At 44.2% G+C, this 144179-nt stretch overlaps 1 protein-coding gene across 1 annotated transcript; it reads left to right on the plus strand.

The window, feature by feature from the left end:
- The first annotated feature begins 43493 nt into the window (after positions 1–43493).
- Positions 43494–108731, plus strand: PLPP4 (phospholipid phosphatase 4). The gene is made up of 7 exons (XM_033942983.1): positions 43494–43852; positions 67660–67768; positions 77586–77676; positions 79042–79105; positions 80300–80424; positions 101650–101820; positions 108290–108731. The coding sequence occupies exons 1-7, from the start codon at positions 43494–43496 to the stop codon at positions 108487–108489; spliced, it is 1119 nt and encodes a 372-aa protein (XP_033798874.1). The 3' UTR covers positions 108490–108731.
- The last annotated feature ends 35448 nt before the right edge of the window (positions 108732–144179 follow it).

A 144179-nucleotide genomic window follows, 5' to 3' on the forward strand; every position in this document is an offset into this window, starting at 1 on the left:
AAGAATTGTCGCAAAATTAAGGTGATACATGTTGGGTATTTTGAACATTTTAGAATTGATAGGAGTAGACAGTGTGGTAGATGGAGCTTGGGAAGGAACTGGTCGTGTTATATAGGTTTTATGTATTTTTTGAAGAATAGAGTTTTTGTTTCTTTGTTGAAGGTTTTGCTTGTCTGGGCGGTTGTATCCTTACGCACACAGCTGCTCATAACATTGATAGACTCTTGCGTACGTGGAATCTCTCAAGGCACACACTTTAAGAGACACTGAGCCAAGGGAAGCTATTAAGATGAGAGCTTTCCATGGTGCTGAACTTTCTGGGTATTGTATAACATAACATTATGCTTATTAACTGAGTAACCAGAAGTTCAACGCGGTTTACAAAAAGTTATAAATGAGAATGAAAGAATCTCTTATCTGAAATATCATCAAGTTTTGGGAAAGGGACTTGTATCCTGCCCTTTTGTGGCTTTGGCATTTCAAAGCGGTGGGCACTGGAGGATTAAGTGACTTGCCCAGGAGCAGCGCTAGGATTTGATCTCACAACCTCTGAGCGAAGAGACAGCAGCTCTACCAGTGAGCCACATCTTCCCACACCATCCAAGGGAGAGGAAAATTATTAATAATATAAAGGATAAGCACCATAAAATTTGTTTTACATTACATTAGGGACTTCTATTCCACCTATACCTTGCAGTTCAAGGCGGAACTCTTTGAGATTGGTTACCTTAGGAAACAGGATACTGGTCTTGATGGACCCAGTAGAGCGACTCTTATGTTCAAGTACTGAGAAAGAGCGAGAGTATATGTGTTGGTTTTTCAAATTGATGTGGTAAATTCATTGTAATTTAGTTGGAGCCATTGTGATTGTAAAATAATAAATTGTTCTGCATTTAAAGAGATATACTGTAAACGTGACAAATGAATAAAAGAAAGAAAATGCTCAGATGGCACACTTTTAACTCAAAAGGGGAAAAAAGCCCTGAAACTGTGAAGAGTTTTAGATTACTGAATAAACTGGGAACTAAATAAGGTTTAAAGGAAAGGGTCTGTGTGATTACCAGGAAGACATAGAAATAAAGAAAAGAGTGGGGAGTAAATAAAGATCATGGAGCTGATCCAGGCCAACCACCTCCACCAACAACTAAGCTCTACTATTCATAGTAACATAGTAAATGACGGCAGATGAAGACCGGAGCGGTCCATCTTGTCTGCCCCTAAGTTATACTTATTAGATCAACTTGTCTCTTCTTTGCTATTTCTGGCTCATAGACCTTAAAAGCACCTGGGATTGTCCTAGATCCCTCCTTATGTAGTATCTCCACTAGATTTTGGTCCCAACTGCTAAGAGGCAAAACTTCCCCTGCTTAATTGCTTACACAGATGTCCACGTGACACACCACTGGAAATGGCTCTGTCCTCAGATTGAACTAGAGAGTTGCACGGGGACAGAAATCCCACCCATCCCCACCCGTCCCCATCAGGATCCTCTCCGTCCCCACCCATCCCCATAAGGAATTACCTCCATCCCCGCCCGTCCCTGCCAGGATCCTCTCCGTCCCCACCCATCCCTGCCCGTCCCCATAAAAAGCAGCAATTACTTCTGACAGGATCATCAATTCCACAGTTTCTTTTGCTGTTTTCCTTGTGGAATCTCTTTGGTGGAACCCTTTTTTTTGTTTTCTGTTCAGGTAATTAACTTATAAACCCCCTCTTTTACTAAGGCTGATGTGTCCATTATATTATATGGACGAACCCTGCTTCCAAAGCCTTCCATCCCTGTGAGAGTCCCATGGGCCAGATGGGGGTCCCTGTGGGAGTCCCGTGGGTTAGGGGGGATTCCCGCAGGACCCCCGCAGGACTCGTGGGATTCCCGCGATCCTCGTTCCCATGTAGACCTCTAGATTGAACTCTCCTCACCTCCCTCTCAAACAGTTTCCAACCCAGTTAGTCACTTTATGGCTGGTAGCAACTATGGGGTCCATTGACTAAGGCGTGCTAGTCATTTTAGTGCATGCTGAACGCTAATGTGTCCATTATAGTCTATGGACGCATTAATGTGTAACGCTTGCGCACCTTAGAAAAAGGACCCCTATGGTTAGTTTATTTATTTGGCTCTACAACTTAGTTTGAACTTAATACTTCATAAAGACTCTTTCATTGACTTTTTAATAAATATTCATTCACTCGTTATATCTCTGGTTGATGTGTAAGTTCCATCCCTGCTCCCTCAGTGTTCGATAATTCCCCTATTTATGTTTTGTTTTTAAAAAATTTTTCCAGTTTATTATTCAATTATCCCAAAATACAATTTAAAAAAAGTATGTGACGGTACAAGCAAAACCCAAAGAATATAATAGTTACTGTGAATCAAGGAGTGAAGAAAGTTCTCTCAAAAATAGTAATGTTTAGGCTTCATTCTTTATTTAAACTCCGTCCAATCAACTTAACCTTCAAGAAAAATATAGGAAAATTAACACATTACACCTGACTCCCCATCTACTTAATTTCCCCAGTATAAAAGATTCCATTGCATTGGGTTAAAAAGGTAGACCTATTCCCCTAAGTTATAACACACTTGCAAGGAAACCCAAGAAAAAAGTTGGCCCCAGTTGTAACACTTTGGGCTTCTGAGTCAAAAACTATCTCCTACATGTCTGAGTTGTGCTGAACACATCAACAAACATGTGAACTTCTTGACCACCAAAAAGTGCACCTTTATGTTGAAAACAAACTTTTAATAGTTATTTTGCCTTCCCCTTTAACAAAAGAAACCAGAAGGGTAGCTCTGGTGGAAAATCACATGAAACGACTCTTTAAAAAATGTTGCTAAATCAAAAGATGCTCCATCCACTAACTCTCCTCCTTCCTCATTACCTTTGAAGACAATTTTAGAAAAGAATTATAAGACATGTTAGAAATCAAAATAGGATCAGCCTTAGGCAACTCTAAGACTGCCTTTAAAATATTTATTAAACAGCTCCCTAGGGTCTAGCACATGAAATTTAAGAAAATTTAGGAGTCTTAGATTCCTTGCCCAATATGAATTTTTTGAAAGCTCATCCTGCCTTTGCAGGAACAAACTATCCTTAATAAATGAAACATTAGCAGATTGAATAGCTGAGACCTGGTTCTCCAAATCCCTAAAGAAGATTCTTAATTAGGCAGCCTAGAGTCCTATTTAGCATGTTTATACACAGTCTGCCAAGAGGATTGATCAACTTGGGGAAGAAACTGTTGAGACTTAGTGCTAGTTTCTGATACAAGAGTCCAAATACCCTTCAAGGAAACATCCACTTGAGAAGGAGATCCTGGAACAAAAACAACGTTATTCACATTGTCAAATGTGACTCGGTCTCGGACAAGAGGTCATGGACTGAAGCTGAGAGGGGACATGGCCAGTACAAATGTCAGAAAGTTCTGCTTCACACGAGTGGTGAACGCCTGGAACTCTCTCCTGGAAGAGGTGGTGGAGGAAAAACCACCATTCTAGGATTTAAGGAAAAATTGGACGCACATCTTCTTGCAGGATACATTGAGGGATATGAGTGACTAAGGTATTCGCCGGGGTAAGCCTGGCTGAGCCTCCGCGTGTGCGGATCACCAGACTAGATGGACCCCAGGTCTGATCCGGTGCAGGCATTTCTTATGTTCTTATATACTGGTGAGTCTGACATCGGTGCTGGGCAAAATGGTAGAGACCATTATAAAGGACAAAAGGACAGAGCATATGCATGACCATAGATTAATGAGACAAAGCCAACATGGATTTAGTCAAGGGAAATCTTGCCTCACCAATCTACTACATTTCTTAGAAGGGGTGCATATACGTGGATAAAGGTGAGCTGGTCGATATTATGAATTCAGATTTTCAAAAGGCATTTGACAAAGTACCTCCTGAAAGACTTCTGAGGCAATTAGAAAGTCATGGGATAGGAGATAATATCCTATTGTGGATTAAAAACTGCTTAAAAGAAAGAAAAGAGAGTAGAGTTGCATAGTAAATACTCTCAATGGAGATGGCTAAATAGTTTGACATATACAGAGGGTCAAAATTAGTATACAATCTGATCATTTTAAGTTAACATACAGTTGATCTCTTCAGTTAATTTGCATAGGTGGTAGTTTTTAACTAGGTATGAAGTGGGAGTATGTCTGGTGGTTTGGAGTTGGAGAGCGCGCCCATGTGGTATTTGCAGATACGTTTCCTCCTGGGAGCAGAGTGGTCTTTTTGATGTGTTTGGAGGAAGTTTGGCTCCTTCTGCTTTGCTTGGATCTACATCCCCTGCAGCTAGGTTAAATATAGCTTTTTAAGCTCCATCCTACTTGGTTGAATGCTTCAAGCCATTCAAGAATAACCTATAATATTAATCCCTTTTGTTTTCCCATCAATTTGTGGTCAACTTAGTCAACACTATATTGAGAAGTTGATGGCACATCAATCAGTACAATATTGTAAAGAGCTAATTGATCATTCTATTTTTTATTGAATCTTATTTAATTTTTACATCAGGTAAAAACCTACTTATGTAAAAAAATAGACTGTATTGCACATATTGTAGTATTTTATTTTATGTTTATTGAAATTGTACATTCCTAATTGATGTATTGGTTTCTTATTATTAGAGTTGGTTGAGCTGTGGAAATTATCATCTGCCGAAACTGAAGGCTGTTCTTCTATTGCCTCGGCTTTTATGTTATAGACATATTATTTTCTTCAAAATTGGATTTTTCCATCTCAACAAAGCAGCTAATAAATAAATTAATGGAGTGTGGCTATCCTGAGAAAGTTGTTCGAAAAAGCTTATAAATGGGAACTGTTTCATGAGAGAGAACTCTGATTTTCAGGGCCTTTAGGGGGTGAGGCACATCTCCTGAAGGTCCTGACCACACGCTACTGATCCACTTTCTACCACTGACACAATGAGAACATCTTAGCATGCGGTTAGCGTGTGTGCATTTTGGAGTTACCGCATGATGTCTGCGCACATCCCATTATGCTCTGTTTTTAGCTGTGTTAACAGCATGTTAGTAAAGGGGCGCCAGATCAAACCCTTATTTTTACCACAGGTCCCATTTTATGCATTTTATTAAAAAAATCTCTGCCCTGCACCATCTACGATTCTGGGCAGCTCACAATCAATCAAATGCACCTCATCAAAATAATAACACCGAATCGATATGCTCCAAAAAAAATTCCACTCTTTAAAATGATCCAGAATTAAGTCTAGACCTGCAGAAATGGAAAGACTTTGACCTCCAAACCAGATCTATTTCTCCGACATCACTTGGCAAAGCATTCCAACAATCGTAGACATTCTTTCTCTGGACCTGCCCAATCTGACTTGTCTGAAGGAAGGCAAGTCAAACAGTCCCTTGTTCTACGCATTGGTTAGCAGTAAAATAACACATCACCCATGTTAAAAAAGGCCACACAGTTAATCTGAGTGGCCAGTAACATTGGGCGACATCAAGGCCGGAGAATAATTTAAAGGGTTAAAATAGGGAGTGGGGGATGAAGAGTGAAGGGGTAGCAACAGGAGGATTAATTCGATTGGAGGATATTGGGATTAGCTGATTGGAGGAATGGGAAAAAGGGGCTGGGCATAGGATGAGGTGAGAAGGTGAGAAATTGGCGGGCTAGAAGAAGAGAGTAAGGGTAAAAGAAAGGGAGGATAGAAAAATTTGAGTTTGCAGACTTACTTGTCGGGCAGTTAGAGTTGGGCTGCGGGAGTACGCTACTTCTCGGCTAGCTGCTTTTGGAGGGCCCGGCAGGGTGAGTTTGCTGTTGGGGACTCGTGTTGGCTGTTGGGGACTCGTGTTGCTGCTGGTTCAGCAGCCGTGTGGCTGTTTTTTGCGGCTTCACTTTCGCCTGTGGCCCACGGCCTGCGCGAGCGGCTGGTTCAATTTGGCAGCTGTGCTTCGGTTGGCGACTGGTGCGGGCGGGGCTGTGGGCGGCTGCGTGCGGCGCGTTGTGGTTTTTCTTCACCCGCGGCCTGTTTGAGCGCCGGTGCAGCGCTGTCGGTGGTCTGGTCGCGGCCGCGGGCAGCTGTGTGCAAGGCGCCTGGGGTGTTAGAGAGGCAGCGCGCGTGTAGCGGCGCTATTCTGAGACTTCGCACGCGGCTAGCTGGAGCAGCTCTGTAGTGCCGGGTAGGTAATTGGGGCCGCTGGGAGCTGCCTGCATGGTGTCGGGTGTCCCTGTGCAGTCTGGAATTAATTGGCTGACCTTTTTTGAGTTTGTGTGTGTGTGTGTGGGGGGGGGGGGGGGGGGTTTGTGTGTAGTGCTTGACAGTGCTATAATTTTGAATTACGGGGGAGGATTTTAGGGGATTGATTGGTTGGGTTGGGTGAATTGAGGATTAGACTGAAGAAGGAATATCTGGGGCATAGGTTTTGAGGTTTAAGTTTTACAAGATTGGAGGTGGGTTTGGGTTGGTCATAGTTGGTTTTTATTTGTTTAGTATTGCAGGGCTATGGGTGGGGTCCGAAAATCTGGGGCTGGGGGTCAGCAAGGAGTAAAAGGGGGGCAGAAGGGTAAGTCAGGGGTTGGTAAGAGGGTTCCAAGGAAGGCTGATAAGCCGCAACAGAAAGGGGGCATGGATGGTGGACCGAAACGGCCCGCTAAGCCCTCAGTCAGAAAGCGCAGTCAGCCGGCTGTGGATCCCAGTGCGCCAAGTGAGGAATCGCAAGCTCGGGAGGTGGTTCCAGTTCCGGTTCCCTCCACTGTCGGTGATGGGATGGCAGGAGATGCAGTTCCTAGTACCAGTGTTCCAGCGATACCGCGGACATCGGGTGAGTTGGTTCAGTCTTTGCTTACTGCTTTAGGGGAGGGCCAGGGGGGTGAGGTGGGGGAGTCGTCGCTGGCGGGACAGTCAGCGGGTTTGCAGCGTTCTGGCAAAAAGGCGCTGCGTAAAAGCCTGCGTGATAAAAAGTTTTTGAAGCGCTTGAGACATGTGGTGAAACGCATGGATCGGGAAAAGCATCAGCGGCGATTAGTGGGAACGGATCCTTTGTTGGTTTGGGAGTCTTCTGATTCAACAGGGTCTTCTCAGTCTTCTTCCTCTTCTTCCTCAGAGGGGGAGGAGAGGCGTCCTCAATTAAGGACGAATGTGGAGGGGGTCCGTCCTAGTGAGGGTGGTGTGCCGGGATTATCTCGAAAGGGGCATACCTTATGTGCTATAGCTCCTTTGGATTGTCATATTTCTCCAAAGTGGAAGAGAAAGATTTTGCGGGGCAAGTTTATTGATTTGTTTACTCTTTTAGCGAGGGAGGATACGGGAACTCAGTCTAAAGAGAGTAGTAAAGACGATACTAAGAAAAAAGGTGGCCGTGTAGCAAAGAATATATTTAATTGGTTATTAGGATTTCACGTGTTTGCTAGTGTTTTAGGTGAGGCTCGTCCTGACTTATATCCTGGGTTGTTGCGTTATGCGGATCTCATATTGAGGGCTTATAGAACTTATGGGGGATGGTTTTGGCTTAACTATGATGAGCAGTTTAGGAAAAGTCTTGTGCGCGATAAAGCTGATTGTTGGGGGGTGAGGGATGTTGATCTATGGTTGGCAGAGATGACCCCTTCTCGGGCGGCGTCCTTTCGGACTGTTGGCGCACCAGTTGGAAATTTGGGGGGTGGACCATTTCATGGGGGACCAGCTGTTGGAGGGGCTCGATGGACTTCCCCAGCTTTGGGATTCGGGCATGATATGGGAACAGGGAGGGGACTTGGGCCAAAAGGGGGACTGGCCCCGTCAGCATGTTTTCAATTTAATGCCGGCCGATGTACTCGTGCCTCCTGTCGTTTCCGACATTGTTGTAGCCAGTGTGCGGGAAGTCACCCAGCCTTTCGTTGCCCGGGAGGCCTGCAGTTTGGTCGGGGACAGTTTTCCGGACATGCAGGCTCCTTTGCGGCAAAGAGTGGAGGGCAAAGCTCCTTCCCCCATTAATATTACGGTTTTACAACTTTGGTTGCATGTATACCCAAACAGAGGTGATGCTGATCTTTTAAGTTTTGGATTTTTGGAGGGTTTCCCGATACCGTTTGACGGGCCGCCCTTGCAACATCGCTCGAGCAATTCTCAGTCGGTAGCTTTGCATAGGGATATTGTCTGTGATAAGCTGCAGAAGGAGTGTAGTTTGGGTAGAATTGCTGGGCCTTTTCGGGTTATTCCCTTAAGCGATTTTGTGATCTCCCCATTAGGTATTATTCCAAAGAAGGAACCAGGTAGTTTTCGGCTCATACACAATCTTTCCTACCCGGTTGGTTGCAGTGTCAATGACTTTATTGATCCACAGTTATGTAGAGTACAATATGCCTCGTTTGATGAGGCCGTGGCTTTGGTCCAGATATGTGGTCAAGGGTCATTGATGGCTAAGGCAGACATTGAATCAGCATTCCGTTTATTGCCAGTACATCCCACTGCGTTTCATCTTTTGGGTTTCCAATTTGAGGATCAATATTATTTTGACAAATGTATGCCAATGGGATGTTCCATTTCTTGTAAATATTTTGAGGCATTTTCCACCTTTGTACACTGGGTGGTATGGCAAGTGAGTGGGAGCAGTTCCATAGTTCATTATTTGGACGATTTTCTGTTTGTGGGGGCTCCGAATTCCTTGGCATGTGCTGATTTGATGTCTGCCTTTCAGGCAGTTGCAGATGCATTAGGAATCCCGTTAGCACGGGATAAGTGTGAAGGGCCTGTGACATCTTTGATATTTCTAGGGATTGAATTGGATTCAGTTCGGATGGAATCCCGGCTGCCTTTGGAGAAGGTGCAAATTTTAGTGACGGCAATTGCATCAGCCCGCGCCAAGAAAAAATTAAGTTTGAAAGAAATACAAACTTTGGTTGGCCATTTTAATTTTGCGGCCCGAGTCATTCCGATGGGGAGAGTTTTTTCTCGGCGTTTGGCTTTATTGTCTGTGGGTCTGAAGCGTCCGCACTATAAGGTTCGTCTGACACAGGACGTTCGTCAGGATTTGGGACTGTGGCATTCATTTCTTTTGTCTTTCAATGGAGTATGTATTTGGCAATCTGCTGCAGTGTCTAGTCCTGATCTTCAATTGTTCACTGATGCTTCTGGGGGGATGGGATTTGGAGTGTTTTTTGGCGGGGCGTGGTGTGCTCATCAGTGGCCGAATTGGTGGCGATCAGTTGGTCTATGCTCCAATATTGCATTGCTGGAGCTGTTTCCGGTATGGGTAGCTTTGGATACTTGGGGTGCCCGGTTGGCTAACAAGAGAGTTGTCATATTTTCTGACAACTCTGCTGTGGTGTCAGCTCTTAATCGACAATCGGCAAAATGTCCTAGACTCATTGAATTACTGAGACTAATTGTGTTAGCATGTCTGCAGTTGAATGTGTGCTTGTCGGCACGGTATGTACCAGGGGTGTTCAATGAAATTGCTGATGCCCTTTCTCGTTCGCAGTGGTCCCGATTCCGGGCGCTAGCTCCTGCAGCGGATGGCTTCCCAACACCTATGAGGGAGGACTTATGGGAGATCTTCCAGCGGGCGGTCAGCAGCTTTTGCACCGGTCCTTAGCTCCTAACACTTGGAGAGCTTATGCGACTGGATGGAGGCGTTTATTGTTGTTTTTGGACCAGGAGTCTGTGGGTGGTGGTTTTCCTATATCGGAACAGACACTTGTTGCATTCCTCATTTATGGTGCTCATCAGGGATGGTCCTTTGGGATGGTGTCGCAGTCAATGGCGAGTTTAGCATTTGTCTCTCGTCTATATAAGTGGCCCATTGTCACAGGAACTTTTTTAGTTAAACAACTGTTAAAGGGCTATGCGCGGTCGGGGGTTGAATACCGACCTCGCCTGCGACGCCTTCCTATTACTTATGACTTGCTTGGTTTGATGGGTGGTCAATTGTCCAGTATTTGCTCGTCTGAGTATGAAATTTTATTGTTTCAACTAGCATTTGTAGTGGCCTTCTTTGCAGCATGCAGAGTTGGAGAGTTGGTAGCGACCTCTCAAAGGGCAGCTGGAGAATCTGGTTTGCTGGTTCAGGACGTTATTCTGGGAGAATCTTATTTGAAGCTTCATTTTCGTAGGTCCAAAACAGATCAGGAGGGTAGAGGAGTCTGGTCTGTGTTGAGAAGGTCGGATAATAGTGCGGTGTGCCCTATACATTTGGCATTCCGTTACAGTGAGCTTCGACCTTCTGGGGGCCTTTATTGGTTAGTGCATTTGAATCGGTTGCCTTTAACTCGTTATCAATTTGCGGCTCTCTTAAAGAAGAGCTTGAATGCCATAGGATATGATTCCCGGGAATTTGGAACCCATTCTTTTAGAATTGGCGCAGCCACTTCTGCAGCGGCGGCTGGGGCATCTCCGGCACTGATTCAGAGAGTGGGACGTTGGCGTTCCAATCAATATAAGGGTTATGTACGGGATTTGGCATAATTGAGTTAGTAGTTACTGATATGTTTTTAGTTTCTTTTCCAGATCCTCGACCAATGCTACCTTTGTCTACAGATATATGCGTCTGGCTCTGTGGACACTCTCACATCTTTTGGGCCCATAAGCATGCCAGAGATTCTTCATGGGGTCACAATTTGGGTCTGGCTGAGGCTGGAGTCCGGATTCGCTGGCTTGGTATTCGAGGAATGATTTGGGAGCAGCTGTTGCCTACTTTGCATCAAGCTCATCGTTTTTCATCTCCAGTACTTATACTAGTGCATTTGGGAGGCAATGACCTATGCTCAGTCACAGGGGTGGCATTAATTCATCAAATTAAACAAGATTTATTGGCAATTGCATGCTCCTTTCCGGCAGCGCGCCTGGTATGGTCACATATTATTCCTCGCCGTTGCTGGAAGGGTGCACGGAAGCCTGCAGCTATTGAGCGTCTACGCAGGCGTGTCAATACTGAAGTGTCCAAGTTTATTGCTATGATGGGCGGTCTGGTCTTGATCCATGACCTCATTTCAGTGGATTGTCCGGGACTCTTTCGCCCGGATGGGGTACATTTATCGATAATTGGGGTGAACATCTTTCTTAGTTCCATCCAGGATTTGTTACAAAACTGTTTGCTGGGCTAATTGGCTGCAGTAGTGGGGGGGAGCAGTGACAAGAAATTCTGTCACTGCTTGGTGCCTAAGGGCAGCCATTATTAGAGGCAGATGAATTTGAAGTTCTATCAATTTGGAATAGTAATATGTCCTCGTGTGCGACACCGCCACGAGGTGAGGTGGCTTTACGACACCGTAAGTCACTGGGAGTTAAAGGAAAGTTGGGGGATAAGTGAGCTACTGTCGATACCGATTAGCTCTCGGAAGAAATCATAAATGGTTAAGTGTAAAGTTTGCTGATGTTTACAAATTTGTTAAATTAATGTTTGATATAATATGAAATAAAGCTGTGGCCAATTATTTGCCCAATATTTATGATTGTCCTGGATTATTATTATAAATATGTGTGGTTGTTGGAAAGGCTGATGTATGAGTCCCAATGTTAAAAAGGCCACACAGTTAATCTGAGTGGCCAGTAACATTGGGCGACATCAAGGCCGGAGAATAATTTAAAGGGTTAAAATAGGGAGTGGGGGATGAAGAGTGAAGGGGTAGCAACAGGAGGATTAATTCGATTGGAGGATATTGGGATTAGCTGATTGGAGGAATGGGAAAAAGGGGCTGGGCATAGGATGAGGTGAGAAGGTGAGAAATTGGCGGGCTAGAAGAAGAGAGTAAGGGTAAAAGAAAGGGAGGATAGAAAAATTTGAGTTTCCCTCCCTCCCACCGCTATTTGGGATTGGGGTTGGGACGGAGTAGGAGGGAGGAGGTGGGAATTTGGGTGGAGGGGGGAGGGGTCGGTCGCAGCTGGTTGTTTGGTGCCTAAGGGCAGCCATTATTAGAGGCAGATGAATTTGAAGTTCTATCAATTTGGAATAGTAATATGTCCTCGTGTGCGACACCGCCACGAGGTGAGGTGGCTTTACGACACCGTAAGTCACTGGGAGTTAAAGGAAAGTTGGGGGATAAGTGAGCTACTGTCGATACCGATTAGCTCTCGGAAGAAATCATAAATGGTTAAGTGTAAAGTTTGCTGATGTTTACAAATTTGTTAAATTAATGTTTGATATAATATGAAATAAAGCTGTGGCCAATTATTTGCCCAATATTTATGATTGTCCTGGATTATTATTATAAATATGTGTGGTTGTTGGAAAGGCTGATGTATGAGTCCCAATGTTATAACTTTCCTTCTAAATGTGGCGGCTGTGTTATGTGTGATGTTGTGTTAGATACATCTCTAACAAACCATTTATCATTTAAAACAGAAGAACACATGCATGACAAAGCTTATAAGCATAGCTTGAACAAAAAGATGGTGGACGCATAGTTGGTTTCCCATTCTGTTGAAAATGACCTCATTTTAAATGTTCTGTCTCAGTTGTTGAAAACGGGTGATCCTAACAGAGTCCTATTACAATTAGAGCAGAAATGGATATGTTATTTAAATATAGACGTGCATGGGCTTAATATGTTTATTGATTAGATTAGAAGTTAATTATGCATGATTTATTCAGGCACTCAAGTATTTTTCACCGTTGACCTCAGTGGATTCACAATCTATCTAATGTACCTGGGGCAATGGGGGGATTAAGTGACTTGCCAAAGGTCACAAGGAGCAGTGTGGGATTTGAACACACAACCTCAGGGTGCCGAGGCTGTAGCTTTAAACAAAGCAGGATACAACATAGCGAAGGAGGCTCTGGTGCCCAATCACTTTTATTGTATATCAGTACTCGACACGATCGTGTTTCGGCCCTAAGAGTCAAAAGCTGACGTAGCAGTCCTTACAAAAGCATGGCCGCAATCCTGACGCACAACTTCCTCAATGCACCACACACTCCCCTCCAGTTGTTGAATGCTATTTTTCCAGCCTTTGGATGTTCATGAGCTAAAACTCTGCTGCTATAAAGTAACATCCATGGATGCGTTGAGAGGAAGTCTGCCCCGATGCAATGTGAGACCAGGTGAAACGAAGGCCTCCATTGGACATTATCTGAAGGACCTGGCATCTTTCTAACACCCAAACTAAAAATGAGTTTGAGAGTTTGACAGCTAGTATTGTCTTCTTTTGAATTATTTTTCTACACAAAAAGCATAATGATAATTTGGACAGTTTACGGCAGTGGTCTCAAACTCGCAGCCTGCCAGGTCCTATTTTGAGGCCCTCGGTATGTTTTACCATAATCACAAAAGTAAAATAAAGCAGTTTCTTGATCATATGTCTCTTTAGCTATAAATGACAAAATTATTATTAAGACTTAGCCACAAGGAAAGATTTATAAACTATAAAGAGTTTTACCTCATTTCTTTAATGACATTAACTATTTTTTTCTGAGGCCCTCCAAGTACCTACAAATCCAAAATGTGGCCCTGCAAAAACTGGTTTACAGCGTTTTTGGACCTATGTTTGAAGGTGATCTAGTATGTTAACAACTTGAATTGAGTCTGTTTTCAATGTGTAGATATGAAGTCAAAGGCAAAGGGAAAAAAAGTTGAAAGACCTGTAAAGTAAAGGAAACCATAAGAGCTAATTAACAAAGTTCCAATTAATAGATACTTCTAGGAAAGAGGTGGTAATTAGTTTACCCTTATCATTCACTATGAAATTTATGTTCATTATAATTGCTAAACCTGCCTTACATCAAAGCTGTGTACAATTACAATTTTAAAACCCCCCAAATAAAATGATATAAAAATATTACATCAATGCAATAAATAAAACCAATTAACTGGAGAATGACAAGACAAGAAAAAAATCCAGAGAAGAAGTCTCTACTGCACATCATCCTAATCCAACACCCTACTTAAGGCTCACTCAAAAAAGAAAGTTAAACCTTGTGATTGAGTTTCTGTTCTCAAATAATGGAGCAAAGTCAGAGCTAGATAATCAAAGGCAGAGTGATGGATGGATTCCTAGCGAGCTCTTCAAAGAGTCAGAACTGTTGTTTTGAAAAATGGAAGGTTCGGGAAGAAACAGGGCCAGGCTCTAAGAATGGTGTTTCAAAACTGGCACCAGAAAAGATCAGTGCTAAGCGTGATTCTACAAGAGTGGTTTGAAAAGTTAAACAAGGGAATCTCCATTGAGCAATACAGAGGCATTATAACATTCTTAGTCTTGTTAACCCTCCCTTTTTAAAGAATTCCTAGCAACTTGTTTGCTTTTTTGGCTGTCACGCACATCGGACGGAAGGTTTCATTGTCTACGATGACACCCAGATCCTTTTTTGGGGTGCTAACCCTCAAGGTGTACCTAGCACTCAGGTTATTCTTCCCAATGTGCATCACTTCTTGCATTTGTCCACATTAAATTTCATCTGCCACTTGGATGCACAGTCTTCCATTTTCCTAAGGTCTTCCTGAAGTTTTTCATTATCGCATTATTGCATTATCGCAAGGATGTGCTGAGACTGGAGTCAGTGCAAAGAATGGCCACCTGGATGGTCTCGGGACTCAAGGATCTATCATACGAAAAACGGCTTGACAAATTGCAGCTATACTCGCTCGAGGAGCGCAGAGAGAGGGGGGACATGATCAAGACGTTCAAGTATCTTACGGGTCGCATCGAGGCGGAGGAAGATATCTTCTTTTTCAAGGGTCCCACGACAACAAGAGGGCATCCGTTGAAAATCAGGGGCGGGAAACTACGAGGTGACACCAGGAAATTCTTTTTCACTGAAAGAGTGGTTGATCGCTGGAATAGTCTTCCACTACAGGTGATTGAGGCCAGCAGCGTGCCTGATTTTAAGGCCAAATGGGATCGGCACATGGGATCTATTCACAGGGCAAAGGTAGGGGAGGGACATTAAGGTGGGCAGACTAGATGGGCCGTGGGCCCTTATCTGCCGTCTATTTCTATGTTTCTATGTTTTTCACAGTTCGCAAGCGTTTTAGCAACTTTGAATAGTTTAGTGCCATCTGCAAATTTAATCACCTCACTCGTCGTTCCAATTTCCAGATCATTTATAAATAAGTTAAATAGCACCGGTCCCAGTACAGACCCCTGTGGCACTCCACTGTTTACTCTCCTCCATTGAGAAAAGTGACCATTTAACCCTACACTCTGTTTTCTATCCAGTAACCAATTCCTAATCCACAACTGAACTTTGCCACCTATCCCATGACACTTTAATTTTCGCAGGAGCCTTTCGTGAGGAACTTTATCAAAAGCTTTCTGAAAATCTAGATACACTATATTAACTGGCTCACCTTTATCCATATGTTTATTCACACCTTCAAAGAAGTCAAGCAAATTTTGTGGCAAGATCTCCCTTGGCTGAACCTATGCTGACTCCGTCTCATTAAATCATATATGTCTACATGTTCCACAATTTTATTTTTTTATAATTGTTTCCTCCATTTTGCCCGGCACTGAAGTCAGGCTTCCCGGTCTGTAATTTCCCGGATCTCCCTGGAACCCTTTTAAAAATCGACCTAACATTGGTGACATAATAGCACCCCTCTTGCTGCTGGACTGATGTCTGCATAGAGTTACCATATTTGTAGTGCCTTTCTCTTCAACTGCCAACTTCAGACTCCGTCCCTTCTGTCTTGCTGCGCTGTATGCTTGGAACAAGCTGCCCGAATCCCTACGGTGGGCTCTGTCTCTGGCAGTGTTCAAGGCCCAGTTAAAAGCCCACCCCTTCGAGAGTGCTTTCAACTCCTATCTCCTCTCACCTTAGGTTCTACATCCCTAACCCTATATGCCAAGTCTGTCTGTCCAAGTTAGATTGTAAGCTCTTCTGAGCAGGGACTGTCTAAAAATGTCAGAATGTACAGCACTGCGTATGCCTTTCAGTGCTACAGAAATGCTAAATAGAAGTAGTAGCAGTTAGATAAAAGGAACAAAGTCTGGAATTGGCAATGGAGGAGAAGGGTACAGCTAAGAGCGGCTGATCTCATGAACAGAGTTCTTGGGGAGTTGTATAAGGAGAGAGGAGAGATACTGAGGAGCTGCGGGACGTTCCTGTGCATTTTTCCATTTATTGAATTTCTGGCCATGTGCTAATGCTAGCACTAACACGTGGCCATTTAAAAAAATGAATGAGGGAACACTTCCTCCCCTCAGTCTAGGATCCCATGTTATGGATGTGCTAACCAGTTAGTGCACTGGTAATATCAGCGCAGTACGTCAATAATATTTCTGTGCCCATTCTCTGCCCCTGGCACTCCCCCTCAAAATGTTTTTACATATAAATACTGTGCCCTTACTGCGCCAATGGCAAAACGTACACAGAACACTAGTGCGTCCTATATCAGGCCATCCTTCCTGTAATAAGCACACATTAGAACTTGACACATCTCGGTATTACATAGGAAATGACAGCAGATAAAGACCCAAACGGTCCATCTAGGCTGCCTTACAATTTCATGATTAATTAAAATGTCTTTTTTTTCAATATTTCTGGGCCATAGGACTTAGAAGTCCACCTGGTACTGTCCTTAGGTTTTGCCATTGATGCTCACTCTAGACTATCCAAACCATCTCCTTTGCGGGATTCAGACTGGGACAGCTAGCCCATTCATATTCTAATTAGCGATCTTATGTGTTCATCCCATGCTTCTTCTCCAACACCGCCCTCGGGAGGGCATTGCAAGCATCCACCACCCTCTCTGTGAAAAAGAATTTCCAAACATTACTCTTAAATCTTCCACTCCTCAACCTCAATGTTTGTCCTTTAGTTTTACAAATTTCCCTTCTCTGGTTTGGTTCTATATTAATACCTTTCAAATATTTAAATGTCTGCATAATATCACCCCTGTCCGTGTTCTCTTCCAGAGCAGACATGTTGAGGTCTTCTAGTCTCTTCTCGTACTTCCTTTGGCCAAGACCCCCTACTAGAGAATGACACGGTGACAAAATTCATCACCGTTCCCGTCCCCGAGGATAACCGCGGGAAATAATCTCATGTCATTTTCTAGTGTCTATTTCAACCTCGGTCCTTCTACACCAGCATTCTTCAAAGCAAAGCTTGCGGGTCAGTGGTTGTGCCCAATTATACTCTGATTCTTTCCTCTCTCCTTAAAGAATGACATGAAGATGGTTTCCCGCGGTTATCCGTGGGGATGGGAACGGTGATGAATTTTGTCACTGTGTCATTCTCTACCCCCTACCATTTTTGTCACTTTCCTCTGGATCACTTCAAGTCATCTTATATCCTTAGCCAGATACAACCTCCAAAACTGAACTCAATATTCCAAGTGGAGCCTCACTAATGACCTCTACAGGGGCATCAGCACCTCCTTTCTTCTGCTGGTTATGCCTCTCTAAACAACCTAGCATCCTTCTGTATACAGCCAACACTTTGTCACACTGCTTTGACACCTTCAGATTCACAGATATTATCACCCCACGGTCCCTCTCCCCATCTGTGCATATCAGCCTCTTGCCTCCCAGCACACACATCTCCCTTTAGAAACACAGGTACAAATTGTTAGCCCAGGTTTCAAAGATGCACAACATATTCATAGAAACATAGAAACCTGATGGCAGATAAAGCCAAATGGCCCATCCAGTCTGCCCATCCACAGTAACGATTATCTCTTCCTCTCTCTAAGAGATCTCAAGTGACTATTCCAGGCTTTTTTGAAATCAGACATAATCTCTGGTAGATTCAGGGGCAATGTTAGGAAATTCTACTTTACGGAGAGGGTGGTGGATGCCTGGAATGCGCTCCCGAGAGAGGTGGTGGAGAGTAAAACTGTGACTGAGTTCAAAGAAGCGTGGGATGAACACAGAAGATTTAGAATCAGAAAATAACATTAAAGATTGAACTAGGCCAGTTACTGGGCAGACTTGTACGGTCTGTGTCTGTGTATGGCCGTTTGGAGGAGGATGGGCAGGGGAGGGCTTCAATGGCTGGGAGGGTGTAGATGGGCTGGAGTAAGTCTTAACAGAGATTTCGGCAGTTGGAACCCAAGCACAGTACCGGGTAAAGCTTTGGATTCTCGCCCAGAAATAGCTAAGAAGAAAAAAAAAAAAAAAAAAAATTTAAATTGAATCAGGTTGGGCAGACTGGATGGACCATTCGGGTCTTTATCTGCCGTCATCTACTATGTTACTATGTTACCACCTCTACACTGAGACTTTTCCATGCATCATAGAAACATAGAAATAGACGGCAGATAAGGGCCACGGCCCATCTAGTCTGCCCACCCTAATGACCCTCCCCTACTTAACTCTGTGAAGAGATCCCACGTGACGATCCCATTTCTTCTTAAAATCAGGCACGCTGCTTGCCTCGATCACCTGAAGTGGAAGATTGTTCCAGTGATCAAGCAGCCTATCACCTCTTAACTTCATTCTATGCCCTCATTCCAGAGCTTCCTTTCAAATGAAAGAAACTCGACTCATGCGCATGTACGCCATGTAGGTATTTAAACATCTCTATCATATCTCCCCTCTCCCGCCTTCCCTCCAATGTATACAGATTGAGATCTTTAAGTCTGTCCCCATACGCCTTATGATGAAGACCACACACCATTTTAGTAGCCTTCCTCTGGACTGACTCCATCCTTTTTATATCTTTTTGAAGGTGTGGCCTCCAGAATCGTACACAATATTCTAAATGAGGTTTCACCAGATTCTTATACAGGGGCATCAATACCTTCTTTTTCCTCCTAGCCATACCTCTCCCTATGCAACCTAGCATCCTTCTAGCTTTTGCCATCACCTTTTCAACTTGTTTGGCCACCTATTTGGAGGGGAGAGAGAGGTCAGGGAGGGTTTGGTTGAGAAATAAATGGTGTTTTCTCTAAGTGGGTAGGGTTTCAGAACGGTTGGGGAGAAAATGGTGGATAGATTGAAACAAATGTTCTGGATGTCTTCTTGTTGACATGGATATTGTATCCTTTATCATTCTAGGCAGAAGTTGAAATCAAGAAAAATATTTTCAAATCCATAAAAATAATAAAATCATCAGGTCCGTCCGTCCCTTTATCCGTACCCTTCTCTTCTACTGCCAGCTCCAAAATCCATCCCTTCCATCTTGCTGCACCATTTGCCTGGAACAGGCTGCCTGAGTCAGTACGTCAAGCTTCATCTCTAACAGTATTCAAAATTCAAGCTAAAAGCCCACTTTTTCAAGGCTGCTTTCACCCACTCACCTATGTCCATCCTATCATTCTCTCTGCAAGAAACTCCCCAACCCTATATTTCTTAGTCTGTCTGTCCAAATTAGATTTGAAACTCTATTACATGTTACATGTACAGCACTGCGTACACACAAATGATGAATAGTACTATTAAAATAACAAATCACTTTCTTTCCTAATCCCTAGAACTGAATTTGTCACTATGGTAAAACGTTTGAGGAACGAGTAGGTGTCATCTTCCAGCTCTTCCCCAAGATCTCGTTCTGCAGCCCCTGACGCTCTCCTTTCTACCAAGGAAATGGTACAGTTTAGGGGGTGAAGAACTGTGCACAACAAGGAGCGGGGCTTTGGCGGGAGCTCCGCAGGGGTTGCCTGGCTCCCTACTATTGACATTTCTTTAGAGATTGGGGAAGTATTGTACTGATATGACGATGATTTTTTTTCATTAATACCTTTTGGTTTGTTGTTTTGCTATTTTCTTATTTCGATTATCAATGGATTTAATAAAATTAAGAGCCGAGCAACATCTAACATGAAATACAGATAAAACTTAACTTTTAAGGTTTGGTTTAAAGCCTGATTTCATTGCTGAGCCTTTGGATTGCTCTTCAAGAGTCCTGGGCAGAATTTTGAATTCGTCTTTAACATGGAAGCACAAATTAACTCCTTACTACAGAAAACTTTCAGTTTAGGCAATTACGATTGGTTTGCTCGTGTTTCTATATTGATGGGGTAAGTGAGGTCCGGGGGAAGGCCCATGAGGGGGTTTCAGTGTGGGAGGGGGAGGGGGGCTTTTGTTTCCTTTTTTAAAAAAAGTTATGTTGTGAGTTTTTTGTTTTGTTTTGATTTTGATTTTTTTTTTTTTAGTTAATTTTCATATTTGATCTTTATGTCTTAAAAACAGAACAAAACAAAGTAAAATTCAAATGAAATTATAGAAAAAGTCAAACAAAATTTTTAACAAAAACCCAAAATGAGAATCAGTATCGTGCATTTTCCTGTTTCTGCTGCGGTTTAAATGATCTTGCATGAAGGTACTCCCAGGTACATGAAGTATTAACAGTCAGTACATCTCATCTCTAGGGACCGAGAGAGTCATCAACCAACACAAGAGAAGAGATGACACAGAGCAAGTCCTTCTCTGAGCTTTATGTGCTCTGACCTCAGGCTGTTTTCCTTGCCAGACAGACTGGCTTGTTAAGAGGAGCAGTCACAGCTGACATTTGTAACGGAGGGCTGTGATTAATTGTGGACGTTATGTACTGGAGTTTATTGTCCGTCCAAGGGTTTCAGGTGAATTCTGTGCGATCTACTTTTCACAATGTAGTGAGAAGATAGGACTGTCAATATTCTTTTTGTCATTTTCTCAGTAAAGACTTTTATTTTTGGACCCACATTTACTGTGTTCTCTGTGGTGATTTGTCAAGTGCCAGACGAAAGCAAAGAATACAGATGTATTCTCCATGAAGTTACTTTTAAAACCAATAGGAGAAAATCTTTTTTCACTCAGAGAATAGTTAAGCTCTGGAACGCCTTGCCAGAGGTTGTGGCAAGAACAGTTAATGTAGCTGGTTTTGAAAAAGGTTTGGACGTAAACCAATTTGGAATTTAAAGCGGTATATCAAGCCATAATAAAACTTGAACCTCATACCCACTATGGATTGTCTATCTGAATGTCTAAACTCCAGCTGATTTGCTCCAGAGGACTGACACCTGTTTTAAGCCATGTAACACATTTGATAAATAAAAATGTCTCCTTCTCTCCCTCCCCTGTTTCTAGCATGTCCTCTCTTCCCCAGGTCCAGTATCTCCCTCTCTCTATCTTCGCTAAACTATGGGCCAAGTCACTTCTCGTTTTTAATCATTTTACTCAGTTAATTTCTTAGCTATTGCAGTGGTGAGCTCCCTTTTCACACTAGAGTCCTGTTGATGGTCAGTGAGTTCCAGGCTTGAGGGGCTTCTCCATCCCTTTACAATAAGCTGCGTTTCAAGCCTTTCCTTCTTCAATGAGCAGAGAACAAATAGCATCACAATCTGTGCTTTCTCCTTGCTCCATCCACATTGGTATATTTCCAACTCTGATCTTTCTCCTTCCTCTGAGACTCCTGCAAAGTCTTGTCATCTTTTTTCCACCTCTTTCACTGTTGCCAGATATTCTTCCCTGTGTTAATCTTTTTTCAATTTTAGTACTTCTGAAAGCAAGGTGTTATGTTTTATCTTGAATTTAATCCACTCTTTGGGGAACCTTATCAATCTCCTCGTTGTGCAGGTGACTGACGTGAAGCGAGCGTCTGTAACAGTCCAGCTTTTGGGATTTCCAATTCACTTTTTGTCTGTACATTTCAGAGATGAAGAGAGAGTTGGGAAAGTATCATATCAATATATTTATTTGATTTATGCTTTATGTATTAACTGCATTTCTGAAACTATTCAAGGTGATCCATAAAAAGTATGTATGAGACCAGAATATTCACTATCTAAATAGCAGTGTTCTTCAACCACCGGTCCATGGACCAGTGCCGGTCCACAGAAATTTCCTGCCGGTCCACAGGGCCAGCACGTGCATCAGGCCCAAAACAGTGTTCTTCAACTGCCGGTCCATGGCATTATCTTTGAGCCAACTCCCTTTACCTAACTGATTCAGTGCACAAAGCCATGGGCAGTGGCTCCTACGGGCGTCTGCGCCTGAACTGGAAGCCTTCAACATCAGAGGGAAGGCTTCCAGATGAGGCACGGGACATGCAAGGTGCAATTAGTACTATAATGGGGGCGGAGTCTGGGGTGGAGGCTGGCCCACGACTTAGCCCCGTGTTCTTCAACCGCTGGTCCATGGACCGATGCTGGTCCACAGAATAATTCTTTTATTTCTGCCGGTCCATAGGTGTAAAAAGGTTGAAAAACACTGTCGTAGGGGAAAACACCCTCCAGGGATTCAAGACAAAGTTAGACAAGTTCCTGCAGAACAAGGACGTACGATGGTAGGGCTGGTCTCAGTTAGGGCCCTGGTCTTTGACCCGAGGGCCTCGCGTGAGCGGACTGCCGGGCACGATGGACCCAGCGGCAATTCTTATGTTCTTATGAGTGAAGGAACTTAGGCCCAAATTCTTTAACCAGCGCCTCAAGTTAGGCACCTATTTCGGAGGCTCGATTAAGCTTTTTAATCAGCAGTGATTGAATCACAGGCACCTATCAAGAAAGCGCGATTGTAACAAGGCGCTATGCATGTTGGGCGTGGGCGTGACTACGTGTTGGGTGCCTTCTTAAGCGCTCGCATGGGCCCCTAACTTTTAGTTGTGCTTAGAGCTGGCCTATTGAATGGGCGCCTCCAAAATAGGGGCCCAACTGTGCTTGAATCGTGCTCTATCGGCACCTACCTTTTAGCCGTTTCTTATAGAATTTGCCCCTGAAAACTTCAATAAAGTCTAATACTCTCCACTAATTCTTAGGTGGGGGAAGGGTTTTCCACACACCAGCCTTCTCCCTATTACTACAGGCAGGATTCTTGCTAGTCCTAGGTATCAAACTCCTGACAGTGGCAGCTTTCCTCCTTAACCTTTTCCTGCTCTGCCTCTTCTAACTCCATATCATTGTCAGAGCAGAAGTCACCTGATCAGCTCTCCTGCATCTAGGCTCCCTGTGTTTTCTCCTGATTCTTGGGACAAAACCCGGGACGGATTCGGGTTTGTCGCACTATCCGCTCTTACCACAACCTCTGGCAACGCGTTCCAGAACTTAACTATTCTCCGAGTGAAAAAATATTTCCTCCAATTGATTTTAAAAGTATTTCCCTGTAACTTTATCGAGTGTCCCCTAGTCTTTGTCATTTTTGACGGAGTGAAAAATAGATCCACTTATACCGGTGGCACGTCAAAAGCATGCAGGACATTGGCATGCTGACAATCCCATACCAACATCTGTGTGAAGGACGAATGCGCACTGCCGGTTCTGACGCTCTCATGCCGTACTGTTAGCATTCTGAGAGGGGGGATGTGTGTGGGGAAACCCCCCACTACACTGAAAACTCCAGAACGGTGAGAGAACAGAAATTTTCAGTGTACTGGTGGGTTTCCCCCTCCCAAACACCCCCAAAGGGAGCACAACCAGTTCTAAGTGTACTGAGGGGGGTTCCTCCTCCCAAAACGCTAACACGTGAAAGCAGCAGAACTGGCATCACACATTTGTCATGTGCGGAGATGTCAGCGCGCCAATGTCCTGTGTGCTTTAATCGGTGTACCCTTGTACCTGTTCTACTCCATTCAGGGTTTTGTAGACTTCAATCATATCTCCCCTCCGCCATCTCTTTTCCAAATTGAAGAGCCCTAACCATTTTAGTCTTTCCTCATATGAGAGGAGGTCCATCACCTTTACCATCTTTGAACCTTTTCTAGTACCACTATATCTTTCTTGAGATAAGGAGACCAGAATTGAACGCAATATGCCTACTTTGGAAATTAAAGAACCATGGGGTGGAAGGAGACGTACACAGATGGATCAGGAATTGGTTGGCGGGTAGGAAGCAGAGGGTAGGAGTGAAGGGCCACTACTCGGACTGGAGGAGGGTCACGAGTGGTGTTCTGCAGGGGTCTGTGCTTGGACTGCTGCTGTTCAATGTACCATATTTGCCGGCATATAAGACGACTGGGCGTATAAGACGACCCCCCAACTTTTAGTTAAAATATAGAGTTTTGTTATATACTCGCCGTATAAGACTACCCCTTCTTCCGCACACCTTCTCTACCGCCCCGGGTGCAGCACAGCCGGCCAGGTCCCCTTACTTTTGTGGCACTTCCCCGACCGACCGATAACAGCCCGGGTCCGACAAACCTCCCTGCCCTTAACCGCGAATCTAAATTACCTTCTTACAGCTGCTGTAAGAAGGTAATTTAGATTCGCGGCTACCGGGCAGGGAGGATTGTCGGACCCGGGCTGTTATCGGTCGGTCGGGGAAGTGCCACAAAAGGAAGGGAACCTGGCCGGCTGTGCTGCAACCGGGGCGGGGCGGGCCGCCCCTCTCCCTTGGTAGCCACTCGAACCGCGAGGCTACTCTCCTTCTCCTTATCTGCCCTGCCTGCAGCACAGAGCCGAACGGAAGTCTTCCCGACGTCAGCGCTGACGTCGGAGGGAGGGAGGGCTTTGTTTAAGCTTTGTTTAAGCCCTCCCTCCCCTCCGACGTCAGCGCTGACGTCGGGAAGACTTCTGTTCGGCTCTGTGCTGCAAGCAGAGAAGGTAGGGAGAAGAAGAGCCGCGTACATCCAGAAGACTGAGCATCCAGCCCCGCAGGAGCCCCGCGACCCTTGGAGGCGTCCCCATGGGATCCCCGCGACCCTAGGGGGTGTCCCCACGGGATCCCCGCGACCCTAGGGACGTCCCCATGCAGCTCTCTAAACAGTACCCGGCGTATAAGACGACCCCCGACTTTGGGGAGGATTTTAAGGTACTGAAAAGTCGTCTTATACGCCGGCAAATATGGTATTTATAAATGATCTAGAAACAGGGACGAAGTGCGAAGTAATAAAATTTGCAGACGACACCAAACTATTTAATGGGGTTAGGACTAAAGAAGAATGTGAAGATTTACAAAGGGACCTGAACAAACTAAGGGAGTGGGCGACGAGATGGCAGATGAAGTTCAATGTAGAAAAATGTAAAGTCTTGCACGTAGGGAACAGAGACCCGAGGTACAGCTACATGATGGGAGGGCTGTCATTGAGTGAGAGTTCCCAAGAAAGGGACTTGGGGGTAATAGTGGACAAGACAATGAAGCCATCGGCACAGTGCGCAGCGGCCGCTAAGAAAGCAAATAGAATGCTAGGAATAATCAAGAAAGGTATTACAAGTAGAATGAAAGAAGTTATGCTACCATTGTATCAGGTGATGGTGCGCCCGTATCTGGAGTACTGCGTCCAATATTGGTCGCCGTACCTATAGAAGGATATGGCGATACTCGAGAGGGTTCAGAAGAGAGCGACACGTTTGATAAAAGGTATGGAAAACCTTTCATACGCTGAAAGATTAGAGAGACTGGGGCTTTTTTCACTGGAGAAGGGGAGACTTAGAGGGGACATGATAGAGTCTTACAAAATCATGAAGGGCATAGAGAAAGTGGAGAGGGACAGATTCTTCAAACTTTCGACAACTACAAGAACGAGAGGGCATTCAGAAAAATTAAAAGGGGACAGATTCAGAACCAATGCTAGGAAGTTCTTCTTCACCCAAAGGGTGGTGGACACCTGGAATGCGCTTCCGGAGGGAGTGATAGGATAAGGTACGGTATTGGAGTTCAAGAAGGGATTGGACAATTTTCTGAAGGAAAAGGGGATAGAAGGGTATAGATAGAGGGCTAGTATACAGGTCCTGGACCTGATGGGCCGCCGCGTGAGCGGACTGCTGGGCATGATGGACCTCAGGTCTGACCCAGCAGAGGCACAGCTTATGTTCTTATGAGGTCGTGTCATGGAGCGATACAGGGGCATTATGACATTCTTAGTCTTGTTAACCATCCCTTTGTGAAACCAGCGTGTACTGTTGACTGCTGCTTAATGGACCACCTTCTATCGGTATGGACAGTAGTACAAGCTGGTCCTCTAAGCAGCAGTCAGCAGTACACGCTGGTTTCACAAAGAGCGGACTCCTAAGGCAGGTCCTCTTGGGCCGAAACACGATCGTGTCGAGTCAATTACAATAAAAAGGGACTGAGCACCAATTGGTCACCTTTGTTCTTGTTTCTTCCTATTAATAACTTTGAACAGTTTAGTGTCATCTGCACATTTAATCACCTCACTCATCATTCCATTTATAAATAAGTTAAATAGCACCGGTCCCAGTACAGACCCCTATGGCCAGGGCCGGATTTTCCTATAGGCTAACTAGGCTTCAGCCTAGGGCCTCATGATCAAGAGGGGCCTACATTCAAATTGTTAGCAAAATTAAAATTACACTATTCTAAAAACAGTGAATACTAAAACACTGAACCGAAAATAAGGAGAAATTCTATGCTTCGGGATCGGAACCGGCTCCGGCCGCAACGGGGCACCGACTCGGCTTCTCCCTTTGTTTTTCTCGCCCTGGGAGGAGGATCGGGGAGGGAAAAACGTCAGTCCGGAAACAGCTGGGCAAAGCCCAGCCCCGTGGGGAGAGAGGCAAAACGTGGATCCGTCAGGACAGGGCGGCCCAGACTGGCATCGGGGGTGGGGTTTCAGTGGAAGCAGGATGGGAGGCAGGCAGGCTGGCATTGGAGGGGGGGTGGGGGGGTTAATGGAAGGCAAGCAGGCAGGATGGCATGGGGGGGTGTTCAATGGAAGGGGGATGGGAGGTAGGCGGGCATCGGAGGGGGGTGAGGTGAGGAAGGACTCACTGGGGGCACTATGGACATAGGAAGGGGCAATGTTTGATTAGTTATTGTTACAAGTACTATATATGGGCTGAGAATAAATGTCCAAATAAGTGTTCTCAACGTTTTTTTATTTATTGTCCGTGTCACATTTTTTATAAAGGTTAGTACCAATAACAACATGTTTCATTTAACATATTGATATATATCACAGTAATGATGTATTTTATTATCTCTCATGTAATTTCCAAACTTAAAAATGGGAGGTGAAAGGGCCTCATAAGTGGAATAGCCTAGGGCCTCTTTTCATCTAAATCCGGCCCTGCCTGTGGCACTCCACTGTTTACTCTCCTCCATTGAGAATAATGACCATTTAACCCTACCTTCTGTTTTCTATTCGATAACCAATTCCTAATCCACAACTGAACTTTGCCACCTATCCCATGACACAAGTTAATTTCCTCAGGAGCCTCTCGTGAGGAACTTCATCAAAAGCTTTCTGAAAATCTAGATACACTATATCAACCGGCTCACCTTTATCCACATGTTTATTCACACCTTCAAAGAAGTCAAGCAAATTGGTGAGGCAAGATCTCCCTCGGCTGAACCCATGCTGACTCCCCAACATGCAGCTTCCTACCATACATGAGAGGACTAAAAGAGCCCGAGACAGACAGAAACAAGAACAAGAAAAAGATGGACCTTAATCTCCAACTTCTCTTCCTACCAGAAATGAGACACCTAAGGGAGGGAAGAAAGGGGCAGATTCAAGAAAGAGTGATGCTTGGTAAGCACGAAATCTATCATGGCTGTGCCATATGGACTCACCGTTAGAGAATACCAGTGCATGTCCACAATTTTGTGCCTAACTTTCAGTGACCGCACTTTTGCTGGATTAAAGGCCGAGGAAAGTGCTGACACCTCTCCTCTTGGCACTGACCACTACTTCTACTGTTTATCACTTAGATAACACTGAAAGGCGCAAGCAGCACTGCACATTTTGACATTTAATAGATGGTCCCCGTTCAGAAGAGCTTACAGTCTAACTGGACAGATAGTCATATAGGGTTGAGGAAGCAGAATAGGGAATGACACGGGGACAAATTTTTCCCCATCCCCGTCAGGTCTCTGCAAGTTCTTTTCCCAAAGAATCAATTTACAGACCCATCGTGAGCATTCCCTTCCTTGTAAAGCTGATGGAAGGTCTGGTTAACCAGGATTTAGTAACCTGTCTGGATAAATTCAGCATATGAAATGACAGCCAGTCAGGCTTTCGTTCCGGGCATAGCACTGAAGCTGTTATTGCCTCTCTGCTAGATTATTTAGCCAGGGCTCCCCGCTATCCCCCACACTGTTCGACATCTACCTGGCCGCCCTGGGGAATCTATTGCAAACCTAACAAACCTAACCCCCGAGACGAAGAAACACCTGGCATCCATCTTGAAGCAAATCGAACTATGGATGGCCGAATTCAAATTGAAACTCAATTCAGAAAACACCAAATTCTTCCTGGCTAGTCCGAACGACAAAAGCCTAGATTCACTACGCAAACCGATTGTGTACCGCTCAGTTTGCGCTCACTTTCCGACTCCGGCTCGATTCACTAACCTTCCTCCGCACCCGATCCGATCTGCGCATGCAAATGAGTAAAAATGCATGTAAATTTCTTAACGCGTCGATTCATGAAACCATTTCGTCCAAACCGACTGGCCTTTCCATTCCAAAAAGTTTTGACTGCTGAGGACCAGTCATTTAAATCCTCGCCAACGATTCCTGCCTAGCAACTGCCGCGTGGATGTTAAGAACCCCATTAAAAGTATATATCTACCCCTCCAAAAATCCAAAATATATCATGTACATAAGCGTTAGAAATATTTTTTTATGCTTTCAGGCGGACTTCTTGGGTCACCAGGCCGCCCAGTGGTATAAATTGCTGACTGGATTTATTAAAAAGAAACCAAACACTGGTCGGAGAGACATTTGGAGCATTGAGATTAGGCATCAAATTACTGCGTCTCGATGGCCACAAATTTGGACTTGGAGGTTGAGATGTACAATGTCAGCATCTATGAGACAAACTTGGTTTTTTTCTGTTCGGTTACAAAAATTGGATAGCTCTAAGTCTAATAAATGTTGGCACTGTCATGTCCCCACATGCCCCATTGTCCAGGGTCATCCGACCCACCGGCACGGCTCCCAGCCGGCCTACCACTCATCCCATGATGAGACCAGCCGCCAGTAGCTCGGGATACCGCCAAATAGAAACCCCCACTACCTCACACAGAACTAACGGGTGGGAGGGCGGGAAAGCTGCCTCGGAGGACCGGAAACCGTTACGGTCCTCCGAGCATTCAGCTTATATACCCCCCCACCCACGCAACCCTGCGGCCCCAATTTGACCTATAGGAGGTCCCTCCCACGGTGGGAAAGACCTCCTCCCTTCTTAAATTTTTTTACCTGCCTACCCGCCTCCTCCTGTCTATCTTCCCGACGGACGGCAACGCGGGCCCCCAGCTCCGCGTTAGAGCCACCCGTCGAGACAGGCTCTCGGGCTTTTTATAACAGCGGAAGCTGGAGCGGGACTTTAGATCATTTATTATTCTATTGTCCATTTATTATGAATTTCTGGAAATCAATTTGGGACCAAATTAATTGTTTATTAGATAACCCAGTGGCATTATCATATGATACTGTGCTGTTTGGTATGACAATGAGAGCAAAAAGTCAGATTTCTACAAATAATAACAAATTATTACTTATAATGACTGGGGTTGCCATTCAACAAATTACGTATAATTGGAAAAATTGGAGTAGATTAAATTATAATTTCTGGTGGAATTCCTTATGTCCGGTATATAAAATGGAGAGATTTATTGCAATACAGCAGGGATGTTTCAGGAAATTTCAAGATGTGTGGGAACCATTTACAAAGTATTGTACCGATTAGATGACTTTTTATTTTATTTTTTCCCCTTAAATTTACAAGTTTGATTGTGAGGGGGAGGGGAGGGTAAATTTATTGTTACATATTGTATAAGGTATTGATTATATGATAGGAAAGGGTGGAAAGGGTGGGAGATAAGAGCATATCATTTGTACCATTGATGATTATGAAGTGTTATATTTATTGTCAATTTGTTTGGATATATTATATACCTCATTAGCTTCTTCGACCTTACCGCTCACAAGACGTCAATTGACGACACTCGCTCGGAACATGTCCCCTGGTCTGACCACTTCCTAGGGGCTTTCTGTCTCCCCATCTTTATGTCGCACCTTGGGGCTCCACCCCGTACTTCCAACCCCATTACCTTCCGCAAAAAAATCACAAGCGACCTGTTCTGGTCTAAATTTCTCAATCTATTCTCCTCTGCCCCTAAGCCTGCAGATTCAGGTACTAATTGGCTTAACTGGGTCGCTCTCTCCAAATCCACCTATCTTTCCCTCGCCCCCCTTTCCACTAAATCCATCTCCTATCACCGCAAGGCCCCTTGGTTCCTCCCATATCACAGAGAGCTAAAACAGAAATGTCGAGCTCTGGAGCGCATATGGAAAAAATCAAAATGTCCTATAGACAGACAGTCCTGGAGAGTCAATATCAAGCTGTACAATACAGCACTAAAAAAAGCAAGAAAGAACTTCTATGGTGACAAAATCTCCAGGTCCAACAATCAAAGCAGTACTCTATTCAACATCTGGCGCTCCCTAACCTCCAAAAGAGACCCCACCTTGCTCCCCTCCTCTCCCTCAGCCGATGTTCTAGCAAAATTCTTCAACGATAAGGTTTCTTCCTTGAGATGCTCTTTCCCTCCTTCAGTCTCTTACAACTCCCTAGTGCCCACCGATTCTACTCCCACCCTAATGGTCTCCAACCCTATCCCAGCTGACAGATCCTGGACCACCTTTGAGCGTGTATCTAAATCCCTGGTCCTCAATCTCTGCCTCAAACTGAAATCCTGTAATTGCTCCTTGGACCCATTCCCCTCCTACCTATACGAGAACATTCCCGCTCAGGCTATTTCTTCTATCACCATTCTCATAAACTCCGCCCTTCAGTCGGGCCATTTCTCCCCAAAAATGGGTCATATCGCCTTGACCCCACTACTAAAAAAATCTGACCTTGACCCTTCCATACCATCCAGCTATCGCCCAATTGCAAATATCCCTCTCCTAACCAAGATGCTAGAGTCCATCATTTCTTCCCAACTCTCATCATACTTAGAGAGATTCTCTATTCTTTTACCCTATCAATATGGCTTTCGTCCTAACTTCAGCACCGAATCCCTACTGTCTTCCCTGATTTCAAGGGTTCAACAACTTCACTCTCGAAACAAGTTCGCCGTCCTCCTACAATTTGACCTTTCCGCTGCTTTCGACGTTGTTCACCATGATATTCTTGTTTACCAACTCTCTGAGATAGGTATCAACTCCACAGTCCTAGGTTGGTTCTCTAAATTCCTCCGCTCTCGTTCTTACATTGTTAACATGAATGGCACCTCATCCTCCCCGTGGAAACCGAATTGTGGAGTCCCGCAAGGCTCTCCACTATCCCCTATCCTTTTCAACATCTATATGTCCTCCCTAAAACTCCTCCACCTATCCCCCCTTGAAACAATTTACACTTATGCAGACAACATCCTCGTCCTCCTCGAGACCGATTCGAACCTCACCGACCTGTCTAAGAACATATCCTCTTGTATAATGAACCTACAATCCTGGGCCCACACTGTGCAAATGAAATTGAATGAGTCCAAAACAAGACTTCTTTGGCTCGGTCCAAAACTAGATCACCTACCCACCTCCATCCCACTACCCTCTGGCTCCTCTCTGCAGCTTGAGTTCTCGAGCAAGGTCTTGGGCATCATTATTGATTCCACATTGTCCTTCAATGACCACCTCCAATCCTTGGTAAAAAAAAATGCTTTTTCAGCCTTCACATGCTGAGGAAAGTTAGATCCTGCTTCCATCAAAAACATTTTACCCTCCTTGTCCAATCCATCATCCTCTCCAGATTGGACTATTGCAACTCTATCTACTTAAGCCTAACTAAGAAAAACCTCCACAGACTCCAACGGATTCAGAATGCCGCGGCCAAGCTCATCTTCGCTAAAAGTAAATTTGACCATATCTCCCCGCTCCTGGCCAAGCTCCATTGGCTTCCGATAATCGCCAGGGTCCACTATAAATACGCCTGTTTAACTTTCAAAATCCTATATGGTATCCTCCCTCTCTTTATCCCTCTTTCTTGGAATTCCTCAAACCCTAATACCACCAGATCCTCCCACAAATTAAAACTATCCTTCCCCTCGCTAAAAGGCATTTCCCACACAGGAAAGCTAGGGACCTCCCTCCACTTCAAAATCACTGAGCTCTGGAACAACCTTACCTCCCCTCTTCGGAACTTGAGCTCTCTCCAAGTTTTCCGCAAACATCTGAAAACCTGGCTTTTCTCAAAAAATGTAAGTCTCCCTCCAACTTAGGAATCAAAGAAACTCTTATATCTTGGCATCCCAAGTCCTCTAAATTTTCTTCACACTTCTACCTCTAACCCTCTGTTGTAGTTCCTTCCTATTTCTCCTACTGTAAACCGCGTCGAGCTCTACGAACGTGGAGATGATGCGGTATACAAACCTAAGGATTAGATTAGATTAGATATATTGTTACACTTATTGTAAATTTGCAAATGAATAAAAAATTAATTAAAAAAAAAAAAAAAACTTTTTGGATTTTTTTGGAATGTGCATAGCGAGCGCGGGAGTGAATCTTGGATTTGTAATGCGCATGGTGAAAAAATCACGGATTAACTCTGTGTTCTCCTTGCGCATTCTACATTTCATATATCAATGCCAAATTTTTTTAAAAAAATCTAAAATAACTTTTAAGGACCAGTAATCCCTCCCCCTTCCTTCCAGCTAGATTGTCGCGTGCATATGACATCAGGGGGTCACCTTTGGTTGCTTCGTGCTTCATGGCAGAAATAGCCGCACAGCCTCCTGGGATTTGTAGGCTGTATATAACAGCGTGTGATTTCAGCGCATTCAACTGCTGTTAACTGTTGTGCCTTCTAGCAACTTACCAGTTCTTTTCCTGAGAGAAATGTTAAGCTGTTTGGAAGCGCTCAATAAACTTTGAGATCAATCCGTAAAAAAAGGACGAACTGGAAGAATTCCACAGGTCGCTCACAAACCTCCGATGCTATTTCTCCTTAAACCTCTCCAACGGTCACAACTTATACAGCTTGCAACAGCACTTAAGAAAAATAGCGGTTGGTAAAAAGTACTTCTTATATTGCCTTTTTTATGACAACAATGCTTTGCGGTAGGCGCATTCGGAGCCCGCCATTGACGTCCGTGATTAAACCCCGCCCTATTTCTACGCAGTGAAGTCCTAAAGAGCTAGTTTCAAAACCAACAAGAATACTGTGCGCACGCACGTTGATTGATGTTACAGCGAGACGTGTGCACAAATGGGGGCGTGTTTACAATTTGATCATTTGCATGGACAAGCTTTACTGAATTGATCGCCAAGAATGACTTGAAAATGGATAGGACACAAATAGGATCGATTTGTGGCCTTTAGTGAATCTAGCCCTAAGGGCAGTTGCGTGTGTGAATGCTAATTGGCATCAATTAACCCCAATTAAAGCCAATAATTGGCTAATTCCAATTAGCATGTCAATAATTAAATTAAAGTGCATATGCAACCAACCTTAATCTATAAATTGCATGTGGACATTTGCAAACTAGGCATGAATTTGTTGCTCCTCCCCCCCCCCCCCCCCCGGACACAGACAAAAACACCAGGACTGGGACCCTGAGGCCCTACAAGACATGAGACAACCAAGAGATAGCGCCAAGATCAATAGAGCAGAGGATGGCAATTGGGCACCCTGAGGTTGTGGGTTCAAATCCCACACTGCTCCTTATGACCCATTGCCCCAGGTACACTAGATAGATTGTGAGCCCCCCAGGACAGATAGGGAAAATGCTTGATCCCATTTAGCCATGACCTGATTCAGAAATGAGCCCTTAACATTCCCGCTTGCATAACTGACCCACAAGACCTGGGTCTTACACAGATATAATTGCACTTTCAGTGGTCTTCGTGGTCTCTCTGCCCTTCTTTCTTTTTTGTCTCTCTCATCCATTCCCAGTTCCATCTCCTCCCCTTGTCCCTGGGGGTGTGAGTGTGTGTATTTCTGTTGCTGTCTTTTCCTTAAGCCCTGCACTTGTCTCTCATCCAGTCTGTCAGCATGTCTCGGCCTCCTCAGCATCCCTCAGTGTGTCTCTCTCACCCCTTTTCCTGTCAGGGTGTCTCTCTCCTTGCCCCGACCAGTCTGTCTCTCTGTTAGTGTGTGTGTGTTCCCCCTTCTCCTTATTAGTGCACGTATGTTGTTTTTCCCTGTCAGCATGCCTATCACCCTTTCAGTGTGTGTCTCTCCTCTTCTTCCTGCACTCTCTCACCCAGCCTGTGTGTGTGCTTCTTTCCCCTCTCCCTATCAGTATGTCTGTCTCCCCCTCCCCTCTCTCTCCTAGACTCAGATGCAGCTGTTGCTATCCTATCCGCCTCCTCCTCTTACCAAGCTCCATCGCAGCCGAGGGTCCGGGGCTCAGACCCCGGGGAGGGGGCAGAACGGTCCAGGAGATAGATCCCGGGGAGGGGAGGGTCCGACTCAGATCCTGGGAGGGGGAGTTCGGGACTCTGATCTCGGGGAGGGGGGAGGGTCCGGTGGCTCAGATCCACGGAAAGGGTCGAGGGTCGGGGGGAAGGCAGAAATTTCCCGGGAGGGGTCGGGAAGTATCAGCGCAGAATTTAGGGGAGGGGAGAGGAGGAGAAAGGATGGATTGATCCCCACAGTCACCATCTCCTCCTGTGCTCGGGCTCCAGCGCTCCGAAATTCAATTTCTTGGCAGCTTGGCTGAAAATCTGACAGTGGCCGTTCAGTGAAAGAGACGGACAGAGACTGCAGGGACACCCCCGAGAGGCTGCAAGAATCCTGGAAGAAAAGCTGCAGGAATCTCCCCCAGAAGAGGCTGTGGAAATCTTAAAAGGAGGCTGCAGGGGTCCCCGGGGCTATGAGTGGCTGTAAGAACCCTAGTAAGAGACTGCAGGAATACCTCCTTCCCTCCCCCTGTGGGACTGCAGGGATCTCTTCTTCCCTCCCCCTGTGAGAGACTGCAGGGATCTCTTCTTCCTTCCCCCCAGTGAAAGACTGCAGGGAACTCTTCTTCCCTCCCTCAGTGAGAGACTGCAGAGATCCTTTCTTCCTTCCTCCTGTGAGACTGCAGAGATCCCTCCCCCCTCACTGAGAGACTGCAGGAATACCTCCTTCCCTCCTCCTGTGAGACTGCAGAGATACCTCCTTCCCTCCCTCAGTGAGAGACTTCAGAGATCCCTTCTTCCCTCCCCCTGAGAGACTGCAGAGACCTCTTCTTCCTTCCCCCAGAGAGACTGCAGAGATCCCTTCTCCCCTCCCCCTGTGAGACTGCAGGGATAACCCCGTCCCTCCCCAGATAGCAGGAATTCCTCCTTCCCTCCCTCAGTGAGAGACTGCAGAGATCCCTTCTTCCCTCCCCCTGTGAGACTGTAGAGACGTTTTCTTCCTTCCCCCACTGAGAGACTGCAGGGATACCTCCTTCCCTCCCTCAGTGAGAGACTGCAGCGATCCCTTCTTCCCTCCCCCTGAGAGACTGCAGAGACCTCTTCTTCCTTCCCCCAGAGAGACTGAAGAGATCCCTTCTCCCCTCCCCCTGTGAGACTGCAGGGATAACCCCGTCCCTCCCCCAGATAGCAGGAATTCCTCCTTCCCTCCCTCAGTGAGAGACTGCAAAGATCCCTTCGTCCCTCCCCCTGTGAGACTGCAGAGACGTTTTCTTCCTTCCCCCACTGAGAGACTGCAGGGATACCTCCTTCCCTCCCCCAGTGAGAGACTGCAGCGATTCCTTCTTCCCTCCCCCTGAGAGACTGCAGAGACCTCTTCTTCCTTCCCCCAGAGAGACTGCAGAGATCCCTTCTCCCCTCCCCCTGTGAGACTGCAGGGATAACCCCGTCCCTCCCCCAGATAGCAGGAATTCCTCCTTCCCTCCCCCTGTGAGAGACTGCAGAGATCCCTTCTCCCCTCCCCCTGTGCGAGATTGCAGGGATAACCCCTTGCCTCCCACAGATAGCAGGAATCCCTCTTTCCCTTCCCCCAGTAAGAGGCTGCGGGAATACCTCTCACCCCCCCCCCCCCCAGAGGCTGCAAGGACCCCTGAGGAGAGATTGCAGGGATTCCTGAGGAGGGACAGCGCTGGACCCAGGCTGGGCTCGGGGGAGTGGACGGAGATGCGAGAAGTGGTCTTGGAGGTGGGCGTCCGAGCCCTGCTCTTTGGGGTCTTTGTGTAAGTAGTCTGGGGGGGTCTGTCTTGCATGGCTTGTTCTTTGTTTTCTCTCCATAGTACACACTTCCATCACTTCACTTCTCCCAGTTACCAGATGGACTTCTCCACTTGTAGGAGTCTCTCTTTTCTATGCAGTGAATCTCTCGGTTACAGAGATGCAGTCTCCCTGTTATGCTGTAAGAGTCTCTCTTTTTATTGAATGAATATCCCAGTTCATAGAGGCAGTCTCTCTGTTATGTTGTATGAGTCTCTCAGAGAATAGTTTTTCTCTTTCTATAGTACAAGTCTCTCAGTTACAGAGATGCAGTCTCCCTGTTGTGCTGTAAGTCTCTCAGAGAATGCAGTCTCTTTTTTCTATAGTATAAGTCTCTCAGTTACAGAGATGCAGTCTCCCTGTTGTGCTGTAAGTCTCTCAGAGAATGCAGTCTCTTTTTTCTATAGTATAAGTCTCTCAGTTACAGAGATGCAGTCTCCCTGTTGTGCTGTAAGTCTCTCAGAGAATGCAGTCTCTTTTTTCTATAGTATAAGTCTCTCAGATACAGAGATGCAGTCTCCCTGTTGTGCTGTAAGTCTTTCAGATAGTCTCTTTTTTCTATAGTATGTCTCTGAGTTAGAGTTGCAGTCTCTGCTATGCTGTATGAGTCTCTCAGATAAAGTCTCTCAGAGAATGCAGTCTCTTTTTTCTATAGTATAAGTCTCTCAGATACAGAGATGCAGTCTCCCTGTTGTGCTGTAAGTCTCTCAGATCGAGACTGCAGTCTCTCTCTCTCTCAGTTGCAGTCTCTCTATTATGCTGTATGAATCTCCCAGAGCAGAGCACGGAGTGTCTCTTCTGTATAGTATAAGCCCCCCCATCTTGGAGGTTCCTTTGCATTTTTGTTCTCTGAACACCCGGCTGCAGTTTATGGGCTGAAACTTAGCCGCTGGGCACTTAAGCCCCCCCCCTGAGCATCCTTAAATCATTTCTCCCTGGCTGGTGCTCACTGGTGCAGGTTTTTACTGCCATGGAGAAAGGCAAACCCGGCAACTGGAAAATGAATCCTCCTCCTCACCGATGCAAACTTTTAGGGGGACAAAGGATAGAGGAGGAACTGCTGCCACCTTAGACAACCCCAATTGATTCAGGCATCGGCTCCGGCATTTGCTTAAGTGCTTCCCAGATCACAGAACCAGCACTTTGAGATGGGTGATGAATGCAGAGTTGGCTCTAAAGAGAGGTTCCGAAGGGGGTTCTCTTCACGCCTTATAACATGTGTTGGCGAAAGACTTTGAAATAAGTGTCCTCTGCTCAGATTGCAAGACACAACCTGTTTTGCTGAGTTGCTCATTCTTTGGTGGGAAGGCTTTCATTTTTTCTGTTTGGTATTGCATTCCAGAACAGTTTTGGTCTCTTCCTAGTTCCAGTCTATTTGGGGAGGGTCTGGTTCTGAACTGGATGTGTGACCAAGGGTGGGCACTTTCTTCTCTTTTCTGGTTCTAGTCTTGCTTTCACACTGAGAGAAAGGGTTGTTGTTTGGCGGGATTTAGTGTTGTTTCACCGAGTGCCTGATAGTGGGCCAGAGTTTGTGCCACTGTTTCTGAGGTGTTTTAACAGTGCCCTGCACTCAGGGTTGGGAGATTTATTGGGTGCATGAAGTGCTTCTTTGCAGAAGTGTAGGCACAGGGTTTCTGCTGGGGTCATCTTTCTATCTCTGTGTACAAAAAAGAGTATGGGTCCATCCATTCTTCCCAGTTATTCTGGTCCATATTGCTAAGGATATGACCAACTACCAGTCACTTGACCAAATGTAGGATCATCCTCCAAATCTGCCCTATGCAAGTTTGAATATTCTTCTACGGGTTTCTACCCTCTTGGTAAGTAACTCTTTCAAGTGTCTATCGGACATAAGAACATAAGAATGGTCATACTGGAGTAGACCAAAGGACTGCTGAGCACGATGGACCACTGGTCTGATCCAGCAGCGGCAGTTCTTAAGCCCAGTATCCTGTTTCCGACAGAGACCAAGTCCCTGGCACAAACCCAAAGAATAGCAACATTTCATGCTATTGATCCCAGAGCAAGCAGTGGCTTCCCTCACGTCTGTCTCAATAGCAGACTATGGACTTTTCCTCCAGGAACTTGTCCAAACCTTTTTTTTTTTTTTTAAACCTGGATACGCTAACTGCTGTATCCATATCCTCTGGTAACAAGTTCCAAATTTTAATTGTTTGTTGAGTGAACTGTTCATTTTGAAATATTAACATGTCATTTCATGGACTGTCCCTTAGTCTTTGTAGTTTTGAAAGAGGAACAAATCAATGTATTTTTACCCGTTCTGCACCGCTCAGGATTTTATAGTCCTCTTATCATATCCCCCCCCCTCAGCCGTCTCTTTTCCATGCTAAAGAGCCCTGACCTCACAAGTCATATGAGAGGAATTCCAACTCCGTTATCATTTTGGTCTCCTTTCTCTAAACCTTTATTAGTTATGCTATATTTTTTTTATTTTCTTTTATTTATACCTTGCCTTTCCCAAGGCAGCTCACAATATAAACATAGATAATAAAAAAACATAAAATACATATAAAACAAACAAGATAAGTGACTACCCAGAGAGTGGTAGAGAACTGGAACACTCTTCCGGAGTCTGTTATAGGGGAAAACACCCTCCAGGGATTCAAGACAAAGTTGGACAGGTCCGGCTGGTCTCGGTTGGAGCGCTGGTCTTTGACCTAGGGGCCACCGCATGAGTGGACAGCTGGGTACGATGGACCACTGGTCCGACCCAGCAGCGCAATTCTTATGTTTTCATCAATCCATATTTTATCTTGCAAAATAAATGCCTCTTCAGTAATTTCTTAAACGCCTCGAGATTGCTTTGCTTTCTAATGTGCAAAAGTAGCTGGTTCCATTCTTTTTTTTTTTTTCCACATCTAAAGAGTTTTTTTATTTTAATATTCTTTATTCATTTTATATTTACATCAAGTGTACAAAAAGTAATAACAAATTAACTTAATACATCACTTGAAATATCACAAATTTTTCCCCAAAATAAAATTTATCCCCTTCCCACCCACTATTTTATTATCATTTAATACATACAATATAATAAAATTATTCATTCCCTTCATAACCAATAATAAAAAGTCAAATCCCCCCTCCCCAATCTTTCATTTATGTAAAATCAGGGAATAATGATAACTATTCTTTACAATAATTTATCAATGGCCCTCCCACATCCTTAAACTTATTAAAATATCCTTTTTGAACAGCTACCGCTCTTTCCATTTTATACATGTGACACACTGAACTCCACCAAAAACTATAATTCAGTCTTTTCCAATCTTTCTAATTATACATTATTTGTTGAATGGCAACTCCTGTCAGAATTAGTAGAAGTTTATTATTTTTGGAAGATATTTGGCTCTTAGCTCTCATAGACATGCCAAATAAAACTGTGTCACACGATAATGCCACATGATTTTCTAACAAGCAATTTATTTGGCCCCAAATCGATTTCCAAAAAGCCAAAATAAATGGACAATAGAACAATAAATGATCCAAAGTCCCTGCTTCGAGATGACAATGCCAACATAGCTGGATCCATTCTTGGGGGGCACGTGAGATACTCAATCTCAATTCCCTTAACGACGGCACAAACAAGACTTGGATAAAGGGACGTAAGCTTGAAGTCTACCCACCAAACTTGCAGGAGCCATCACGAGAAGTCTAACGTAAATACGGTCTTCCAGCTTCAACCAGTATAACTTCCCATAATGTTTGGTGACATGTTCAGTCCTGTCCAATCAAATTTTGAGCCACCTGTGACGCACACTGACCAGAACTGCATGCACTATGGAGCAATACAGAGGCATTATGCGAGGGATCTTGAAAAGGTTTCTGCGCTTTTATTTTTTAAGCACTATTTATGGAATATCTCAAAAGCAAATTGCGTTACTTTTCTCACAGGTCAGCCATCTTGCCTGACTGCCTAGTCACATGACATTCTATGATACGCCCTCTTACCACTTCTCCCGCCCTCTCACAGGTCAGCCATCTTGCCTGACTGCCTAGTCACATGACATTCTATGACACGCCCTCTCACCACTTCTCCCGCCCTCTCACAGGTCAGCCATCTTGCCTGACTGCCTAGTCACATGACATTCTATGACACGCCCTCTCACCACTTCTCCCGCCCTCTCACAGGTCAGCCATCTTGCCTGATTGCCTAGTCACATGACATTCTATGACACGCCCTCTCACCACTTCTCCCGTCCTCTCACAGGTCAGCCATCTTGCCTGACTGCCTAGTCACATGACATTCTATGACACGCCCTCTTACCACTTCTCCCGCCCTCTCACAGGTCAGCCATCTTGCCTGACTGCCTAGTCACATGACATTCTATGACACGCCCTCTCACCACTTCTCCCGCCCTCTCACAGGTCAGCCATCTTGCCTGACTGCCTAGTCACATGACATTCTATGACACGCCCTCTTACCACTTCTCCCACCCCAACCATTTCCCGTGAAACTATGAACGTGCAGAAGCTTTTTGGCCTTATTTACAATCCCTTCCCTAATAATTCTTAGCAGCCTGTTTGCCTGCTTTTGGCTGCCTCCACACACTGGGTAAGGTGGACCCTAGAATCAGGTAACCATTTATTTACTTATTTTAAAAATTTCTAACCTGAATATCCTACAGTTCTAAGCGGGTAACAAGTTTCAAGTTTATTCAAAATTTCTTACACCGCCTATTTAGGCTTCTAGGTGGTGTACAGTGTAAAAACAAATTATACAATTAACAAAGATGGACAATACTAGGGGATGTTAGTATAACAAATTACTTTATTGATTTTTATTTTATTTAATCATTATTTAGCCCGTCCTCCCAAGGAGCCCAGAACGGGTTACAAGAGGACATTCACAGTATAAGCAGGACAAACTTTGGTGGGAAAAACAAACTTGGTGTACAGAGAGGTATAAATTTCAGCTTTTACAGTATGGTCATAATATACAGATTTGGGAATATAGACTTAGTAGACATAGGGTGTTTAAAAATTGCAGCATTTTCCAAAGAGACATAGCCTATGGTGGTTTAAATTACATCATTTTCCATATGGACATAGCCTAACATAAGGTAAAATAGTTTTGTAGGTTTGTGCGTCATTGAAGTATGGTGGGTTTTTGGTCCAATGGACCGCCGTAAGGGTCAGTCAGGGATGCAGACGTAAGCGTTAAATTTTTTAAATAAATAAATAAGGGGAGAAGTTATCAATGTGAGCTATTTTACCAGTAACTAGGGCTATTTTAGCAAAGATCCCATATGAGAACTAGTTACTCATAGCTGGGGTCAGCAGCAAAATCACCCTTGCTGATAACTTCTCCTAGTGAAGTCATTAAATATTTGAATATTCTATCACAGATATCTGTCTTTGCAAAGAAAATCTCGATGTTAAGCTTGTCTTGCAGCCTTTCACTGAACTACTTTCATCCTCTCAACATTCTACTGGAGATATAACTCTCCCACCCCCATCCTAGTCAGTAGTGAGGGTGGGAATCTCACTAGTGACCCCTAGAAGGGCAATAATTAAGGTACCTGAAATGTAACTTACCATATATGAATGCAATTAACAAAATCTGAAATCCAAATCCCTGTTCTTACATTCATTATTGAGAATAGAGCTTTGTTCCATGGCAAATTCTATTTCAGATTCAAGGGGTAGATCCCTACCCTAGAGGGCTTACAATTTGAGGTAATGAAGGGTGAAGGGACTTGTCCAAGATGAGAGGGAGTTGAACCCTGGCTTCCCCTGGTCATACATAGTAACATACATAGTAACATATAGTAACATAGTAACATATACATAGTAACATAGTAGATGACGGCAGATAAAGACCCGAATGGTCCATCCAGTCTGCCCAACCTGATTCAATTTAAATTTTTTTTTTTTTTTTAATTTTTTAATAGGACTCGCCAGAACCTCTCTGAGTTCCCTTAGTATCCTGGGATGGATCCCGTCTGGTCCCATCGCTTTGTCCACCTTCAGTTTTTCAAGTTGCTCATAAACACCCTCTTCCGTGAACGGCGCAGAATCTACTCCATTTTCTCGTGTAACTTTGCCAGACAATCTCGGTCCTTCTCCAGGATTTTCTTCTGTGAACACAGAACAGAAGTATTTGTTTAGCACATTTGCTTTCTCCTCATCACTCTCCACATATTTGTTCCCAGCATCTTTTAGCCTAGCAATTCCATTTTTTATCTTCCTCCTTTCACTAATATATCTGAAAAATTTTTTATCTCCCTTTTTTACATTTTTAGCCATTTGTTCTTCCGCCTGTGCCTTCGCCAAACATATCTCTCTCTTGGCTTCTTTCAGTTTCACCCTGTAGTCCTTTCTGCTCTCCTCTTCTTGGATTTTTTTATATTTCATGAACGCCAACTCTTTCGCCTTTATTTTCTCAGCCACTAGGTTGGAGAACCATATCGGCTTCCTTTTTATCTTGTTTTTATTGATTTTCTTCACATAAAGGTCCGTAGCCATTTTTATCGCTCCTTTCAGCTTAGACCACTGTCTTTCCACTTCTTTTATGTCCTCCCATCCTAACAGCTCTTTCTTCAGGTACTTTCCCATTGCATTAAAGTCCGTACGTTTTAAATCTAGGACTTTAAGTATCGTGCGGCCGCTCTCCACTTTAGCCATTATATCAAACCAAACCGTTTGATGATCGCTACTTCCCAGGTGAGCACCCACTCGAACATTAGAGATACTCTCTCCATTTGTGAGGACCAGATCCAATATCGCTTTTTCCCTTGTGGGTTCCGTCACCATTTGTCTGAGCAGAGCCTCTTGAAAGGCATCCACAATCTCCCTACTACTTTCCGATTCCGCAGACGGAATATTCCAGTCCGCATCCGGCAGGTTGAAATCTCCCAACAGCTGAACCTCCTCTTTCCTTCCAAACTTTTGGATATCCATAATCAGATCCTTATCAATTTGCTGCGATTGAGTCGGAGGTCTGTAGGCTACACCCACATAGATAGAAGTTCCATCTTCTCAATGCTTCTCTGACCACAAAGCCACCCTTCCAGTCAGCTTACGTGATTGCATACTTAGGCTCCTCCCCTGAAGCCATCTGAAGTGATTGGTATCAATGCTTGTCAAGAAATCTACTAGCTGCTGTAGACCTTTGCGTTCTTCGCAAAGGGATCTATTGCATACTTAGGCTCCTCCCCTGAAGCCATCTGAAGTGATTGGTATCAATGCTTGTCAAGAAATCTACTAGCTGCTGTAGACCTTTGCGTTCTTCGCAAAGGGATCTATTTGAACTGCCGATTTGAAATGAATTAAATTGTCATCTACAAGTAGGACTTTTTTTTATGCGGGTCCAGCTCTTTGAAATTCTTTAAGTAGCTTTTATGGCTTTTCGTAAGACGATTAAATCTATCTTATTTCAGCAGTATTTTATGTAATTGCTGCTTGATTATGATCCAAGCTGTAGATGGATTTTTGTTTGTTAGACTATGATCTTTGAACTATAATCGGCACCTATATTCTACCCCAAGCACTTTCTATCGCTCAATTAGGGCTTATGGACAAATTTGGGCATAAAAGCAGTATGGATATGGCTACCAAAACCGGAAAAAGGAGCGCGAGCGTCTGAAATCAGGGCCTGGAGCTGATGAGAAAATGGCGGGCTCGGCTGATGCGGCTGATTCTGTGAGCGAGGAAATGATCACTCGCCTAACTGAGGTGGTGGTGTTAGCGCTGGGAACCTGCTTGGACAAAGTGAATGACTTCTTGGCGACGCTTTCTACCACTGTGGCTGAATTCAATACGAGAATTGCAGAAGTAGAGCAAAGAGTCAGCTCCGCGGAGGACTCTATCAATACGGTGCAGGAGGAGCTACAACAACTGCAATGTAAAGTTCTGAGCTGTGAGGAAAAAATGGAAGATCTGGAGAACCGATCCAGGCGAAACAACTTACCCTTTGTAGGTTTTCCTGAAACTGTGTTGGATATGGACCTGCTCCTCATGCTGGAAAAATGGTTGGTGGCTGAACTGCTTGTTACACATGGCTTGGGCCCCCTGCGCATTGAAAGAGTGCATCGGCTGGGCAGGAAGAATGAGGGAATGCCTAAACCTCGAGTGGTGATTGTACATATCCTTAATTTCGCCATTAAAAATCTGCTCTTAAAGAACTACCAACAACAAAAAGACTATGATCTTTTGGTTTTGCATTTGTCTTTTACTGATGTAATATTTTTTTGCTTAATACCTGGTTGTCAATAGCGGTATATCAAATTAATAAATCCAATTCAATTTGTCAGGTTGCCGGGTAGGAAACAAAGGGCAGGGGTGAAGGGCCACTACTCGGACTGGAGGAGGGTCACGAGTGGTGTTCCGCAGAACTCGGTGCTCAGGCCGCTACTATTTAATATATTCATAAATGATCTAGAAGCAGGGATGAAGTGTGAGATAATAAAATTTGCGGACGACACCAAACTATTTAGTGGAGCTCGGACTAAAGAGGACTGCGAAGAATTGCAAAGGGACTTGAACAAACTAGGGGAATGGGCGACGAGATGGCAGATGAAGTTCAACATTGAGAAATGTAAAGTATTACATGTGGGAAACAGAAACCCAAGGTACATAAGAACATAAGAACATAAGAACTGCCATCTCCGGATCAGACCCATGGTCCATCAAGTCCGGCGATCCGCACACGCGGAGGCCCAGTCAGGTATACACCTGATGTAGTTTTAGTCACCCATATCCCTCTATGCCTCTCATAAGGAGATGTGCATCTAATTTGCCTTTGAATCCCAGCACAGTGGATTCCTTGATAACCTCCTTTGGGAGAGCATTCCAGGCGTCTACCACTCGCTGCGTAAAACAGAACTTCCTGACATTTGTCCTGGACTTGTCCCCCCTTAGCTTCAAACCATGTCCTCTTGTCCGTGTCGTGTTGGACAATGTAATTTTTTTTATTTTCCTGCTCTATTTTATCGATGCCTTTCAGCATTTTGAACGTCTCGATCATGTCCCCTCGCAGCCTTCTCTTCTCAAGGGAGAACAGTCCTAGTTTCTTGAGTCGTTCCTCATATTCCAAGTTCTCCATACCTCTTATTAACTTCGTTGCTCGTCTCTGCACCCTCTCTAACAGTTTTATATCCTTCTTTAGGTTGGGAGACCAATGTTGGACACAGTATTCCAAGTGTGGTCTGACCATTGCTCTATAAAGCGGTATTATGACTTTCTCCGATCTACTCGTGATTCCTTTCTTTATCATGCCTAACATTCTGTTTGCTTTCTTTGCCGCTGCCGCGCATTGTGCCGACGGCTTCAGGGTCCTATCTATCAGTACACCCAGGTCCTTTTCTTGTTCGCTCTTACCCAGAGTTGCGCCTGACATTCTATACTCGTATTCCTTATTCTTACTACCTAAATGCATTACTTTGCATTTCTCCACGTTGAACTTCATCTGCCATTGATCTGCCCATTTCTCTAACTGATACAAGTCACTCTGGAGTTCCTCGCTATCCTCCTGCGATCTGATTGCCCGGCATAGCTTTGTGTCGTCTGCAAACTTAATGATCTCACTGGATATTCCGTCTTCCAGGTCATTGATATAAATATTAAATAGGATCGGCCCAAGCACGGAGCCCTGGGGCACACCACTAGTCACTTTCTCCCAGTCTGAGAACTTTCCATTTATGCCCACTCTCTGCTTTCTGTTTTCCAACCATTTGCCTATCCACCTTTGTATATCTCCCTCTATTCCATGGCTTTGTAGTTTCCTGAGAAGCCTTTCATGTGGAACTTTGTCGAATGCTTTCTGGAAGTCCAAATATATTATGTCCACCGGCATTCCACTATCAATTTGCTTGTTCACGGTCTCGAAAAATTGAAGTAAATTCGTCAAACATGATTTCCCTTTCCTGAACCCATGTTGACTGGGTTTCATCAAGTCGTGTGTATCTAGGTGCCGGACTATGCTATCCTTGATCAGTGCTTCAACCATCTTTCCAGGGACAGACGTAAGACTCACAGGTCTGTAGTTGCCCGGTTCCCCTCTCGATCCTTTTTTGAAAATTGGCGTGACATTCGCTATCTTCCAGTCTTCTGGTATCTGTCCAGTTCTGATTGTCAGATTGGCAAGTTTCTGCAATAGCTCTCCGATTTCAACCTTCAATTCCTTTAAAACTCTCGGGTGAATTCCATCCGGTCCAGGGGATTTGTCACTTTTAAGTTTGTCGATCTGGTAGTATATCTGGTCCAACTCCACTTCAACTGTGGTGAGGCTGTCTTCTATTACTCCACTAAACACTTTCACTGCTTCTGGTATTTTAGCGGTATCCTCCTCCGTAAAGACGGACGCAAAGAAGGAATTTAGTTTGTCAGCAATTTGTTTATCTTCCTTGATGTACCCTTTTCTTCCCTGGTCGTCCAGGGGTCCCACCGCCTCTTTTGCGGGTTTTTTCCCTTTCACGTATCTAAAGAAGGGTTTGAAGTTTTTGGCTTCTTGCGCTATTTTTTCCTCATAGTCCTTTTTGGCATCCCTCACCGCCTTGTGACATTTCTTTTGATCATCTTTATGTATTTTCCATGCTTCGGTTGTTTTCATGTGTTTCCATTTTTTGAAAGAGTCCTTCTTTTCTTTTATGGCTACCCTCACCTGTCTGGTAAGCTATACAATGGGAGGGATGTTAGTGAACGAGAGTACCCAAGAAAGGGACTTGGGGGTAATGGTGGATATGACAATGAAGCCGACGTCACAGTGTGCAGCGGCTGCTAAGAGAGCAAATAGAATGCTAGGTATAATCAAGAAGGGTATTACAACCAGAATGAAAGAAGTTATCCTGCCGTTTTATCGGGCGATGGTGCGCTCACATCTGGAATACTGCGTCCAATATTGGTCGCCGTACCTTAGGAAGGAAATGGCGTTACTCGAGAGGATTCAGAGGAGAGCAACACGTCTGATAAAAGGGATGGAAAACCTTTCATACACTGAGAGATTGGAGAAACTGGGACTCTTTTCTTTGGAGAAGAGAAGACTTAGAGGGGATATGATAGAGACTTACAAGATCATGAAGGGCATAGAGAGAGTAGAGAGGGACAGATTCTTCAAACTTTCAACAAATAAAAGAACAAGAGGGCATTTGGAAAAGTTGAAAACGAATGCTTTATAGGGCAATGGTCAGACCCCACTTGGAATACTGCGTCCAACATTGGTCTCCCTACCTAAAGAAGGATATAAAACTGCTGGAGAGGGTGCAGAGACGAGCAACCAAACTAGTGAAGGGTATGGAGAAACTGGTATATGAGGATCGACTTAAAACACTGGGATTGTTCTCCCTTGAGAAAAGGAGACTGCGTGGGGATATGATCGAGACCTTCAAAATACTGAAAGGAATCGACAAAATAGAGCAGAGAAGATTATTTACATTGTCCAATTTGACACGGACAAGAGGACATGAAATGAAGCTAAGGGGGGACAAGTTCAGGACTAATGTCAGAAAGTTCTGCTTCACACAGAGAGTGGTTGGCATCTGGAATACTCTCCCAGGGGAGATTATTGCAGAATCGACAGTCCTAGGCTTCAAAAGCAAACTAGATGCATATCTCCTTGAGAGAGGCATATAAAGTATGGTTGGCTATAAAATAAACCAGGTGTATACCTGGCAGGGCCTTCGCGTGTGCGGATCGCCGGACTTGATGGACCGAGGGTCTGATCCGGAGATGGCGCTTCTTATGTTCTTATGTATTACCCGTGTGGTGGACACCTGGAATGCGCTTCCAGAGGATGTAATAGGGCAGTGTATAGTACTGGGGTTTAATAAAGGATTGGACAATTTCCTGCTGGAAAAGGGGATAGAAGGGTATAGATAGAGGATTACTGCACAGGTCCTGGACCTGTTGGGCCGCCGCGTGACGGACTGCTGGGCTCGATGGACCTCAGGTCTGACCCAGCAGAGGCATTGCTTATGTTCTTATGTCTTTGCAAATTCTCATGCTTCTAAATGATACGTAGCTAATTGATTTCTATTTTCTGTCCAGGGTTCCTGATTATACACTTTAAAACACTGAAACGCATGTTTCAATTCTTTGATCTAGTTTTGGATTAATGATAGACCCCACATTTCTTCCCGTACTGGAGAGCTGAATGATCTGTTGTCAGATTATATTATTACTGCTCATTCTAGTGGGGTGTCTTCATCTCACAGAAGGACCTTCAGGCATTTTTTTTCGATGCTATAGTCAGCGCCGAACTTTCAGGTCTACTTACTGTCAAATTCATGTCATCTGGGCTCTCTGTCTTGGTGATTTCAAGTTCAAGTTTCAAGTTTATTAAAATTTGATGGTTCGCCTATTAAAACTAAGCAAATTACATAATAAAAGCATTATAGTATAGAATAAAACAAGTTATTTTACATTAACAATTTTCAAGGTGCTACGACAAATTGACAATACAGACGAACTATGAAACATAAGGAAAGAACGTTAAGGGAAAATAGTTACAAATTGTGGTTTCCTCAAGGGAAGAAAGGGGGATGATGTGGGGAGGAAAAAACGAGTAGGTTGGGGAAGATGTGTATGAAAGTATTGATTGTTTACTTGTACTCCAAAGAGTTGTACTAGAGGTTAAATGAGGATTTGAAGAGATACGTTTTTAAATTAGTTTTAAATAAATTGAGGTCTTTGATGTTTCTGATATATAGGGGGAGGGTATTCCAGATAAGAGGAGCCATAACTGAGAAGATGTCATGGCGTCTGGTTCCTATTATTTTCAGTGAGGGAACCATTAACAGACCCTGAGTGTTGGACCGAAGTGAACGTTTTGAAGTATGAGGGATTAAGAGCCGATCTATAAACTGTGGCTCGTTAGTATCTAATGTTTTAAATACCAATAATGCTATTTTATATGTTGTGCGTTGATTAATGGGCAACCAGTGAGATTCTATGAAATAGGGAGTTACGTGATCGTATTTTTTTCCATGGTGGATTATTTTGATGGCGATGTTTTGTATTATTTGTAATCGTCTTTGATCCTTTTGAGTGATGTTCATGAGAAGTGAATTACAATAATCGAGTCTGGATATTATAAGGGAGTGTATTAAAATATTTAGAGATTTTGGTTCCAGATATTTTGACATTGAACGGATTAAACGTAGACGATAGAAACAACTTTTGACTGTATTGTTGATGTGTTCTTGGTAAGAGAATTTGTCGTCGATTGTTACTCCTAATATCTTAAGGGATGTGACGAGTTCGATTGCTATGTTATCAATTGAGAAAGGCATAGATAGAGTTATGCCCTGTTTGAACGGAAAGAACAACGCCTTTGTTTTCACTATGTTTAGCGCAAGTTTATTCAGAGTGAGCCAGTTTTTGATTTTTTCTAATTTTTGATTGATTTGTATTATTTCATTGGAGTTTTCCGGATTGACTGGATGAATCAGTTGAATATCATCAGCATAGGCGTACGTTGTGAAGCCTATAGATTGACTAAGGCTAAGTAGTGGAGATAAGAAGATATTAAACAGCAATGGAGATAAGATTGAACCCTGAGGGATTCCATAGTTCTGTGAGAATGGTGTAGAGGATGAATTATTAAAGCGTACCGTCGAGGTCCGATCGGTTAGAAAGGAAGAGAACCAGTGTAGTGCTGAGTTACTAACACCTATTGATTGCAGCCTATCTAAAAGGAGGAAGTGATCTATGGTGTCGAATGCCGCTGAGAGGTCAAGGGAGAAAAGGATGACTGAGTTGTGATGGTCTAGATTGTAAATGATATTTGTTGTTAGTCCGATTAAAGAATATTCGGTACTGTGGTGTTTTCTAAAGCCCGTTTGGTTGGGGTGAAGTATGTTCGTGGAGTGGACAAAATCTGCTAGCTGATTGAATATCACCTTCTCGGTGATTTTTGCTAAGAACGGTATGTTGGCGATAGGCCGGTAGTTGGTTGGATCATCGGGACTGATTTTATGATCCTTTAATATGGGAGAAATTATAGCTGTTTTCCAGTCCTTAGGTATAGTCCCGGTAGAGAGACTTGTTTTGATAAGTGTTTGTATGAGAGGTCCAAAGCAGGAAAAATATTTCTTTAAGATTACTGGAGGGATAATCTCTGAAGGAGAGCTCTTTAGATTAGTTTTTTGAATGATTGATTTGATTTCTGTTAAGGTTGGCATTTTAAAATTGGAACATTTGGAGCAGGGAAGATTATAGTTATTTTCTATTTCAGTGGGGGCAGTGGTTGGAGTGGTTGCAAATTTGGTACGTATTTTAGTAATTTTATTGCAGAATGTATCTGCAAGAAGTTGAGCTGAGAGGTTTGAATTTTTGTTTTCTTGTTTTGAGGTTGGATTGAAGGATTTTATAATAGAAAATAAAATGGATGAGTTTTTAGCTGTCTTAATTTTATTGGTGTAATAGTTGCTTTTAGCTTCATTTATTTTGATTTTGTAATATTGGGAAAATTCTTTGAAAGATTTCAAATTGTTAACGGTTTTGTTTTTGCGCCATTTTCTTTCCAAGGATCTAAGTTGCCTTTTAATAAGTGTAAGTTCTGGAGTGTGCCAAGGATTTTGGACTTTTTTGTTGGATATTGTTTTAGTGATGAGGGGGACTTCTTTATCAAGAAGATTATGAATTGTATCATTCCATGAATTGAGTTGATCTTCAAGAGGATCTGTCTCAAGGATTGAAGGCCTTGAGTGAAGGAATGAGGCAACTGACGATAGTTCTAATTTGGTGTAGTCGCGATATGTTATTTGTTTGGGTAAGAAAATAGGAGATATTCTCTTTTTTACCAATAGATTAAATGAGATAAGATGATGGTCGGACCAGGGGACTGAGGTATTAAGAATATTAGAGTAAGAGAGGAATTCCGTTTTTGCAACAAAAATCATATCCAAGATATGGCCTGCCTGGTGTGAAGCCTCTTGAATAAGAGGTAAGAAATTAAGAGCGTCAGTATAGGTTAGGAGTTCCTTGGTGAGAGGATTAGTAAGTTCATCAAAATGAAAGTTGAAATCTCCCAGAATTAAGGGATTTTCAGAAAAGGAACTGAAGTCAAAAATCAAGTTTTGTAGTAGATATAAGTTATTTTGCACGATTGGTGGAGGGATGTATAGTAAAAGTATGTCTATTTTTGGGTTAGTGTTAAGTTGAACCTGAAGAAATTCTATTTCTGCATTTCCAGCGGAGTGGTCTATCGTTTTTAAGATGTCCTTTTGATAGATGATAGCGAGTCCCCCCCCTTTTCTTTTCTGACGATGATTTAAATACAACTGCAATTTGTGTTGGAGATTTGTGGACCTTTTCAGGAAAATGCCCACTTTTCCTTTTCCTCGTTCCTATGCAGGGCACACAAGTTGTATTAGGTTTGTAAATACAAGTTTATAAATAAATAACCCCAACAATAAAAGGTATTAACTTTTCAGTGGACTAGCAATATGCTTTTTGACTAGTTAAGCTTTAGAAAGGGATATGGTGCCTTGATAAAATCCCTTTGGGTGAATCATGTTGGTGGTATAAATCCCTGAAAGCATGACCACAAGTTTTAAGCTCATAATCGAAAGAGAAAAACGTCCAAAAACCGGACTAAGTCGGCACTTGGACGAACATTTCCCAAATACGTCCAAGTGCCGATAATAAAAACAGGTTTTGGACGTATTTCTAGACGATCTAGGCCTACATGGTGCTGCTGAACGACCAAAGCTAAACGGGGCGTTTCGGGAGGCGTGTCGAAGGTGGGAGTTGGGTGGGATGTGGGCCGGCTTAGACTTAGTCGTACACCATTGTCAGTTTGAAAGTGGCCCCCACAATATTAGGTGGTAGGGGTTAAGTGAAAGGCGTACTGACAAACGCCAGGTCCCAGGTTCAGTTCCCTCACAGATGACTCACCAGGAAGTAGAATAATAGACACAACCAGAGATGATTGCATAAAGAATATATTATAGAAATAGTCTTACAGAAAAGTAATATTCATAAGCATTACAATTAAGCAGAGAGCATTACACTTAAGCAGAGAACAAGCAGTCTCACTGCCTTACAGAGGTCAGAGGCAGAGAGGGACATAGAAGGTTGCAGTTCTAGGAAGCTTCGTGTTTCATAGATAAAGGGCAGGATAGACAGAGAGAGGGAGAGCCAAGACAGAACCAGAGTGCCAAGCAAAGAGCCAAGAGGTAGTTAGATAGAAAGAGAGAGAGGTGTGTTGCAGAGAGCAGGCTTTTATACCTTGGAATCTTATTCTGAATAGAGAAAATATTGTATCTCCCAGTATCTTTCTGTTTAGAACTTGCAAACTGTTTGCGACAATGGTCAATTTAATAGACAAAGGAGGGTGAGAAACCTGATGGGATTAAGTCTCTGGCTTGATCTGTGCACCATTATCCTAAGCACCCTCTTAATCAGGCATTAACACCTTTTAGCTAGCCATGATTCAATCGGGGCTACTTGAATCAATCAGGGCTACTGCACACAGAGTCTATCTGCATTCCCATGCCAGAGTTAGATTGATATAATCTCCCAGAGGCCTCTAGGCTGACAACCATGTATAACCGAAAATTATACATCCCACGATCGACAGAACTTGGACATTGTGTAAAACATGGTCTAAGTCACAAAAAACCACCTAAAGTCACCAGATAAGCACTGAAAACACACAAAACAGACCCCACACACTACCCCAGTAGTCAACGACCCCCCCAAAAAAAATATTAATCACATGTTTAAAATTCAGCCTCCAGACCATCATCACCTGGCCACCTGGCATAGGAAAGCCTAGTCGTCCAGCACAGAGGCAGCTTAAGTCATCTTGGGGGTGGGTTAGGGACCCTAAGAGAGGAGGACCCATGCCCATAAGCCCCTGTAATCACTGCATTGATACTTAAACATGTGCACTCCCCTATACACCCCCAAAACCCTTTTGTACTGGCATAGAAGTGGCTCCTGAAGCCATAAGGGCTATTGGGGTGGTAGATAAGTGGGTCTAGGGGATTCTGGAGGTAGTTTGGGGGAGCTTTAGTGAGATGAAGACATGGCACCCTTTTTGTGAAGTTCACAGCAGTGCCCTGTAAGGTACCCCACTATTTAGGTGCCATGTCTGGGTGTTCAGTCCATCACTTTGCAGACCCCTCCCACGTCCAACAGGGCTTGTTCTAGGCATTTTTGACTTGGACGAAAAGTTGGACGGAAATGTGGTATAAAGATGGACGATTTAGTGGCTTGAACGATCAGATCGGCAGGACGTATAATTAGATGATTTTTGAAACAAAAAAAATTTTGGACGTATATTTCGAAAATGTGTCCTAGGCTGTTTTTTTTTACTTTGGACGACTTGCGACTTAGACGAAAACGGACTTAGACGTCCCTTTCGATTATGCCCTTCCACATATTTAAACTATTTATACACTACGGTGGAAAAAAGTATATATTTAATAGCAAAGTATGGAAGATCCGGTGAGGAAGTAGTACATAAAGCCTGACCCAACGAATTGGTACTTTTGAGGATCTATAAACTGTGAAGAGAGTTAGGAGGGGAAGAGAATAGACACCCTTCCAATCTGAAGTTTGGGTTATACTCTCACAGAAAATTTAACTTTGTGCTGTTTGGTCAAATTTCCTCAGGTCAGAGCATAAAGATCCAAAGAGGACATTGCAAAAAGTATACATGAATCATAATCGTGATAATCTGAAAAAGGGGGGGGGGGGATGGGGGAGCGACAGACAGTAGAATTTTTATGGGTTGTTGGACATGGGGTAAAAAAAATCCCATCTAGCAAGTGTCAGGAGTTTCTGGGCATCTCTTTGGAGTCATGGAATCAGGTTCTTCTTAAAACGACAAAGAAATTTGGTTTGACTTGGTGTGGGAGCCAGGTTAGTCCACTTTTCAAAGTAATAAATAGAAAATAATTTACAGCAGACCCGGCCCGCGAATAGGGAAAATTCACCATTTCTTGGGCCGGCTCTGACCCGCCCCTGCCTCCCCGAACCTTACCTTACTACAACGGGAACTCACAGCAGCCATTTTGATGACGGCTCTGCATGGGGCAGGAGTGTAGCAAGATCGCTCCTGCCACTAGACTACCGGGTATGGTCGGGGATGCAGGAGAGAGGCAGGATGTCCGGGGCAGTGTTTCTGAATTAAAAATCAAGGAGCAAAAAAAATTATCAAATTCGCGATGGGGGAAATCACGAATCGGGAGGGGGGGGGAGCTCTATTAATTATTTATTTAAACCACTTATAACCCGCCTACAACTAAATGGCTCACAAAAGGTTTCACACACATACCCCCCTCTTTTACAAAAGAATTCTCTTTTACATAGAATTCCTATGAGCGTCCGAGCTGTTACAGCCACGGCTGGCACTAAAAATGCTAGTACAGCTTTGTAAAGAAGGGGGATAATGAAATAAACAATATCTTAAAATCAAATGAAAGAAAACGGTTACATCTCCGCAAATAGGATGCTAGGAATCACCAGGACAGCAACGAAAAAGAAAGATGAAAAGGTTATAATGCCCTTGCATCGCTCTATGGTACGGCCGCACCTCGAATACTGTGGGCACTTCTTGGTCGCTGTATCTCAAAAAAGATATAGTGGAATTAGAAAAGGTATAGAGAAGGGCAACAGAAATGACAAAAGGGATGGGACGACTTCCTTATGAGGAAAGGCTGAAGCAGCGAGGGCTCTCCAACCTGGAGAAGAGATGGCTTAGGGGAGATACTGAGTGGATGGAGTGAAGTGGAGTTACAGGGAAATACTTTTAAAACCAATAGGAGGAAATGTTTTTTCACTCGGAGAATCGTTAAGCTCTGGAACGCGTTGCCAGAGGATGTGGTAAGAGCGGATAGTGTAGCTGGTTTGGACAAGTTCCTGGAGGAAAAGTCCATAGTCTGTTATTAAGACCTGGATCGGTAGCATGGAATGTTGCTATTCTTTGGGATTCTAGAATCTTGTTACTCTTTGGGTTCCGGAATCTTGCTGTTCCTTGGGTTTCTGTATGGAATGCTGCTACCCCTTGGGTTTTGACCAGGTACTAGGGACCTGGATTGGCCACCGTGAGGACAGGCTACTGGGCTTCATTGACCAATGGTCTGACCCAGTAAGGCTATTCTTATGTTCCTAGGTGCGGCACTTGTGTACTCTTTCCAAAAATATTAGGACTAGGGGGCATGTGATAAAGTTATTAAGTAGCAGATTTAAAATAAATAGGAGAAATATTTCTTCATTCAATGTGGCAAATTTTTTGCCAGATAATAAAAGCAGTTAGCATAGCAGGGTTTAAAGAAGGTTTAACTAACTTCCTAAAAGAGAAGTCCATAAGATGGATTTGGAGAAATCCACTGCTTATTCTTAGCATAAGCAGCTTAAAATATATTTCAATCTCTGAGATCTTGCCAGGTACTTGTGACCTGAGTTGGCCACTGTTGGGAATAACATACTGGACTTGATGGACCTGTGGTCTGTCCCAGTACGGCAGCTCTTATGTTCTTAATATAATACCTTTTTAATGCACTAACAATACATTTTTAACTAGATTTGAAGGCAGTGCCTTCATTGTTGGATCAGAAAGAAGATTGCTTTGGAAAACTAATCAAAAATGTATTCAGTTAGTCCAATGAAAATGGCATCCCTTTCTCTTCTTTGTGTTGTTTTAAAGGTATTTCTCACTCTTTCATCTGACCCAGTATTGCATTTCTTATGTTTATATTGGTTCAATGTGCTACATTAGGACATTCCTTTCTAAGGCCATGGGTCTCATTTACAAATCACACGGACATCTCAAAATGGCAAAAATGTCCACATTGTGATTTTGGAACAACAGAATGTAGATGTTTTATACTGCAGTTCATCTAAATAGCAAGGTCACATGTTGTGGGTGTATTTTGGGTGAGACTAAGGAGGACCCAAAATCAGGATGACCAACTGCAATAATCGAATGGGAAAAAATAGCCAAGTCTAAAAAGAAGATTTTTATGTAGACCTGTTTCAGACTTATCCAGAGCACATAAAGGTGCTCTCAGCAGCTGGCCACTGAATCCCCCAGTGGTTGCTGTCCCCCTCCTTCTCCCCTGAAAGTGAAACTGGAAAGGAAAACCAGGCAGTATAAGAACATGCCGTACTGGGCCAGAATGAAGGTCCATCAAGCCCAGTATCCTGTTTCCAACAGTGGACAATCCAGAACCCAAGTACCCGGCAGAAACCCAAAGAGTAGCAACATTCCAGAACTGAGATTGTGATGTCATAATGCCTCATTCCACCAATGCCTAAGAGCCAAACTTATCTGTGATGTCACAATGGCTTCATTGCCCTGTACTTGGCTCACATAAGAGCTGCAATTCTGGGACAGTCCGAAGCTCCATCAAGCCCAGTATCCTGTTTCCAACAGTGGCCAACCCAGGTCCCAAGTAGTAAAATAGATTTTATGCTGCTGATCCTAGGAATAAGCAGTGGATTCCCCCAAGCCATCTCAATAATGGCCTATGGACTTTTCTTTTAGGAAATTATCCAAGCCTTTTTTAAACCCTGCTAAGCTGACTGATTTCACCACATTCTCGAGCTGCAGGCATTATGAGCATTCTGAACAAAGCAGAAAGCAGATGTGAGGAGCAGTTTGGCAGCAAGCACAGTGAACTGTAAACTAGGGAACCTAGGTTCCATTCCTGCTTCAGCTCTCTCATTTTTTACCTTTAAATTGTGAGCCCTCCAAAACCAGACATCTACTGTCCCAAAATATTTATGATACCTGCAAAGCTGAAGGCTTTTGAGGGGCATCCAGCCAGTCACAGTAGGTGTCTCCTTATTCCAGGCTTCCTAGCACCACATTTCAGCTCTCTTTGTAATCTTGAGTTTGGGCTGGTCTCGCACTTTCAAGTCCTGAGAGACTCCCGCACCGTGCGGCTCAAGATTACACAGAGAACCAAATTGCGGTGGAGAAGAACTGCACGAGCTGGGTACATGAGGGCTGCAACGAAGAACTGTTAGGGCCACACGCTGCCCACGGGGCATGTTTTGGAGGTACTGGTGATGTAAGGGGGAGGGGAGCCTCTCCCCCACTGTGCACATGCCCCCTCTGGGTCCTGGAAGTGACGTCAGAGAGCGTGTCAAAAAGAAGGCGAGGAACAGGTAGCGAGAGAGCAGGTGGGGGAGCGAGCGAACTGGTGAGCGGGTGGGGGGGGAAGGGTGCACCTAGGGTAGACCGCACCCTACGCACTATGCCACTGGTGCACCTAAATTGTAGGTACAAGGATTTACACCAACGGAAACCTAAATTAGGTGGAGATCAGGTGTATTCTGGAACAATGTTAACAATTTCTCAAATGCCCATTGCATTCTCCCTTTTCAGCTAAATGATGCCTCGTAAGAAACCCGCATAAATTTTAATTGCTGCAAATTAGCACTGATAATGGAATACTAATGCCCAATTATCAACGCCAACATTCATTTTGGTGCCTCAAATGTTAGACCCATATACCACTCTTTACTCTGCTCACTCATCAGGAGATTTTAATGTAGTGTTTAAATGAATATCTTTTTTTTTTTTTTAGTTTTTAATGCCAACAAAAAGTGCAATACAATTTACATACAAATAATAATATTCAAAATAAGCACTTATAAACAATCAGAATCTATACAAATAAATTCCCTCCCCCATCCATCATTACCATCAGGAATAATACCAAAACAATAGATATACCCCCCTCCCCTGGATATGTGGGTACAATACAATGGAAAATAAAGATAAAGATATAGGGCAACTATAACAAATCTACAAAAGACGTCAATGGACCCCAAACCATTTGGAATATCTGATTATGCCCCAGCAAGTCAGCATTCATGTTCTCATACTTATAAGTTAATGAATATAAAAGTGTCCAAAACGATCCCAGCGTGGAACAGGTCTCCTGGTTGAAGGTAGGTCAGGGAAAGACCACTTGTCACGATTATTTCAGTTGCTGCCTTTGATATTAAGAATACAAAAATAACAGTCAATGAAGTGGTTTTTCGGTTCCCTCCAAACTATCGGTACTTCAAATTTCAGGCAGCTTCTCTTTCTATTTGTCCACTGGCGCAAATGCTCTGCACAAGTTTTGCATTCAAGATAAGGCACCCATGGCTTATCTTGATCTCCAAGTTTGACACCCAAATAACCTCCATATGCTCTTTTTAGAAACAGAATAGGTTTCCTACTTGCTTTCAGTGTGCACTCCTCACAAATATAGCAAAATACATTGGGATGATTCAAGCAGCTCCGTCTTGAAGTAGCCATAACCTCTATGGTGTTCGATCTGCAAAAATGAAATGAGATGAGCGGGAATATACACTCACCTCCTATACAATCATAACTATTACACCGTTGAGTTATTTACAGTTGTATGCAAAACCAGAAACCAGGTAACAGAAGCCAAAATTGAAATCTATGTGCAACTGTTTTAAACAGATCAGGTTGAGAAACCTTTTTGAAATACAAATTTATGGAGTCTAAGGCAATGGTTCCCAACCCTGTCTTGGAGGACTACCAGGCCCATCGGATTTTCAGGCTAGCCCTAATGAATATGCATGGAGCAGATTGGCATACCTGTCACATCCATTATATGCAAATCTCTCTCATGCATATTCATTAGGGCTACCCTGAAAACCCGATTGGCCTGGTGGTCCTCCAGGACAGGGTTGGGAACCACTGGTCTAAGGAAACCATGTTTACCATCTAAATTTTTTGCACATCATTAAGTAATATTTATTTATTTTAAAAAAATGTATGAATCACTTAAATCTAAGCGATGCACAAAAAGATTTACAACCACAATTTCAAACACAAACAAACATTGTAAAAATGCAGTAAACAAATAAGTCAGTCCCCCCCATTTCCTTAATACAGAATTATTCAAATCCAAAACAAAGAATAAGCAAAGAGTTATTACAGAACAAAGGTGATTTTGTCACTTGAGCTTTACATTTTTATGCCAGTGTGCATTATAGGAAAGGAGGTAGATGAATAGTTGTGAAGCAAAGGCCATTATACACAAAAAATGTGGGGAATTTTAAATACATAAATTTCCCATTCAAAAAAGAAAGCTTTGTTATGACATTCCGATTCTGCAGAAGAGCAGTAAAAAAATGAATACATTCAACCATATCTAAGAGAGTAGAGCCGATGCGTCTGTCCAATGCAATTTTCTGAATCAACGCTTCAGGAACAGGTTAAAAAAAACCCCAAGACACCAAGAAAATTTTTGGGGTGTAATTGGTTCATTATTCAATTAAATTGAATGCAGAATTTGGGCATGCGTAATTTTGAGCGCCGTATCTATAATCCAGGCGTGGGGGGACGTACAATGAGAGCCATACAAAGACACAACCACCAGACGCAGCAAGACCCGGGCAACTGCAAGAATAGTGACACCAGTCACAGAAGTCTAAGAGGACGTACCATATCCATCTAGTCCTCCAATTAAATAGCGGAGCATGAGCTGAAATTTTAAGGACAGGAAAACTGCGATAGCTTGCTCGTTCCTAGTAAAAATAATTCAGGGCCTTATCTATTGATTTTTAAACACATCTCCTTAAGTGGCTTCAAGCAATCTCTTGCCAGTAATGAAAGTGGAGCGAGGTGAAGGCTTAGAGGAAACATATTTAGCTGATTTAATCTTGACCGTACACTTGCTTGGATATTTGAAGAAGAAGAGAGCACTTAACTGAAGGACACCGAGTGAAGTACGAGAAATTGCTTCCTTCTCTTCCCACATTCATAAGGAAGAGTGGTAATATCTACAATACATCCTAGGCAATCAGTCCCGGTCAAAGTCAGAACACAACATGTCTGGTTTGGATTTTTCCAATGATTCAGTCCCTTTTACGAGCACATTCCAACTTTTGACCTAGCTCTTGTTGATCGTCTTGATATATCTTCGTCACTAAAGGCAGATAATTGATCTTCATTATAGGTGGGATTGACTCTTCGGTGAAGGCAACTTTAGGAAGGTAATAACAGCTAGAAGTATTTCCTACCTTCTCCACCATTGCTCTCGTTAGACTGGAAGTCTAGGCGTCAAAATGGCAGATGGCTTTTAATGTATACAAGTGCAAAGTGATGCTGGGTTTTATACACTGGCGTAATAAGGGGAGTGCGGGGGGGGGGAGGGGTCTGCCCCGGGCACGGTCTTTGTAAAGGGCACAAACACCTGTCCTCCTTTCAGCCCCCTCACCACACACGTATGCCCCTCCCCTCGTACCTCTTTAATCTTCCCATTACGAACTTGCTGCCCGCGTCGGTGTCACCTCGCTGACATCAGAGGGATAACTGTCAACTTTCGCCTGGAAAAATAAAAAGGTGCAGGGAAAGGAAGGGGGGTTCGGGAGGGGCGCCACTCCCCCTCGCTAAACCACTGCCCAGAGAAAGGATCTAACTGAGTAACAGTGTGGTCCATCTGGTCTTCCCCTCCCCCTGAGATAGGTAAGACTTGTACTCAAATGATTTCAATCTGGTATAAAGGACATATGGGACGGAGACCGTAGAAGTCTGTCCAGCCCCACACCGTTTATTTATTTCAAAAACTTATATTCTGCATATACCTAAGTGGATTACAAACCCCCCACCCCCACCCCTCATTGTTTGGTTTTTAAAGCTTTGAATGATTCCGGTTAAATTTGTGCTTGTAAGTCATTTCTTAGTTGTTGCTGATCTTGTCTCACCTGTTGTTGAAGGATTGATATTCCCCCCCCCCCCACCCCAGACTGGCTATCTAACAGCGTGAGGATGCATTTGGATTCAGAATTGTGGCTTGTGCATTTGCAGAATTACGCCCCTGCCCTCCTCCTTGTGGAATGCTCTGAATTTCAGGATTCCCAGCCACAGTGTTGTAAAGCTTTAATTAATGCAGACTAGGGCTGTCAGATTAGGTGGCGGAGAGCCGTGTCTCAGCTGTGAGGGTGCTGGCTCCCTATAGCATTTCAGACCAAGGTTAACCTCAGTACCTGAAGGACGGGGCCTGGGCTGAGTCAAGAGTCTTAACTCTCAAAGCTCTCAAATGCTTTAAATCCAGGGATAATGTGTTCTTGGTGCAACATCCACAGTGAGGAACCTACTGTTAAGAGAAGCAAAATGACAGAAATAGTTTGGGCTCATTTCAAAAAAGCTTCCAGCCTGACTTTCTTTCCCTGAAATGGGGAAGTGGTTGTTATTTCTGCAGTGGGATTAGGCTCAGGTTTTATTTGCAGGGTGTCGATACATTTCTGACTCCGAGCAGCTACTTTCTAAACAAAAGCCAGCCAGCAATGAGACAACACGCAGCCAATAGATCACACATACATCAGAGTTTTGGCATAAGAACAAAACACAGAATGGCAGATGAAACATCCGATTGGTACAACTTAAAAGAAATATAGGGGCTCGTTTTCGAAAGAGAAAAACAACCACAAAATGACAAAGAGGCAGATGGACGTTTCTGTAGGCGACACATCCAGATCACTGTTTTCGGATCCCATCTTTAGATGATTTTCTACGCCAGTGGCTCCCAACCCTGTCCTGGAGGACCACCAGGCCAACTGAGTTGTCAAGCTGGCCCTAATGAATATGCATGAGAGAGATTTGCATATAATGGAAGTGACAGGCATGCAAATCTGCTCCATGCATATTCATTAGGGCTATCCTGAAAACCCGATTGGCCTGATGGGCCACCAGGACAGGGTTGGGAACCACTGTTCTATGCAGTGTGTCCAAATCTCAAGGGGGCGTGTTTTGGGTGGACATTTTTTTCTTGCAATAACGGAACATTGTACAAAACATCCAGGGCAAAAATTGGATATTTGAGACTAGACCAGTTTCGATAATGAATAAATGCTGATTTAAGATGTGTAAATTGAGTGTAGGGACATTTAAGCACACCCAAGATGGGGAGTAGGTGTGGTTTTGCCCAGAAGTGGCCTTGGGCGTGCTTAAGTGTCCCTACGTGTCTCTGTAACCTTGAGACAGACACCTTAAATGCTGGCCTACATTTAAGGCATCTGTACAGTGATGTAGACGCGATTTTCTTCAGGAAGTCAATGCATGAATGACATGAGATCGATGGCCATCTCATAGGTGTTCACCGAGATCGGCGTCCTATACAGAATCAGGCCCTAAGTGTTTATTCTTTGCTTTAAACCAGGGGTACCCAATATATTGATCGCGATCGACCGGTAGATCGCAAAGGCAAAGTGAGTCGATCGTGGAGCACATCCCAGGCTCTGTGATAGACTTGCATTGCCTTCACAATCTACTGGGCCGATCAGCCTTCCTCTCCCCGATGTAAATTCTGCCGTCGGAGAGGAAGTTCCAGGCCAGCCAATCGGCAGAATTGACGTCGAGGAGAGGAATGCTGGTTGGCCCGACACAGGGAAGCAGGGAGAGCTTGGGACGGCGCTGGCTTTGGGGCCTGTTCCATGATGGTGGCGGCGGCGACCTGTTCCCCGATGGTGGTGGCAGCGGCTTGGGAGAGGACAGGGAGAAAGAAAGAAAGGGGACAGGCAGGGAGACAGAAGGAAAGAAAGGAAACAGAAAGAAAGAAAGGGGGCATGAAGAGAGAAAAAAAAGAAAGGGAGGCAGGGAGAAAGAAAGGGCAGGGAGAGAGGAAGAAAAAGTTGGGGGAGGGAATGAGGTCTGGAGGAGAGGAAGTATACAGGCTGAAAGAAGGGAAGAAAGATTGGATGCACAGTCAGAAGAAGAAAGTGCAACCAGAGACTCATGAAATCACCAGACAACAAAGGTAGGACAAATGATTTTATTTTCAATTTAGTGATCAAAATGTGTCCGTTTTGAGAATTGATATCTGCTGTCTATATTTTAAACTATGGCTCCCTTTTACTAAACCGCAATAGCGGTTTTTAGCGCAGGGAGCCTATGAGAGTCGAGAGCAGCATAGGACATTCAGCGCTAAAAACCGCTATTGTGGTTTAGTAAAAAGGGAGGGGGGTATTTGTCTGTTTTTGTATGGTTGTTAGTGAGGTGACAGTGCATAGAGTCATCTGCCTTGACCTCTTTGAAAAAATCCCGGAATATAAATGATAATTAACATTTTCTCTGCGTACAGTGTGCTTTGTGTTTTTAAAAAATTTTATTGTTTTGACTTGGTCATTTTAAAAGTAGCTTGCAAGCCCAAAAAGTATGGGCACCCCTGCTTTAAACTATTAAAGAAGTTTGTTTAAAGAACTAGATTCTGGCCTGATAACACTGAGGTTGCAGGATTAAAAGGTTTAACTGACTGGGATCCTCTGGGAGATTGCCAGCCTATCACAAGTAACAAGAAAAGGGGCCCAAACTAACCAGATGACCACTGGAGGCATTAAGGCATGACTCCCCTTTACTCCTTGAGTGGTCACTGACCACTTCCCACCCCCACCCCCACCCCCACCCCTACCCCCAATGTGAAAGTGACAGTACAGACCAGCCTGTATGACTGCTTCAGATGTTATGGCCAGTCCTAGTAGAGTGGCATGCAGGTTTCTGGAGTAACCTGGTGGTCAGTGCAGTGGACTCCAGAAAAGGGGACCCAGGCCTTATCCCACTCTAACTAGTATACTTGTGGTGGAAAGTGTGAGCCCACCAAAACCTACTATACTGACATTCTGAAGGTGACACCTGCAGGCATAAGAGCTGTTGCGACGGTCTACAGTTGAGTACAGTAGGTTGTGAGTGAGTTTTAGAGGGCTCACCCTCAATGTAAGGGGGTTATGGTGAGATGTAATTCAAAACCAGGACTGGCCAAAAAATCTCCAGCCTGGAAACAGGTAACGACATCCCCGTGCACTTCATTTTAAATGAAAGAGACTTGACTCTTGCACATTTACGCCACGTAGGTATTAAAACATCTCTATCATAACTCCCCTCTCCCGCCTTTCCTCCAAAGTATACAGATTGAGATCTTTAAGTCTGTCCCCATACGCCTTATGATGAAGACCACACACCATTTTAGTAGCCTTCCTCTGGACCGACTCCATCCTTTTTATATCTTTTTGAAGGTGTGGCCTCCAGAATTGTACCCAATATTCTAAATGAGGTCTCACCAGAGTCTTATACAGGGGCATCAATACCTCCTTTTTCCTACTAACCATACTTCTCTTTTCAACCTGTTTGGCCACCTTAAGATCAACACATTCAATCATACCCAAGTCCTGCTCTTCCGTTGTATACATAAGTTCTTCACCTGCTAAACTGTACCATTCCTTTGGATTTTTTACAGCTCTTCAGCAATATCTCTTATAAAAATTTTTAAAAGAACAGGCCCAAGAACAGAACCTTGAGAGACACCACTGGTAACATCCCTTTCCTCAGAGTGATCTCTATTGATCACTACCCTCTGTCATCTTCCACTCAACCAGTTCTTGACCCAGCCCATCACTTTGGAGCCCATCCCAAGGCCACTCAGTTTATTTATTAGAAGTCTGTGTGGAACACTGTCAAAGGCTTTGCTAAAATCTAAATACACCACATCTAGTGCACATCCTCTATCCAATTCTCTGGTCACCCAGTCAAAGAAATTGATCAGATTTGTCTGACAAGACCTACCTCTAGTGAATCCATGTTGCCTCCATTCCTATAATCCACAGGATTCCAGAAACTTCACCATTCTCTGTTTTAAAAGTGTTTCCATTAATTTGCTTACCACAGAAGTCAGACTTACCGGCCTGTTAATTCCCTACTTCTTCCTTACTTCCACTTTTGTGGAGAGGGACCACATCTGCCCTTCTCCAGGCCTCCGGTCCTACTCCAGACTCTAGAGACTCATTGAAAAGATCAGTCAGTGGAGCTACCAGAACTTCCCTAAGTTCCTTCAGCACCCTCGGATGTACACCATCCGGCCCCATCGCTTTATCTACCTTTATTTTAGTTAGCTCCTCACAAACACAACCCTCTGAAAATCGATCGTTGCCAGAGGATGTGGTAATAGTGGTTAACATAGATGGGTTTAAAATAGGTTTGGAGAAGTTCCTGGAGAAAGAGTCCTTAGTCTGCTTTGATGGACAGACATGGGGGGGGGGGGCAGCCAACTTGCCCTGGGATTAGTAGCATGGAATGTTGCTACTATTTGGGTTTCTGCCAGGTATTTGTGACCTTGAATGGCCTCTGTGGAGGATACTGGGTTAGATGGAAGTTTATTAAACATAATTGTTTACAATAAAATTATGTTCTTATGTGAGCCAAGTACAGGATAATGAAGCCATTGTGACATCACAGATGAGTTTGGCTCTTAGGCTTTGGTGGAATGAGGCATTATGACATCACAATCTCAGCTCTGGAATATTGCTGCTCTTTGGGTTTCTGCCAAGTACTTGAGACCTGGGTTGGCCACTGTTGGAAACAGGTTGCTGGGCTTCATGGATCTTCGATCTGTCCAAGTATGACTATTCTTATGTTCTTCTGTTAAATTAGAGACAGAAATGTGCAGAAAAAAACATGTGAACTAGAGAGCCCAAGAAAGCCAATGTCTGAGAATTATTGGGGGTGCAAAACAGAAATTGACTGGACACAGTCAAAGAGTTTGCTCAATATTGAGGGTGTTCAAACCCCCACAGCTGCGGCTTCTATTACTGCCCGAAAACTGAAATCCTACATTTCATTACATTACATGACATTCCAATTGTCATCCCCATCTCCTCAGTACTCACCATGGCTGAACACTGGACCACCCGGTTCAAATTAAAACTAAATCCGGAAAAGACTAAACTCTTCCTTGCAAGTCCCAACCACAAATTAACAACCACCACCCTACAACTCAATGGTCTAACTTACCCTCTCAACCCCACCATCAAAATCCTTGGAGTCATCCTAGACCGCTGCTTGACCTTCGAGGACCACACCAATGCTCAGGTCAAAAAATGCTTTTACACCCTCTGGAAACTCCGTACCATCAAACATTACTTTGACTTCCCTTCCTTCAGACTGCTGGTCCAATCCTTAATCCTAAGAACCCTGGATTACTGTAATATCATATATTTGGGCTCCTACAAGAAAACCATCAAACGTCTGAGACTCATTCAAAACACCGCCGTCCGACTAATCTATGGCCTTAAAAAGTCAGACCATATCAGCCCTTACTACAGAAAACTTCACTGACTGCCAATAGAAGCGAGAAACATCTTCAAATTCACCTGCCTCTGCTTCAAAACCTTATCTGGCTCATCCCCAATATATCTGTCTCACCACTATGCGTTCCCAGGCACCAATCGAACGCGCAATGCCTATCTGTTTACTTACCCATCCCCAAAGGGATACACCTACAAAAGATTCCTTAATAGAACTCTCTCATTCCAAGCTGGCAGATGGACAGATTGCCTGACCACCCTCATCTCATCTGCCCCATCGTACTCTTCCTTCAGGAAATCTCTCAAATCTTACCTCTCTGATAAATTTCTCGAACCCCTCCCCTCCAAATAACCAAACTCTACCACCTCTCCTTGCATAGTAATCCACTTCAACTGCATTATACAGTCTCTTGCATCGTATCTTGTTCTTAAGTCGCTCGCACTGTATTTTCAATGAATAAATATCTCCGCTGTGTATGTACAGTCTCTCTTACATTGTAAACCGCTCTGAACTGTTTGTGGTATTGCGGTATACAAAAATAAAGATATTATTATTATTATTATTACTGCAGGCGTTGAAGTACTGTTGAAAGAGAAACAGAAATGCATTTCCTATTGCACTGTGAAAATAACAAAGACAGCAAGTGAGACACATAAGGGGGTGGGGGTGAATTGCCCCAGGTACTCTTCTTTGTGGGGTCACTGGTGCCTCTCCTCCTCTTGAAATGTTTGCTGGCATAAGCAGCATCTTCCACCAGCAGCTCCCGCTGCTGGGGGGGGGGGTTCACTTGGCAGCGCGAGAGTGGGCAGTGGGGGGGATTAGGGCGCTACAGGACAAGAACAGGAAGTGGGGGGCGGGGCTATGGCAGGACTGGGGGAGGGATTAGGGCACCACAGGGTGGGGATGGGTAGAACTGGGCGGGCCTGGGGGGCGGATCTAGGGGGTCCCGATTGGAAAATCTGGCAGCCCTACTATTGGGCCAATTTTCAATTCCCGAAAAAAGAATATCCACATTTTGGCTTCATTTAAACAGCAACACAAATTTCCTTCAGTAGGAGGCATCTGTGAGGTGGCTTGAAACATCGGAACGAACATAGTGAGGAAAATGGCGCCAGGATCGATTGTAGGACTCCCAGATGCTTTAGGGAAGGGAAGGGTTAAACTGCCTTTCTGTGGCTACAACCAAAGTACATGTCATCCAGTGGGTAGTGAGGGGGGTCCACCCGGGGGGGTCATCTTGCTCGGGGCGCCGTCACCCCTTCTCCCCCTGCCGAATGCACGCCCCTTCCCCCAAACATTTTTAACTACGGCGCGAGCAGCCACCAACTTGCTGGCCGCATCGGCTTCGGAACTCCCTCTGATGTCATTTCCTAGTTGGTGGCTGCTCGTGCCAAAGTTAAAAAGGTAAGAGGAAGAGGGCAGAAGAGGGGCGCCACCCCCCCCCCCTCGCTAAACCACTTACTTATTTTGTAATGGAGGGTTAAGCGATTTGCCCAGAGTCACGAGAAGCAGCCGTGGGAAATCAATTGCAGGATTCATCGTGATGAAAACTTCAAATCTAGTTTTTATGTTTCTGTAGCAAAGCTTTTGACCTGGTCACTTGCAAATAAGCCAATGCCCAAATGGGGCTCCCTCTGATGACAGGGACGTTGCAAGGTTTGATTCTTTTTCCCATTTGATCTGTGGTCATGTAACTATGGGAATGGAAGCCTGGCTCTGACCACTTCTGATCTCTCTCCTTGGCACAGGCTGAAGAATGACTGTCCTGTTGTGTTTCTGCAGGTTTACAGAGTTCCTGGAGCCCTTCCAGCGGGTGATTCAGCCGGAAGAGGTCTGGCTTTACAAGAATCCTTTGGTGCAGTCAGACAACATCCCCACCCGGCTCATGTTTGTAAGTTGAAGAGACTCTGTACTGCTTGGTTCAGGGATCTGATGCCTCCTGGGAGGGTACATGGGGGCAGGATCAAAGCGGTCAAATGACCCAGGAGATCTCATTGCTGACGCTTTGACAGTCTCTGAAATTCCCAGCTTTGGGACCTTGGAACATGGCTTCTCTTCTTTCCCTGACATCCCTTCCTTTAGGATTTAGGCTGAGAGGAGACGCTCCACTCTTGTGTCCAGTTGTATCTGAGACTCCTGGGATTGATTTAGCCCTCACAATCTTGCAGCTTTTGACGATTAACTGGGAATTAATTTATTTTAACTGCCTTAATTAGCCCCAATGAGAGCTAGGGCACCCGGACTGTTCATTTTGCAGTAATTTCATCCTCGGCTCCTGCTAACCTCTGGCACAGCACATCTGATTAGTCCTTCACAATTACTTCTGTAAACCCATCTTACACACCTCAGAGCCCATCTGAAATCCCAGCTGTGTGCTAAACTACAGCTGAGGCTTTACTAAAGCTCTACACTGGGCTCTCATAATCTCCAGTCCTGTTCCTTCCTGGCTTCTTACTGTCAGATTTTATCTGAAACAATTCTCTGCTTGGCTGCTCTGCTCCCCTTCAGTGACCCTCCTTAGACACTTGTGCACCCCCAGGGTCACAAGTGGGGTCCCGCAGGGCTCAGTGCTCGAGCCGCTGCTATTTAATATATTCATAAATGATCTAGAAACAGGGACGAAGTGTGAGATAATAAAATTTGCTGATGACACCAAACTATTTAGTGGAGCTCGGACTAAAGAGGACTGCGAAGAATTGCAAAGTGACTTGAACAAGCTAGGGGAATGGGCGACAAAATGGCAAATGAAGTTCAACGTTGAGAAATGTAAAGTATTGCATGTGGGAAGCAGAAACCCGAGGTACAACTATACGATGGGAGGGATGTTAATAAATGAGAGTACCCAAGAAAGGGACTTGGGGGTAATGGAGGACATAACAATGAAGCCAACGGCACAGTGTGCAGTGGCCGCTAAGAAGGCAAACAGAATGCTAGGCATAATCAAGAAGGGTATTATTACCAGAACGAAAGAAGTTATCCTGCCGTTGTATCGGGCGATGGTGCGTCCGCATCTGGAGTACTGCGTCCAATATTGGTCGCCGTACCTTAAGAAGGATATGGCGATACTCGAGAGGGTTCAGAGGAGAGCGACACGTCTGATAAAAGGGATGGAAAACCTTTCATATGCTGAGAGATTGGAGAAACTGGGTCTCTTTTCCCTGGAGAAGAGGAGACTTAGAGGGGATATGATAGAGACTTACAGGATCATGAAGGGCATAGAGAGAGTAGAGAGGGACAGATTCTTCAAACTTTCAAAAAATAAAAGAACAAGAGGGCATTTGGAAAAGTTGAAAGGGGACAGATTCAAAACGAATGCTAGGAAGTTCTTCTTTACCCAATGTGTGGTGGACACCTGGAATGCGCTTCCAGAGGATGTAATAGGGCAGAGTACGGTACTGGGGTTCAAGAAAGGATTGGACAATTTCCTGCTGGAAAAGGGGATAGATGGGTATAGATAGAGGATTACTGCACAGGTCCTGGACCTGTTGGGCTGCCATGTGAGCGGACTGCTGGGCAAGATGGACCTCAGGTCTGACCCAGCGGAGGCATTGCTTATGTTCTTATCAGAAAAATAGGAGACAGGAAGGAATATTTTGCTTTGCTGAACTTGCTCTTAAGCCTCAGCCCTACCAGGTCTGGCAGTGAATCGCTAGACATTTCCATGATTCCCTGCAGGGGTCACCAGATCTTCAGTCCAACCTCTTCCTTCATCACCTCAGAGGGTTTTCTCCTTTATTTTTTGCCCTTGGCAGCAGTATGTCTGACACTGGCCCTGACCCTTGCTGTAGCTAGTAGGGATCCCCAAGCACCGCCAGCTGAGGACCTCCTCCAAAGTTGACCACATCTCCCTTCTACAAACATGGCAGTCACTGGCAGAATCTGTGACTCAAGGACATTGCTCATAATGCTGATAAGACCATAACTCAGAAACCTCCAGTTAATCTAAACCTTGAAAAAGGCTGGTGATGTGCAAAAAGACTTCCCCCCCCAATCCCTTTATCAAAATCTTCATACTCTTCACATAAGGTTACATCAATAAAATCCAGACTGTTAGACCCGTCCTCACGCCCACCAGTTCCATCCATCTCCGCCCCAGCCCTGCCCCCTGCTCATCGGATAGAAAGGCATGCACAGATGCCTCTTCCTGACATGATTTCTTTTCAAAATCCGGGGAAATCCAGAGATCTGGTAACCCTACTTCACCCCTACCTGGGTTGCTCTAGATTAGTGGTTCCCAACCCTATCCTGGAGGACCACTAGGCCAGTCGGGTTTTTGGGATAGCCCTAATGAATATGCATGATAGAGATTTGCATATAATGGAGATGACAGGCATGTAAATCTGTCCCAAGCATATTCATTAGGGCTATCCCAAAACCCGACTGGCCTGGTGGTCCTCTAAGACAGGGTTGGGAACCACTGCTCTAGATCCTTCCCAAACCCAGTACCTCCATTGAGGGACAGGAGTAACTCCACAGATGCCAAGTTTGCCCAATTCCAGGTAGAGAGCTGCATGGAGACAGAAATCAAACCCGTCCCTGCTAAGATCCATTTCATCCCTGCCCATCCCCATGATTTCATTTAATTGCTTCTGAAGTACATTAGAGGCTCTGGTAGAGATCCAGTCACAAAATTAATTTTTCCAAATAAGCTAAGACACTTTATTAGTTTGGAAATATTAATTGGGAAGAATACATACTTTGTAAATGGGTTTGTGCCACAGCCTCTAATGTTAATATAAAATAGAAATACTCCAGCTGATGAGGATCCCAAAGCTCTGTCAGATGAAGATTCTTCCAAAGGTCATCAAAACTCCCATTTACCGAGCAGCAGCGACATCCTTGAGCCGCAGATGCTGGAGCCACAGATGCTGGCACCTCAGTGGCTCAAGGATGCTGCCAGTGACTGCCATGCTTGGGAGAAGGGAGATGTGACCACTTTTGAAGAAGGACCTCAGCTGGGGGTGCGTAGGGATCCCCCACCAGCTAAAGCAAGGGTCAGGACTAGTATTGGATATGCTGGTGCCCAGGGCAGAAAATAAAGGAGGGCCCCCTAGCCCCCTTTCCTCCAAGCTTCCCACCTGCCATTACTAGATGGAAGTGTCAGCGGGGGTTCGGTTGCACAAGGTGGGGGATAGAAAGATGCTGCATGGGGGGGTGGGAGGATGGGAGGGATTGAAGCTGTGCAAGGATTCTGCTGGACATGGGATGGGATGGGAGGCAGGGAGGGAGGGAAGTGAATGGGTGAGGAAAGATGCTGCACATGGGGGGGGGGAGGAAGGAAAGAGGAAGAATTGGGGTGAAGGAGAGGAAGGGAGAAATGATCATGTGCATATCCCGAAAATAAGACCTAGTGTGTTTTTTGGGCCCAAAATTAATATGACAGTGTCTTATTTTCGTGGAAACATGGTAGATGTTTGTTTATCACAAACTCAATTGGATTTGAATTAGCCTGACCAAACCTTTCAAATTTGGGCAGGGATAATAGCAAAAGTTTTGGATATCGTCCTTTCCAAACTAGGAAAGTTAGGGAGAAGAAAGATGCATAGTTTACTCCTGAGTTAAATATACTCAAATACAAAGTTAGACAGCTGGAAAGACGCTGGAAAGATCTTATTACCTGGAAGGCTTGTATATATCATTACAAACAAAAAATACAGTTGGCAAAGAAGCACTTTATTTCTGCGAACATTAATCAGAGTTCTAATCCTAGTAAAAAGCTATTTCATTTGGTGAGGTCCTACAGCCTCCCTCACAAAATTGTCCTATACCAATTACTACTCCGAACTTTGCAGATTTTTTTCAGTCTAAGATAAATAAGATTGTAAAATCCCTACCATAAGTAGAGGTAGAGTTAGTTATTACTTGAGTAGAAACAAATGAAATAGAGGTTATTCCAGTAGATCATATTTGGCCTTCATTTAAATTGGTTGACATACATGATGTTAATCCAATGCGTCTACGATTTTCCGAAGGGGGCTGTAGACTGGATCCTTGTACTACAAGGTTGTTAAGCTCATTGCCAGATAATCTGTTCCAATGGCTTACTAATTTGATAAACTCATTACTACAACATGGCATCTATTTGAAAGATATGGGAATAATTTTGTTATTAAAAGAAGACGACCTGGATCCTACAAATTGTGGGAATTCTCAACCAGTAGCTAATCTTCCAACCTTATCGATAGTCATAGAAGCAATTGTTACATATCAGGCTCAGGAATATATAGAACGTTTTGATAGGTTGGATCTTTTTCAATCAGGATTTCGCAAACTTTATACCACTGAAACAGTTCTTCTGGCGCTTATGTCTAAAGTAAGAAACTGATATGATAAAAATGTGGGCGCGTTGATGATGCAATTAGACTTATCTGCAGCATTTGAGTTAGTCAATCATGACTTGTTTTTGGCTTTCATGAATGGGATGGGTATCGGAGAGAATGGAAGTGGATGGAAGGTTTTCTAAGAAAAATCAGAAAATTCTTCAACAAAGAACAATTCAGGATCATTGTCCAATCCCTTGTGCTAAGTATTGTAGACTATTGCAACAGCCTCTACTTACCTTGCCCGACCAACACGATAAAAAAACTGCAGTCCATCCAGAACACAGCCCTCAGACTCATATACTCACTCAGCAAACACGACCACATTACCAATGCATACCTTGAATCCCACTGGCTACCAATAAAAGCAAGAACACAATTCAAACTCTACTGTCTCATTTTCAAAGTAACCCACGGCATGGCACCCAGTTACCTAAATAACCGTTTTCACCACTACCTCCCACCAAGAAGAAGAAGAACACAGAACCTTTTCACCTACCCTCCACTCAACGGTACTCGTCGTAAGAAACTTTACGACAACCTCCTGGGGACACAGGCAGCTAAAATAGACTCTGACATCTCAAAATTACTGACCAAAACAACAGACATAAAAGAGTTCCGCAAAGAAATAAAAACATTACTGTTCAAAAAATATCTCCCATCACTCTAACCACCACCCAATGAGCTCCCAATCAACGACTTCGGAAATACCCACCTATATCATCTTTTTATCCGTGATCTAGAATGTACTGTAATTTCTTCTACACTACACCCGATTTAACCGATCGAGTTGACATGTATTACCTCTGTAAAATGCATTATCTTCTACTATATGTAATATCTTCTGTAATAAGTATTATCTTCTGTGAAATTGTAGTATCATAACTCATTACTGTTCCTGTAACTTACTCTTATCCTGAAATGTAACTCTACTGGAATGTCCCAGATATTTTCTATATTGTAATCCGCCTAGAACCGCAAGGCACAGGCGGAATAGAAATCCCTAATGTAATGTACAAGTTAGTTAGCAAGAGAATCTTTCACAACAATGGCAGATGATCCAAGGAGTTCCCCAGGGTTCTCCCCTTTCCCCCATTCTTTTTAACTTATACATGAGGGACTTAGGTTTATTGCTCCAGGAAAAATGTGTTGACTATTTTTTTCTTTGTTGATGATATTGCTCTTATCTTTCCTGTCCTGTCTGATGTGTCTTCAGTTAAGGTTTTGATGAATGTTGTGTTTATGACGGTTTTCAGTTGGATGTCCCAACGTTCTATGAAATTAAATTCGGATAAGATAAATGTAAAATGGTTAAAACCTCCACATTTAATGCAATATTGAAGGAAAGAAAATCAAGTAGACACTATAGAAGAGATGAAACTCTAAAATACGAATGTTAAATTCAAAACTGAAATTAAAATCTTGGGAGTTTGGTTGGACATAAGCTTAACTATGGAAGTTCAGGTCAATAATATGATCAAAAAATTATGGTATAAATTAAAATTGTTGCGTAGAATGAAGTATTTTTTTAGAGTATACTCTGGCCTGATATCCTGCGATTCTGTATTGGGAGGATGAATTTTAAGAAAATGCTGAAAATGCAATTATTTGCCAATGCCTTCCTATGCTAATGCTTATTTCATCTGATAATATCCTCTTTAGATTTCCTTGACAGTAACGTATGATTTAGAGCAGGGGTGTCAATGTCCCTCCTCAAGAGCCGCAATCCAGTCAGGTTTTCAGGATTTCCCCAATGAATATGCATGAGATCTAGTAGAATACAATGAAAGCAGTGCATGCAAATATATCTCATGCATATTCATTGGGGAAATCCTGAAAAACTGACTGGATTGCGGCCCTTGAGGAGGGACGTTGACACCCCTGATTTAGAGTATGCTTGCATTTCTGAACTGCTGGAATTAGACTTGCTTTGCATGTAAATGTGAATTGGTTTGGCTATTTACTTTAGAATCAATCATTTGATCTGACGTTTTTTGTTTTTTTATTGGTGAATGTTGTTTTGCTTTGATTTACTGATATTTTATATTGGGGGGATGTTTATGATGTTGTCAGACATATCTACGTTATATGTGGAACTCGCAGGGAAATAAGATTTTATGAATGTGATATGGAAACCGCATATTTGTATGCCATATATAAATTTTTTAATAAAAATAAATTTTTTAATAAATATAGTTCCATCCTTAAGACTTACTTCATTAGATTATTATAATATACAGCATGTCTGCTAGGTGTTCCTGCCAGATGAAACAATTGGAGATTGTACAAAATGTTGCTACTACGGTAATCTTGTTTTTGGGGGGAAATAGATTCGATCATGTTACCCCATTACTACAAGAACCACATTGGTTGCCAATTGAGGCAAGAATTGAATTTAAAAGCTTGCTTTTTACTTTTAAAAATTTATATAAGAACATAAGAATTGTCGCTAGTGGTTCAGAACAGTGGTCCATCGTGCCCAGCAGTCCGCTCACGTGGCGGCCCTTAGGTCAAAGACCAGTGCTCTAAATGAGTCCATCCTCAACTGCATATGTTCCAGTTTAACAGGAACCTGTCCAACTTTGTCTTGAATCCCTGGAGGGTGTTTTCCCCTATAACAGCCTCAGGAAGAGCGTTCCAGCTTTCTACCACTCTCTGGGTGAAGAAAAACTTCCTTATGTTTGTACGGAATCTATCCCCTTTTAACTTGTGCCCTCTCGTTCTCTCTACCTTGGAGAGGGTGAACAACCTGTGTTTATCTACTAGGTCTATTCCCTTCATTATCTTGAACGTTTTGATAATGTCCTCTCTCAGTCTCCTCTTTTCAAGGGAGAAGAGGCCCACTTTCTCCAATCTCTCACTGTCCAGGTTATTTGATGGATTTGATAACAGTATATCACTCAACTAACTATTTATGCTCTTCTTGTGAATTCACCTGAAAACCTGGCTCTTTTCAAAAATCTAACACCTCCCGCTCTCTGGCACCCTTGTCCCTCTCTATCTTCTTAGCTCCTTTCCTTTAACCCTTCATTGGAGTTCCTTTCTATCCTAACTCTGTAAACCGTGCCGAGCTCTACGCTTGCGGAGATGGCGCGGTATACAAACCTAAGGTTTAGTTTAGTTTAGTTTTGTTCTTGGTAATACCATCTTGTAACGATTGTAGATTGCTCACATCAAGTCACTTCAGTGGCTCTCCCTCCACTTCCGCATACAGTTCAAACTCCTACAAGTGTATTCATTCTTTAGCTCCTCAATATCTTTCCTTTTTGTCTCTCCCTACACTCCTCCCCGGGAGCTCCGTTCATCAGGAAAATCTCATCCTTACCCTTCTCTTCCCCTGACAGCTCCAGACTGCAGCCTCTCTCTCCTGCAGCACCTTTCGCCTGGACAAACTGCCCGAGTCAATCTATCAAGCTCCGTCCCTGGAACTATTCAAATCCAGAGTAAAAGCCCGCCTCTTTGAGAATGCATCACCCTAAGCCCCTTCTTGTCCTGTTGTCTGTTAATTTAGATTGTAAGTTCTACTGAGCAGGGACCATTGTACAGCGCTGCGTATGCCTTTCAGCGCAATAGGAATGTGAAATAGTGCTGGTAGTGGCACAGTGGCTGGAAAAGGTGAAACAAGTTCATAGAGGAATAGCCCAACTTAAGCCAACATTAAAGAACACACAACAAAAGGCTTGGATGATGCAATCATGCTTAAGAACCAGCCTATTGTGACGAGTCAGAAAGAAGAGATGGCAGGTTGCGTTCATCCATCCCCTTCCCATGAAGGGTCATTTCCTTCAGTTATTCCCTGTGTCTGCTTTCAACCAGGGGCCAGTAGCCCAGTTACCCAGGTAACTAGGCACCTTCCCTCCCCTGATGCTACAAGGGACATGTGGAGTTGAATACGAAGGGGCACTCCAGCCAGGTTATGAGGTGTTCCCTAGGACGGATTGAGCAATGGAGGTAAAACCTGGATGTCTGGAGCCATTTGGTAATCCTAGTGTTCCCTGGAATGTCCAGGCCAGGGGTGGGAAAATAGCAGACACACACATGAACGTTTCACACTTTTACACAATGCTGTGACTTCATTTCTGCAGGGTAGTAGGTGTGACGGTAGCATTAGTAGACGGTAGACTTTTTTTTACGGATTAGGCTACTGATTTTTAAAAGAGAAAAGCAGACTTATCTTTATCCCCAAAGTGTCTACCCAGTGGCAGAGCTGTGGTTGGAACTCAGGTATTGGACGGTAAAGTATTTGCCTGAGAGAATGAATAACAGAGATGGATATTCAAATTAGGGACCTGCCTGGATTCTCCTGCATCCACCCCCTCTCTCTCTACAGATGGGGAAAGGTTTCAGTACTATGGTCCAGAGAGTGGTTTTCCATTCAGTCCCACTGAAGGGACAAATGGATGAACTGACCCAAGTTTGAAACACTTGAGGACTGTAGCGTCAGTCCTCAAGGCTGCTCCTCTGTCACTGACTGAGTTCAGATTGATATGGAAAAATAGGTTGGTGATGGAACTGCTTTAATCAGTTCCCATCATAAGAACATAAGAGTTGCCCTACTGGGACAGAGCGAAGGTCCATCAAGGCCAGTATCCTGTTTCCAACAGTGGCCAACCCAGGTCCCAAGTAGTAAAACAGATTTTATGCTGCTTATCCTAAGAATAAGCTGTGGATTTCCCAAAGCCCTCTCAATAATGGCCTATTGACTTCTTTTTTAGGAGATTATCCAAACCTTTTTTTGGGGGGGGGAGCGGGTCGTCAAAGTGGATATTATTACCTTTTTTAAACCCTGCTAAGCTAACTGATTTCACCACATTCTCTAGCAACAAATTCCAGAGTTTAATTACACGTCGTGTGAAGAAATATTTTCTCCAGTTTGTTTCAAATCTACTACTTAGTAACTTCATTGTTATGTATCCTAGTCCTAGTATTTTTGGAAAGAGCGAACAAGCGATTCACGTCTACCCTTTCCACTTCACTCAGTATTTTATAGACCTCTATCAAACCCCGAGCCATCTCTTCTCCAAGCTGAAGAGCCCTAGCCACTTTAGCCTTTCCTCATAGGGAAGTCATCCCATCCCTTTTATCGCTTTTGTCACCATTGTCAGTACCTTTTCTAATTCCACAATACAATATAACATTTTCATCTTTGTTTTCCATTCCTTTCCTGATAATTCCTAACATTCTATTGGCTTTCTTAGCCACCACTGCTCATTGAGCTGAAGGCTTTAATGTATCCTCAACGATGACACCTTAGATTCTTTTCCTGGGCCTTGATTCTTAAGTCCAATGAGTTCTGGTCATGTTGAGGTGCTGGAGACAATGAGAAAGGTTGTTAAGATGCGAGTAACTGAGAAAGAGGTTCTCACACGTTTTTTCTGTCTATTCCAGGCCATTTCATTCCTCACCCCACTAGCCGTCATCCTCGTTGTGAAAATAATACAAGGGACAGACAGAACAGAAACAAAGGAGGCTTGTCTAGGTAAGAGAGGAGCTCTCCGTTGAACGTCATTCTGGGGGTTAGCAGCCTTTCGTCTATAAATGTTCTGTCAACATACAATTTAATCTCATCAAGCAAAACTCCATCACAGTGTGTGATGTCAATGATGGAAGAGGTGAATGAAAGTCCATTTAGCGAGTGAGGCTCCACTGCAGTGTGTCAAGTCAGCAATTGGACAGTTTAATGAGACTCCATGTAGAGTGTGAGATTGGTGATGGAAGAACCCAGAATCTGGGATGCTATAGTGTAATATTTTCTGTCCATCCCCTGAGTCCTCCAGTCATGTCCATCTTCTGAACCTCCAGTCCTAGAGGCGACAGGCTCTGTAACCCTATGTCAATCCACAGAGTTCTCCATTCCTAAAGGTGAGAGACTCTGTATCTCTATGTCCATCACCTGAGCCCTTCCGTTCTAGAGATGACAGGCTCTGTATCCCTGTGTCCATCCTCTGAACCTCCAGTCCTAGAGGTGGCAGGCTCTGAATTTCTATATCCATCCCCTGAATCTTCCAGTCCTAGAGGTGATGAACTCTGTATCCCTGTATCCATCCCCTCAGCTGATGTATTTATTCCTCAAGTGATCCTTGAGAAAGAATTACCACTGGAGATAGGGTTACATGAAAAACAAAGAGGATACCTGACCCCGCCCCATTCCACCACCAGCCCCGCTTCTCCCCTGCCCCCACACAAACTTCATGTCTTCTTCCTCGAGCTTGGGGCCGCATCTGAAGGACCTCCGCGCATGCGCGTGTGATATCATCACGTTGACGTCCGGATGCAACCCTGAGCTCGGGGCCTTCCATAACCCAGACATTTTGGAAATCCCTCCGGGCACCTGGACAGTTCTCTAAAAAGAGAACATGTCTGGGTTTCCCCAGGCATCTGGTAACCCTAACTGTAGACCTTCCACTGTAGAACTGGAGTGGCCTAATAGTTAGAGCAGCTGCCTCCACACCCTGAGGTTGTAAGTTCAATTCCCAAGTCACTCAACACTTCTTTACCCCAGGTACAAAATAAATACCTGTAAACCGCTTTGATTGTTTAGCAAGTCCTTTACCAATCAAGCTATTATGACATCACTGATGAGGTTGACCTTTATTGGTGGAATGAGGCATTATGACATCACAATCTCAGCTCTGCTTACCAGAGCAGCCATCTCAGCATCCTGAGGTTGTAAGTTCAATTCCCACTGCAGCGCTGGGCAAGTCACTTAACACTTTGTTCCTCCAGGAACAAAATAAATACCTGTATATAATATGCAAACCGTTTTGATTGTAACCACACTGAAAAGTGGTACATCCCATCCCCTGCCCTTACATTCAAAGCTCTCTGGATTTTTGTTTTTCAGCACTTTCCTTGGCGTTGGCGCTGAATGGAGTTTTTAGCAATACAATTAAGCTGATAGTTGGAAGGTAAGTGCCATCCTTGTTCTGGTCAGCCTGTGAGTGTGTTCAGTGAAGTTAAATATTATTTGGCCTAAAACAAAGAAGTCTTCCATATTGTCCTCAGGCACTGCTTAGTGACAGTGGCTGCTGAAGCACGGGCTGTGTTCTTGATCACTGCAGGATAAGACAGGGATGAGAGACTGGGTATCTGCGGAGGATGAAAAACAGAGTCCTTATCTGTAGGGATGAGAGATGGTGTATCCGCAGAGGATGAGAGTAAGGTGTGAGACTGTGTATCCGCAGGGAATGAGAGACATAAGCACGTAAGAAGAGCCCTACCAGTGGTCCATCAAGCCCAGTATCCTGTTTCCACAGTGGCCAATCCAGGTCACAAGTACCAGGCAGAAACCCCAGAGTAGCAACTTTCCATGTTACCGATCGCAGGGCAAGGGGTGGCTCCCCCGTGTCTGTCTCAATAGCAGATTATGGACTTTTCCTATAGGAACTTGTCTAAATCTTTTTTTAAACCCAGCTGCGCTAACCACTGTTACCAAAACTTCTGGCAATGAGTTCCAGAGCCTAACTATTCTTTGAGTGAAAAACTATTTCCTCCTATTTGTTTTAAATAAATTTCCATATCATTTCATTGAGCGTCCCCTAGTCTTTATAATTTTTGAAAGAGTAGAAAATTGATTCAGTTTTAGCTGTTCTATGCCAGGATTTTGTAGCGCTCAATTATATCCCCCTAAGCCGTCTGTTTTTCAAGATGAAGAGCCGTAACCCCTTGTAGAAGAGAAGTCCCATCCCCTTTATCATCTTGGTCTCTCTTTTTTGAACCTTTTCTAATTCTGCTATATCTTTTTCAAGATACTGCAAGCAGATTGAATGCAATACTCAAGGTGAGCACACACCATGGAGCAATACCGAGGCATTATAATATTCTTGGTGTTATTTACCATCCCTTTTCTAACAATAGCTAGCATCCTGTTTGCTTTTTTTGGCCGCAGAATCTGTCTCTAAAAGGTATGAGAGAGAGAGAGAGAGTCCGTGTCTGCAGGGATGAAAGATCGTCTGAATCTGCACGAATGAGATAACCAGGTGCAAGAGAGAAAGGAGACGATGCCTGACCATTTTTGACTGTTGAGAATGCCAGAAGCATGTCGGATTGAGAGGCTGTCGTTTTTTATTTTTATTGAAAGTGTCCATGGTATCTTCTTTTAGACCTCGTCCCGATTTCTTTTACCGCTGCTTTCCAGATGGAGTAATGAACTCGGACATGCAGTGTACTGGTGATGCGGAGCTGGTGGCTGAGGGTAGAAAAAGTTTTCCGAGCATCCACTCCTCCTGTAAGTGCCATGGGTGGGGTGGGGGTTAACGCACCAGCCTTCACGTTCCCCCAACTCCCCACTTGCTGTTGCTGTATCAAAGAAAAGGAAAGTTACCACATTTAGGGCTAGATTCACTAAGCAAACCAATCGGTTTGCAACCCCTTAGCGACTAAATTCTCCTCCGGCCCGAATCACTTACCTCTCTGCTGACCATCTTCTGATTCGCGCATGCAAATGAGGGGAGGGACATTCAAAAGTAGGGAAGGCAACGATTCACAACACAAAATTCTTGATCCGACTGGGCTGGCCGATCAACTCAACCAGTCGCACACCTCTCCTGCTCCATTGCCGCCCTGCACTCTGCCGCCCCGATCTCGCTGCCTGTTCCAGGGGTTGCAGAAGCCCTGGGGCAGGGGGGAGAGCAGTGCCTGTTGGCTCCCTGACTTCCAATTATTCTGCATTTAGCAGAAATCAGTATTAGCAGTGCAGCCCCGCTTTAAACCTGCAGGCTCGCACTACAGGGAAGGAGGGAGATAGGAGCAGGAGAGTCAGGCCTGAACCCCCCCCCCCAGTGAAAAAAGGACACAAAACACATGCGCAGACCATCTGTAGCGGGGATCGCACACCAGCGTTCCTCCGATCACCCCCATCTGCATTTTGTCTTTTGTGAATTTGTCGGACCTGCCTGGATCGGGCAGTTTAGTGAATCTGGGCCTTAGAGCTGTAAAATCCCGGATGTATGGCCCCACCCCCTTCCACCACCAGCAATCTGACGTGTTCAAATACTGCTGTCCTGACCACTGTCACAGTTTCTCCTAATTCCACACAGTCTGACATGAGGTGTTATTTATCACACAGCCTGTATGAAGGCTGGATAACCAGTCAAATGAAATAAACAAGTCAAACTTATCCTCTAATGACATATTCATACACAGCTGTCACACTTCACCCATGTTATACGCCAGTGTTTCTCAACTTCTTCAAGCCAAATACCCCCTAAGTCTAACAAATATCAACCACGTACCCCTGCCCCAGACCCCACAATAATAGTACTAATTGTAATGCAATTTCTTCCATCCATTTTTCATATCCACACAATATAATCTTAATAATACATAATAGTAACCACAAAATAAAAAAAACAAACAAAGCATACTGTATGCAGAGAAAATGTTATTATCATTTATAGTCAGGCTTTTTTTCCCCAAAGAGGTCAAGGCAGATGACTTTAAAATATGCAATGTCACCTCAGTAACAACTATAGAAAAATAGACAAATATAGTGCAAAATACAGACAGCAGATATCAATTCTGAAAACTGACACATTTCAATCACTAAATTGAAAATAAAATCATTTTCCCTATTTTTGTTGTTTGATGATTTCATGACTCTTTGGTTGCACTTCCTTCTGACTGTGCATCTAATATTTCTTTCTGCCTCCTGCATGCTTCCTCTCCTCTGGACCTCATTCCCTTCCCCAACCAACATCTCTCTCTGTCCCTCCATGAGTCCAACTTTTCTTCCTCTCTCTTCCATCCCCATTGGCAACATGCCTCTCCCCCCCTCTCTCTCTCTTTCACTGTCCATCTGTCTTTCTCTCATTCCCTCCCTTGCTGCAAAAGGAGTGGGAAAAGAGAGATAGAGATCTAGGGTGCATCTCTCCCACCCCTTCTGCCACATCCAACATTTCTCCCTTTCTGCCCATCAGCCCCATGCCCATTTCTCCTTCTATCACCCTTCTCCAGCACTATGCCACATCTTTCCCTCCATCACTATGTCCAACATTCCTCCCCTTTGCATCCCCTTCAATCTGTCCCTCTGTTCCCTCTCCACCACCATATCCAACATTTCTCCCTCTCATCCTTCTATTCCCCATGCATCTCTATCTCACTCCTTTCTCTCTCTCTGTCTCTATGCCCAATTTTCCTCTGTCTTCCTTTCCCCATGTGCATCATCTCTTTGCCTCTTGCTCACACACTTACGCCCAACAATTCTTCCTTTCTATTCCCTCCCTCCTATGTCCCAAGTTAGTGTCCCCTTCCTCCCTCCCTTTTGTATCCCAAATTCATATCCCCTCCCTCCCTTCCTTCTGTGTCCCGAGTTTGTGCCCCCGCCCCGCCTTTGTCCCAAAATTGTTCTCTTCCCATGTCTCAACATGCTCCTTCCCCCCCTGATCACGTCCCCTCTCTCCCTAACTTGCTCAAGCCACACTCACTCCTTCTGCCTTCAGCAGCACTTGTTGCAGGCAGCGATTCATACGCTGCACATGGCTGACCCACATGCCTACCCTCTGATGTCAACTCTGACATTGGAGAGAAGGTTTCCGAGTCAGCTACATGCAGCATGTGAACTGCTGTGCATCCCTGCAATAACAGCCACTGAAGGCAGAAGGAGGTAACTGGGACCCCCCTCCCCCCACTGACCCGGAAGGCTTTCCTCTGATATCAGCTCTGATATCAGAGGGACGCCCTCTGGGCCAGCTTTGGTGGAGGGGGGCAGGCAGGAAGGAGGGATCCCCAGCAGCGGCTTTGACGGAGGGTGGAGAGCACACTCTACCCATCACAGTCTGCTGTGTTATATGCTATCTGTCACAATGCACCATTATAATGTATTTGCTTATTTGATTTATTGAAATGTTCTGCGTGCTAGTGAAATGATAATAAGCACAAATTAAGCAAAGTAAAACAAACCAATGGGAAATAAGCTGATGCCTATTCATTGAACTTAGTTAATACATTTTTGACAAGCTTTCAAAACTGAGCAGATGACAAAAGCAGAACATATATAGTGAAAGATGAAAGACGCTCCACTGAAAGAGACATCCATTGTTTGGCGGGTAGTGTTATATGGAACGTTTTGTGAGTGAAGCGTGTGTAATGCACAGGAGAGGGCTTTTGTACCACTGTACGGGTATCTAAGCATTAATAGTAGGTACATAGAAAGAGTGTGATAGTGACATGAGTGTAACTGACGCCAGCGATGTCATTTAGGTGAAGCAAGTTAAATGCAAAGCGCTAATAAGGAAGGCAAAGAGAGACCTTCAAAAGAAAACAAAAACACACAGTAAAAACCTTTTTAGGTATGTTAGAAGGAAGAAGCTGGGAAGAGAATCAGTTGGACTGCTAGACGACAAAAGGGTAAAAGGAGCTCTCAGGGAAGATGAGGCCATAGTGGAGACATTCAATGAATCCTTTGCTTTGGTTTTGGGGGAGTTACTGGTGCCAGAAATGATCATCAATTCTGATTAATCAGAGAAACTCAAACAAATCTCTGTAACCCTGGAAGATGTAATGTATCAATTTGACAAATTAAAGAGTCGCAAATCACCTGGACTGGATGGTATACATCCCAGAGTGCTGATAGAACTGAAAAATGAACTTGCAGAGCTATTGTTAGTCGTTTGTAATTTTTCTCTAAAATCCAACATAGTACCGGAAGACTGGAGGGTGGCCAACTTGATGCCGATTTTTTAAAAGGGTTCCAGAGGTGATCCAGGAAATTATAGGCCAGTGAGTCTGAAGTCAGAGCTGGGCAAAATGGTAGAGACTATTATAATGAACAAAATGACAGAATATATACATAAGCATGGATTAATGAGAGAAATCTTGCCTCACCAATCTACTGCATTTCTTTGATGGGGTGAAGGAACACGTGGATAAAAGTCAAGTATTTGGATTTTCCAAAGGCATTTGACAAAGTACCTCATGAAAGACTTCTGAGGAAATTAGAAAGTCATGGGATAGGAGGTAATGTCCTATTATGGAGTACGAACTGGTTGAAAGACAGAAAACAGAGAATAGGGATAAATCAGTGTATTACAAACTGTGTCATGGCACACTAGTGTGCACTGGAGGATTCCAGGTGTACCCTGAGATGCTGGTGAGGAGGAGAGGCACCGGCGCTGACTGACTGCTTACAGAACGTGTCTCTTTCGGTGAGAGGCTTGTCCTATAGTCAGTCAGCCGACGCCTGTGCCTCTGCTCCTTCTCCTCACCATTCCTTCTACAGCGCCCCCCACTGGCGGTAATAGGAGGCTCAGAGCTGCGGCTGAAGGACATCCGCACATGCGTGGATATCGACGTAATGATATCACGCATGCATGTGATGTCATCATGTCAACATACGCGCATCCCGGATGCCCTCCAGCCACAGCCCCGAGCTTAGAGTGGCAACAGCTTAAAAAGTTTGTAAGATATTCAAATTAGTTTGGGGTCCATTGACGTCTTTTGTAGATTTGCTATAGTTGTCCTTTATCTTTATTTTCTATTGTTTTCTGGGGGGGGGGAAGCGGGAGGGGGGTATATCTTTTGTTTTGGTATTATTCCTGATGGTAATGATGGATAGGGAGGGAATTCTGATTGATTATAAGTGTTTGGTTGATTATCATTATTTGTTGTAAATTGTATTGCACGTTTTGTTGGCATTAGAAACTAAATAAAGTTTAAAAAAAAAAGTTTGCGGCACACTGGGTTAAATGGTCTATATTCTGAATGGAGAAGGGTAAATAGTGGATAGACTAGAGGGGCCATTTGGCCTTTATGTGCCATCATGTTTCTATGTCATTGAATTTGACGAGATCAGTAAGGCTGCGTCCGTCTATGGTTTCAGTTCAGGGAGTTCATTGCCTGGTGAAATGAAGCAATCCTTAGAGGAGGAGTGAAATCTATACTATTTGAGAGCGTATATAAGGAAATGGCTTTCCCCTCCTTTTACAAAACCCTAGTGCGTTTTTAGCGCCGGCCACAGTGGTACGCATAGCAATTTTATGAGCGTCAGAGCCGTTACCACCGTGGCCAGCGCTATGGTTTTGAAAAAGGGGGGGAGGGGTTATGTATTGTAGGCAGATGTTTTTTTCTTAAATCTTCACTGTATTTTTGTTACAGGAATTGAGTTTGACAGGTGAAAGTAAATTGCATAAGGATTTTCCTTCTTATTTATTGTTTGTTTGTCACTGTTTTATTATGTAGCAGGATATCAATTTTTTTAAATAAATAAATATTGCGTCATGTCAGCTGTCACGGCTGAGATATTTCACTCTAGCCCGGGCTACATCTAGGATCTTTTCCAGATATCCACGGTCGAGTAGCCGACGCTTCAGATCTCTTGGCTGAGCTCTCCCTGCTTCCCTGCATCGGGCTGACCAGCATTCCTCTCCCTGACGTCAATTCTGCTGTTGGAGAGGAAGTTCCAGGCCAGCCAGGCAGTGATTGGCTGGCTAGGAACTTCCTCTCCAATGGCAGAATTGACAGGGAGAAGAAGGCTGATCGCCCGGTAGATTGTGAAGGCAATGCGAGTCTATCACTGAGCCCAGGATGGGCTCTGCGATCGAATCTCTTTGCCTTTGCGATCTACAGGTCGATCGTGATCGACCTATTGGGCACCCCCGATCTAACCAAACCGTATCGACCATTCCCAGATCCTGATGCATACTATAGCTATCAACCTTGTAATCTCCCTGGGAATGCCTAGGCTAATTTCTTGTTGTCAACCGCCTAGAACTGAAAGGTATTGGCGGGATAGAAGACATCAATGTAGTGTAATGTAATAAACAGATGGTTTTTAGGATTTTTTAATGCTGTGAGTTGGTTGTCTGTGGAGAGTGAATGAAGTTTGTCTCTGAAATCACTTCCTTAATATGAAGTTCAATTTATTTGATATACTGCAAATATAAAACCAAGGTTAAAATCTAAGCGGTTTACAATATAATAAAAATATAAAAGGGGTGGGGGTGGGGTCCCAAAAAGACTTCAAACACCTCCGAAACCTAAGGCAAGGAAGTATGTGCTTTGCCAGTGTGTTCCTTGAAGTGTAGACATCTTCGGGTCGCAAAGAGAGCTAGATACACAAAACGTGCAAATGAGCCTGATTCTGAGACCAAACATATGCAGATTTCACTCATGAATATGCATATGGCAGTCTTCAAGGACCAGATTCAGGGTCTTCCAGCACATCTGGCGTCCGGAGTTTCTGATCCTCAGCGTTCATAAATTGCAAATTCCTGAAGTGGTTTTAGAGGGTTCTATAAAAATGTGAGTATTTTCATGCCATGAACAGGATTTCTTGGCATGTTTCTCGCTTAAGTCAATTTGGTAAAGCTTAATTCAATATTATGTCAGGGTTTAAATCTCTTAATTAAAAATTAATAGCTGAATTTATATAAAAGAATAAATGAACCTACACAGTCCCAGCGTCCTTTCTCTCCCTCCACCAGCAAACCCCATTACATTTCCTGCACTCCTTGCCCCACTTAATACATTGGTACAAGAAACTAAATCCAATCCACTGCTTGCCCTGGATCGGTACCATGGAATGTTGCTCCTCTGGGATTCCGGAATCTTGCTAATCCTTGGGGATTCTGTGTGGAATGTTGCTACTCTTTGGGTTTTGGCCGGGTACTAGGAACGTGGATTGGCCACCATTGGATTTTTCTAATGTAAGTGATGGTTTATTTTTCAGTGAAACTTATGTCCTGTTGCGTAATTCCTACTTGTGCTCACAGGGCCCGTAATGGGTACTAATATTGTTTAGTGAAAAATGACGTCACAGAGGCGACTTTAGGACAGACGCATTGGTTCGCGTCACTCAGGCGATGTTCCACACATTACGCTGGTTGTTTCGGCTTGGTAGAACCGGAGTTAATGCGGGAAATTTTGTTATTGGGGATTCCTGAAGAAGCGGCTGTGGGCTTCGAAATGACGCTTTGCAGAACTCGTGAACCCGTACTCTGGCCGTACCGGCCTTATTGACACACCTGAAGAGTTTAAACCGCTGCTGCTTCGCAACAATTAAGCATATGAAAACCACAAATGCAGATGAACAACAAAGATAAGTGCAACATTCAGTATAAAAATATATAGATAGAGCGGCACATAAATATTTATTCACTAACTGATTACTTTCAATTTGTTTAGCAAACAAGGTGAACCCCATCATGGTGTGTGTCTCAAGCAAAAAATGCTCTGGGCAAAAGTCTATAGAAGACGAGCATAGAGCTTCTGCCTGTCACTTAAGACTACACATCTACACCATTAATATTAATATGATTATTGCTTACCACGTATAGTTTGTGCATCTCATCATATATTTTGCTGAATAAATGGAATAGCTTGTTTATAGATAGAAAGGAACAATAAAGAACCGAAGAGTAGCCTTACTGGGTCAGACCAAGGTCCATCAAGCCCAGTAGCCCATTCTCACGATGGCCAATCCAGGTCCCTAGTACCTGGCCAAAACCCAAGGTGTAGCAATAGTCTATGCTACCGATCCAGGGCAAGCAGTGGCTTAACATAAGAACATGGGTCGGACCATTGGTCCATTGTGCCCAGTAGTCCGCTCACACGGCAGCCCTCTGGTCATAGACCAGTGCCCATGTCTGTCTTAATAGCAACCTCTAGGAACTTATCCAAACCTTTTTGAAACCCCGCTACTCTAATTGCTGTAACCACATCCTCTGGCAATGAGTTCCAGAGCTTAACTATTTTTTGAGTGAAAAAAATATTTCCTCCTAATTGTTTGAAAAGTATTTCCATGTTATTTCATTGAGTGTCCCCTCGTCTTTGTACTTTTTGAAAGGGTGAAAAATCGATCCACTTATACCCGTTCAAACCACTCAGGAGTTTGTAGACTTCAATCTTATCTCCCCTTAGCTGTCTCTTTTCTAAGCTAGAGAAACTTAACTTCTTTAGTCTTCCCTCATACGAGAGGAGTTCCATCAAAAAATATTTCTTTATTTAATATTTATTGAAATTTTCAATATATTCAAGCATATTATAACTTGTACAGAAAGGAAATTTAGCAAGAAATTAATACAAATGAAAACATATATCAAAGAACATATAAGCATAAATTTCTACTCAAGTCCTCAATAAGATCCAAGAAGGAAAATAGGCGATAGAAAGAAAGAAATTATTATAAAACAAAATAATGGCTAGTCGAATGAGATTGAGGCACCCTTTCTTAAACTAAGCACTTTCTTTCTCCAAAGATGCAGTTGTGAGAAAAGTTGTCAGTTGAGATGGCTCAAAGAAAACATATTTATGAGAATGGTAATTAACAACACATTTACATGGGTGTCGCAAGTAAAAAGTCGCCCCCAGAGATAAAACACCAGGTTTCCTTAACAGAAATTCTTTTCTCCTTCTCTGCGTCTCCTTGGCCAAATCTGGGAACATCTGAATTTTACAACCTAAAAACTCTTTTTGCTTATTTTTAAAGAAAAGTCTCAGCAACCAGTTTTTATCTGGTGCGAGAGCTACTGTCAATAATAAGGTTGCAGGGGTCACTAATTCTCTATCAGACATTTCCAATATATTGGATATATTCATTAAATCAGGTCCCGACTTCTGTTGTAATTGCTGTTGTTGTTGGTCTTGAGGCTTACTTGGAAGATAATAAACCTGCGTAAATGGTGGTAATGATTCATCAGAGAGTTCCAATATTTCCGTCATATAACGTTTCAACATTTCCCTTGGGGCTATCACAGAGACCCTAGGGAAATTTATCAATCTGAGATTATTGTTACGAGAAAAGTTTTCCATTGCTTCCATTTTCCTTCTTAAATTGGTATTATCTTTAATTAATACCTCAGTAATTTGTTGTGATACTTTAAGTTCTTGATGAATATTTTGTATTGAAATTTTTGAGTCCTCAAGTCCAGTCTTTAAATTTTTAATCTCAGTTCCATGATTTTCTAATTTCTTTTCTACTTCTTGTAATTGTGGATTAATAGATTTTGCCAAATTGGCTACCAGGTCCCACAGAGAGTCTAATGTAACCTCTCGGGGCTTCAAAATTTGCAATGGTTGTAATTTTAAGTTAATTAGCTCACCCTCTGGCAACTTGTCTCCTCCTGCAATCTGTTGGATTTTCTGTTGGATTTTCTTATCCCCCACTGCTTCTTCCACAGTCTCCTCGTTAAGACTCCTCTGCTCCAGCAGGGAGTCCCGTGGCACAGTCCCCGTGTTCTCCTCCTTAGCCTCCGAGAGGAAGTGAACTCCAACCTCAGGAAGTTCCTCCTCTCGCGGGGAACTGGTCGACTGAGGGCGTGGGGGTGGTGCTCTCACTTCGGGGCTCAACGATGTCTCCAGCCCCATGGTGAACGCCACTGACGCGCCTCCGCCGTGTGTCTCCTGCGGGGAACTCCCCGAAGGTCCTCGATGTTCCCGAAGACGGCTGTTCTGGAGCGCTGCGAGGCTCCAGCAGCGCTACGTCCCCTCCTCTTCGGCATCGTGAAACAGGTAAAGATTTGAGTGGACAAATTATGTCAAGGAATAGACGGGAGCGTGAGACTCATGCGACTGCTCATGCAGCCATCTTGGATCTCAAAAAATATTTCAATGTAAATCTTTCTAATTCATTAAGGCCCTAATTCTATATAGGTCACCTAAAAATTTGGCGCTGACTACTGTGCTACCTTGCACAATTCTAGAAAAGATTAGTGACGCCAAAGTGGCGTTAGGCATTGCCAGATGGAACAAACTGAACAAAATAGTGTCAAAAAGAAATCAATCGACATCAAACATAAATGAATCAATCCAGCATATTTTAACATGCTTTAAAAAAAAACCAACTTCAGCAGACTTTAACGTTCTTTGAAGAAGCCAAGTAGACATACAAGAAAAGACCTCAGACGCACATGGTCTAGATAACAATTGACCTGACAGTCTTCTGTCCAAAAATCTCCCTCCTACCAAAACATACTCAGAGTACAATATTGAATTTACTCTCAAACGCTTTCAAGCTTAAATGTATAGCATTGTTTTATATCGTAATACAGTAAATAACAGCTCCCAACGGGAGCCCGTTTCACCTAAGGCTTCTTCGGGGGAATTCTTGCCTCAAACAAACAAATAACACTTCATTCAACTTGCACAAATCAAAAGCATTCTATATCTAAGTACTTACAAACATTCATTTGCCAAACTTTAGATTCCAGGATTTTCTTGCCCTAGTTTGAAAAACTGCTCACGATCCGTCCCAGGTAGGCATTGTGGGCTAGGTGCCTGCTTTTTGTAGAATGGCGTTTTTTCGAGTTAGCCACCTACATTTCAATTAAGTGCAATTAATGGCAATGATGAGGTATTAAGAACCAATCAAGCGTTTCAATCAATTAAGGGCTCCTTACACACAGCTGTGGTAGCTTTGACGCCCTTAGCGTTTGCCGCAAGACAGCTGTTACTGTGGTGTCTACATGAGATAGGTGCATTTTATAGAATTTGGGAGGAAATTCGGGTGGTCCAAATATTAATACAATTTTTAGGCAACAAATTCACAGAGGACAAAGAAAGGGACAAATCAAAATAGCATTAGATGTCATGGATGAAAAGCTGAACTTTTCAGTCATTAAGAGCCATAGCTTTTTATTTCCTCTCACCTCCCTCCCCAGACCATCATTGTAAGGAGTGGGAGGGAACCAGCGCTCCATGGTCCAGGATAGAGCTCCCAAAAAAGCACGGATTGAGACGTCTGGGGTTTACTTCTAGACCGTGTCCCGTGTCTCTCCCGCTATATTGAAGGAGTGGTTTGTAATCTACCACCTGCAAAGATGTTTGAGAACTGAAAATAACATGCAATTGAATTCTAATGAAAGTCAGTCTATTGTTTATTCTGAGATCTGAGATGCTTTGGTGTTGGTAGAGAGGGACGATGGGGAGGAGGGGTGTCAGGCTTTGGAACAGCTTGACTGGAACCTTGCAGTTTCTGTACCCAGATTGGGCTTTAAGAAATGATTGAAAACTTATTTGTTTATCGACGTATTGATGTAATGGAGTGCGAATGTGATCAAGACATGAAGGAAAGGATTTGATCTATGCCTTTTTATGTTCAATGTGTTTATTGATTTTCAAAAAGGAAACAATACACTCAATCGTACAATATATGGTGTTCAACAAAATACATGAATTCGTATTTTCTTCCAAACTTCACCATATACTAAAACTCCCACCTTCCCCCCAACCCGCCCCACCCCAAAACCACTCCCAAGACAACCAGAAAACACTCCATTCCATAATGTGCAACAAAAGAAATTCAAACATTCAGCAGATGACTACGAGCTCTGTGTGTTAGAGTAAGCCAGAATGGTTCCCAACAAAAGCTAAAAGTTTTACCCTGTGCTGTGTCCAAAGAAGAAAATTGTAAACGTTCCATAGAAGCTTGTTGTATCATCAAAGTACGCCAGTGTGACAGAGTGGGGGAATCTGACAAAATCCAACAGTGCAAAATCACCTTCTTCCCCAACAACACTGAGCGAGTCAAAAAACCCTGAAACCCCTTCGGAGAAGGGAGAGGAAGATGTTCCAATGTAAACAACAGTTCAGGTCGGAGGGCAAATTTGTAATTCCACATCGTCTGGATGTGTCGATGAAGCTGTAGCCAAAATATGTGAACCCTCGGGCAGGACCAAAACTGATGTCCAAGAGTAAAAGGGGAGTAGAAACATTTAAGGCATTGTGCCAAGGTACACATCTTTGCTCGAAATAAGTAAGCAGGAGACCTATGTAGACGAAGCAAAAATTTGAAGTTCATTTCAATCAAGGGCACACTAGATGTCAGGCGTGCTGTCCCAGGGAGTCCTCTCTTTATCATTTGTGCAGTCACTGTGCAGGGAAGTTCCAGAGACCAGTTTTCTGCATAGGACTCATAAGAAAGTTCACCCAATTGTTCTTGGGATGGCGATGATGAAATCTCAGAGGAACCAGTTCCTGCGCAGATAAACTTAGGGCCTCTGAGATGATTTCCATGCGCCGATCCGTAAGGGCGTCCTGCGGTAAAGAATATATATAGGAAGAGAGCTGAAGATAGGAAAACCAGTCCCTCTCCATCCAACCATGGTCCCTCCGAAGGTCCACAAACGATTTCAAAGACCCATCAGAATTTAACAGTTGAAAAACATATTGGTTAGAAGTGACATTCCATACAGTAGAGGAGACCGGTGCCATTCCAATGGGAAAATCTCCATTATGCCTCAATGGTAAATAGGGGGTCACCTGAGAAGGTATGCGCAATTGGTGACACAAGTGCCTCCAGAGACGTCTCAGGGGAATCAAGAAAATGTCCCGTGCTGAAGAGGTCTTTGGAGGCAGGCGCTGCACATGGAGAAGGTAACTAAAATGGAATGGTGTCCACAGTAAAAGTTCCCGTCTGGAGGCTGAAAAATAGCTGGTCCCCCTAAACCAGTCATTTAAATGTCTCATCTGGCACGCCTGTGATAACAAACGGAGACTGCGCAACCCCAAGCCTCCAAGGTCAAGAGGACGCGCCACATGAACAAGAGACAAGCTTGCTCTCTTACCATTCCATAAATATTTTTGGAGACACCGTCCAAGGAGTTTATCATGTCTAGCAGATAATAAAACATTCTGAAACACATATAGCCACTGAGGCACCAGTACCATATTGTACAATGCTATTTCCCCCATGAGTGAGAGTGGATATGCCCTCCACGTCTCCAATTTATATTGTGTAGTGCGAACAAGAGGGTCAATGTTTAAAGTGTAAAGTGTGTTAAGGTCAGGGGAAATAGTAATTCCCAAATAAGTAAGAGTTTCCAGAGCCCAGGCAAGAGGAAATGGACCCTGCCACAGAGCCTGGACCACAGGAGATAAAGGCAACACCATAGATTTTTGTTTATTCAGCACCATACCCGAATACATACTAAACTCATCTAGTAAGCCCAACGCTCTAGGAAGCGAAAGGTCGGGCGACCCCAAGGTCAACAAAAGGTCATCAGCATACGCCAACACCCTCAATTGCGAGGTTCCCTCCGGTAATCCCTGCAATTCATCATCCAGCAAAATGGTGCGAAGAAAGGGGACTAAGTTAAGAAGAAATAGTAGAGGGGACAACGGGCTACTCTGTCTAGTGCCCCGGGCTATCGGGAATATCGATGAACGAGAACCGTTCACCAATATACTAGCCGTTGGGTTTTTATATAGCAAGTGGACCATCTCTAAAAAACAACCCTCAAATCCCATATATGAGAGGACCCTAAACAGATAAGCCCAGTTCACCTGATCAAAGGCCTTGGCTGCATCTAAGCCTACCAAGACACCCCGAACATCCATGTCCCGGGCCCTTTGCATAGCCATAAGGAGTCTGCGCACATTCAGTACTGAGTGGCGACGTGGCACAAAGCTCACCTGTTCGGGGACTATCAAGGTAGGCAATAATGTGGCCAAGTGATTAGCCAATATTTTATCCAGAATTTTGATGTCTACGTTAAGTAAAGAGATCGGCCTGTAAGATTCAAGATCCGTGTCAGGTTTGCCCAGTTTAGGTATTAAAGTTATAAACGCATGATTAGAGCCCTCAGGGAAGTGCCCCTCCGCCAGAGCCGCCGAGTAATAAGCCTCCAAGGGGCCACAGATAGAAGCCAAAAGAGATTTATAAAAGTCTGGGGAAAATCTGTCCGGGCCCGGCGAAGTGCCTCCTTTAAGCTGTTTAACCTCCGTCAGTAGTTCTTTTCCCTTGATAGGGTGATTCAAAAAGAGGCGGTCCGAAGAAGATAAACGGGAACTCCTGCATCCGCCAAGTAGTCCATAGCCTCTGGACCCCCCATTGGATCCCTTGAGGCATAAAAATCCCGAAAATAGGTGAAAAAACTGTCCGTAATATCTGTGGTCGATGTCACCACCCGCCCTGAATTAAGTAATGAACTAGGAATGTAACGAGGCGGGTGCTTAGGTTTCCTTAAGGTCGCCAATAATCGCCCTGCCTTATGCCCCAATTTGTAATAACGAAATCTAGAATAGTGAAGATATTTTTGAGTGCAGTCATGCAAAAATGTGTTCAATGCGACCTGGGCCGCTACCCTAGCTTCCCGGGATTGAAGAGAAGTGATATTCCTGTTCTAAGTGTAAGAGTCCCCGGGAGAGACCTTTTTTCTGGGCAACAACATAAGAGATAATGTCACCCCACAGGACCGATTTAGCCGCTTCCCAAAACAATAAAGGGTTATCCCGATGTTGACCATTAAAAGCCACATAGTCGTCCCATTTTTGAGTTAGATATTTGAGGAACTCCGGGTTATTGGCTAAATAAGAAGGAAATTTCCAACACCTCCCCCGGTGGAAACTACATCTCCCCGTAAAAGGTCAATCCATATAGGATAGTGATCAGACACAGAGAGAGGTCCCACCTCAGAAGAATGGACCTGGGATAAATATTCAGCCGATGTCAGAACATAGTCAAGTCTAGAAAGTGTGTTGTGAGCCCGTGATTGATGGGTAAAGTCTCTCTCTGTAGGATAGAGCAGGCGCCAAGGATCTATAAGATCCAAGTTGTCACAAAGAAAGGGGATACCCCGTGTAGTACTAAGAGACTGAGAAGTACCCGGGCCCGTTCTGTCCATGACCGGGTCCAAGACCTGATTAAAGTCACCCAGAAGAATCACAGGGTTAGTGGGATCCCGGAGGCCTAATTCAACCAAGGAGGAGGAAAAAGCATGATCATATTGATTAGGGGCATAGACCACCAAGATATTAAAGATGTGGCCAGACATAGTTACCTTGCACAATAAAGTTCTCCCCTGAGAGTCACGATGTATTGGTTCAACCTTATCCGGGAACCCCCTGCGCACCAAAAGAGCAACACCCGCCTTCTTATTTGGGGAAGATGCATAAAACACCTGACCCACCCAGCCCCTCAGTAATTTGGCATGTTCTGCATCAGTCCAACTGGTTTCCTGCAGGCATGCCAGATCAGCTTTATGATGTTGGAGGCGCTGAAATATTTTACTGCGCTTTCTAGGAGAGGTTATACCACAAACATTCCAGGATAAAAGGCGAAAGGTCCTATCACCCAGGGAAGAAAGGAAAGAAAAGCACTCGCCCATGCCCTTGGAAAGTCTCTCCCAGGCTCCCAGCCAGGCCTAAGAGAGAGTTCCAAATAACACACAGAGTAATACAGATAAAAATCATGCAATGCATCGGAATGGAGAAACAGAAACCTTCAGAATAACCCACATCTCCCAGTCCCCAAAACCATCCCCCCTTCCCCAAATATCCCAAACACCCCTCCAACCCATTCCCAACCCCCAAACCATGTACACGGCTTGCCAAGAACCCTCTGGGCCCCAGGAAAGCAAATCACGACACTGACGCCCTGTCCTCCCAGGTGCGTAGCATGATAAGTCTTGAGAAAAATGTAGAAAATTCACAAAGGTAAAGCCACCAGTTGGAAGCAAGGAAGATTCCAGCCGGTTCACAAAATCACCCGCTAGGTCTGCTGTATCAAACACATGCCACTTTCCATTATGCTGAATTTTCAAAATGGCCGGGTAAATAAACATGAAACGATGCTTTTTCTCCACAAGTTTGGCGCAGATAGGATGAAACACTTTACGCCGTTCTGTCAGTGCAGCTGAATAATCCTGACCAATTCTCACAGGTAAAGTCTCATAGACCGGCAAATCCCACTTTGCGCGGTATGCCCGAAGTATTTCTACTTTATGACGGTAATTGTGGAGTTTACCGATGACCACCCTAGGGCGCTGGTCTGTCCCCTTACGGGGGTCCACCCGATGCACCCGTTCGAACCGGGCCGGTCCCAATGATGTCGGCATCGGTAACTCACTCGCCAGCCATGACTCCACCACTGAAAGTAGCACCAAATCAGCAATATGTTCGGGTAGACCAATAAACCTCAGGTTTCCACGGTGCGATCTGTTTTCCAGATCCTCCAATTTTTCCTGGCATGTGTGCAGTTGTGTAGTAAGCAGGGCCACCTCAGACGACAGCCCAGCAGCCCCGTCTTCTACTGCAGACACCCGAGTCTCCAACTCCGTGACTCGGGTGGAGTTAACTTCCAGCAGCGACTCCAATTTGGTGAGCTGTGTGGAGATTTGAGCCATACGCAGCTCCAGCGCCTGCAGAATTGCCTGCTGTAAGTCCGATATCATGGCCGCGGCACATCCGCCATCTTGTCTTCGGGAACTTTTCCCCTTTCCCGATCTTTTTTCGCATTTTTGGAGGCCATGACAGAGGGTGATCTGGCCAAAAACTTGTTCATACACTGGCGAAGCTGGAACTGCGATACTGGTGGTCAGCGATGCGCACAAAATTCTCAAATTATAGCGGTATGAGGAACAGGGCTCCAGAGCCGGTACAGCATGCTGTTATCCTGCTCACATCATCATGTGATCTCTCTGATCTATGCCTTTTGAAGTTTATTTGATATGTAGGATTTGTTTTAATAATTATGTTGTATTGTCAAATTTTTATGGATGTTTCTTTGTAAACTGTGTAGGTTTATGCGGTATATCAATTTCGTAAAGAACTCATTACTTCCATTGTGAAACCTGGATGTCTCAATCCATCCTCCTTTAGTCTTGGAGCAGATTCTACAGGCTTGGGACGAAGAGGGGACAGAGCTTGACCTGAATTTCTGAAGGGTTTTATGTGTTCTCTTCATGGTCTTTACTCCAACCCATATCTGTTTGCCATTCCACCTTAGTTCCCTACCCTATATGCTGATGTCTCGCAAACGTTGTCAATGTGGAGAGCGCGGCTCGAAGCATCTGGAAGTGTGTGGACGTTGGTGTCACATCAACATTGGCGCATGCATGAAGGCCCTCCAGATGGGGTGCCAGAAGGGACAACACGCGGAGAGAAGGAGAGGCACTGGCTGTTGCCTATAGGATGTGCCTCTCACTGCGAGAGCCGGCGCTGGTGCCTCTCCTCCTCCCCAGCGTCTCGCGGGACACCTGAAATCTGCTATCTGCCTTATCATTCCCTCTGTAATTCTCTACCTTATCAGCGAGTATAGATTCACCCTTTTGCTCCTGTTTGTCTATCACAATTAGATTGTAAGCTCTCTCGAGCAGGGACTGTCTGTTGTGTGCGTTTGGTAGCGCTATAGAAATGATAACTAGCACTACTGTAGTGGTAGAAATAGCATCAGCTTTGAGTTGATGCTCGAACAGAATGTAAACGCTTCTGTCACCCGAGAATTTATAGTACAGCAGAATCTCCGAGCATGGAGCAGGTCGGTCAGACAATATCAGGAAATCCCTTTTGACCCCAAACCCCCACCTGACACTGTCTGCGGCAGGAGGGATGTTCACTCTTGCCCCCCCCCCCCGAAACCCCCAACACTGTCCGGGCATAGGAATCTTAGGGTAAGTGGGAAAATTCTCGATAAAGTGAGCTTTTAGCTTGGATTTGAAGACTGCTAGAGCCGAAGCTTGACATAATGAGTCAGGCAGTCTGTTCCAGGCATACGACACAGCAAGATAGAAGAGATGGAGTCTGGAGTTGGCCTTGTGAGAGAAGAGTATGGATAGGAGGGCTTTACCTGATGAATAGAGTTCACGGGGGGGGGGCATAGGGGGAGATGAGCGAGGAGAGATATTGAGAGGCTTCAGAGTGAGTGCACTTGTAGGTCAGTAAAAGGAGTTAGAACTGTATTTGGAAATGGATGGGGAGCTAATGAAGTGACTTGAAGAGAGGGATAATGTGAGTATGGCAGTTCTGGTGGAATATAAGTCGTGCAGCAGAATTTTGGACAGATTGAAGAGGAGAGAGATGGTTGAGTGGAAGACCTGAGAGAAGCAAGGTGATGAGAGTGTGGATAAGGGCTTTGGTAGGGGGTTCAGCGAGGAGAGGTCGGAGTTGTCTGTGCTGTATTCCTAGTCTGGTCCTTCTCCCCAAGTCTCTCCTGAGCTTTCTTTCAGGGTCCTAGGGAGGTGATGTCCCCAGACGACTGTTATTCATCGTTGTGGGAGAAAACATTATCTTTCCTTCCTACAGAGCAGAGGGAGACCAAAAATGAAGGACAAGAGTATTCGGAGGGAAAGAGAAGGTTAAGAGACTTTCCTCCCAGGCGGTTGTCTTGCTGGAAATCTTCATTAGACTGTTTGTGTTCTGTAGGCTATCGCGGCTCCCTGGAGAGACCTCCAATGAATTGTCTTTGCCTATTATTGCTTGATAACTCCTTCCAAAATACTAATTGTATCCAATTATGTCACAATGCAACTGGTAATGAGAAATCAAAGAGCATTTTTTCAGATAATTCAAGCACAAACATGAGCTTGCTGCTGATTTTATTACACAACTGGTTAATGTCGTCTCTCTTAGCAAGCAGAGATAAGTAAAACATTTTCAAGTTACTCTCCCAAGAGGGAAGAGTTGGAATAATTGGGATGAAATAGGAGAACAGAAAGACAAGGCTGGTGGAAGGCTCCTAATGAATATTCATGAGATAGACTGCATGCAGTGCTTCCATTGTATGCAAATCTATCTCATGAATATGCATTGTGGATATCTTGGCTGGGTTGAGAACCCTGAACTAGCCAAAGGACTACAGATATCATAGAGTAAGTTTGGTAGAGAAAGAATCGGTTCCAGGGGTTAAAATTAGAACTCATTGTCTGGACCACCACTAGTGCCACAGGACTCCTGAGTCCATCCCAGAGAGACTGCCACACTATTCTCTGCTTTCCCTTATTCCCCTGATCTCATTGCTCCACCTCTTCCTGAAGTTCTGTTTTCTCATACTCCAGTCTGTTCTCCTGACCTCTGACCTCCCTCACCATAAGACACACATTGCTCTTGACTCAGCTTCACACAGTCATAGCCTCTTTGTCAAGCCCTGGATAGGAAGGATTGTTTCTGCAAAAAATCAGTTCCCTTCCTCTCACATACCCAGTCAGTACCTCCCTCCTCACCTCACCTTACACGTATGCCCACATAAGAACATAGGAGTTGCCATACTGGAACAGAAGAAAGGTCCATCAAGGCCAGTATCCTGTTTCCAACAGTGGCCAACCCAGGTCCCAAGTAACAAGAAGAAACCCAAAGAGTAGCAACATTCCAGAGCTGAGATTGTGATGTCATAATGCCTCATTCCACCAATGCCTAAGAGCCAACCTCAGCAGTGATGTCACAATGGCTTGACTTTCCTACAACTGGATCACATTAGAACATAAGAATAGCCTTACTGGGTCAGACCAAAGGTCCATCAAGCCCAGTATCCTGTTTCCAACAGTGGCCAACCAAGGTCCCAAGTACCAGGCAGAAACCCAAAGAGTAGCAACATTCCAGAGCTGAGATTGTGATGTCATAATGCCTAAGAGCCAACCTCATCAGTGATGTCACAATGCCTTCACTGTCCTAGACTTGGCTCACATAAGAACATAAGAGTTGCCATACTGGGACAGAAGAAAGGTCCATCAAGGCCAGTATCCTGTTTCCAACAGTGGCCAACCCAGGTCCCAAGTACCTGACAGAAACCCAAAGAGTAGCAACATTCCAGAGCTGAGATTGTGACATCATAATGCCTAAGAGCCAACCTCATCAGTGATGTCACAATGCCTTCACTGTCCTAGACTTGGCTCACATAAGAACATAAGAGTTGCCGTACCGGAACAGACCGAAGGTCCAACTAGCCCAGTATCCTGTTTCCAGGGGTTATATTGGGACTTCTAATGAAGATATCCAAAGTTTTGGGGCATGATCTCAACCAGGTCCAGAGTTAGGGGCCCCTTTATTTGGGCCACCTTTTTTTATATCCACAGAAGATGAAGTGTGGACCAGTTGACATGGAATTACCCAATACAAATAATACAATATTAAAAATCGTATTCCGCTAGATACCTTTACAGTTCACAAGAGATAACATTCAAGAGGAACAGTAAACACTAGGAACAACAGTTACTTCATAATAAAAGGACTCCAACACAAGTAAAACCATTGGCTACAGTTGAAAGCTTGAAGTCACACTAGCAGGGGGACATCGTGGTGCAGTCTAGTGGCAGGACAGTCCAGTTCTTCCTGCAGCCTCTCTCCTAAAACAGGGCAACTTCCTTGCAAGATAGAAGGTGAAGCCCAGATCTCAAAATGCAACTGCCAGAGGGGAGGGGAGAGAAAATATACCTTTGTTTCATTTCAATGTAATTTCTAAAAATGTGATGATATATTTCTCTCTCACATACAGAGCTCCAGGCGAGTCACAGAAGCGATACAATATAAATTAAAAACCAGAGAACTCCAGCGCAAATAGAGAGAGAAAAAAACTTACCGTACATTGAATAATGACCATTATAAACAGTTCTTCTAAAGAGAGCTATGTATGTGAGAGAGAAATATATCATCAAATTTTTATAAATTAAATTGAAATGGAACAAAAGTATATTTTCTCTCTCCTCCCCTCTGGCAGTTGCATTTTGAGGTCTGGGCTGCATGTTAGTCATAAGAACATAAGAATAGCTTTACTGGGTTAGACCAATGGTCTATCAAACCCAGCAGCCCGTCCTCATGGTGGCCAATCTAGGTCAGTAGTACCTGGCCAAAACCCAAAGAGGAGCAACATTCCATGCTACCGATCCAGGGCAGGTAGTGGCTTTCTCAATAACAGACTATGGACTTTTCCTCCAGGAATTTGTCCAAACTTTTCTTAAAAACCAGCTACACTATCATCTCTTAGCACAACCTCTGGCTTAACTATTCTCTAAGTGAAATTTTTTTTCCTCCTATTGGTTTAAAAAATATTTCCCTGCAATTTCATTGAGTGTCCCCTAATCTTTGTAATTTGCGACAGAGTGAAAAATCGATCCACTTGTACCCGTTCTACTCCACTCAGGATTTTGTAGACTACGGACTTAAGCCCTGCAAGACATCCACAGCCTCCAACACAGGAACAGACCTAATATAGTGCCATAGGCTGCAAACTCAGCTCTCTCTCACTGGCAGAAACAGCCTCCCTTACAGGCAACACACACAAAGCCCCAGTCTTCCTCAAATGGACTCTTGCTCTCACAGTCACCCCCTGACAGGCCTCACATTTGTAGTCTTCTTGCCTACCACCATCTATTTCTTCTCTTCCTTGGGGCTGGTCGTGTTCATTTTCTTCCCTTCTCCATACAGGGTTCAGGCTTTCCACCACCCCTGAGGCCTGTGGCTCCTGCTTCACAGAGTGGCCTCCAGAAATCCTGCAACTTCTTCAGAAACTTGGAAACGTATCCAGAAAATTTCCTGTAGTGCTTCCCCCCCCCCCCCAATCCTGAATGCAGAGCTTGCAACGATTCAAAACCTTAAGGCCTTTCATAATACACTTCATGCAAGTCAAATCCTGTTTGTTACATGTGGTTTCCAACACACCACAATAAACGCATGTGTGCAACGAATGGGGTGCAAGTCTTACAGAAACACGCACAATGCATTGCTCCTCCACAGCTCTCTCAAAGCTTCTTGTGCTAGAAAATAGCTCTGAAATAAATCAGGATCTTTTCTCTCTCTTCCCCTCCGGCAGTTGCATTTTCAGGACTGGGTTTCACTTCGTTCTACCTGGCGGGGAAGCTGCACTCGTTCACTGAGCTGGGCCGTGGGAAGAGCTGGAGGCTTTGTGCAGTAGTCCTTCCATTGTACTGCGCCATGATGATAGCGCTGTCCCGCATGTGTGACTACAAACACCATTGGCAAGGTAAGAATCACCTCCAAAACGTAACACTGAGGGAGCGACCGGAATCTATACAGGGGCAGGGGAGTGGCTTTCAAATGAGGGGGAGGAGCACTAGCTGATGAGAAGAGCTGGGGGGAGGGGGAGGCGACTGCCTTATAAAGAGGGGCAATGAGAGGGAGATGCTGGTGAGGGAGGGGACACAGAGATGAAAGGAGCTGGGGGTGACTGCCTTATAAAGAAGGGGCACTGAGAGATGAGAGCAGCTGTGTGGGATTGGGGTGATAGCTTTATAATGATGGAATTCTGGAAAGATGAGAGAAGCTGTGGGCGTGACTGCCTTATAAAGAGGGAAGCTAGGTGATTGCATTTTAATGAGGGGCATTGAAAAATGAGGAGTTGGGGATGTGGAAATGACTGTTTTATAATGAGGGGGGTACTGGGATAACTGTATTTTAACAAGGCGCACATTGAGAGAAGAGGGATGAGGAGGGCAAGGGGAAGGAAAAGAGATGGAGAGATGCTGGCCCAGGGGTGGGGGTGGGTGGGGGGATATGGACACTGAGGTAAGTTGTTGAACAGGGCAAGAATAAGGACTCAGCAGGAAGACTGAGGCAAGGACACAGAGGGGAGATACTGGATAGGGATGAAGAAAGAAGATAAATGAAGGAGAAATGTCAAATGGAGAAGGAGACCCTGGCAAGAGATTGAAGAAAAGATAGAGGAAAGCAGAAACCGGAGACACTGCCCCACACAATTAGAAACATAGTAAATAACAGCAGATAAAGACCTGAATGGTCCATCCAGTCTGCCCAATATGTACATGCATTCCAAATCCACGATTGATATTTCTGGGTTATAGACCATAGAAGTCTGCCCAGTAATGTGTTTAGGTTCCAACTACTGGAGTTCCCATCAAAGCCCTCCCCAGACCATCCTAAGCCGAATAGCCATACACAGGACAGAAACTGTTCAAGTTCTTCCAATTATACCCTTCATTTTCAGATTAGAGATCCTCTGTGCTCGTCTCATGCTCTTTTGAATTCTGTCATTGTTTTCTTCACCACCTCCCTCGGGACGACATTCCAGGCATCCACCACCCACTCCATGAAAAAGAATTTCCTAACATGAGAACGGGCTACTGGGCTTGATGGACCATTGGTCTGACCCAGTAAGGCTGTTCCTATACTCCTAAGTCTTCCACCCAAGAACCTCAATTTATGTCCTCTCGTTTTGGAAAAAATTTTGGTTCTATATTAATATCTTTTCAGTATTTAAACATATGTATCATATCTCCCCTGTCCCTCCTGTCCTCTAGAGCAGGGGACTGCAAAGTACGGCCCGCGATATGATTTTATCCGGCCTGCAGAATAATTGTGCGGAAATGCACCAATTGGACTAATTTTCCAATGAGAAACCGCAAAAAAACCCACGGGGTATTGATCGATTTTAAATGCATTAATTAAGATTTTTTAAAACACAAAAACAGTTCCATCATTCACATTAATGGTTGTAAAATAATTTGTGATGAAAATATGAGAATTTGCTAGGAGTGTTCGTCGTCATTAATATACGATAATTTTCTGCTTTCAATAAAACTCATATATCTAGAATTCTTTGTTTTCTTCTTTTTTTTTTTTACTACGGCTCGCTGAAAAGTGCTGAAGTACCCAATGTGGTCCTCATGGCTAAAGGTTTGGAGACCCCTGCTCTAGGGTATACATATTCCAGTCTCTCCATGTACGTCTTTTGGCTCAAACCTGCAACCATCTTTGTTGCCTTTCGCTGGATCGTTTCAAGTCTTCTTATTTCTGTTGCCAGATAGGGTTTCCAAAATTGAACACAATACTCCAATGTCCTCAACACCTCCTTTCTTCCACTGGTTATGCCTCTCTCTATCCAGACTAGCATCCTTCTGGCCACAGCCACTGTCACCTTTGGATCCTCAGACACTATCGCTCCAAGGTCCAAGCATATTAACCTCTCACCTCCCAGCACATATGGCTTCCTTGAAATGAATCACTCTGCACTAGAGAATGTCACATCTTGACTTTCGTTGGGGATGGTCACCACTCCCACCTTCTAGTTTGAACCTATTGCCCGAATTTCTCAGCAAGGATTCTTTTACCTGCCCAGCATTATAGTCCTTCCATGTATTTCCCCATCCAGGCTTTGAGCCGCCTATTAACGTCCTCTGTGTTTTTAACTCTTTCCTCTCCCTTTCCATATGTAGGCAATACTTCTGAAAAGCTACCATCTTTACAAAAGGTTTTAGGCTCTTTTCCAGGCTTTCTGGGCTGAAGGTGGGGGGTTGTTGGCCAGGTCATTTGTTCTTAGGTGCATAATAACATCAGTGTTAATTCTTAGTTTCTTCCCTAATAGTTCGTATTTGCCTGGTACTCCTGGTGGCCGAGGATCCTGGAAGATATTTCACTATTTTGGGCTCCTTGACCTGTGTTCCAAGGTTAATTCCTCTGATGATGGAATCCCCTAGCATAGGGTTGCCAGATTTTACATTTGTAAAATCCAGACCCTTAGACCCGCCCCCAGGACCGCCTATCCCTGTCCTACCCCTAATCCCGCCCTAGCCCCGCCCCTGCTGCTTGCTTTGGCCGGGCATGCGTGGATGTGATGCAATGATGTCACGTGTGGCATCCATGCATTTGCAGATGCCCTCTTGCAAGACACAATTTTGGGGGAAGCTTTTCACAATCCGGAAAGCTGTCCGGGGAAATCCCTAGCAGCAATTGTTTCTTGGTTTTGGCCTTTTTGTTTGTGCTTTTCATCTTGAGTTACCTTCACTGGTTCTAGTTTCACCTCAATTCTTTTTTTTTTCTTGAGCATTGCAATGCTCTAATGCAGCAAATAAATTCCGTAGGAGTAATAATTATGATTGTGGGTGTTTCTGTGTCACAGGTCACAGTCTACCGGGCAACAAAGAGAGAAAAATGAATTTTAGTTTCTGTTTATTGATGAGACTGTGTCCATTTTTGGAACGTGCATATGTTAGAACTGGTTTAAGACGTGGCTGGGGACCACAAGAAACCCCCTCCTCATTGGCCTTAAATCTCCAGCTTTGGAATGGGCCACCCTCGGCATCTCATGGCCTGGCTTCCTATAGTCCAACGAGACTGGCAATCTGCATTACAGTCCCAAGATGGTGCTTGACGAGAGCAGACGAGTGTTTTCAGCTTTTCTTGGAGGTGAGTGGAAGGGCAGTGACAGCCTCCCACTTTCCCCTCAGCCCTTTGTTATTGAGTTTTCTCTCACAAGATTTTATCTTGTAGCTCTCTCTACCAATTCAATTATCTCCCAGTCCAGGGAGCTGTAATTGTCTGGAAAGGCTGGGCCTCTTATAATCACTCCTTATAATTTATAGAGGCATAATAAAGCCAATTGTAACAGCACCTGAAACACTAGTACCCTGGCAGAGCGACGTGCTTGGCTACCATCCTTCATCCCAGCATTTACTGCCACCAGTGGGAATGGCAGGTATAAATCTAACCCTAGCCGGGAGTGCAGGAGGGGAGCTCCTCCACCCTAGCCTACATTTTCCAGCAAGTGGGAAGAGCGCTACCATTCAGGTACCCCAGTTCTGGGAGAGTCCCAGGGTGATTGCGATTCCCTATTGTTCAAGACAGAGGTCCCAGGGTTTGAGCTGAAATTCCAAGCAGAGAACAGAGGCTCAGAGTAAGACAGACCCACATACGAGTAGCAGAGAGCATGAATGGCCTGGGGGATCAGATGACACAGAGGCGCTGCGAGCCTGTGATCGTGAGTTTGTGCTCTCTTGTGCAGGCACGGAGCTAGGCTTTCTGATGACCCCCTGTATCCAGCCCCCAGCCTATTCACTTTCCTTTATGGACTTCCTGTAGGAGGGGAAAGCATGCAGCCCTGGAGCCGCCACTGTATTTGTGATAAGTGTGGCAAGGGGCTCTGTTCCAAGTTTCTTACTGATATGATATACCACCTTATCATTTATTTCAAGGTGGTTGTACAATAAAAAAAATTATGGTAATACAGATAATACATCATAAAAACCCATTAACATAAATGAACACAAAACAATACACACCACTGGACAAACAAGTACAAATGGAAAAGGGGAGGAATTGCAATAACGTTAAAGAAAAGAAAAGAATGAGAGGGTGGGGCTAAGACTAGTAGGTCCAATGCAAATGGACCCAAAAAGTTTAAAAATCCTTAAAAGGCGTCTTTAAAAAGAAATGTCTTAAGAGATGACTTGAATTTCTTGAGGTTTGTTCTCTCTCTTAGTGCGTTCGGTGCTGCATCAGTCCCACCCTTGTGGGATTTGTTCTTTCATCAGACAGGAATGGGGACTCCTATAGGGTTACCAGATCCTATAGCCCCACCCCACAAGAGGACATATCTGGTAATTCTAGACTTATATATTCCATTTTTTTGTGGCTTTGGCCTTCAAAGCGGTGGGCACTGGAGGATTAAGTGATTTGCCCAGTGTCACAAGGAGCAGAACTGGGATTTGATCTCTCAACCTCTGGGCCCTGAGAACAGCCATTGCTGTGCAAGACTTAAGCTTATAGCTCTCTGCACTGCTCCCATGTTCTAGAAGACCAATTATAGTCTGCATCGGAGTGTTTGCCAGGGCCAGGGCAAGCATGATGGACCAGGGATAACAGGCTGTCTCCAAAACCCATCCCAACTGCATCTCGGCTTTATATCTGGCTGGCTGCCTCATTGAACTGAAATGATTACCAGGGGTCTTAGAAGTTTTCTCCAGTGCAGAAATCAGACAGACAATTATGAGGCAGAAATGATTTCACTGCAGCAGTTATTGATCATGAGCAGAGGAAGCCATCATAGATTGGACATTGAATATTTTCTCTAGGCTGATAGGTAAATAGGTCACCAAGAGTCCAGCTCTGGACAGATTTATAGAGCTACCCAGATCCTGAAAAATTGCTCAGTAAATTTGGCCCGCGCTTCTGCTCTCCTTTCACAGTTAGGAATATGATAGTCTGTAGTTCCTGTACCAGGCAGGAACCAAAGCTCCCACTGCAGCCTGACTTCCAGATCCTTCCTGTGAGGAGCACTGTCCCCAGGACATTCCCTCATGTGTTAATGCGTGGACGTGTGGGGTGTATGTGTGTTGCATGGCCATCCAAATGGCAGATGAAATTTAATATGGACAAATGCAAAGTGATGCACATTGGGAAGAATAACCCGAATCATCTTTACCGGATGCTAGGGTCCACCTTGGGAGTTAGTGCCCAAGAAAAAGATCTTGGTGTCATTGTAGACAATACAATAAAATCTTCCACCCAATGTGTGGTGGAGGCCAAAAAAGCAAACAAGATAGTAGGAATTATTAAAAAAGAGTTGGTTAACAAGACTAAGAATGTTATAATGCCCCTGTATTGCTCCATGGTGTGACCTCACCTGGTGTATTGCATTCAATTCTGGTCTCCTTATCTCAAGAAAGATATAGCGGCACTAGAAAAGGTTCAAAGAAGAAGGAGATGGAACTCCTATCGTATGAGGAAAGACTAAAATGGTTAGGGCTCTTCAGCTTGGAAAAGAGATGGCTGAGGGGAGATAGGATTGAAGTCTACAAAATGGAGTAGGCTTGAGTAGAGTAGAATGGGTACAAGCGGATCGATTTTTCATTCTGTCAAAAATTAGAGAATAGTTAAGCTCTGGAACGCGTTGTCAGAGGTTGTGGTAAGAGCAGTTAACGTAGCTGGTTTTAAGAAAGATGTGGACAAGTTCCTGGAGAAAACTTGGACTCATAGTCCGTTATTGAGAAAGACATGGAGGTAGCATGGAATGTTGCTAGTCCTTGGGACCTGTATGGGCTACTGGGCTGGATGGACCAATGGGCTGACCCAGTAAGGCTATTCTTTTGTTCTTATTGTGCCTATTTATAGATATGTGCATGAATGACGGAGCCCAGAAACGAAAGCAGGTGCAATTTCCTAATGGTTTCATTACAGCATTTGGGGATTTTGTTAGCTGTCTAGATTTGGAGATAGTGTGGGATATAAGAAGTTTTAATTAAATAAGGAAATAATACCCCAAAAGAGCAGAGACCCAGCAAATCTAGTTCTCCAAACAGTTGAGAACAGAACACAGCATAGGCTGCAGCCCTGTAATGAGTTACATGTGTGTGATGGGAGATGGGGACTGGGACTGGCTACACATTTGTGATGGAAGCCAGCGATAATTCCTTTGATCTGCATAAAACAAACGTGTTACAGAACCTGCATGCTCCCATTGAAAGCCTTAGGATTCTCTATAAGAGCTGTGGCCCACACATGCTTGCAAGACCTGCTTTTTTCCCCAAGTCTTGTGAGTGAAGAAGTGTGTCCCTACAGGACACCATACAGTGATTTGCCCTTAGCAGATATAGTGCTCTCTCCATGCCACCAGAGGCCACTCTTCACAGGTATGTAATTCCAGTCCCACATATCCTCTTTCCAGTTACATTCCTAAGGTGCCCTTTTTTCTTTTGCAGACTCATTTGTTGGGGGAGTGATCGGCTTCATCTTTGCCTACATCTGCTACAGACAACACTACCCCTCATTAGGTCACCCAGCCTGCCACAGACCTTACATCTGCTTTCAGACTCCCAGCTCCCGGAGGAGAGATGAGAGGGTATCAACAGACAATGCCAGCAGTCTGCCCCTGGAGGGCATCACAGAAGACCCCATGTGACTCCTTCCCTCCGAATGATCCAACACATTGTTCCTTTCTCAGAGACATCTTTTTACAGAATAGGTTACTGTCCGAGAACTCTTCACCCTTCCAGTTTGTGTTTCTAGTTTGAAATTCACTGTGGTCCTTTCCAAGAACTTTCCATCCATTTTTAGTTTACCAAAAACACAAGACACGTCTCGATAAAGAAGAGACAAAATTTGGTATTTGGACGTACTACTGGTCGATTTTGTCCATACTTGTGCCAGTGAAGAGTCTTTGGTTTACACAGATTTTTGCTGGATTTTTTGGTGAATAAATCAGCATGTTTGTCAAAAAGGCTTGTGTGTTTGGTGATGGGCTGTCGAAACCCTCTGGAATAATCAGCCTGGAATAATCTGCGCACACCCTTACACCAAGGTCAGCAGGTGTAAGACCCAGCGCAGATGGCTGGAAAAGTGGAGACCTTTATTCAGCTAGAGACTCTTCCTCCTCCTTAAAGTCAGTAAAGGAGAAGTATTTGGATCCAGACAGCACTATCCTACATAGCGGAGAACTGGGGTAAGAACATAAGAGCTGCCATACTGAGACAAACGGAAGGTCCATTAAGCCCAGTGTCCTGTTTCCAACAGTGGCCAACCCAGGTCTCAAGTCCCTGGCAGAAACCCAAAGAGTAGCAACATTCCAGAGCTGAGATTGTGATGTCATAATGTCTCATTCCACCAAAGCCTAAGAGCCAAACTCAGCAGTGATGTCACAATGGCTTCATTGTCCTAGACTTGGCTCACTTCTACTACACTTTGATTTCTAGAGTGGCGCAGAGGTTAAAGCTGCAGCCTCAGCACCTGGGGTTGTGGGTTCAAACTCACACTGCTCCCTGTGACCTTGGGCAAGTCACTTAATCCTCCCATTGCCCCAGGTACATTAGATAGATTGTGAGCCCAGCAGGACATACTGGGAAAAATGCTTGAGTACCTGAATAAATTCCTGTAAACCGTTCTGAGCTCCCCTGGGAGAATAGTATAGAAAACTGAATCCTCTATAATAAAAGCCTTACCCGCGCATGTGCAGTTGACACGGCGTGATCCCTGCCATGTTCCATTTGCGGCACGCGGCACGTGCGGCGGTGAGAGCAACGGCAGGAGGTTGTCTGAGGTGCTGCGAGGCATCCGGCTGCTACTGCTGCACAGGGAAGTGGAGGGGGGAGGGGAAAAGGGCTGCTTTGGGGGGAGGGGTGTGCTGGGGGGGCCAGAGACAGATAGGCAGGGGGCTAGAGAGACAGAAAGACAGACAGACAAGGGGCCAGGGAGAGACACAGACAGAAAGAATGACAAACAGACAGGGGGCCAGAGAGACAGACAGACAGACAGATAGTGGCCAAGGAGCGAGAAAGAAAGAAAGAAAGACAGACAGACTGCGGCTAAGGAGACAGAGAGACCGGAAGAAATCCAGACAGACACATCTATTCTAGCACCCATTAATGTAACAGGCTTAAAGACTAGTAATTAAATAAATGTCCTGGGCTGTTGAGGGATTTCCCTGGCCACCACAGGCCTCTCCTAGGATTTGTTTTTCATATCCGTAAAAGGATGGAGCATTTGCTGAGAGGGGTAAAGGGGATGGCCTTTCTGTGGCTACAATCAGAGTAATTTACATATTATATATAGATACTTATTTTGTACTTGGGGCAATTAAGGATTAAGTGGTCAGATTTGAACTCATTTCCCCAGGTTCATAGGCCACTGCATTAATCACTAGGCTACACTTTATACCAGGGATCTCAAAGTCCTTCCTTGAGGGCCGCAATCCAGTCGGGTTTTCAGGATTTCCCTAATGAATATGCATTGAAAGCAGTGCATGCAGATAGATCTCATGCATATTCATTGGGGAAATCCTGAAAACCCCACTGGATTGCGGCCCTCAAGGAGGGACTTTGAGACCCCTGCTTTATACTGTATGCCATGAGATCAACTTCCTCTCGCCAAAAACATCATGGCAGTTTACAATACAGCAACGAAAACCAAAATAGCATGAACTAAGTAATAGGGAAAAAAATGGATTGTGGTCTACAAGATAGAATACACGGAACCACTCTCTTCATAGCACTGAAATGTTCATCACGGAATTTGCAAGGCCACCTTTTGCAAAGATCCAACCCCAGGTAAGTCCAGCATTAGCCCATGTGAAGACCAATCATAAGAAACAAAAGAGCTTCGTAAATCGCTTTGTGTAGCCTTGTAAAATCTGAAAAGACATTCATTAGTCAGCCAACTGGGAGCGGGTTAATTCGTGATCGTGTCAGCAGTCTGGGGGATTAATGAAGTGACCCGTTCTTGACAGTTTTTGTCCATCCTACAAAAAAATATGTTTGAAATGTTCAAGGATTTATTTTTAAATCATTTTGTGAGATGACTGTAACAGGAGATGCTTAACTTTCTGTTCATGTAGACTTAGCTAAGAATAGAAGAATCACTAAACTGGATCAGATCAAAGTTTTTAGCTTATTTGGACTTTCTGTACCAGCTAATCTGCATACAAGTCTAGGCAGTTTACAGTTAAAAGCATGGAAAAGGAACTTCAAGAATTAGATCAATCTCATTTAAAAAAAACATCTAGATTCACCTCTAAAAATTTAAAAACACAAATATAAAATAGAATTATTAAAAAAAAATCACAATATCACCATGGTAACAGAGCAGATCCTCTTATTTGACTTCAAAAGGCCTTATGCTCTTATATGGCACCTTGACTTCTAGCTGTAGTATCACAAGACTGCTGCTAGGGGTCTCTGGTGTCATTTTGAACCAGATACCAGCAAGGGCTGGAGATCACTTCTGTCCTGAGACCCACTGGACCCTAATGGGAGGCTTGATTAGAGGGTGGGTTCATCGAAGCACTGTCAACCGCTTTAAGATATGGCCCAATACTCCTGTGACAGTAGGATAATACTGCTTGCAAGGTTGCTCACAGACTATGGGGCTCATAATCAAAACTTAAATATGACTAAAAACTCACCGAAGTCGGCACTTGGACGATCTGAAAGACAGGTGCCGATAATTGAAACAACTTTCTGGACATATCCAGGGACATTTTAGGCCTATGAATTCCCCTGAAAGGGGCGTTTTTGGAGGAGTGGTTAGGGCGGGATGTGGGCCGACCTAGACTTGGTCATCCTGCAGTGATAATCGAATGTTTGCCGAGACTGCCTAGACAAAACTTATACGTTGTGTGTTAGATGATGTAAAGAAAAGTATAAGTGCCCAAAAGGTATTCAAAGTGGTGCGAGAAGATACTGCATCTCCTGGTGGGCAGGTCCTAGCTACAAGACTATTTCCTATTCACCAGGGTGATGCTCTCCTTCTCGGAGACCTCTCTCCTCCAAGGCAGCACAGGGGCTACCAGACTGGAGGTGGGACCTATCAAAGCTCAGAGCAAAATAATGTATACTTACCCAAAGATATGTCTTCTACTCGTCTCCTCTCAGAAAGTGAATGTCCTCTATCCTCTTTCTCTCTGAGTGAAGTTTAGTCATGATGGATCAGATTAAGTCAAATAGAATCAGGGAACAAATAGCAATGAAAAGAACATAAGAATTGCCGCTGCTGGGTCAGACCAGTGGTCCATCGTGCCTATCAGTCCGCTCCCGCGGTGGCCCCCAGGTCAAAGACCAGCACCCTAACCAAGACCAGCCCTACCTAAGTTCAAAATAATTATCTCAATTTAGGAATTATAACTAACTAACTAATTTGTAACATATGCTCAGAGATGTGTAGCCCTGTCAAAGACTAAAGTCCATATAACAAGACCTACCATCCACTCATAGCAATTATAGAGACCACCCCCGCCAAAAGAAAAGATGTGATAGTAGTAAAGATTGCAACATAAACAATATCAGCAACTCATTTCTTAGTATTGCAACGGAAAGTGAAATGAAACCAAAATCTATATGAAAAAGGAGATTACCGCTGAAAAATAGCTGGAAAGCGATGACCACAAATGCTCGCAGTCTAAGCAACAAAGTTCATGATCTGCAAGCCCTGATGTTAGAGGCAGATCTAGATATTGTCGCTATCACAGAGACATGGTTCAGTGAATCACATGGATGGGATGCAAACATACCGGGATATAATCTTTTTAGGAAGGACAGAGATGGTCATAAAGGTGGAGGAGTAGCTCTCTATGTAAAGATCAATATCCAAGCGACCGAAATGCAAGGGACCTGGGGAGAGGAAGAAGCGATATGGATTGCTCTGAAAAGAGAAGATGGAACTTCTATCTACGTGGGTGTAGTCTACAGACCTCCGACTCAATCGCAGCAAATTGATAAGGATCTGATTGTGGATATCCAAAAGTTTGGAAGGAAAGAGGAGGTTCTGCTGTTGGGAGATTTCAACCTGCCGGATGCGGACTGGAATGTTCCGTCTGCGGAATCGGAAAGAAGTAGGGAGATTGTGGAAGCCTTTCAAGAGGCTCTGCTCAGACAAATGGTGACGGAACCCACAAGGGAAAAAGCGATATTGGATCTGGTCCTCACAAATGGAGAGAGTATCTCTAATGCTTGAGTGGGTGCTCACCTGGGAAGTAGCGATCATCAAACGGTTTGGTTTGATATAACGGCTAAAGTGGAGAGCGGCCGCATGTTACTTAAAGTCCTAGATTTCAAACGTACAGACTTTAATGCAATGGGAGAGTACCTGAAGAAAGAGCTGTTAGGATGAGAGGACATAAGAGAAGTGGAAAGACAGTGGTCTAAGCTGAAAGGAGCGATAAAAATGGCTACGGACCTTTATGTGAAGAAAATCAATAAAAACAAGAGAAAAAGGAAGCCGATATGGTTCTCCAAACTAGTGGCTGAGAAAATAAAGGCGAAAGAGTTGGCGTTCATGAAATATAAAAAAAACCAAGAAGAGGAGCAGAAAGGACTACAGGGTGAAACTGAAAGAAGCCAAGAGAGAGATACGTCTGGCGGAAGAACAAATGGCTAAAAATGTAATAAAGGGAGACAAAATTTTTTCAGATATATTAGTGAAAGGAGGAAGATGAAAAATGGAATTGCTAAACTAAAAGATGCTGGGAACCGATATGTGGAGATACTTCTGTTCTGTGTTCACAGAAGAAAATCCTGGAGAAGGACCGAGATTGTCTGGCAAAGTTACACGAGAAAATGGAGTAGATTCTGCGTTGTTCACTGAAGAGTATTTATGAGCAATTTGAAAAACTGAAGGTGACAAAGCGATGGGACCATACGGGATCCATCCCAGGATACTAAGGTTCTGGCGAGTCCTATTAAAGACTTGTTCAACAAATCTCTGGAGACGGGAGTGATTTCTGGGGATTGGAGGAGAGCGGATGTGGTCCCTATTCATAAAAGTGGTCACAGGGATGAAGCAGGAAACTACAGGCCAGTGAGCCTCACTTCAGTTGTTGGAAAAATAATGGAAGTGTTGCTGAAAGAAAGGATAGTGTACTTCCTTGAATCTAATGGGTTACAGGATCCGAGGCAATATGGCTTTACAAAAGGTAAATCGTGCCAAACGAACCTGATTGAATTTTTTGATTGGGTGACCAGAGAGCTGGATCGAGGACATATGCTAGATGTAGTTTACTTGGATTTCAGCAAAGCCTTTGATACAGTTCCTCATAGGAGGCTGTTGAACAAACTTGAAGGGCTGAAGTTAGGACCCAAAGTGGTGAACTGGGTCAGAAACTGGCTGTCGGACAGACGCCAGAGGGTGGTGGTTAATGGAAGTCGCTCGAAGGAAGGAAAGGTGAGTAGTGGAGTCCCTCAGGATTCGGTGCTGGGGCCAATCCTGTTCAATATGTTTGTGAGTGACATTGCTGAAGGATTAGAAGGAAAAGTGTGCCTTTTTGCAGATGATACCAAGATTTGTAACAGAGTAGACACCGAAGAGGGAGTGGAAAATATGAAAAAAGATCTACAAAAGTTAGAGGAATGGTCTAATGCCTGGCAACTAAAATTCAATGCAAAGAAATGCATTTGGGGATTAATAATCGAAAGGAACCGTATATGCTGGGAGGAGAGAAGCTGATATGCATAGACGGGGTGAGGGACCTTGGGGTGATAGTGTCTGAAGATCTAAAGGCGATAAAACAGTGTGACAAGGCGGTGGCTGCTGCCGGAAGGACTGTATAAAGAGAGGCGTAGCCAGTAGAAGGTGTTGATGCCCCTGTACAGGTCATTGGTAAGGCCCCTCTTGGAGTATTGTGTTCAGTTTTGGAGACTGTATCTGGCGAAGGACGTAAGAAGACTTGAAGCGGTCCTGAGGAGGGCGTCGAAAATGATAGGAGGCTTGTGCCAGAAGATGTATGAGGAAAGACTGGAAGCCCTGAATATGTATACCCTAGAGGAAAGGAGAGACAGGGAAGATATGATTCAGACGTTCAAATACTTGAAGGGTATTAACGTAGAACAAAATCTTTTTCAGAGAAAGGAAAATGGTAAAACCAGAGGACATAATTTGAGGTTGAGGGGTGGTAGATTCAAGAGCAATGTTAGGAAATTCTACTTTACGGAGAGGGTGATGGATGCCTGGAATGCGCTCCTGAGAGAGGTGGTGGAGAGTAAAACTGTGACTGAGTTCAAAGAAGCGTGGGATGAACAAAGAGGATCTAGAATCAGAAAACAATATTAAATATTGAACTAAGGCCAGTACTGGGCAGACTTGCACGGTCTGTGTCTGTGTATGGCCGTTTGGTGGGGGATGGGCTGGGGAGGGCTTCAATGGCTGGGAGGGTGTAGATGGGCTGGAGTAAGTCTTAACAGAGATTTCGGCAGTTGGAACCCAAGCACAGTACTGGGTAAAGCTAAGAAGAAAATATTAAAAATTTTAAATTGAATCAGGTTGGGCAGACTGGATGGACCATTCGGATCTTTATCTGCCGTCATCTACTATGTTACTATGTGATATGGTGAAAAACTGTAAATCTCCTTGAAAATTGTGGTTTCTAATATGTGAACTACTCGTAATTCTAATCAACTGTAACTAGAATGCCTGAGAATGCTCCAGTGATTACTGAAAAGTCTTGCCAGGTGATTATATTCATGTGTTTTACTTCTGTCTTTTTGACAATATTGTCGGAATTAGTGTTGTAGAATTTCAACAGCATGCAGAGAGGAATTGACTGAGTTTGTACAAAGGGTTGGATGTGCTTGGGAGGGCCAAAGGATTGCACTCCTGCCACAAAGGTGACCCCAGTACGCCCAAGAAGGACAGGGCAACCAAATATGACGGGAGAATTGCTGGACATGGCTGTAGAGGGAGTGAGAGAGATGTGCAGCAAGCGAGGGAATGATAGGGAGAGAGATGGTGGACAGTGAGAGAGAGGGAGACATGTTGCTTATAGTATTTCTAATCCATGATTCTATCCATTAAAATCAGTGCTGCAGGTCCCATAATGCACCAGGATGAGGTTGGCCGAAATGTCTCCATTCAGGAATGGGTAACCTGGTCAAACTAATAAATGTCCAGTTCCAGAGGACAGAACAGAACTAATGCAAGAACTACAAAATTCTCTGATAAAACTATGAAAATTTAAGGCAAAACGCGTGCAATAGCAGAACAATTAGAACAAGCTAAGCTAGTACATTGGAGGAAAAAGCCTCAGAGGCCGCCTTAACTCCCTTATGTGAGAAGGTTTTTATGGGTAGTAAGTTCATTTGCACAAAACTCCCCTTTACTGTCAAACTAAGCTTTGCACAATGCAAAATTCCTTTGTAATGAAATTAAGATCTGTGTAATGCTATCATACAAACATGACGGCAGATAAAGACCAAATGGCCCATCCAGTCTGCCCATCCGCAGTAACTATTCTCTCTTTCTCTCTCCAAGAGATCCCACGTGCCTATCTCAGGCCCTCTTGAATATAGAAACATAGAAACCTGATGGCAGATAAAGGCCAAATGGCCCATCCAGTCTGCCCATCCGCAGTAACCATTCTCTCTTTCTCTCTCCGAGAGATCCCACGTGCCTATCCCAGGCCCTCTTGAATATAGAAACATAGAAACCTGATGGCAGATAAAGGCCAAATGGCCCATCCAGTCTGCCCATCCGCAGGAACCATTCTCTCTTTCTCTCTCCGAGAGATCCCACGTGCCTATCCCAGGCCCTCTTGAATATAGAAACCTGATGGCAGATAAAGGCCAAATGGCCCATCCAGTCTGCCCATCCACAGTAACCATTCTCTCTTTCTCTCTCCGAGAGATCCCACGTGCCTATCCCAGGCCCTCTTGAATATAGAAACCTGATGGCAGATAAAGGCCAAATGGCCCATCCAGTCTGCCCATCCGCAGTAACCATTCTCTCTTTCTCTCTCCGAGAGATCCCACGTGCCTATCCCAGGCCCTCTTGAATATAGAAACATAGAAACCTGATGGCAGATAAAGGCCAAATGGCCCATCCAGTCTGCCCATCCGCAGTAACCTTTCTCTCTTTCTCTCTCCGAGAGATCCCACGTGCCTATCCCAGGCCCTCTTGAATATGGAAACCTGATAGCAGATAAAGGCCAAATGGCCCATCCAGTCTGCCCATCTGCAGTAACCATTCTCTCTTTCTCTCTCTGAGAGATCCCACGTGCCTATCCCAGGCCCTCTTGAATATAGAAACATAGAAACCTGATGGCAGATAAAGGCCAAATGGCCCATCCAGTCTGTCCATCCGCAGTAACCATTCTCTCTTTCTCTCTCCGAGAGATCCCACGTGCCTATCCCAGGCCCTCTTGAATATAGAAACCTGATGGCAGATAAAGGCCAAATGGCCCATCCAGTCTGCCCATCCACAGTAACCATTCTCTCTTTCTCTCTCCAAGAGATCCCACGTGCCTATCTCAGGCCCTCTTGAATATAGAAACATAGAAACCTGATGGCAGATAAAGGCCAAATGGCCTATCCAGTCTGCCCATCCGCAGTAACCATTATCTTTCTCTCTCCGAGAGATCCTACGTGCCTATCCCAGGCCCTCTTGAATATAGAAACATGACGGCAGATAAAGGCCAAATGGCCCATCCAGTCTGCCCATCCGCAGTAACCATTCTCTCTTTCTCTCTCCGAGAGATCCCACGTGCCTATCCCAGGCCCTCTTGAATATAGAAACATAGAAACCTGATGGCAGATAAAGGCCAAATGGCCCATCCAGTCTGCCCATCCGCAGTCACCATTCTCTCTTTCTCTCTCCGAGAGATCCCACGTGCCTATCTCAGGCCCTCTTGAATATAGAAACATAGAAACCTGATGGCAGATAAAGGCCAAATGGCCCATCCAGTCTGCCCATCCGCAGTAACCATTCTCTCTTTCTCTCTCCGAGAGATCCCACGTGCCTATCCCAGGCCCTCTTGAATATAGAAACATAGAAACCTGATGGCAGATAAAGGCCAAATGGCCCATCCAGTCTGCCCATCCGCAGTAACCATTCTCTCTTTCTCTCTCCAAGAGATCCCACGTGCCTATCCCAGGCCCTCTTGAATATAGAAACCTGATGGCAGATAAAGGCCAAATGGCCCATCCAGTCTGCCCATCCGCAGTAACCATTCTCTCTTTCTCTCTCCAAGAGATCCCACCTGCCTATCCCAGGCCCTTTTGAATTCAAACACAGTCTCTTGTCTCTACCACCTCTTCTGGGAGACTGTTCCATGCACCTACCACCCTTTCTGTAAAAAAGTATTTCCTCAGATTACTCCGGAGCCTTTCACCTCTTAACTTTATCCTATTCCCTCTCATTCCAGAGCTTCCTTTCAAATAAGAAACTTACCTTATGTGCATTTACATTATGTAGGGGATTTAAACATCTCTATCATATCTCCCCTGCCCCGCCTTTCCTCCAAAGTATACGATTAAGATCTTTAAGTCTGTCCCCATACGCCTTATGATGAAGACCACACACCATTTTAATAGCCTTCCTCTGGATCGACTCCATTCTAAATGAGGTCTCATCAGAGTCTTATACAGAGGCATCAATACCTCTTTTTCTACTGGCCAGACCTCTCCCGATATAACCTAGCATCCTTCTAGCTTTCGCCGTCACATTTTCAACCTGTTTGGCCACCTTAAGATCATCACATACAATCCCACCCAAGTCCCACTCTTGTGTCGTGTACAAACTGTACTGTTCCCTCGTGTTTTTGCAGCCCAAACGCATGTCCTTGCATTTCTTAGCATTATATTATAGCTGCCAAATTTCAGCCCATTCCTCATGCATGAATTGCTCTAAAATTGGCCAGTGCTTTCTCTGTTAGTTGCTTCGGGGTATGTGACTCAGTCTGCCAGCAAACTCCCACTGCTAACTTTCTCCAGTCTAGACAGTTCCATTACTATCACACACCAAGAACTGTGAAGCAGCTGAGCTGTCAGCTTTTGATGGAGCTGCTCTGCCATGTGTGTTTCTGGCCTTACCCTATGGTAAATAAACTCCAGGAGGGAACCTCTGTTCTGTGAGCTGCAGCCCTACATGGCACAAATAGCTAGTTGAGCTATTGAAACATTTTCAGCTGGAACAATAATCTTCAGGTTTATTCTGATCAGTGGTGTAGCCATGGAGGAGGGTGTCTTGGGGGCCTGGTCCCCCCCCACACACACTTTGGGGTCACACCCCCTCCACAACACAAAGCACCTGTTGAATTGCTGGCGGGGTGCCCAGTCCCTGCCAGCTCATAACATCCGCTGCCCAGAATTGACCCAGTGCTTTCTTAGCAGTAAATAATATTTCTGTGGTGTTAACATACAGGAGGAGAGTCTTTTTCAAATGAAGGAATACTCCGGAAAGACAGGGCATAGGATGAAGTTAAGAGGTGATGGGTTCAGGAGTAATCTAAGGAAATACTTCTTTTCAGAAAGGGTGGTAGATGCATGGAATAGTCTCCCAGTAGAGGTGGTGGAGACGGAGACTGTGTCTGAATTCAAGAGAGCTTGGGATGGGCATGTGGGATCTCTTAGAGAGAGGAAGAGATAATGGTTACTGGGGATGGGCAGACTGGATGGGCCATTTGGCCTTTATTTGCCGTCATGTTTCTATAAGCATACAGCTCTATGACCTCAGAATGCAGGTGTAAAGAGGCTTAGCCTATAGGAAGAGGAGATGCAAATGTTAAGAGCCTTAGCCAATAGGGAGCAGAGGACATAGTGGATGCTGTAGATGGGCCATTTGGTCTTTATCTGCCATCAGGTTTCTATAACCATAAAGCTCTATGACCTCACAATGCAGGTGTAAAGAGCCTTAGCCTATAGGAAGAGGAGATGCAAATGTTAAGAGCCTTAGCCAATAGGGAGAGGAGGAGAGAGTAGATGCTCTGGATGGGCCATTTGGCCTTTATCTGCCATCAGGTTTCTATAATCATAAAGCTCTATGACCTCACAATGCAGGTGTAAAGAGGCTTAGCCTATAGGAAGAGGAGATGCAAATGTTTAGAGCCTTAGCCAATAGGGAGCAGAGGACATAGTGGATGCTGCGGATGGGCAGACTGGATGGGCCATTTGGCCTTTATCTGCCATAGGTTTCTAGGTTTATTAGAATTCGGTGACTTCCTTTCCAGTCACAGAAACAGATACTACAGTTTGAGCATGAACTAAGGCATGCCAGCATAGGTGGCTGAAAAGGAAGCCACTAAGACAGCACTGGGGCAATTTCAGGCAGGGGATTGTGCACCCCCACCAGCAAAGGTAATTCTGAGGACTTAAATAAATTCACGTAAACCATTCTGAGCTCCTCTGGGAGAACAGTATAGAAAATTGAATTTACCAAGAGGCTAAATATATTGATGCCCCTTGAATTGCTCATTTCAAGCCCCGACCAAAACTTACATGAGCCTCTGAGGTGCAAAGGCCAGAAAGGAAAGTTTTCAAAATAGAATGTGTGCCCTGCATAAAAGGACCCACCCCAAAAATGCACCCTGAGCATCCAGAAGCGTAAGTAGTGACATTTGAAAAAACCCGTTAACACACGTTTGCAATGTACAGGTGATGGAATTCCAAAAGGTGTGGGATAAACACAGAGGATCAATGATGCAGTGGCTGTTGTTTGGAATCTGGACCTTTGCGTCTCCTCATGCGACATCTTCCGAGACTGACTCGCTCGGTGGTGTTGCAGGAACAGCACTATAAATTCTTGTTGAGACTTTACATTTCTCCATATAAGGCCTTGGTGGCCGGGTATTGCTACTCATGCTGATTGCCCTAAATGCCGTTCTGCCCCTGCGGGTTTGTTTCATATGTTTTGGTCCTGTGACAGAATACAAACCTTCTGGTCTTTTGTTGGGCTTCATCTACAGACGATCTTAAAGACAAGACTTCCCCTTGGAGCGAAGGTTTTTCTTTTTTATCACTTTACTTCTTAGGGGTAATTCCCTGTTGCTGCAGAAGGCCTTTTTGTTATCTCATAAATGTATCCTCTTGTTATGGAGGCAGGCCGAGGTGCCTACCCTCACAATGTGGAAAAATGAACTGTTTACTTTGGTGAAGTATGAATATTTGGATACTAAGAAAAGTGGCCCTGGTCAATGGAGGAAATGCCGAGCGATTTGGGCTCCGGTCTGGGACAATTTGTCTCCGGGTGCCCGAAGTGCTCTTCTGAATTTCTGACACTGGAGTGCTTGGGGGGGGGGGGGGGGGGGTGAGGGGGGGGGGGGGGGTTTGGAAGGTGGGTTGTTCTTGGCTTTTGATGAGTATCTTTTGTCTCCGCGCAGAAACAACGCGGTAGACCCTTTTTGTCTTGGGTTTTGCTTTGTTTCTGGTTCTTTGTATTCAGATTGTGGTTTACTTTTTTGTATTCTTCTTTTCTTAATAAAAGAAAAATTAAAAAAAAAAAAAAAAAAACCACAGAGGATCTCTAATTAGAAAATGAATGGTATAAAAAACCCAAAACTTAAACGGTTTCATGTGTGTTTGATGTGTCGAGTGCTAGAGTTACCATACGGATTGAGACATGTTCAAGTTCAATTAATTTAATATACCGCAAATATCAAACCAAGGTAAATCTAAGTGGTTTACAATAAAATGTAAAATGATTTTAAAAAAACAAGAATAAAAGAATACAGTGGGGTAGGGGGAAAAATAGACAAAAGATGAAATTTGGAGAAACAGAAAGACAACCATAGAAACATCACAAAAGGAAGGAATGAATAGGTAACAATGAATCTGGGTTTCATGTCTCAATCTGTCCCCCTTCTTCTGGAGCCCTATGGGAACCCTATCAAGTGGTCTTTAGATGGCAACTCTGGCTGTGAAGAGCTAAGGCAGTACTCAGCAGATTCTTCAGCTTGGAGAAGAGACAGACGAGGCAAGAAATGATAGTGGAACAGGGAATCGCTTCTTTACTCTTTCCAAAAGATCAAGGACTAGGGAGCATGCAGTTCATTTAGAACAAACGGAAGAAAATATTTCTTTGCTCACGCTATAGTTAAGTTCTGGAATTGCTTGCCAGACATGGTGGTAAAAGCAGTTAGTGTAGCAGGGTTTAAAAAAAAAAAAAAAAGGTTTTGACACATTCCTAAAAGGGAAGTCCATAAATCATCATTAAGGTGGATTTGGGAAAATCCACTGCTTAGTCCTGGGATAAAATCTGTTTTATTCTTTTTTGGATCTTGTAGATACTGGTTTATTTATTGATTCAATTTTCTATCCCATTCTCCCAGGGGCGCTCAGAACGTTTGACATGAATTTATTCAGGTACTGAAGCATTTTCTCTGTCTGTCCTGGTGGCCTCACAATCTATCTAATGGGCCTGGGGCAATGAAGAGATTAAGTGACTTGCCCAAGGTCACAAGGAGCAGCGTGGGTTTGAACCCACAACCTCAGGGGGCTCAGGCTGTAGCTTTAACCACGACGCCACTCTAGAAATCAAAATGTAGCAAAAGTGATCCAAGTGTAGGACAGTTGAGCCATTGTGACATCACTGCTGAGGTTGGCTCTTAGGCATTGGTGGAATGAGGCATGATGACATCACAATCTCAGCTCTGGAATGTTGCTACTCTTTGGGTTTCTGACAGGGACTTGGGACCTGGGTTGGCCACTGTTGGAAACAGGATCCTGGACCTTCTGTCTGTCCCAGTTTGGCAAAAATAGCAAGAAACATGTTTTCCTTCAGCCTCATTTTTTTCTTGCTCTTGCTAAACTTTGAGCGCTGGGGTTTGCTCCTCCGAAGGGCCTGCGTGTGCTAAATGTGAAAGCTGCCAGGGGGGAAATGATGGCTGATATTTTTTAGAAATGTGTTTTTCCTCAGAGCAGGCTCACGGGGACACATTTTTCCCCGTCTCTGTGGGAACTCATTTTCCCGTCCTGTCGAGTTTTTTCCTGTCCCTGCCCCATCCCTGCAAGCTCCGTCCTCATCTGCACAAGCCTCAAACGCTTTAAAATCACAAGTGTTCAGAGCTTACAGGACAGTGGCAAAATGTGTGGGGACGGGGACAAATTTCTCCCCGTGTCATTCTCTACTCGCATGATATCAGAGGATGGCTGGAGTGGAGAGATTAGCTCAGCGCTGGATATAATTCTCTCCATTTAAGCCACAGAAATACTGGGCAGAGGCTGGAGAGGACACGGAGCAGGACTTTGAATGGATCCGACACTTCGTTTTGCAGACCACACGTAGCATTTTCTTTGCCATGGGGAATAGTTTTCTAATTCTGTAACAGGCTGCTGAGAGGTTACTATCCCATGCAATTGATAGCCTGTAATACTCAAGCATCAGCAAGTCTTCGTGGCTCTGCCTTGCATTTTTCAGGGGAAATTATTAACCTGTGTAAAGACATAAAAGCTAATTCGATTACCTGTCCCTTGTTATAACCTAATAGTGAGGATCACATTATTTAGATGCTTTTGCAGAAGTTAATTCCATGGCATTGGATCCCTGTCATTCCCGGCTGATGAAGTTTGCCAGGGGAAAGGTTAGGTTACTCAGATAATCAATATTTCACATAGGGAAGTCTGTCAGGCTGTGAGCCCGGAGCTCCCCTTATTTAAAAAGGCATGCAAGCGTCAGTCAGGGGTGTCCTGGAATGGACTCGGGGGCTTTATATCTACTCCCCACCCCCTGCTCATTCATTGGCTGCATTTACACCGTATAAGTGTCTGGAATATGACTGTTAGATATGGCACGGAATGGTAGACGCGACTTCCATCCACAATGACGGCTCCTTTGATGAAGCCGCGTTAGTCTTATTTATCGCTGGCTACGGCAGTATTAACTCCAATGCTCCTTGAATTCTTATGAGCGTCAGAGCTAGTACCACCCATGGCCAGCAATAAAAAAGCCTATCACAGCTTCGTAAAAGGGGGAGGGGATTTTTAGCACAAAAAGCGTTCTAACAGATGGAAGGCACCCAAAATTGGCAGAAGAAGTGTCTTTGGTGGCAGGCTGGCTAATCATGGGGCAGGGTGTTCAAAGCCTTTAGGTAAGTAAATCACTAAATAACTCTACATGGATGGGAAAAGGGGGCAATGTCTGGAAAGCAGTATAGACTAATGCTCAAAGTATGGGAAACAAGATTCTGGATCTAGAAGCTGCGATGGAAGATGATGAGTTGGAGATGAAGGTGTGGCTACGTGGATGGTGTCATCGAGAGCATTTTGGCTTCCTGGACCATGGGATGATTTTTCAAGGGCTGTTGGGCAGGGATGGTGTGCATCTATCAAAGAAGGGAAGAAATGTTTTTGCCGCCAGGCTGGCTAATCTACTGAAGAGGGCTTTAAACTAGAAGTGATGGGGCAGGGTGATCACAACCCCCAGGTTAGTTTAAGCCCTCAGATAAGTAAATCACTGAATTACCTCTACACAGATGGGAAAAGGGGGCAATGTCTGGAAAGCAGTATAGACTAATGCTCGAAGTATGAGAAACAAGATTCTGGATCTAGAAGCTGTGATGGAAGAAGAGGAGTTGGATATAGTGGCGATCACGGAGACATAGTTCAAGGAAAACCATGACTGAGATGTAGTTATACCAGGCTACAATCTGTTCAGGAAAGACAGGGTAGGAAGAAGAGGAGGGAGAGTAGCGTTATATGTTAAAGAACATATTAAAGCCACACAATTGCAGGATCTGCAGGGCAAGGAAGATGCACTATGGATCAATTTGGAAAGAGGGAATGGTGAATATATTTGCATTGGCTTGATATACAGGCCTCCTTCACAGACGGAAGAAGTAGATAGAGATTTAATAGTTGACATTCAGAATATATCTACGAAAGGGAAACTCTTGCTAATAGGTGATTTTAACATGTCAGATGTTGATTGGCATATCCCTATTACGCCAAGGAATTGTCTGGATGGGAACGTCTGGAAGGAGTGCAAATGCGGTGGGCAAAACTGAAAGGAGCAATTGTAAGGGCAACAAACCTTTTTGTGAGGCCAGTAAATAAAAGTAAGAAGAAAAGAAGGCCACGTTGGTTCTCAAAAGTCGTAGCAGAGAAGGTAAGAAATAAGAGGATAGCTTTCATGAACTACAAAAGATTGCAGAAAGAGGAAGACAGGCATAAATATCTGGAAAAGTTGAGAGGCTGGTCGAGTAGTTAGCAGCCCCTGTATCGCTCCATGGTGCGACCTCACCTGGAGTACGGTGTTCAATTCTGGTCAGCGTATCTCAAGAATGATATAGTGGAACTAGAAAAGGTTCATAGAAGAGCGACCAAGATGGTAAAGGGGATGGAACTCCTCTCATATGAGGAAAGACTAAAACGGTTAGGGTTCTTCAGCTTGGAAAAGAGACGGCTGAGGGGAGATATGTTCTGAGTCTAGAATATCCTGAGTGGAATAGAATGGGTACAAGTGGGTCGATTTTTCATTCCGTCAAAAATTACAAAGACAAGAGAACACTCTTAACTACTCTTTGAGTGAAAAAATATTTCCCTGTAACTTTGAGTGGCTCCTAGTCTTTGTAATTTTTGATGGAGTGTGAAGAAGACTGCTTCATCGATTGAATAAAAGAGGGGGATGTGGTTTTCTTTATGGTTTTAGTGTGTTCTTTGCTGTATGATCTATCGGTATACTAGTAAGATTGCTTTAAGTGAGCAGAATTTCATCAGAGCTTACGTTATTTCTGCTTGTTTGTTTTATAAGCTTTACAGAGCAGGAACCCTCTGCACTCCTGCAGTGCTTCGGAATGGCTTCGAAAAGGGATCCGTGTTAGAGCCTGAAGGATCAAAATCAAAAAGCAGCTAAGGAGCAGGATTTTGAATATGGCAGGGTGTGGAGAATCCAGCTTAAACGGAGGTTTCACGTGAAAAGTGCCCAGATCTGCTCTTGCCACAGAGATGAAGTCATGCAGTGGCAAAAGGGTAAAGGATTGGATTCTTGTCAAATCTGTGGGCTGCCCAAGCCATGCCAGAACTAGCCCCCTCTAAATCTATGCATCCAACACACTGGCGTGGTCCGCCCCGGGCGCATGTCCCCATCTTCCTCCCCGCCCCCCGCTGTCGCCCACATGCGCCCCTTCCTTATCCTTCCCTCCCTTATCCTTTCCTCGTACCTCTTTAATTTTTCCTGTGTGAGCGGCATTATGAACTTGCTGCCCGCATCAGTGTCACCTCTCTCTAATGTCACTTCTGGGCCCCACGCCCAGGAAGTGATGTCAGAGGGATAGCCAACTCGACGCGAGCAGCAAGTTCGTGCTGTTTCTCTCTTGCCTGGAAAATTAAAAAGGGAAGGGGGAAGGAAAGGAGCTGGGGGGGGGGGGCAGAGAAGGGGGCAAGGGAGGGACACTACTTCCCCGGGCGCCACTGATCCTGAAACAAGCTTTTACAAGTGTACCTGGCCATGCTGCTCAGCTCTCCTAAAATGATATTTCTAGAATATTAAATGATTGAATCACAGTTCAGTTTGCTGTGAGTTCAACTTTGTGATATAATGTGGCACGAATCGGGTGTGTGTGTGTGGGGGGGGGGGGCAGCAGTGATGCACTGATTGGCAGCAAGGGCTGAAAGGATTTTGAATGGAGAGCAATGAACCTGGAAGTTACATAACACCTTTGATTAAACTGTAATTAGTGTGATACGGTGTGAAAGAGCCCAGCACTCAGCCCTAGCATGGCCTCCCTAGAGAGCCAGGAAGACACTGCCTAGATCTGTTGCTTTCCAATTTCATGGTCTGTTAATGGTGAGGAAAAGTTCTGTAATGATGCATCGATTGGAGGCTGCCGTGGCTATGAACTGCGCCAACTCTGACCAGCAACGTGGCGACACACATCCCAGTATCCTGTTCCAGCCTCCAGTCACTGGATAAACAGACTCACACCTCGATATTCAAGTCTACCCTTGGATCACGGAGTGGGGGGGACATCTCCGTCAATATTCTAAATCTGATTGTCATCGCGAGAGGGACCCTGTCACATCCCATTCGCCTATTCTTTTTGGAGAAACATAGAACATGACGGCAGAAAAGGGCCACGGCCCATCTAGTCTGCCCACCCTAATGGCCCACCCCCTAACTACCTCCATGAAGAGATCCCGCATGCCAATCCCATCTTTTCTTAAAATCTGGCACGCTTCTTGCTTCAATGACCTGTTGTGGAAGATTATTCCAGCGATCAACCACCCTTTCGGTGAAGAAATATTTTCTGGTGTCACCATGAAATTTCCCACCCCTGATTTTCAACGGATGCCCTCTTGTTGCCTTTAAGGAAAAAGAGATCCTCTTCCACCTCGATACAGAGGGTTTAAATATTTTTATTTGTTTAAAATACAAAACACCCTTCCCCCTTTTTTAAAGGTTTCTGTATATATAGAAAAAAGTGTACATTATAGAATGTTTTTAATTGTATGTTGAATATTTGTTTGACATTAATTATTACCTGCTCAGAATTGTGGATGTAGCGGGCTATAAAGTTTTTAAATAAAATAAAAAACACCTCAAAATCCATACAATCAGAAGAGAAGTCCAGTGAAATAACGAAACTAAAAGTCAGCATAAAGGAAGCATCTAAATTTCATTTCTGCAAATTAGCGTTACGAAATAGGATCAAAGTCTTCTCAGCTACGGTGGCAAAATAACGCTCAGAATTTAGGAAGTTGGTTGGTTGGACTGAGAACCTTTCAACAACCCCTTGAATGTAATAAAATGGAGCCACACTAATGAGGTTGGCTCTTATTGGTGGAATGAGGCATTATGACGTCACAATCTCAGCTCTTCACACTACCAGGAGGTGCTGGAAAGTTCTCGGCCCAAGCAAGAAGAGAATGACCTGGATAAACAAGGTGGCAAAATAACGCTCAGACGTAGCTTTCTGTTATTGTTTCTGGCTCTCATGGATTGAAATCCTAATCTGTTCTCTAGTCACCATTGAGGACTTATCTAGTGTTTCGGCAGCTTTCTTCTTGAAAATGTAAGAATTTGAGAGCCTAATAAGAACTGAGTCCAAACAGTGGTCCATTGAGTCTACAGTTATCTCTGCCAGATCTTAATGCTCATTTAGAGAGGAAGGCGGTCATAACGTAACATAAAAATGTATTTATGAATCGCAGTACCTTTCAGTATAAATGTGCATGAGTCGAGTCTCTTTCATCTAAAAGGGCAAAGGATGACGTTAAGAGGTGACGGGCTCCGGAGTAATCTGAGGAAATACTTTTTTACAGAAAGGGTGGTAGAGGCATGGAACAGTCTCCCGGAAGAGGTGGTGGAGACAGAGACTGGGTCTGAATTCAAGAGGGACTGGGATAGGCACCTGGGATCTCTTGGAGAGAGGAAGAGATAATGGTTACTGTGGATGGGCCATTTGGCCTTTATCTGCCGTCATGTTTTTATTTGGTGTTTGTATGGAATGGTATGGCACAGTGGCGTACCTAGCATATGTGACACCCGAGGACCATCATTTTTTGGCACCCCCCCCCCCATCTGTAAGAAAAACATGATTTTTAGTAACAAACCACACGTCACACATGAGTACCTAGGAAAAGGCAGCATCTTATATATTGCAGTGAGCAGTACATCAATACACCCATTGCAAAACTAAACAAGCCAGACCAGTACAGATCAATCCTACACCGTCAATCCTAACAGAAAACCATGTCTTTCAAACACACAGAACACAGAAAACACCTTCACCTAGTATGGAATATGTCATCACAAACTAACCCCTCACTCTTTTATAAAACTTAACAGTATTGCGGTATATAAGCTGTTATTATTATTATTATTATTGTTATTAAACTGTAGTGTGGTTTTTAGCCATGGTGGTAACAGCTCAGATGCCAACGCTAAAAAACGCTCTACAGTTTTGTAAATGGGGAGATAGAATAAAAATACATAGACAAAGATTAAACTGAAGCACCAAGAAGCTGGACTCTGCATACAATGCAACACCACAGAAACAGTAATGCATCTCCCCTAAAAAAAGAAAGAAATAATTTTTTTCTACCTTGTCTTCTCTGGTTTCTGCTTTCCTCATCTTCTTGTCACTCTCTTCCTTTCATCCACGGTCTATCCTCTCTCTGCCCCTTCTATATGGCATCTTCTCTCCTTCTATTCACTTTCCAGAAACTTTATGCTTCCCCCTTCCAACTCTCCCACACCCCCATGGTCTGACATTTCACTCGCTCCTCTCCCTTTCCCCCACTTCCATCAGCATCTGCCCCCTTTCTCACCCTTCACCACACTTCCATACCACCCTGACCCCCTTTCTCACCCTTTACCAAGCTTCCATACCACCCTAACCCCCTTTCTCACCCTTCACCACACTTCCGTACTACCCTGACCCCCTTTCTCACCCTTCACCATGCTTCCATACCACCCTGATCCCCTTTCTCACCCTTCACCATGCTTCCATACCACCCTGACCCCCTTTCTCACTACCACACTTCCATACCACCCTAATCCCCTTTCTCACCCTTCACCATGCTTCCATACCACCCTGACCCCCTTTCTCACCCTTCACCATGCTTCCATACCACCCTGATCCCCTTTCCCACCCTTCACCATGCTTCCATACCACCTTGACCCCCTTTTTCACCCTTCACCACACTTTCATACCACCCTGACCCCCTTTCTCACTCTTCACCACACTTCAATACCACCCTGACCCCCTTTCTCACCCTTCACCGCTGGGGAGAATCAACTGCCTGCTTTCTTTTTAAAACAAGCAGAGGGACCAGCCACCACTATCAGGAGCCCATCAACCCGATCCAGCCGGGTGTCTGAGCTCCGCCCCCCCCTCCCCCGCAGTCCGCTGGGGAGAATCAACTGCCTGCTTTCTTTTAAAAACAAGCAGAGGGACCAGCCACCACTATCGGGAGTCCATCGACCCGATCCTGCCGAATATCTGTGCTCCGCCCAATAACTACCTGTTTTTTTATTTCCAAGCAGCGGGATCAGCCATCGCCACTACAGAGAGCCCATCGACCCGATCCTGCGATTAAGAACTGCCTGCCTGCATATGTAACTGCTAGGCATATGTTACCATCAGAGTCATACAATTGCTAGATGAAAATTTAACCACTAGATGTATGTGTAATTGGTGAAGTCTTGAATTAGGACTACTTAGGAATTTTTGAGGTATATGTTATCATCAGAGACACAAATAGCTGTTAAATGCATGAGTAACTGATAGCTGCATGTGTAATTACTAGAGACTCGTCGTAGAACTGCTTAAGATCTGTATCCCTTTGGACCACCTTCAAAACCTACACCAATCCAGTCAACAACCATACAAACAATAACTCAAGAATTTACAGGGAAACCATTACACTTCTGTGCTAGGAAGAAATACCATACCCTGCAAACATGAATCTCCTCCTGATTTTCCTGATCTGTCTGCTAATTGGCAACATCAAAGATGTTAACTCCCTCCACCCACAATCACAATCAATCAACTACTCGGATCTCTCACTTCTACACATCTCTATTCCACAAGAAAACATAACAAATCACATTACTGCTATCTCAAATAATAGAAGACACCAACGAACCCTTAAAAAAAGAATAAGGCAAGTAAAACCCATCAAAACCAATACCACTACCAAACCTATCACACCCACATCTGTCTCCTGTGCATACCTTAATACTAGATCTGTCAGGAATAAAGCCTTCCTAATTAATGATTGGATCATTAACAAGCAAATAGCCTGCCTTTTACTAACTGAAACATGGTTACTATCAGAAGATGATCCAATAATAATTGACCTCCAACCAGACAATTTTAAAATCCTTACGCTAAACCGCGTGGGGAAAAAAAGGAGGAGGTCTAGCAATTATTCTTAAAGATGGATTTGAGTTTGAACTATTAGATTCCAAAATGAGCGACCAACTAGAAATTCTAGCCTGTAAAATTAGCAACCGTCATCTAGAAGAATCCCTATCATGCATATTATTCTATGTCCCACCAAAAAGCTGGCCAAAAGCCAAAGAAGACTTCTGTGCATTTGTCCTAAACAATTCATTCGGTTCTTCTTACAATATCATCACAGGAGACATAAACTTACACCTAGATGAAGAAGACAATACAAACGCGAAAGAGTTTAAAAACTTTCTATCCCTACTCAATTACAACCTCCCTCTACCCACACAAACACATGAAAAAGGCCATCAGTTAGATATGGTAGCCATGTCCACAAAGGACATCCCAAACCCTGCCATCTCTATACGTAAAGGCACCTGGTGTCATGATATCTGGTCTGATCATTTTACTTATTATTTCAAGCTAATCTGGTCTTATTCTAAATCTAAAACACGCCCAATAATAAAAAGAGAACATCACACCAGAGGCTATATTAATCCAATAGATTTCTGGTCACAATATGAATTGCAATCAGAGTTAGAAGAAGGAATCAATTTCTGGGATCACTGGATGACAACCAGCACATCCATTTTAGATAAAATCGCCCCTATACACAATAGCAAAAGCAATGCAAATAAATATAACAAATGGTTTGACACCGAACTTCTAAAACTGAAACAACTAGCTAGACGATTAGAAAGAACTTGGAAAAAAACAGGAGAACTAACAGACCGTAACAAATGGAGAGCTAACATAAAAATCTACAAACAAATGATAAAAGACAAACGTAAAGCATTCTACTCAATTAAAATCAACTCATCTTGTAATGGTTCACAAGGAATCAATACAAAGGAGCTATTCAACCTGATCACAAATTTATTTGACACCGCTCGCTACACCACACCCACACACAACTCTAAGTTACCCTCTGCAAATGACTTAGCACTACACTTTGATTCGAAAATTAAAGACCTAGAATTCATTGTTCAACAAACGACTCTAGTGATCATCCGATACCTATCACCCAAGGAAATGATACACCGGCAGACATGATCTGGAGCTCCTTTCAAGATTTAGAGTGGAACAATTACAACAGACTCTATAACAAATACTCTAAATCCTATTGCATTCTGGACTCATGCCCCCCAGAAATCCTGAAAGCGGCACCTTTAGTATTTAAACTATCGTTGATGCAATATTTGGCTCATAACCTAAAAACTGGGAAGTTCCTCTCTAATAATGGTCACATAATAATAACCCCAATTCTAAAAAATCGAAAAGAATCTTCAGCTATAATATCCAACTACAGACCAGTAGCATCCATTCCGTTTATTGTAAAAAATTATGGAGGGATTGGTACACACCCAACTGATGGATTATCTGGATCAGTTCTCTCTCCTACATGAAACTCAATCCGGTTTTAGATCGTTATTCAGTACTGAGACAGTAATTGCGGCTATTTTAGACAATCTGCGCCTACTGTTTAGTAAGGGCCTTAATGCCCTGGTTATGCAATTCGATATGAGTTCTGCCTTTGATTTAGTAGACCACGGGAAACTGCTGCAATGCCTAGACGCCATTGGTATCAGGGACGAAGTGCTAAATTGGTTCCGTGGCTTCCTTATGTCCCGCACTTATCAAGTACGTTTTAATTATGAACTTTCAGATACCTGGAGCAATCCATCCGGTGTGCCACAAGGGTCTCCGCTATCTCCATTGCTCTTCAACGTCTACATGTCCTCACTAGGCACGCAGCTAACCCAGTTAGGGATAAAACTATTTAGTTATGCAGATGATTTTACGATCATCATCCCATTCGTTAATTCTATCTCTGAAACTATTCCTAAAGCTTCAGAAGCCATAAACGTGATGGAGCACTGGATGACAACCTTTAGGCTCAAACTTAATTCAGAAAAGACAACTTTCTTCGTTGCTTCGCCACATCCGCTTGACACCAAATCACCACTATGTATCTTAATGACCCTATCCAACCTACCATAAAGATACTAGGTGTAACTTTGGATCAGTGCCTAACCATGAGAGACCAGGTGGACTCCTTGATCAGAAAGGGATTTTTCACTCTCTGGAAACTCAGATCCATTAAAGCTTATTTCGATACTGCGGCATTCAGAATCCTAATCCAATCCCTCGTACTGAGTCTACTTGACTACTGTAACATCGCCTATTTAGCAATTTCCCAAAAGAACATGCAGCGTTTACAATTGATGCAAAATGCAGCGGTCAAACTGATCTTTGGGCTGAGGAAGTTTGACCACGTGACACCCTACTACCGGCAGCTGCATTGGCTGCCAATGGAGATGCGCGTAAAGTTTAAATTTGCCTGCTTCTGCTTCAAAGCACTACACGGACTTGCCCCTAAATATATAACTGACCTTTTCGTCTTCTCAGCCAACAGACACAAGAGAAGCTCACATTCCAACTTCGTTTCCCCCCCAGTGAGAGGTTGTAAACTGAAAAAACACCATGAACATCTTCTCTCGCACCAAGGAGCATCATGGGGTAAAGACCTAGAACAATTGCTTTCGCCCACTACTTATGAGGAATTTAGGAAACGTCTGAAAACACACCTGTTCCTAAAGTATCTAGACAACTGATCCTCTCTTCTCTCTCCCCTCTATAATGATTAACTTGTTCTATTGATCACTCTCTCCTCAAAAATGGATTTCCTGACCTATTAACCCTCTTTCTTCCTCCCCTCTTAAAGTCAATCAATTTGTACCTTTGCTTAATCTTTGTAAACCGCATAGAACTTCACGGTATTACGGTATATAAGCTGTTATTATTATTATTATTATTCACCACGCTTCCATACCACCATAACCCCTTTTCTCACCCTTTACAGCGCTTCCATACCACCCTGACCCCCTTTCTCACTCTTCACCATGCTTCCATCCAATCCTGACCCCCTTTCTCACCCTTTACCACACTTCCATACCACCCTGACCCCCTTTCTCACCTTTCACCATGCTTCCATACCATCCTGACCCCCTTTTTCTCCTTCCACCACCCTGCTATGCTTCTTTCTTTCTCCATCGAAATCAGCAAGGTCCCGCGATGATTACTTTTGCTGCCGCTGCTTCGGAAGAGGTAAGTGACGTCGGAGGGGGGCTGGGCCGACAGAGGCAAGGTTCTGCGATTATTGCGGCTGCCGGTCCATCCCCCTCTGCCATCACTTACCTCTTCCAAAGCAGCGGCAGCAAAAGTAATCTTCGCGGGACCTTTGTACACTTCAGCGTGGCTGTTGACTCTGCTCTGGAATAAATACGGCAGCTGCGCTGAGGTGCCGTTTTCAGCAGCACGGGAGCTTCCAGACCCGGCCGGCTATGCACCCCCTTGGAGCGTGCACCCGGGGCGGACCACCCCCCCCCCCCCCCCCCGGTACGCCACTGGTATGGTATATTCAAAGTCCAGATCATTCATGTATATTAGATCAATGGTGACAGCAATTCTGCCCTCAGTGGGTTTTCTATCCATTTTTACTTGCTTAAAGTTTGCTGGCAGGCATCTGCCTCAGGCAACAGCACTCCAAGACTTCAATAGTGATATGGAAATCTCAGAGCACAAAACGGGACAAAAGGTATTAACAGTGTCATAAAGGCTCCATGAAGCAACACGAAAACCACAAGACATGGGGCAAGAGGCAACACAAACAGTAATCTCGTATTTCATCGGTTTGTCTGTCTTGAATAGATTACAAGCTCTGTCAATCAAGGACTTGATGCCATGTTTTTGTACAGTGCTGTGTACATCAACAAATGTTACAGAAATGATAAGGAGGAGGAGGAGAAGAGAGGGGTAAAGTGCTACCGACATTGACATGAAGATCCCAAATCGTCTGGGCAAGTTGCGAAAATCTTCAAGAGCGTTAGAGCAGGCTCAGACTGTTGACAGGTACACGAAGGAGTGTCTGGGGGTCTTCATAGCCAGATTTGGCTGCGACGATTTAATGACAAAAGCTTATTTCATTGCACTGCCAGGAAGATCACATGAAAGGACTTGGCCACTTCTTTGAAAGGAGATTGGAAGACATCGTCAACATTCATCTGTACCATGCCCAGACCCAAACACCGCATCTGGGAATAATAAGACTGTAACGTGTAAAGTCAATAAAGAAACAGTGACAAGAAGATCCCAAGGCAGCAAGAGAGGAACATCTTGTAACATATTCGTTTTCTCATTTTCTTCCTTTTTACATCAAGTGCTTGACCTGATTGCTTTAAAAAAAAAAAAAGGAAGGGGGAATGTGTGTTTTCCAACTCTAAGGGGTCGTGGTTCAGCTGGCAGTGGTGACCGTTTTGAAGACCACCACCTGCATTATTTCTGGATCTTCAAGGTCGGGCCTTGTCCAGGGTTCAGCATTGAATATCTAGTTTATGCAACATAGTAAATGACGGCGGATAAAGACCTGAACGGTCCATCCAGTCTGTCCATAAGTTGAAAAGCTGGGTCGGACAGGGAGGAATCCCACGCATGTGCGGCCGTCAGGCAATATCATACATGCGCGTACGTGTAACATCGTCACGTAGCACCGTGCATGCATGGACTTCCTTCCTGCCTGACATGAGCAGGCAGCGGGGGATAGGGTGGGCTTGGGGGCGGGATTAGGGCGAGGATGGGCAGAACTTGGGGGGCCTGGAGGCGGGGCTAGGAGGCAACCCTACACTAAGGACAAAGTACCTGTATATGATGTGTATAAAATGATTAGTAGTAATCGGCCTGTGGTTACCCTTAGTACCTAACTGACCAAGCAGGGGCACTTCCACCTAACAACTACGCAGAAGCAGTGAACCCCAGTCACCCACGATCCAGCACATCGTCATCCTTTTTCCTCTCTCACACTCACCATAGTGCAGACAGTTTAAATTATGGGTGTCATTTAAGCCTGCTCTAGAGCTCCACCCATCCCCTCCCTGTAATGCTCTAATCCCGCTCCCAGCCCCACACACTGCCTGCTCTTGAACGGGGAGGAAATCTGGACGTCTGGTAACCCGAGGTTGGATGCCCTGATGGCCAAGATGTCTAAATAAGCAAAATGGATGTTTCCTTTCCCTGACTTTTGGGGATCTTGTGGGAAACGTCCAAAGTTGGACTTGGATGTCTTATCAAAAATGCCTCTCCACGTTTCCAAGGGAATTTTAAAAAGTGTGAAATATACAAGTACCACATCTAGAAATGTAAAGAACCTTTTCTTTACGATGAAATAGGAATGAATATTGCCCCCTTTTATTAAGCCATGGTAGAGGTTTCTACCGCAACCCAGAGTGTTAAATTCTCTGATGCTGATGGAATTCCTCTGAGCTTCGAAGCATTTTGTGCCCTGGTCCAATCTAGAAACCTCTACCATGGCTTCGGAAAGGGGGGCCTTTGTTTGTAAAGAATGCACACACAAAACTTATGAATTAATGTGTGTATAGTTGATATTTGCACAGTAGCATAGCGAGGGGCAGAGGCGTAGCTCTTCCGCCCTCGTCTTCTCCCCTGCTCCCTCCCCGATCCCCCCTGCCATGTGTGTGCCCCCTTTCCCTAGCTGTTTACTGCCACAAGTAACAACTTCAAACTAAACTAAACTAAACCTTAGGTTTGTATACCGCCTCCTCTCCACAATCGTAGAGCTTGGCACGGTTTACAGGAGCTGGGATAGAAAAGGAATTCCAATGAATGGTTATAGGCCTTAGTATACCAGAGAGGGAGGAAGTATTACATTTTTGAGAATAGCCAAGTTTTCAGATGTTTACAGAAAAGTTGGAGGGAGCTCAGATTCCGAAGTGGGGAGGTAAGGTTGTTCCAGAGCTCAGTGATTCTGAAGGGGAGGGAGGTCCCTAGTTTTCCTGCATGGGAAATGCCTTTTAATGAGGGGAAGGATAGTTTTAATTTTTCGGTGGATCTGGTGGTATTAGAATTTGAGGAAATCCAAGAAAGTGGAATAAAGGGAGGAAGGATGCCATGTAGGATCTTGAAAGTTAGGCAGGCGCATTTAAAGTGGATCCTGGAGATTACTGGAAGCCAGTGAAGCTTGGACAGGAGCGGTGAGACATGGTCAAATTTACTTTTTGCGAAGATAAGCTTAGCCGCGGCATTCTGAATCCGCTGAAGTCTTTGAAGGTTTTTCTTTGTTAGGCTTAAGTAGATAGAGTTGCAATAGTCCAGTCTGGAAAGGATGATGGATTGGACAAGGACGGCAAAGTGTTTTTGATGGAAGCAGGATCTCACTTTCCTCAGCATGTGAAGGCTGAAAAAGCTTTTTTTTTTTTACCAAGGAATTGAGGTGGTCGTTGAAGGACAATGTAGAATCAATGATGATGCCCAGAACTTTACTTGAGAACTCAAGCTGCAGAGTGGAGCCAGAGGACAGTGGGATGAAGGTGAGTAGTTGGTCTAATTTTGAGCCGAGCTGGTGGCTCTCCCTCTGATGTCACTTCCTGTGCACGGCACCCAGAAGTGACATCAGCAGGAGAGCTGACGAGGTCGCAAGGAACACGTTGAAGTTGCTGCTTGTGGCAGTGAACAACTAGAGGTTTAGGGGAAGGAAAGGGGGGGATGCGTGTGAGGAGAGGAGTGGGAAGAGGCAGAGGGGGCGGAGGAGTGGTGTCCCCCTTGCACCCCCTTACTATGCCACTGTATTAACATGATGACAGATAAAGACCAACTTTACAAACATAATTCCTGAAGCAATGTTTGAAAATTGGTAAAAATTTAAAAATGAGCAAAAAACAACCACAAATCTATTTTTTGTACACTCCTGGGAAGGAGATATGGCAGCTTTTCTACTAGTTTGTAGGGCAAAACTGACAGTATGTTTGAAACGAGCTGCCTTTAAAGAACTTAAGAATAATCTTACTGGGTCAGACCAATGGTCCCAGTAGCCCGTCCTCACGGTGGCCAATCCAGGTCACTAGTACCTGGCCAAAACCCAAGGAGTAGCAACATTCCATGCAAGCAGTGGCTTCCCCCCATGTCTTAATAACAGACTATGGACTTTTCCTCCAGGAACTTGTCCAAACCTTCCTTAAAACCAGCTATGCTATCCGCTCTTACCATATCCTCTGGCAATGTGTTCCAGAGCTTAACGATTCTCTGAGTGAAAAAAATTTCCTCCTATTGGTTTTAAAAGTATTTCCGTGTAACTTCAAGTGTCCCCTAGTCTTTGTAATTTTTGACGGAGTGAAAAATCGATCCACTTGCACCCGTTCTGTAGACGTCAATCATATTAACGAAATGGTTGTGGTAAGAGGTAAGCAGCTGAGGTACATTTTAAGAGCCATGACAGATATAAAACGATTCCAATTTGCCCATCAACAGCTAGACAGGCTGTGTATACATTTTGGCATTTGCCTACAGAAAAATTCAAAGTCTATAAATATTTAATTTAATTTATGAGACTGCCTTTGCTGCCTTTCATAATAAACATCAAAGTGATCTCCAAGAATAAGTAAAATCAACAAATAAAATCCAGGAAGACAGAGCCCAAGAAGAAGGCTAGAAGTTATAACTCATCTGTGAATGACAGAGGGGAACAATTGAAAGTCAAAATAAGAGTGAAAAAGGCAACCCTATTTGGAAGAGGGGCATTCGGACATCCACGATATGGTATAGTACGGTCCCACAGTATTTTACAAGAGGGTTAAAATAATCGCAGGACAGTAGGTGAATGGCACTCCATGTCTGATGAGAGCTGCAGATAGGGAAAGACCCCTAACCCCCCACACACTTGTATGTGGAAGCAGAGTTTTGTAAATTGTTAATCCTGCTCTCTACTTTGTCCCAATCGTGCAACACCAGTTCTTCCCTCCCCCCATTTGTCCCTCAAAAGGCACCAAATCACTCTACCCCACACATCCAAACGCTCCCCTATTCAACCCATCCCTCAACCACGATGAACTCCTGTGACTTAACGGGGTCTCCTTCCTCTCCAATTCTGCGTGTCTCTCTCACTCACATTGCTCCTTCTGCAAACTCTAAAATGGATGGAACGTTAATGCAATAAAAAGCCCTCACCACAGTAATCCCATAGCAATAAGTCACAGCATCCCTAGAAACAAACTCGACAACACTGCATTAATGATGCCAGTTACTGAGGGTTTGAGGCTCCTACAGCGGGTAATTGTCATGGTTCTCAGTCACTGCCTGAGGAGACTGACAGTCCCTCTGCAAACAAGTTAATTTGGGACTTGGAAATGTAACCACTGCCTTGCGACTTCTCACAGTAAAACCCAATAGTCAAGATTTCATGCTCGCTGCCAAATAAGTCAGTGTCACTGAGCAGAACCAAAGATGTCCTAATGGAAACATTTCAGCGTGCAAAGTGAAGCATCCCTCTTTTCTCCATCATTCTAGCTGCACTCCATCATTCTAGCTGCAGGAGAAAAAGCCATATTACAGTTAAGAGACTCTTAAATACTAGAAGAGAAATGAGAGATCCCCCCTCTGTAAACCATCAGACCAGCATCATTAGAGGACCCGCCTCCCTTCTCAAGCCTTTCTATCTTTCATTTACAAACCAACTCTCTTAAGAAGAGAAACTATTATGTAAATTAAATCGTCTCTCTGCCAGCCATTGCTAATTTGATTTGAGCAATTCAGCTGCAATGGTTGGAAAGAAAGAAAAGGAGCTGGAGGTTAATGTTGGGTAATTATTTTAGTGAAGTTTCTTATTGAATTAAGCTGCATGAAATGTGAGATTTCCTGATCTTTTCGGAGTGTCACTGGCTAGGTACCTTTCCACAGTGATCCCTCCTGTTCGTTCTCACTCACTGCCTAGAAGCTGCTGTCTTTGAAACAACCATTAGGACCCTAATACTGCAAAGTCAACCTAGCAAAGGAAAAGCAGGCTGTGGAACACTCCAGTGCAGTCACACTAGCTCCACAACACCATAGTTGAGTGAGTGAGCGAGCAAGACTCAGGGCCAGTATCAAGTTTCAAGTTGATGAATCGCCTATTAAAATTACTAAGTGATGTACAAAATCCAAGTAAAGAATAATAAAGAGAAACTAACATTTTAACAATATAATTACATAAGATACAAACATGAGTCGGGAGGGAAAAAGTAAAAGTTACAATTTTCAATTTTTGGTAGAAAAAAGGAAAAAACAAGGAGGTAAGGGGTAGTTAAACCATAGCACGATTAGAAACCTCTCTAAAAAATGTAAAAAATTTTAGATATTAAAAGCATCTTTAAAGATTTTTTAAATATTGTGACGTCCTTTTCAGTTCTAATCTATTGAGGCAGAGCGTTCCACCATCCCAGTGAACATATCAGATCTTCTTGTTCCTATAATTTTCAGAGAGGGAACTGAAAGGAGATTTTGACCAGATGAACGAAGTGGGCGTTGAGTACTGTGTGGGATTAGAGATCTAGATATAAATTGAGGTTCATTGGATGCTAGTGTTTTGAAAATGAGCAACATTATTTTAAAGATAATCCTATGACCGATTGGAAGCCAATGGGCGTCTATCAGCCATGGTGAGACGTCATATTTCCTCGCGTTATATATTAATTTGATGGCCGTATTTTGTATTAACTGAAGTCTCCTTTTTTCTTTCTGAGTAATGTTAAGAAGAAGTGCATTGCAGTAGTCAAGGTTGAAGTATGAAGTATGAAGGTTCTAGATCAGGGGTAGACAATTCCGGTCCTCGACAGCCGGAGCCAGGTCAGGATATCCACAATGAATATGTATGAGATGGATTTGCATGCACTGCCTCCTTGAGATGCAAATCTATCTCATGCATATTTATTGTGGAGATCCTGAAAACCTGACCTGGCTCCGGCTCTCGATGAACCTTTGACCCTACAAACCTCACATCAACATTCTAGATCCCTAGGCCCCTCTCCAAGAATTTAATAATTAAACTCAGCAATAATGATCATCCTTTTGCCAGCCCTCATGGCTGATTTTAAAACGTTAATCTAGGTAGTAGCACTAGCTAGCTGAATAAATGTTGTTAAGAGTCCAGGGACAAAACTATGGGTGGGCTTGAGTGGGATCAGGCCCACCCAGCAGTGACGCCTCACTCCCCTCCCCCTGCTCACATCTCTGGCAGCTGCTGTGGTTCATGGTGCCACATCCCACCCTTCCTGTTTCCTTACTGGTAGGTGCCAGGCTGTGAAAATGAATTGCTCTGGCTGCCAGGAAGTAATAGGGGGTTTAGAGAAAGGGGGGGGGGGGCAGAACCAGCCAGAACCTCATCCATGTAAATGCTGCAAAGACGCACATAGTTTCAGTATTCTGTAGGTTCCTTCTATAAGTTGGAGCCCCTCCCACATCTAACCCATGCTCCGCCCATCTGTATGTGCGCCATTGTAGAAGAGCAGCTAGGTGCCTGTGACATTCATCGGAAACATCCAGATTCTAGTATTCTCTATATTTAGGTTGCAAGAGGTGCCTAAATATACCACTGAACACCTTACACATAGTCTAACACTATCTAGATAGGACCAGGTTGGGAGGGGGAGGGGGAGGGGCAGAGTCACGGTACAGACACAATTTATCCACATAGCAATGATTTTCAATGCCTCTATCTAGATAAATGTACGGATAACAGCTACCTTGATAGAGCCATTCTATCTAGAGAGTTGCGCGGGGACAGAAATCCCACCCATCCCCGCCAGGATCCTCTCCGTCCCCACCCATCCCCGCAAGGAATTACCTCCATCCCCGCCCGTCCCCATAAAAAGCAGCAATTACTTCTGACAGGATCATCAATTCCACAGTTTCTTTTGCTGTTTTCCTTGTGGAATCTCTTTGGTGGAACCCTTTTTTTGTTTTCTGTTCAGGTAATTAACTTATAAACCCTCTCTTTTACTAAGGCTGACGTGCCCATTATATTATATGGACGAACCCTGCTTCCAAAGCCTTCCATCCCCGTGGGAGTCCCGTGGGCCAGAGGGGGGTCTCTGTGGGAGTCCCGTGGGTTAGGGTGGGATTCCCGCGGGACCCCCGCAATCCCCGTTCCCGTGCAGACCTCTAATTCTATCTATTCAGCAGCAACTTCAATCTGCATCATACCACTGAATATCCAGAGATTACGACCTGTGATGGCCAACATTTTGCTCTCTAGAAAAAAGGACCTGGGAACGGGGCTATGGGCTCCTTTTACAAAGGTGCTGGTGTTAGTTCTAGAAGCGTAGCGCGCGGTAATTTCCTGTGTGCGCTAAAAACGCTACAGCACCTTAGTAAAAGGAGCCCTAAGTCTTTGGTGCAGGCTGTCATTTTTTCTGAAGTACTACCTGCCTATGGAAAGGGAGAGGAAAGGGTTGAAAACCCCTGAGCTAGAGGAAAGGAGGGTCATAGAAAACAGATCCAGACCAGCAGACCAAAGAACAGACCAAATAGTCTACAATGATCCAATCCTTATTAGCAACACTGAAGGGATAAAAACGCCAAAACCATGAAAAAGCGAAGACAAAGGCACCAAGATCTAGTGCAATGTACCCAGGCCCAGATGCACTAAAGCCAGTAATCGTCGCTACACCTGTTTTGACAGCTTTAGTGACATTTGCCAACCCAATGCTCGTCTCACCGTGTGTTTTTCCTCTCGATCGCCCATTTTCCAATCCAAATTAGCTAAAACCCCATGCAAACTAGCCCAACGATTGATGCACTAGCATTGCTTGGCTATGCACAACCCCCCCCCCCCCAGGGTTTTAGCGATCTGAAAAAACAGGTTTAGCGACAATCACTGACATCTGGGCCTAAAAGACTTGGGGCTAGATTCACTAACCCCTGATTCCGTGTCCGATCCATGCAGGCCAACAAATTCACAAAACACCTGCATGCAAATAGGGATGATCATTGATACGCCCCCCCCTCCCCCCCTCCCCCCACCCACCGCACGGATCGCTAGAGAGCAATCCCAATGCATGCACAGACCATCTGTAGATGGTCTAAGAGCCGTGACTTTTTTTTTAACTTTTACTTTTTTAAACAGCTCAGCAAGCCAGTGGTTTTAACCCGGGTTAAAACCACGGGCTCACAGTGCGAAGAAGGCCAGGAGATCAGGGCCAAGACGTGGCAGAGAGCAGATCAGGGCAGAGAAGCAGGGCGGCAGAAAGGACCTCAGCGATTGGTCCTCAACAGTCGCTTACGTTGGATTGGCCAGCCCAATTGGTGTTACTTTTTTATTTTAGTGAATTGGTTCCTTCCTGCTTTGCAAGCTGATAACTCTCATTTGCATGCATGGATCGGGATGGGATCGCTACACAGGTTAGTGAATCGGGTCGGAGAGAAATTGGGTCGCAAAGGGCTTGCAAACCGATCAGTACACGATCGGTTTGCTTTGTGAATTTAGCCCTTGGTTAGAAGCAGGCCTGATTGAAATCATTTGTGGATACCTAAGAGGAGATCCTTGTTCCAGGGTGTGTCACCGGAGGAGGGGGGGTTGGATTGGTTTGGGAGGGAAAGGGGAAGGGGGATAGCATAGTTGGTTCTGAAGGAGGGTGATGGTTTGGAATTGTTGGAACTGGTTGGTTCTTGTTTAAGGGGGGGGGGGGAGGCGGTGCTGCTTCCGTTATGATTTAGCTCCTAGGTGGGCTTTACACTTTATCTTTTCTTCCCCCTTCCCCCATTTGTATTTGTTTTCTGTTATCATAGATAGGATTTCAGTTGTTACAGGGTTTCTTTCCTGCCTGGTCTAGTTGGGATATTAGATGAGAGGGATCGAGGTGTGGGGGTGAGGTGTTTGGGGTTTTTGCTTTTGTAAAATGATAATCTGATGGCAAGGTTTATGATGTATGCAGTGTTTCCTATTTATTTTTGTCTGTTATTAATAAAAATGGTTTAAACATAAATCGTTTGTGGAGACTTGGAAATTCACAGTTGCATTATGGACTAGAGACTGAGACCCACACTTTATTATTCTCGTGAAAGGAATGAGTTTTCTTTTTCTTTTTGCATAAATAAAATATTTTTCTGTTTTTTGTCTGTGGCCCTTTGTGTGTCTACGTTTGACGGGGCTCTAGGCTTGGCCACCACCCAGCTGATGTCATTTTCTCCGGCTCCACCCATGCGGAACTACAGAAGCAGAATAACCAGCTGACATGAGCTCAGAGCAAGTTTGTTGGGTGGCAGAAATCCAAAATAGTCCCAGTCTCCATCTGCTGGAGGAATTTTGTACACATCATCGTTTACTAGGCCTCCTCCTTTCATCTGTCCCCAGAAATCACCCAATCAACACCCCTTATGCTTATTGCTCTTTGCTAGGCTTCCTTTCAACTCTTCACGTCATTCTTCTGATTCAACTGTTTATTTGTTTTATAACGTCATACAGAAAATGCATCAAATTTAATACAATAAAATCCATAAAAGCACTTCAATTCTACATATGAAACATGAAGTCCCTTTCCTCCCACCCACCCTCTCGTTTACTTTGGAAATGTTTTTGGAATTTGAAAGTTGACAGGATCATATAAACCTTATTTAAAGATCTTTTATGTAAAGTAGAGAATGACACGGTGACAAAATTCATCACCGTTCCCGACCCCGCGGATAAC

The sequence above is a fragment of the Geotrypetes seraphini genome, chromosome 4 (assembly GCF_902459505.1).
Source record: "Geotrypetes seraphini chromosome 4, aGeoSer1.1, whole genome shotgun sequence".
NCBI classification, from domain to species: Eukaryota; Metazoa; Chordata; class Amphibia; order Gymnophiona; family Dermophiidae; genus Geotrypetes; species Geotrypetes seraphini.

What these genes read in the sequence shown, in the direction of transcription:
- PLPP4 (XM_033942983.1), top strand. Translation starts at nt 43,494, where the DNA reads ATGGCGGGCTCGGCTGATGCGGCTGATTCTGTGAGCGAGGAAATGATC. An exon ending in TCCCCACCCGGCTCATGTTT is followed by an intron (nt 67,769 to 77,585) that starts GTAAGTTGAAGA and finishes TGTCTATTCCAG; the next exon opens with GCCATTTCATTCCTCACCCC. An exon ending in AACAAAGGAGGCTTGTCTAG is followed by an intron (nt 77,677 to 79,041) that starts GTAAGAGAGGAG and finishes TTTGTTTTTCAG; the next exon opens with CACTTTCCTTGGCGTTGGCG.